At 43.6% G+C, this 121896-nt stretch overlaps 4 protein-coding genes across 5 annotated transcripts; 2 read left to right on the forward strand and 2 right to left on the reverse strand.

Moving 5' to 3' along the window:
- The first annotated feature begins 35107 nt into the window (after positions 1-35107).
- On the forward strand, positions 35108-45410 carry RTCB (RNA 2',3'-cyclic phosphate and 5'-OH ligase). The gene is made up of 12 exons (XM_057420680.1): positions 35108-35283; positions 35381-35459; positions 36162-36229; positions 37246-37345; positions 38587-38743; positions 39355-39511; positions 40625-40784; positions 41104-41279; positions 41880-42068; positions 42554-42664; positions 43358-43477; positions 44339-45410. Exons 1-12 carry the CDS (start codon positions 35191-35193, stop codon positions 44444-44446), a joined length of 1518 nt encoding a protein of 505 aa, XP_057276663.1. The 5' UTR covers positions 35108-35190; the 3' UTR covers positions 44447-45410.
- Positions 45411-62244: 16834 nt separating this feature from the next.
- Positions 62245-64089, reverse strand: ASCL4 (achaete-scute family bHLH transcription factor 4). Its single transcript, XM_057420683.1, has 2 exons — positions 63830-64089; positions 62245-63743 (listed from the first exon to the last, which is right to left on the reverse strand). The coding sequence occupies exon 2, from the start codon at positions 62831-62833 to the stop codon at positions 62267-62269; it is 567 nt and encodes a 188-aa protein (XP_057276666.1). The 5' UTR covers positions 62834-63743; positions 63830-64089; the 3' UTR covers positions 62245-62266.
- Positions 64090-73143: 9054 nt separating this feature from the next.
- PRDM4 (PR/SET domain 4) lies at positions 73144-91365 on the forward strand. Of its 2 annotated transcripts, none has more exons than XM_057420677.1 (11): positions 73144-73392; positions 74930-75063; positions 75710-75895; positions 77943-78737; positions 82100-82249; positions 83453-83592; positions 84333-84418; positions 85574-85701; positions 86254-86568; positions 88588-88756; positions 90155-91365. In XM_057420677.1, the coding sequence occupies exons 1-11, from the start codon at positions 73382-73384 to the stop codon at positions 90462-90464; spliced, it is 2424 nt and encodes an 807-aa protein (XP_057276660.1). In that variant the 5' UTR covers positions 73144-73381; the 3' UTR covers positions 90465-91365. The 2 variants fall into 2 exon arrangements, with proteins under 2 accessions (XP_057276660.1, XP_057276661.1); XM_057420678.1 differs by having other exon boundaries at positions 73146-73392; positions 83474-83592.
- A 342-nt stretch (positions 91366-91707) lies between these two features.
- PWP1 (PWP1 homolog, endonuclein) lies at positions 91708-114722 on the reverse strand. Its single transcript, XM_057420681.1, has 15 exons — positions 114617-114722; positions 114468-114526; positions 112385-112539; positions 111860-111945; positions 109561-109657; positions 108175-108285; positions 107417-107547; positions 106042-106115; positions 103732-103828; positions 102635-102696; positions 100600-100711; positions 96096-96186; positions 95141-95262; positions 94114-94219; positions 91708-93385 (listed from the first exon to the last, which is right to left on the reverse strand). Exons 1-15 carry the CDS (start codon positions 114680-114682, stop codon positions 93282-93284), a joined length of 1473 nt encoding a protein of 490 aa, XP_057276664.1. The 5' UTR covers positions 114683-114722; the 3' UTR covers positions 91708-93281.
- Positions 114723-121896: the final 7174 nt, after the last annotated feature.

Genomic DNA, 121896 nt, shown 5'->3' on the forward strand with positions numbered 1-121896 from the left:
AGTGCTGTGAGGCTGCATATGACTAGCATGCACATTCTAAAAGTAATCAGTAGTAAATTACTTCTGAGACAACACTCCATTGCGTGTAAATTATTACTTTGGGTAGTCATTTGGAATAGATGAGTTTTGCAAAGTAAGTTTAAGCAATCCTAGTGGGGATTCTGCTCTCCTTAGGGGGACAAACTGGGCTGCCAAGCAGTCAGCACAGAGGAGTTGAGGCACACAGGTCTATCTGAACACTGATCCCGCTCTGCTTCTGGCCCATGTGCTTTCTGGAATAAATTGCTTGAAGTTTTTGCCTCACCTTCCCTTCCTGAACCATGCAGATGACATTTTGGAGGGAGTCTGAAGGCTAACTACCATGTTACCAGTTTGGATACCAGCTGAGAATTCCCTTAAGGATAACCTTTGTGCTTGATCTCTGATGCCTCACCTGGATCTTGGCATTACAGGACTTGTAGAGGATAGCGAGGGAGAAGGCTGCTGTCAGATACTGTGTCCCTTGGGGCATACCCTGAGCAGGTCTGAGACCACAGCTAAGACACATTGATTTTTTACCTTTAGAGCTAAGGTTTTATTTTTCTGACAGCATTGGAACATTGCCTTAGAGAGTGGTGACAGCTAGCACCACCTGAAAAATTACTAGAAAACTCCCACAATGCAGTTACATCTGTTTCCCAGACCCTCTCCTAGTCGCAACAATGCTCCCTACATTACTGCATGTATTTCGACAGCAGTTAAATTCCCCCATATGACACCAATCCCCTGGACCACTGTCTCTTCTGCAGAGTAAGAAGCAAGGAAATTAAAGCCTCAAAGTAAAGCACACACCAGGGAAATACATCTTGTTCTGCATCACAGTTAGCAATGAGGGAGTAGGGGTGACAATGGACACCCAAGGAATAATCAAGAACAGAAATGAAGCTCCTGAAGTCTCTATCCAATACCTTACTTGTTAGGTTATTCTTCCTCCTTGAAACATCTTGCTGTGGGAGAAAGCCTCCAGACAGTACAAGACAAAGGTTTACTATTACTCTTTCTTTCAGGGCAGAACAGCTCTGCCTAATACATTTTTAAAGACTATATTCATCTAGGAAGACTATCAATAATTAAGAGAAGAAAACAATATTATAATGGAAATAAAGACACTTCTGGGTCTGTAAAACATGGTATTTCCTGGTGACTCATTGGCATCCCTTCCAGCTCTAGGACAAACAGCATGGAGAGCAAGAGACACTTGTTCCCCAGAAGGAGCACCTTGCTCAGTCCAGGTCAATACATAGGGCTGATGCCCTGTAATTAAAGACTAGCTGTGAAAGGATTTTCACAGTTTTTTAGTTTTACTTTGCTGTTTGAATTAGGGTAGTGAGAAATCCTTCCCCTCACCTTGCCCCTTCATGCCCACATCACTAAAGAGGCACTGGCTGTGATGGACCAGCAGGAATCACTTCTGTTCTCCCTCAATGGAGCAGCAAGACCTGCCAGGGCTCTGCACACCTCGACACACAGGGCTACATTGCCAGAAGCAGTGATAGAAGTGAATATCCTGCTTGACCTCACATTTTCAACACACTCCAGAGGTGTAAAATGGCTTGTGCTGGATCTGAGAAACAGAGGACTTGCCCTTGTCTGTGCATTTTACAAGAACCACTCATACAACTGGGGTCACATACAGTCATGTATGCAGACACTGCGGCATATGTCAGTATTATTCCAATATGAGTTAACCCTGACATAAAATTGCCATGGGCAAGATGGGCCCTATCCTTCTGGAGATGTCTGTGCTCCAGGTACCACTGCTTAGCAGACTTCAGCTATTTTGGACACCAGTAGCTGTGTAGCCTTGGCAACACATTTCCTGGAGCCTGCCTGGAGTGTACTTAGAGCTGACTTCACTTTCATTGAGGGCCAAAGTAGTCCCTGGATATGCTGGAATGTGTTAGTGACAGAAAAATGTCATTGCTGCTTTGATGTCCATAAGTGGAGGTTTAATATAAGGAACCTCCTGCCATAGGAGGAAATGGCTTCTCCAAATTTCTTACAATCAGATACTTTTCTTTGGACTGAGAATCGTCATCTAATTAGAGGTGAAAGATGCTGCTCCCTCTCTCAGTGAAAAACCACCAACGAGCCAGCACCCCACTGCCCACAGGGATTGCAGGCACCAAGAAATGCTTCTTCTTCCCTTCTTTCCTTCACATGTCCTGATTCCCTCTCCTCTAAAGCAGTGCTGGGATGATCACTATACCTGCAGTACCTCTGTGACAGAGTGGCCACCAGAATTGGAATTATCACTCATGGCCCAAGTTGCCATAACTGACTGAGCTCAGATGCTCCTGGCTCAGTCCAGAAAGGAAATAAAATGTCTTGTTTGAGGTGACCTCCATAAATCCAGTGAGCCACATGGACACACTTGTCTGTGCCTCTGGAGTCTGCACAGCTGAAGAACTCCAGACTTTTCATACCAGCTCTGCACCTAGGGGAACTTTTCCTGGAGTCTGCTCTACAGTGAGAGCTACAAATAAGCTCAGCAAGTGTTTGGTTGAATTTTAAATGTGGCTTCTTCCTCTCTAAGCAATGCTGGCAAAGACATGTGTGCTAAGTCTTAGACACTGCTGCCTTCCAGTGTCTCCAGTAAACACCAGCACCCTCAGCTCAAGCTGGGAGTTAAGTTACTAAGTGACTCCAGTTCCAGCTCAAGCTTGTTTTCCTGCAGGCAAGCAAGAGTTAATACTACAATACCACCTTCCCCCAGGGTGCACTGCATAATTATCCCAATGCTCTTGGCTGTATGCTATGGTGGGTGCTTTATGGCTTCAGTGGCTTCAGTGCTACTCTCGGTGCTGCTTCATTTATTTGCTATCAGAAAGAAAGAGAAATAAATTGTGTGTCAGTGCACACCTATTCTTTAGGGTTCACCCCAGAGAAGGAAATCAATGACCCAGCCTCTTCCTGAAGTATCTATGTTACAGTATGGGGAGTGAAGTCTGACGTTTTGTGTGTGTGTGTGGTTCATCATTGCCATTCATCTTCACTCTCCAAATCAACAATTATCTGGATTCCCCCAGGAGGGAAACATGATCCTTTCATAAGGTTGGAGTAATGACTAGGAAGCAGTGGTGTGTAACAGGATCCCCAGTGCTAGGCTTTGCCTGATAACCACATACACTAATAAAATAACCCTGAGTTGGTTCCAGTCCTTAACGTTCCCTTATTACTATTCTATGGGGCTTGTGTTGGGAAGAGAAACATCACTTGCCTGCAAACTAATATCCAAATGGAAGCCGTGCTTAGCATCTTACATGGGTCCTCATAAATTTGAGCGAGCTCTATGTCTCTTCCATCTCATTGACTTGACAGGATGATCATTCCCTGCTACTGCACTGGCTGTGTCCCTTGCCAATAGCCCATGAGGAAAAATTCTGCATTGATATATATCTTTCCTAATTTCTTCATCTACAACTTTCTTTTTTTTTTTAACCCTTTCTCCCAGCCTAGCTCAGAGCACTTTTGGAAGCAAAGAGATTTTTAATTCAAGCACAATACCTTTTTTTTCTCAGAAGGCTAGAGAAAAAGTTGAATGAGGTCAGCATAAGGGGTCCATCGAGCTCCTTTCAACAAAAATTTCTTGGTTTTGGGATGAGATGGTGCAGCCCACCCAAAGGCATAGATCAGAAGAAGATGCTGAGATACATACCTAGAAAAGAATCAGCTAAACTGACAAACAGTACTAAACTATGGGTTACATCTAAAGTGGCTTGACACTCCTTTTCAGTACCTTTATGCTCTGTGTGTATGTGCTGACCTTGTTTGTGGTTATATGAATGGGGACAGTGGGAGCTTGTGTATTTGCTCTAGATATTATTGATTAGGAATTCTTTCCTGCACATAAGTCTGCTTGCCTCTTTACATAAGTCACAACTAGTCATGCCGATTTTCAGTTACGTATTAAAAGATGTCTGTCTCTTACCCAGGGGACCTTGACATCAGTTAAAAGTGCAGCCCACACATACAAGCACAACTCCAGAGCATGAAAGCCACAGCGCTCCTCTTGTGGTACAACACACTGTGGATTCTTGTGCCTACATGCCCAGGCATTTGTTTTAGTCAGACCCTGCCTGAGTCTGATAAGAGCAGCAGAAGCCCAGACAAAGACAAGGATTAAGAAGCAGGCAGAAGCAGAGAAAAGATTGTGGAGAAGAGAAGCAGGGGGAGGGGAGAAGGAATAACAAAAAGAAAAAAAGAAGAAAACATTAACATTTACCTCCTCTATGCACAGACCACAGAGCTCCCTGCCAAGAAACAGTCACCCCAATTTTACCTGCCAGGAGACTCAGCATCACAAGGGGAAACACTTGTTCAGGGCTGTTCCTCAGGCAAGAGGCAGAGCTGCCAGGCATCCCACCACCTCCTGGGTCCCAGCAGCTCAGTGCTCCAGCAACCCAGCCTCCACTATTGGTAAGTCCTTAGCTTCTTCCATCCACAGCTGGGATGCTCTGCCCAGGGGGTATGGCCCCAAAAACCCACACTGTGGAAGTCAAGACCATGGTATGGAGCATAAGAAAGTCATTGTGTAGTGGTGCTGGGAGGAAAGGGTGACCTAGGCTAGTTGAAGGGCAAGTAGCCAAAGTCCAACTTTCATGAGTATGTGTAATGATACCAGGGAGGCTGGGGACAACTTCTGAGTATGACAGGTGAGAGCAAGTGAGAGAAGAAAGCCTTGTCCTGCCCTATGCTGCTTTGTCTACAGGTCTCTGTACCATGAAGTTTAATTTTCCACAACGCATGGAGCAGCAGGGAATTTCCACAGGACTGACAGAAAGCTTGTGTTGAGCTAATATTTTAAAAGGGTAAAGGAGACAGCCCAGGTAATTATAGGCCTGTCAGGCTGACATCGATCCCAGGTAAAATAATGGAGCAACTAATAGGGGGAATATAATTCATGCCCATCAGGAGGGGTTTATGGAAAACAGACCCTGTCAAATGAACTTAATATCTTTCTTCGCCTTGATCGCAAGTTTAGCTGATGAAGTCAATGGTGTTGATGAAAAAAAACACTTAAGATTTTCCAAAGCATTCAGCTTGGCACCACACATCAGCTGGATTTAAATCCTAGAACAATACAAAGCCAACAGAGTATGTACTAAATGGATTAAAGTGGCTGATGACTGAAAATACAATTGAACACAGAAAGCTGTCATCCTGCCGTTGTGGGCTTGGATCCCACAAGGTGAGGTGGGTGGCATAATGATATTTTACATTCATACCTGTGATCTACTAAAATCTTTTACTAAAATCTGTCATGCTAACACTGGAAGGGTAGAAAATTGTAAGGAGAGGTCACTGATGCAATAACTTTGCAATTTCTTGGTGAACTTGGCAGAAACAAGCATGTCAGAATTATATGCATTTCAGTTCAGTCCTATGTGAAGTAAACATCTAGGAACGAAACACATAGGTGGCATCTACAGGACAGGGAACAGCGGAGCACAAATATTCAGTGTGATACTGCCACCAAAACATCTGATAAAACACCCGACTGGGTCCACCCCTCAGGGCAACAAGGAGATAATTTCAGCAGTTCTTTGAAATTGGTGCAACCACAGCAGGAACCTAGACTGCTCAGCTCAAGATGATGAGCTGGAGATGCTTCAGAGAAGATTCAAGGACAACGGTCCTGGGATTTGTAAACCTGCCTTCTAAGGCAAGACTTCAACAGCAAAACCACTTGGTTTACCGAAGTGCTGGCTGCAGAGGTGACCTGACCACCATCCTTTGGCATCCAACAGAGAGGAAGACATCAGTACCGTTTATTTCAGTGAAGTAGCTATTTGCTGAGTGATAGTTGCCTCTAAATCTGGTCCTTGATGCACAACTGTACTGCCAGCATTTATCGCCTGCATCTATTGGAAAGCAGCATTACTTGTCCACTGTGTCCAGACATGGGAACAACTAAGACAACAGCTGAAAAGTGCTGCCTCATGTGTACTCACTATATAGTTGCATACCTAATTCTTGCTTCCTCTCAGCAAAGAGCAGACTGCAAAATTTCCCTTTTGCTCCAAATGGCTTCTTTTGCCTCAGAGGCTCTTACAAAACCTTTCTGCTTGAACATGCAACATGCGCTGCTTAAGTGCATACCCTTTACAGCGTTTTAAATCACAATACTAAGCTGAACTAGCACAGATGGCTGTATATTATTAATTGTTTGCAAATAGTAATAAATGGCTCCATAGAGTAGACTTGTAATCTTGTAAATAAAGTCCCTGCATCTGCATTGATGGTAGGCAGCATGTGGAAACGTTCTGGAGAGAGGTGAGCTCCCAGCCCCTGAGGAATGCAAGCTTAGCATCTTAGCAGATCAACTATTTTGTATTTCAATTAGCAAAGAATTCATCAGATCCTTGGGGGGGGGGGAGGGGAATAAAAGAAGACTGACCTCTCAGCCCACTTGGGGGCTGGATTTTCTCATTTGCTTAACATATCCCATGTCCTGAAATAGGTAGGATGGGTGACTAATAGACTTAAGATCTCTGAGGTGAGGTGATGCTAGTGACTGAAGAATATGCATTAGCTGGCATCAGCACAGCCATAAAAAGGAGAAATCCACTTAGAGCTGCTTCTCCTGTAAGATAAGCCCCAGGTTTGCAGAGTGAGATGCCTCCTCCCTGCTGCAGCAATGAATTAGGTTTGTCATTTGTTATTGTCTTCCCAGCGCACAAAATAGCAGCCCTGGGCTGTAATCTCCACTCATCTGAGTCTGCACAGTAATTGCTGGCAGCCATGGAAACCAACCTTCCCACAGTCATTTATAAACTTGACCCTCCTTGCTTCCTTATTGCTGTATTCAGCCGAGCCCTTGATGGGGGCAAGTAAAGAGAGAGGAAATTGTAAACTTCACTTGCAAACTAACGTTTGGCGGCAGAGCACAGAGAACTGGCCAGAAGCCCATCGCGTGCGTAGCAGCCTTTCCAACGGCACCACGAGGCTTTGCAAGCTCCTGGTGAAGAAGGTGCAGCAGTGCCATCAGCTGCAGTAAGCTCCAGTTAATGACTAATGGGCCTTTATCTGCATTGCATGGGACCTGAGTATGGCCTCTCACTTCTACATCCCATCACTGCCTTCCTGGGGACCCTTAGATGTCGCACCTGACTTGCCTTCTCCCTGAGATCTCCCAGTTATAAACTGGGGATAGCCTATTCTGCAGCACCATGATGAAGGTGAAACTATGAAGGCCTGCAAGTAGAGCTAAGATTTGGGCCGTAGAAGCCCAAAGAACCCATGTTGTTATTTTCCTCCAGGGTACAATAAAAATTCTAAACATATTTCTAGCCCAAGTGAGGGTAGAGGTAAGAATGGATCTTTTCATCCCCATCTGGTTGCAGTCCACTAGGACTGCACAGGACTGATGCACAACTTCACAGGCAGTGGAGGCAGCACAGGTAACTTCCAAGCTTGCTCGCTGCCATTTTAGGAGGATCTGCAACCCACCTTGACACAGGACACCCCAAATTCATTTCTCCTCCAAGCCTTCATTGCTCCACTGTGGACACCTGGCCACCATTGTGGTTTGGACTGAGACTGCCAATCTGTTCTATGTCAACCACCAAATACCACATGCACAACCTTTAGATGGCTAAAGCTAGGTAAGACCTCTGGCATGACTCTTAATTCCACAACTTTGTGGCCATCCAAAACCCTGATCATTTTATAATCACTATGAAATCCCTATTGCACCAACAAACAGCAAAGAATCGCTTGTGTGGAGTTTTGAAAGTTAGACTTTGTCCAATTTAATTATTCAAGTGTCCTAACCTCTCACACTTCAGGATCAGCAATGACTGAAGACTGACAGGAGTTTCACCAATACTGGAAAACACAACATCATTGACCACTGGCACCATCAGATTATACCACCTGAGAAATATCTGATGTAATACATCTCATTCCTAGAATCCACTTGTAAGGGTTTCTTCCCTCGCCCCCCTCCCTCCCCCTTGCCCTTATTTTTTCTATATCGGTATTATTGGTTCTAAAGCCCAGTCCAAAAAGGATGACTATTTCTTCTTAACATGCCACACCAGGTTATTATATCCTGTCAGGATGCGTTAAGCCAGGCTGAGTTAGGGTAAAAGTTAGCAAGTGTAAGGTCAGGCATTCAAAGATGGTCCTTTCTGGCAAGGTGAATTAAGCAGTACACCATCTCGTTCAGTTTTTTCCTTTGGGATGGAAGCTAATTAAGATATGCTAAGGTTGGGCAATTTTTCTCAAAAGCAGACCTCCATAATTATCTGGACCTTATTTAAAAGGAAAAGAATATGCTTTGGTATCATTATTTACTCAAGAGCTGTGTGCTAGCCGCGGATTTTGACTCCAGTGACTAAACCTCCTTGTGTTCAGATTTGTTTTGAGCCAAGGCTTTCAGCTTGAGCCTAATGCAAAGTGCTATACCTCTGGAAACGATTTAGTCTCTTTCTTCGCTTTCAGTACTGCCTGATGCAACAGGCTACTCCTGGTCAAAGGAAAGAAGACCAGCTGTATGACACTCCCTTTTCTTTCTCCATATTCATGTAGCCATTTCATCTACATCTCCCCACAACACCCTTATTGAAATTTCCCATCTCTCTCCATTGTTAAAAAGCCACAGACTGGAAATGTTGCAGGAGGGGAGTTCAAGCAGCAGCATCTGCTGCATCCAGCTGAATATGCTCAGATTTGGCCTCTTAAAGCCAGTTTAATATCAACCTTTCCCATCTGTGTTTTCCTCTGCAGAACTCGCTAGCAGCTGGTTACTAAATTTAGTAATGAGAAGTGATGCATGGGGGCATCTGAAAAAAATAGCATGTGATCATGTAATCAGTGAGTGCACCATAATGAACTGGAATGAAGGGTCAGGATTAAGCTTGGAGACAGATCCTTAATTCTTATATTTTCAACATTTTGGGTGTTTGGCTTAACATGCTGAGTATATACTTGGTGTGCTGTTTTTCATAGAGGGGAAAAGATCTTATTAGGCCAGTCCACTATCCCTGAAGCTCTTGGTAGTCTAAAGTCTGCGCATGAGCTAATTTGCTTTAAAGCTGCACACACGCAAATGAAACATGTGCACCAGAAGTACTTGGATATCTAGTAGTCTTAGGGGAGGCTAAAGGGACAGCATATGAGCAAGGAGATGAAACATACAAATAGCACCTTTCTCACACCCCCCCAAATCCACCTGCAAGCTAAAGGATGTAACAGGTCAGCAGTGAGGTCCTGTCTATCCCTGGTCAGCTCCACTTCAGGTGATCACCAGCTCCTTATCTGCAGCACTGCTCATTGCCTGGATAGGCACCAACACCTGAGATTTGCCCTAACAAATTTACCTGGTCTTCAAGTGCAACACTGAATGTAACAGAGTAAACCTGCAGCTTTCTCAGCACTGACTTAATTCAGTTGCTGTAATTTCTGTGTATTGATTTGACCTAAATTATTTAACAGGGTAAGTTTATTAGAAGAAGCAGCACATATGCTTGCTCTGTTCTTATTCTTCCCCAGGTACCTGTTTATAACCAAGGTTTGTTGGGGGGGGGGGGGGGGGGAAAAGCTGCTGCCTTTTGTTTGGGGCTTTTTTTCCAGGCAAACTCATTTGCTGATGAGTACAAAAGATACTTTATGGGTGAGGCAGAAAAAGACACGCTGAAATGGGTCATTGGCTGCAGGGCCAGCCAGCAAGATGTGGGACCTAGGCAGGCAGGATTGACTCCACTCTTCACCCTTTCCCAGCTAGGATCATGAAGGTACTGTCTTGCTGCTGGCCATGCCAGGAGCACAGGATGAGTGGTACCACGGCGTGGGGAACAATGGCTACACTTGTGCTCTGTGGCATAGTGGGAGGGGGCTTCTAGGATGGAAGAGCATCAACATCTCTAGACAGAATGAGTGAAGGTGGCAGTCAGCACCAATGTCATAGGGTCCCAGCCCCACAGCATTAGGCATAGACCCTCACAATCATAGGAAGCAAGTACGAGATATGGAATCTTGAATTTTTCTCTCCAAACCTCTTTTAGTGGTCCTTCCACCCACCCCAATCCACCACTCCCTTCCCACAGACTGCTAGCCCTGGCAGAATCCTTGCCCACTGTGCTTAGCATAGCCTTTGATAGCTTTACTGCAACTCTCTTTGGAGGATGTTTTGCAGCCAGTTGTTAGGTTGTCAGCTGCTCTGTCTAAAAGCACTTGGGATTTGACATTTAAAAGCTTCTTTCTGGGGATGCATAGTGCTCTGGTGGTAATGCCTCCATCAGGATTTGCACATGTGCTGCTTTTGAAGTCTGTTCCCCTCAGCATAGCAGGGTTGGGCTGAGCTCTACTGCTGTTCACCCAAAAGGATCAAATGAAAGAAGGGGTGATGACTTGTCTGGACCTGTTCTTTAGCAGGAGGTAGGAAAAATCCAAGTGGAAAACTGCTTCCTCCAAAATCTAACTGCACATGGGAAAATGGGCAGGCAGAGCATGGATTGTTATGTCCTGTAGGACTAACAGGGCTAATATCCCTGATGCTAATCAAACACACTACAGATTATAGAAAATAGAGCTGCAAGGGCACAAGCAACATCTTATTCATCCCACTTCCACAGGGTGCCATTTACTGCTTGCCTAGTCAGATCTTGAAAGCCTTCTGCAATGGAGATATCACTGCCTTCCCAGGCAACCTCCTCCAACCGCTTTATCTGCTGTTCCTATCAGGAAGTTTTGTCCTAATGCCAAACCTAAATCTCTCTTTCTACAACTCAAGGACAGTATTTCTTTCCCTTGTCACTGCAGGCAGAAAGTATTCCTGTACTTACTGTGTCTTTTTGTGTGTTTAGAGATCGCTGCCATGTCTGCCTTCAGTCACTTCTTCTCTTGGTCAAGCCCACTTCTTTTGCTCTTGCCTCACCTGGCATGTTTTCCATTCTCTCTACTCTCAGTCTGACTGTCACTAGTTGGCTCAGACCTCTCTTGAAGTGTCACGATACCATGTTCAAAAGAACACCTAGCAGTCTTCCAACTGGTGGTTGTCCTTCTTGAACCACATACTATTTTCCAGGGTCACCTTTCCCATCAACCATTTCAAATCCTACTTTCTAGATGTGTGTAGAGCTCCTTATCTGCAGATTTAATAATTCCCTAGCCCATCCACATTGCTGGTAATGAAAACAAAGTATTACAGGAGATCCAGATTACCCACTCAATAAATTTTCACAGTCTGACAGCAAATCACTGCAACCTTATCTTTGTATCTGTTTATAGATAGTTTCTGCTAGACTATTTTCTAGTTTGTGTAGCCTGATGGCCATAGTAGACAGACATCCTACTGTTACCACAGTTTGTACAGTCAAAGCACTAGCAGTGGAGGAGCATGGGAGTAACCTTTGCAAGGGGTTTACTCTAGGAGCAGCCTCCAAAGAGGTGGATTTTTCCCTTCCCGGAGCTCTCAGCACAGGAACATGGCTATAGATAGCTGAGTTCCCACACTGGTAACCGCAGCTAATGAGAGATCAGACTCACAGTGTATTTAAGAAGGTGAAGCTTTCTGAAGCCATTAAGTTACTAATGTCCATGTACGCAGACCTGAAAGAAAGGTGCTGAATTGATGGATGTACTTGTCATATTTATGGTTTGTAGCAGAGTGATGAATGTGCTTTGTGGTTTATAATGTGATGCTCATTTAACTCTCCTTTTTAAGATCAGGGTGATTTATAGAAGCCAGCATCACTTTTGTATTTCACTGGGGTAACAGGGAAAATATTATAGCACAGAGGTTTGTCAATTAGTCATGTATGACAAAGCCAGGCTCCAAATGGAGGCCTTTGATTGGGAAGATTCAACCCTGGCAAAAATTATTCCTTTTAAAAACATCTCTAGTGCTGGACTGACACACTGGTTTACATCCTTACCCATCCTTTTGTGGAAGCCCTAATTTATGGGGCTAGAACTTCTGGACTGTCTCTTTGAGTCAATTCACAAAGGTCTGCTTCAGCATACAGCACATCTTTGGCTGTTGCTGACTGGTGTAACAGATGTCAGGTATCACGACCCAGCTGTAAACAACACATCCCTCACCTATTTTTCCAATGATGGGGAATGGTTTGGAGTATATTTGGTTTTATTACCCACGGAGAAGTACTTGATTTGCTGAAGTCAGGGAATCAGCATGCACCAGAAAGGCAGGGATGCAAAATCTGTGATCACATAAGTCAGGGCAGGCATACAGTACTAATGAGAGCTTTAATTTACCAGACCTAGCACCCATCAGCATCTGTGGTTTCAACCTCTGCTTAGCCATGAACTCTTTTCTGACTCTTTTTGCAAGTCTCTTTCTCCATCAGCTTCATCTTTCCCCTCTTATTTAAGCTAACAGAAGTCAGTAATTACCTCACACAAGCAATTAGCATTTGGACAGCACTCTAAAACCACCAGGCACATATATGTCTTAAGCATTTTTACCCCAGCAGGGAAAATGGCAGAAAAATAAGCTTACATGTAACACAAACTAACCTGATACTATCACTGGTAGGATATTCCATGCTCATTTAGCTGAAAATGCTTTTCAAGGTTACTGGAAATGCAGTTAAATATAGTAAAACATCAGAGGTGGAGGCAAGAATGTTAGAAAAGTGAAAATGTGTGTAGACAGAGAAGTCAAGATGGCCCATTTAAATCAGCCAGCCTACCTAGTTATTCTTCGTTTTGCTTTCTCGGACTCTGGACTATGTTCACTGCTGCAGCTTTTACGGTAGCTTCCCCTTGGAAGCCCATTACACACTCAATATAGTCCCTGGGACATAGACATTTTAAGTGGCTGGATGGTGTGAGAAACAAAAAGCTGGGTGCACAGTGCCCGGTGCTGGACAGACACCTGGGGGTCAGGCTGCAGGAGCAAAAAGTGAGGGCAGCTTCATTTCAGGAGGGGAGTAAAAAGACCGGACAAAGATGTTGTCAGGAATGGAGGCAGAGAGGTGCCAGCTGGTGGAGGGGTCCTAGGGGCAGAGCTGGTATGGAGTTGGTGTTATAAAGAACTTGTTGGGTTTGTGGAGGAAGCTCACCTGTTGGCTCAAGGAAAACCAAACCCTCGTAGTTTGGGATGGTTTTGAAGGCTGATGAGAGCACCTCAGCTCCAGCACCTCCTGAGATAGCCCTGGTAAAGTGCCTCCCTACCAGTGGAAAATGCTCACGATAACCATCTGTTATCAGTGATGTGGCAGTCAGGCTCTGTGACAAGAAAAGCCACAGACAGCCTATATATTGCTCTGATGTGGGTCTCCTGCTGGTTAGTTCTCACTGCTGTTTTTAGGCTGAGGCACTTTATGCCTTCAACTCTCTCTCCCCCCCCCCCTTTTACTTTTCCACCATCAAATGTCCATGAACTCTCTCACAGTCAGAAGAAATTTGTATCCTTCAGCAGTAATAGATCCATCAAGAACAGGCAAGAGGTAACTGCATACAGAAATGCATATTTTAGATGCTGTTCATTATAATAACTTACACTGCATGAATGGAATAGATATTGAACACATACTGGCATGAAATAATTCTTACTAAGTGGTGTCTGGAGTCAGTTTTCAATCTAATTTCACCTTTGTAGATTTTATTATGAATAGATTTTATAAAGCTCAGCAAATTCTATTCTTTTTTTAGCATGTAGCAGGTTTTCCCTGCAACGAAGAGGATGGTCCAGTTAAGTATCCACTTGTACACTTAAGGGACTGAGATTGTTGGCTCCAGTAAGCTGAAACTCATCTGAATGCACCTCATCTGAGAAAAAAAAGAAAAAATTTTTCAAAATCCAGTAGGCTTTTGGAAATCTAAGGCTTGTATGAAGGTCTATTAGAAAATAACTTTGGAACAGCTCCAAGGTAGCTAGCCTGACAAGGAAGAAAGAGCCATCATGCTGCCAAGGCTCTGTGGGATGATGCTGCCCTGAAGTGGGGAAAGCTCCTTCACATGCTCTGGGGAGAAATGGTGGGAGGGATGGCTCTGCTAAGGTGAAAGGCAGCTCTCCACAGCAACCCTTCTCAACACTTCTGCCCTTTCTCCCCACTGCACCCTTCAAAATGGGGCTCCAGCAGGAGGATAAGAGCTCCATACAAACATAACCAACATAGTTTCTTTCTTCAGATATTATTATTATTGCTATCATTATAACATTGTTATTTTTATTGTTGTTGTTATTATTAATATTATTCAAGCCATGAAGTGCACAGTTACAAAGCCAAAAGGAACATCATGATTATTCAGTATGTCTGCAACAGGCAGCTGCAACATAGGTGGTGGTCTTCCTCACCACCAGACTTCAAGGAGGACAGCCTGTGTGCAGGTGAACATGTTTGGTGGATATTTCCTCTTAAAACAAGCCATGGAAGGACAATGTAATGTGTCACAGTCATTAAAAAGAGAAAAATGTTGATTTCCCCAAAGTTTTTACTACAATACTTAAACCCAAACTAGATCACGCCATACGCCACATGGCCATCAGCTGTCATTTCACCCACCACCTCCTGCTCCTCTCCCTGCTTCGTGTAGAGGTCATGGGACTTTGAGCACACTTAACCTTTCAGTCAAGGCATAGCCTTGAGAGGGCTGAGCAGACCTGAGTGGAAAAAGGACTCTCCACTGCTCCAAATTCCTGCAGCTCCAAACCAGCCACATAGCCGTGGTGAGTAGCAGAGGCCAAGCTGCAGGCATGTCATCAAATAACTGCTGCACAGACTGTTTATTGTCCACTTGATGCCAGCCCTTGTCAGCATCTATATCCCAATTCCTCTTGCTAGAAACAAAGGTTAAGTGAGTCCAATTACTCTAGTAAGGTAATATCAATAATGCTACTAATTACAGCAATTGCATTATGGATCATTAGCTAGTGATTATGGCTTTGTCAAGTACTTGGCAATTTTGTGCAAGAATCACTCACAATGTGTCATGGAAAACAAATATCTTCTCGGCATTGCTAGTTTCCGGTCCATATAAATGAGCTTAAAAGTTCAGGTGAAGGCTGACAAAAGTTTCTTGGGAGGAGAGATATCAATCTAGTATTTGCAGATCCACAACACAAAACAGCAAGAGGGAGATGGTAAGAGAGGGGTGGAGGGCTTCTACCACATGCAAATAGAAATTCATTACATCCTGAAGAGTTTAAGGAAACAGGATCCCACAACAATAAAATGGCCCCAGCTTGTGTGAGCTATTGACACGTTTTTCTACTAAGAGGCATTATTACCCTTACAGCCTCCCTGGAGAGTCTTGGCAAGTCTTATTTTATTTGAATAAATAATTAATTTAGTTTAATTAAGATCATCCAACAGCCTAGAGACAGGTTTTGCTAATTCAAGATTCATGGGGGGGATATGTAGATGGTAAACACAGAGACTGACTTTTTCTGTAAATTAAATTGGAGGTGGCTGAAAGCTCTCTGTCTTGTAGACTTTCCTCTGCCCATAGCTTTGCTGTCAGAGCAGTGATAACCAAAGACACCACATTCCAGAGCACAAGCACTGAGAAATCTCTCTGTGGCCTTTTCTTTGGTCACAAACAAGTGAGGTCCAAGTGTCTAGATCATGTTGAGGAAATTTTTGCTGATTTAACAGCTTTTCCAAAGACCCTCTCCACCTGATCATAAGCCACATTTTCAATCCCTTTCTTAGGTGAGTACTAAAATCATTGCGATCCAATTTTCAAGAAAAATAAAAGGAAAATTGAATTTAAAGCCAGAAAAGAGACCATTAAGCTTCACTAATCTCACTCACGCACATGAGAGACCATAAATTTCACCCTCCACTTCTTGCACCAGTATGCAATAGGATTAAAATGCCTCTTCTAGAAAAGGTCCTTGCCTGGAAGACGATGAGCTTCCTCATCTCATCATCCTGCTAACAACTTCAAGGACACTTTAGCAATTTGAAGAACCTTATGAAATGCCTGGAAACCTTATGAAGCCAGAGAAAACAGCTGGAAGCTAGATTTATGCACAGGCAACCTCTGGGTGCTGGAATATCCCTAGAACATATTTTCAGAAAAGAGGAAAAATCCTTGCATGTTCCAGCCTTAACAGTTAAATCTGTGTGTAAATATTTGCTAAGCTTCATGGCAGATAAGTGGTTCAAAAAGTAAGTAAAATCCAGGGACCTAAAAGAGCATGAGATGGCTAATCTCAGATGAATATAACTGTAGAAAAGTGGTACTCAGAAAATTCAACATCCCAGACTAATTTCTGCCACTTTCTGTCGAAATGAATCTGAATAGACACCAGCACTCTGTTGGCCATGAAGCTGTAATACAAGTAATGCTATATTTGCACTGCTTCTGTCAGGGTTAGAGCAAGCCAAAGGAGTAGGTGGAAAATTCAGCTCCTCACATGTGATGAAAACTGAGAAGACAAGGGCTTAACCTCATTTACCACCCTATAACCCCTCAGACTTAAGAAGATGGCTCGGGCAAAGCTGAAAGCAATACTCAGTCCATAATCACATGAGATATTTAACAGACAAAGCAGATGCTTAGTAAGATTTTAAATGACTCATTGGAGGAAACCTTAAGCAAGAGCCAATTTACAAAGTGCATTAAACAGGGCAACATCATGGCTTTTCATACTCCCTTTTTAATGTACAGGCAAGCAACCAAAGGCGAGGGGGGGAAATCCCTAAGCTATTCTAATAATGCAGCTTCTGTCCACATCATAGGAATACCAGCTGGAAAAAGACAGATAATTCACCTTCATTTCCATTTGACAAGATCAGATGAATTGTGATGGTGCGCAGCTTTGGGTCACAAGAGTAAAATCTGCACTGTTTGTTCTCCGCAGTCAGCATTGATTTACCCTCACTTGAGCTGAGAGGTTATTTAAGCAGTAATTTCAGCTTCCTGCAACTGAGAAGCAATAAATGGATTCTCTTGTGCATTTGAGACATTTTTACTAAGCACATTCATGGGGAGACAACTGTTGATTATACTCCAAAGGCATCTGAAATAATAATTATGATTAAAAAATGTCACAATAAAAGCATGCCTTCTAATGACTTTCTAGCATACTTGTTTCTCTTTTATCTCCTTGAGATACTCATAAATATCCACCTTCCTCCTGTTCCTTCTTAGGACTTCAGGAAAAGAGGTGGCTGGGTGGGGAGGAGGGATTGAGTCGCGGACATCAAGGTTGACTGACATCCCTGTTGACTGGGTAACTGGCCCTTGTCATTGATTAGGACGTGTTAAGCAGCTTCATGGCAATAGGAAGTGCTGTGGTACACAAGCATTGTGAGTTCATTCCCCATGGGACCATTTGGCCTGTCCTGAAGACCCTGCATCTAGTACATTGCTTGGCTGTGTTATAAGTAGGACAAGAAGCCCAGCTCAGACTTGAAGTTGCTGTTTTCCCCTGCCTTTAAGGGTACAGCGGGGGCGACAGCCTAGTCCTGTGTGTCAATGTACCCATGTCCATGACAGATGGCTCAAGACGATTGTTACCTTGCCAGTTGCTTTGTGGTTTGTGCAACCTGATTTCTGCAAGTCCCATTGTCTGGAGACATGGAAGGGCTCATCTACATGGTCCATGACATTGTACCAAGGAGACATCAGCCCCAGAAAATTCCCATCCAAGCAATAGGAACATGGTTTAGTGGTGGACTTGGTAGTGTTAGGTTAAGATCGAGTTGGACTCGATGATCTTAGGGTGTTTCCCAACCTAAATCAATCTATGATTCTATAATGCAGCCTGAGGCACAAAGGAGCAGCCCTTATGCAGGCAGGCATAGACCCTTGCTAGCTGGGCTACACTGCTTCCATGACCTAAAACCCTGGAGACACTTTGTGCTACATGGATGTAGGGAGCTCAAATAAATGCTGGCTCTGAGAGAAGAAAAGAGGCTCCCTTGACTCCACTGCACGCTGTATGCACACTGCATTACCAGCTTTAGGCACAAGACAACGGTGTCTGAGCACTGCACAAGTGTAGGAACCCCTTCCACCTACTCCCTCTAGTCCATAAATCATGCATTTTACCAGGAAAGTAAAATGTGCCTCATGTAGCTGAGAGTTTCTTCAGTGCGTCCATCCCTAAGCAAAGCTTCCCTTCTCATACTGTGCTAGAACTAGTTCCCTGGCTGAATATAACACCGCGGGCTGCAGAGCTGTCATTTTGGCACTGCTCATCAGCACTAAATTCAATTCTGAAAAGGAGCAAACAAAAGGGAAGAACATATCTGTTGGTTCCTGGCATTAATCAGTGAAAATTACTTCACTTCAGTGGTGCCAAATGAATATAAAGGTAATTGAAATGCAATGGCCAGCAGGCTGACCACCTCAAAATCAGCAGCAGTATAGTCTTTGTGCCAATTTAAGAATTATTTGGATTTTTCTCAGGGTTTTTTTATATGTATAATTACATTTGCATATAGGACCCTCATAATATGCCAAGTCAATAGCTCTAAAGACTGCAGTCCTGTTTTTAAACAGAACAAATTCAATCCAGGGAACAGAAGCTGCCCTCTCAGGGAGTTTCATCCTGTCCATCATAGATGCAGCCACTTTAGATTGTTGCATAGTTACTGAACAGCACTGGTATAGGTGCTAGAGTAGTTCAAGCAAAGACATTTATCCCCGTGCCTGTATTTTACCACAAGGACCAAAGGGCTGACCAGCTTGACAATCAACACAACAGTCTCATTTCATAAAAACTTAACTAATGAGAGCAACTGGTACTGAGTCGCCTCCAGTCTCCTCTGAGTGTGAGCCATGAGAGTATTTTCAGTTTCATTCTCAATTCCCCAAACCCAACCTACCTTGCAGTGAGTCTGCTTTTGAGATTTCTTGTTTGGCAGAATAAGAAAACTGGCTTGTTAAAGTGTCCAGATAGGGAGAGCTAACTGCACGGAGCATCTCCTGTACCTGTGATGCAGGCAGAGGACACAGGGTGCAACCACAGTGCACGGCACAGCATGCTGATTATTCTGTCAGGAACAACTTAAGCTGGCAAATTTTAAGCTCTTACTTCTGATCATAAAATGCCTGCAAGCATATCAGGATTTTAGCACCTGCACTCATTATTCAGAATTACTTGATGAGCCTTTTGTGCAAACATGTTTAACTGCACATGGATCATCCAGAAATCATTTGGTGTGACCTTCATTCAAGAGTTCAGAATTCACAGACTGCCAAGTGACCTGTGAACCACACTGCCCTTTTCAGCCTTCATTTCTTCAGGCTGAAAAAGGGGAACAGTTCCCAGGAAGAAGGATCAGAGGAGAAGACAAGCATGAAAGATCATGGGACATTTTGCTTTTCCATGAGACTAAGTATGGCCTCAGACTGTGAAGGCAAGGTTCAAATTCAGAAATATTTTCACCCCTTCCTGACAAAAGGATTGGGAAAGGTGTACATCTGATTGATGGGCTGATTGGAAAACTTTGCCTTTCATATTCTCCTTATGGTCTCAAAAAGTAATCGCACTTGCATACATGAGGGTGATCCTCTTTGCAGTTGAATCTCTCTCTTCCTGCCTTTCACATCTAATTGCTTTCAGATTGAGGGTCTGGCTACAGCTATTAAACAGCTTGCAGTGGCCTGCAGTCCGCTTTGTAACACAGCTCCCACACATTCACCCTCTCTCCTCCTCTCCATTTGCCTGTTTTAATTTTGCTCTCTTTCTCCTGGAGCCAGAAAAGGAAGAAAGAGACAACTGTGACAGACATCAGTGATACCGCCTGATAAAAGGTGCTCCTACACCATAGTGATGGGTGAGAGGAACCTAGAGAAAATCAAATGTGACTGACAGCATCAGTGCTGGATCTCTTGCATGGGGTACTGGCGTTACAGTGCTAAAGGTCCCATCTCTAACACAGTAATATTTCATATACCTGCCAAGCACGCTGATTTGAATGTATTCATCTCCCACTTTCTGTCACCACCTATCATGGTTCATCACAGTCACTGCTGCATTATTAATAATCTTTCCTCTGTGTGTATGTGTATGTTTGTAGCCCAGATGAAAAAGAGCTCCACCTGATCATCAGCAATCTCAGTGGAGGGCATTGTCTGGAGAGTTGGGGAAAATTCACAAGAAGTCTGCCCTGCTATGTCAGTTTGAGGAACAGTCCACAGCTACTTAAAGTATCCTTTCCAGCTGGCCATGCACAATACACCTGAAGGATGGGATGACAGGGAGGAGAATGGCTTACACATTTAAATGGCACTTATCAGGACGTTATCCTGTTAAGATCAGTATGTGAAGAGTGTGCAGTCAAATGGGGATTTTACCCCAAAATTGTGCAGGAAACCAGACAGGTAAGAGCTTTGCCCAGCCAAAGTGGTCACTGGGAGAACATCACGTAACATTTTGGTGAGCTGACAGCTTTGCCAAGAGGATGGCATTATCCCATGATTCCTGACTGGTGAGGTGGGAAAACCGATGTCTGATGGCAGAACACAGCAACAAAGAACCTCAGCTATTAGTCATGGCTGCTGTTGGAAAAAAAAAAAGACTAGTCAGATGATCACTGGTATGAAATGAAGTGTTAGCGGCAGTGACATGTAATCCCTACTTCAGAAAATACTGGGAAAGAGCACCAAGAACCCTGTGTTTCCCTTAACACTGGAAAACGCTGATGGCTCTCCAGATACAGGGATGTGACTACTGATGTTTCCAGTGAGAACTCCAGTGCTAATAAACTTCTCTAACCTGTGTTTTGCCAGAGAACAAGTTCTCTTTCAAACAACCACACGTTCCACGACCATTTTCATTTGAAGACAAAATTGCAAGCAAAACTGAATCCCAGCCCCAAAAGTGAAAGCCCAGCTCACATTTTACTCTGCGTGAGGTATCTACAACACATTATAAGGCTGTAATTTTATCTTTAGGGTACAGCTGTTGAAATGGTGATTTCTTCATTCTTGGCAGAATCGCCCTGGGACTCATGTCACAGCTGATTTGCAGCTTTACCTGTCCTTTGTGCACTGTTTTCTCAAGCAGATGAGTGTCATGGGCAATGAATAATGAAACCATCTCTTTCCAAAGAACAAAATATGATGCACCCACCCTTCCACCCTGACTCCCTGGCTGCACAAATCGCACTCCACTGCCTCTCCAGCCATCTTCTGCTCTGGCAGCATGAGGCTGGCAGTGGTGGAACTGAGCACTGGTGCTCCTAATGTTGTTGCAACACCCTGCCCTTGCTGCATGAGAGGACAGGCAAGGGAAGAGTCACTGGATAAATAATAGTGCTCAAGATAACTCTTAACAAATAAGCTCTGCCTGATGGAGTTGTATCAGGTTAAAGAAGGTCTTTCCTTTGCCACCCTCTGCTGGAACTTACACAGGGTGCACCAGTTCATGGCTTAGGGCAGCTGTGAAGGTGAGGTTTTGTTAAGATCCCATCCCAGGCATGAGAGGAGCTGAGTTGAAGCTCATGATCCCTTCAAATGCTCCACAGACAAGGCAGAAACCCCTCACAAAGAGTGGTGCACATGAGTGCAAATGTTTAAACTCACTCCAGATGCCTAGAGGATGGACATCATGCCATGCTCTTGACAAGTTGTCTATCCTGCCTTAGGAGCAGGGTTTTGCCCCAAAGCATGTGACTCAATACCTGCCCTTTTGCCTTGCCTCGAGTAGCCACAAATGTTGCAAATGGTTGTGAAATCAGCTCACCTCTTTAAAATCCAGCCACAGCCTTTGCCTCCACGACCTCAGGGGGAGTGACAAATTCCATGGGTAAACTGCATGCAGCATTTTTAAAAGAAAAGAGATTTCTTTTTATCAGTTCTAAAGCTGCTGCCCTTTAATTTTAGAGAGTGACCCCTTGTTCCCATGTTGCAGGACAGAGTCTAAAAAAATAAAAAAGGAAAGACAGGAAGGAACAATCAATTTCACTTTCCATCTTTAATCATAGTGAATGTCTCAGACAAGTCATCCTCTAACTAGTCATCATTTCTGCCTAAAGAGTCCCTGTGATCTCTCATCTATAAATTCAATGACACTTCTATCTTCACTGACCTTCTCTGGACCTTTCCATATCACCTACATTTTTCTTCACCTGACAAACAATGATTTCTGACCCACCATCAGATCCATCCTTCCTATCCTACTCTGGAAGGGAGCCTGCTGCATAATTCAGCCAGTGCCTGACTATTGCTTCCTTGCTGCTTATTTAAAAGTAGATACTCAAGTCCCTGTTTTTCAAAGCAAAGTCCTTTAGGCAGATCGTCAGTGTGAGAACAAGTTGATAAAATCTCAACATAAACCCCAGAAGGAAGCTTTCAAAGTGAGTTATCCCCTCATTCCTGGTACTAACATACATGCAGAGCTGGAACCTGAAACTGTGGTTGACAAGCCTGGAGAGAATAACAGGAGCAGTTTTCATTGCTATGGCATCAACTTGCTTTGGAAGCTGCTTCTGGTGTAGCTCTTTTGAGCTTATTTGCTCTTAAAGGAAGCTATGGGGTTTGGGTCAGGCACAATATGGGTCATAGAAAACACAGTATCTGCTGCTAGCAGAAATTGTGAGCACATTGCTCTGTGTATTCTCATGCCTCATTGTCCCTTTCTATAACAGTCAATGATGCTGTTGCCCTGCTTCGAAAAGAAACACTGGTGACTGGTAATGAAGACCTCTAGGGAAGAGCTGGCTGTTATCTCACCAGCTTTCCCTTAGCTTTGGACTAAGGGGCACATAGAGGAGCCACATCTCTCCATCCTCATGTGACACACAAGCAAGGACATGTTTTTCCCCAAGCCCACCCTCCACAGCCTTATATCATATAGCACGAAGCATGGCCCAGGCCACTGGTCTGTCTGAGAAGAACAGACAAACCTTTGTAAACTCTGCCTTCTCCTACTTCTTCACAGGCTTTGTTCAGCAACAAAACATTTCATGTTGAAGACACTGAAAGTGTCATCGCTGTCTGTGGAGACGGCACCTACTGAAACAAATCCACATCATTTGTATACCACAGCTGCTTTTGCAGGCTGTCTGCAAATTTGTTCAGTGCTGCAACACCAGACTTGCTCTTTCTATTGAAATTTGCTGCATAGCCCTGGCAGCAAGGCACTTACTTTTTCCCATAAACCCCAAGATGCTGAAAAGCAGCTAGAGGCTTCTGCTAATCCTTTCATCTCCTGCTAAAGCTTCCTACTTCCCACAATACTACTGCATTAATGCTCAGACTACCCCAGTTTAACTAGCTTCTGCTGCCAGCCCTCCACAGGACAGGTCCCTGCTAGTGCAAGGACGGGATAAGGAGAAAGTCTCTTTGCTATGCCTGACACTTGGAAAAGTAGCTGAAAGCAATGATTATCAGATCTTGTGCTAGCAAAAGCCAGGAAGAGTGACCTCCTGGAAATCCAGTGCCATATCCTTTTCATTCTATGAACCACTGATCTTGAGTAGAAAACAATCTGCTATTGAGCAACATTACGATGGAGTATATGCAATGTGGGCACCTCTGCTGATACTTGCCTGTCTTTGTTTTACTATTTATATCTGTAATCGTCCTGGAGAGAGAAATTAATTACAGCCTGTATCCCTATCCAGAGATTCTGTTCATATTACAAACCCCTGAAAGCGCAACTCAAGCAGTTTCTGATTATCAGAGAAAGCCTTAAACTGAAATACAAGCTTCTTAATTAATCTCTCCCTCTCTGCCTCTTTTCAAGTGATGATTTCATGTTGTTTATGAAAAAAAAGAAAAGACAAGAAGAAAGCAGCAGTGAGAGATGGAGAGCAGAAAACAATTTCCTTCCATTTAAAAGGTAATTGCAGGGGAGAAGCTGGAAGTAGATGCTGGGTGAAGATTTCAAGACATGTGTGGCATTTCTCCTTCTCTAGAACAATGACGGAAGTTGGACAATAAAAACTGAGCATCCCATTTGCAAGGCCCTTCACTTCCCCAAGGCTCTCAGGGTGTTTTAATCCACTTTCCACTTGCTGAAAAATCAGACATTTGATCCAGATTTTCTAAGGAAATGGGATTCACACAACTATGCTGTTTGTGCAGAGGTGTTAATGCATGTGTGTCTGTCCATTCAGTTGTCTGCCTTTCTTTCCTTCAGTCTTTCGAGCCCATTGTGCAATTTTAGCTGAAATTCACTGGCCTAACAGGCATAAACAAAAGGTTTTCATAAAAAAAAAAGGAGGATGTCTGGGTAGAAGACAGAGTCCCTGTGTCCCAAATGATGGAAATTCTGCAGCTGAACTCACAGCTTATTAGGCTCAAGACAGCCCACACAGACAAGAAGTCTTACAAATGCCCCAACTAAAGGAAAAGATTCAGTTGTACTGACAATCAACCGTGAGACAAAAAAAATTACTGAAACCAGGCCTCATTAGCTCCACTCATCATTGACTATTCACATCTTTCCTCCTGTGTCTCTTACAGACTTTCAACAGGTTTTCACCACCCATTGTCCTCTCTGGGCTCTGACTCTCCTCCCTCTTTTCTGTCCTTAACAGGGAATGGGGATGGGGAAGAAGAGAATTGCGCCCCCCTCCATCCACTTGTCCCTCTGGCTGCTTAGGCAGCTCTGTTTTCTCTGCTTTTCTTGTAATGAGATAAAAGGAGAAAACTATTCTTTGCTCCCACCTTCCTCTAAACTGCCCATAAGAGAGAATTTTCTTTGTGACTATTACCTCACAGGTTACTTCTCTTTTACTAGTTTACTACAAATCTGCTAATCCACTGCCATTCACAAGGATGAGACCTTGTCAAGGCCCAAGTACAGCAATGGAGATCATCAAGGGCCATTAATGGACTGAACAGCCAGCACAGAGGTAGGGGAGCATCACCACCAAAACTCGAGCACACGCAGCTGGGCAAAGGCAGCAGTCCTTGAACACCACCTGACCATCAAGGTTGTGGGTGTGAGGCAACACAGCAAAGGCAGGGGAACCTGCTTAAGGCTGCTGGGGTGGCTAAGCAGGTTAGTTTAAGCTGTATCACTGCCTCTTGCTGGAGGGTCCACCACTTGCCTACAAGCTTTAGAGGGGAAGCACATGATGGAGTATTTCCTAAGGAGTTCCTGTACAAAGCCCCTGCTCAGCACTCAGATAAGCAGCTTGTATCTGAAGGCAGTGTTTATTTCTGAGTTAAATTCTTCCCTTAGAGGTTATGGAGGAATTTGAGCAGTTCATTCTCAGCAAAAAGCAAGGAAGACTCTCCCCATGGTGATACATGTGGGAACCCTGAAGGAGGCTGGTTGCTTCCTATCATGCACCTCTCTGATCTTTAAGTCAGCATGAGCTATGCAGCTACAGCTAAGGGAAATTCAGCCTTCAGTTTTGAAATGGAGGGCCAAGCTCACTGTTAAATAAAGCAGGAAGTGTAGTTGTTTCTGTTAAGATAAGACCCCACATGAGATCATGCAAGGTGAATTAGGAAGAAAACAAACAAGCATACTGGGCAGAAACCTGGGAAAAGCAAAGATTGCTCACCAGCATTTCCTAGCAGACTGTCTACAGAGTAGACCAAAAGACCCACAGGCAGGCCAAAAGAAACCAGATGCGTCAGTATTATAAGCCTTATCCTTATAAATCCTTATATAAGCCTTACCCTTATATATCCTTAGTGGGTGGAAAACTCATTGGCTCTGCACTTGTTACCTTGCTTTCCCATGGAAACAAGGCTAATATAAAAGGCTAATAAAACCATCAAGTCCCAGTCCCCCTGTCTTCACACAAGTGACTTCTGAAAAGGCTGACTGTGATACCAGCCAGGTTAGATAAAGAGGGTCAGAGACTGCTCTGTCCTGACAAGTCAGTGAACAAAAGCTGTCTGAGTAGTGGAGAGGGACTCTTGAATAGCACAGCTGAAAAACAGCTTTCAAGAGTGAGCACAGAGGTGAGAGGATCCATAAGGAAGAGACACCTGAGGACACTACATTCATAAGACATTGAAGTAGAACTTACTACCCCACAAAGCATAAACCCCAAGGATGCTGTGCTGTGTTGGTGGTCACACCTCCTGGTGCTTTTCCTCCTGCCCAGTCCCTTCTATCCCCTTCCTCCTGGAAACCCCTCTTTTGAGACCAGAGCCAAAGTCTCAGCATATGTCCATCCATGCCCCACTGCTGCCAAGAGGAAAAACTGCATAAAAGAAGGAGAAAGAAAGCAGAAGAGGAAGGGTAGGAGGCAGGTACTTCGGAAAACTAGATGAGACCCAGAAGGCCCAGTTGGCAGCTACTGAAAAGGAACGAGCATTGCCTCGCACTGCAGTGAAACAGTATTCAGCTTTTCTCACCAGATGTTACTGACAGATGTGTTCAATACCCCATGTCTCACTTCATTTGGCTCCCCTCTCATCTGTTAGCAAGGGGTTTTGATTCATGGAACCATGAGCAGGTGTGCACCCTTTGGTGTCTGACGGTGCTTTTCACCCAGCCCCAGGAGTCTGAGGCTGGACAGATGTTTGAGAACAGACATCAAAAGAAGGAGGCCATACCACAGCTTCTTAGCCGACCAACTGATCTGCAAGCTGCCTTACCTTGAAACACAGCTTACAGCTCTGCAGCCACTCCAGGACTAATTGTCTTAACCTAAATGACACTGGGCAGGGAAGGCAAAGCTGGCTTCTGTAAAAAGCAAATATTGAGGTGGATGTTCCAGCAGCAGTGTTACTAGGTGAGACAATGAGGGCTGCCCAAACACAGTGGAAAACATAATGAGATGAAATCATTCATATATCACTTATCCTCTAAACTGACATGGAAGAACAATTCATCTTTTTTCTCTGATCGCACGCTGAGCTGGCAAATAGAAGGAAGAAAGCATCTTGTTTTAAGCAGTGTGATCTGATAAGGGCTAGAGCAATGCAATAAACATGGAGCCACGCAGTGAGCTTTTCAGAGCCTGCTTTTCAGAGCAGAACGGTACTTGAAGGCAAACCTCATGGAGCTCCGTGGACCTGACAATGCAGCTATTCATGCAATGTGTGATGTTGTTTATAACCTGCATAGTGGCTGCCTGTGTGTTGTGTCTGAATGCATTATATTGCACTGATAATTGACTCTTAATTTCTCCTTGATGGTAAAATCCAGCTTTATATGTGATTACTATGAAAAATGCTGTCATGAGCTATTCTTTACATTAAGTGTGGTTGAAGTGGACATATATCAGCCCTATGATCAAAGCTTTTACAGTTCAAAACTTTATTAACCGTGCTTCCTAGCAAGCCCTTACTTTCACATCAATAATAAACTGTTATACTGAGGCCCTCAAGGAGCAGCAATTAGGCTTGAGATCATAGACAAGGATTTTTTTTCTTTTTGGTACGTATTGTACACTGAGAAGTCTTTAACTTGCCATGCATGTTGCTCCTTCACATCTCAACACTCACTACTCCAGCATCACTCCTCACCCCCTGTCTAGTTCTCTGTTCCCACAGCCAACCTGGCGTCCTGCTTCATAAGGCACTGTGGCTGAGACCTGTCATCTCTTACCACGCACATTGAGATTTCCCTTCCTTCCCCTAACACTGTTGCATATGCCAGTGTTGTCTGCTTGACTGTATGAATTTGGAAAGATAATTCATTTGTGCTCTCTTACCCTATTAGGAGATTTTAAATGATATGCAAGATGGCAGATCCTCAAAGTCATTAATCATCTGACACCCACCAAAATGGGTGGTATTTAAGCAGCTAAAACCTAATGAGGAGAAGAAACACTACCCTTTTACACTCCTATAAAGCCTTTTGTATACTTACTCATGATGTGGGCTACCAGACTCTCACATATTATAAATCAATGCCCTGCCTGTTTGCACAACTGAAGACCTGAGTCAATGAATCCATAACTTACTTTTCTTAATCTAAACTCTCACTTAGAATGACCTCAGCAATTTTCACACCCACAGGTGGTGAGGATGTGGTGCCAACATGCAGCTAGCTGCTCAGGGGAAAGCACAGTAGAGGCCTCCAAGAGGTGGAAGGCATAGGCAAAGCTGAGCTAAGAAACATGGTAGTCCTCAGTTCTGAAACAACAGTCAGCAGGAGGGCAATCTCACCTGTTAACCCTGGAAACACTGGGGATGCCACTGAATCAGTGGGACAAGTGTGGTACAAAATGCGATAGAGACTTTTTTTTTGCTCATGGCATTGTCATGAGATGTGAGATTCTTCTGGACCAGCACTCTCTGGATCCAGAAAGCTGGCAGACAGGTATCAAGCAATAGTCTTGTGCCTCTCTCCATCCAGAGTCATTATCAGGCATGCCAGACTTTGCTGTTTCTGTGTTACACTTCTCCTGTTGTGGCTTGGTGGATGCAATTCAGTTCTCAGCTACCTCATCCCCTGTTTTATTCAAACCTGGTGGTATCTGCATAGCAGTGACAGTACTCCTAATTTTGAGCAAATCCTGAGCAAAGATTGCCACAACCTGTTGCCAGTCCTCTCCTCCCTTTTCTTCTCCCTGCAAAAACAGGTTATGTTGCAACAGGAAAATGCTTCACCTCAATTTGAAGATCAGCTTCTTGTCATAAAAGGAATAACTGTGATCATAAAGCAGCTTCCAACATCCAGGTCCAGCAGACTGTCTCTGATCAGCAAAGCATTTAAGCACATGTTTACCTGGAGGCTGATGATTATAATCCTTAGACTTTCCAGAGCAGTGCTTTTCTGCCTCTGGTTTATGGATCCCTAGAGGCTCATGAACTACTTCTAAGGGGGGCTGAAAGGTACTTAAGAAGAGCAAGTTTCTCACCAAGAGGCTTGTTTTGCTATGGAGAAGGTCCAGACTCCTTCTCAGGAAATAAAGAGACCGAGGACCAATGCCTGAAAGCAGAACAGGTATGACTGAGACAGGCCATGAGCTTTAACAAGCTGGGATGCAACTTCACTCAAAGGACTGAGATCCCAACATCCCTAGGTATGTCTTTGTGATATCTTGCAAACTGATGAGAACTGGTTCTGGAGCCAATCTGATAGGATGCAATCAGCTCCAGAACCAACGTGGAGCAGTGGTGGTGAGCACAGGGCTGAGTTCAAGCTAAGACACCATGCTGAGGGATGGGCATGAGCACAAGCCTCCAGTCTGTGGCTTGTGTCAGCTGGTTTGGAGCAAAAGCAGAACATACTGATGTATGCCTGCAAAATATCTTACAGACTCCTCCTTTGACTGAAAGCTGTGGAAAGCTTGGTGTTTCTTATCTTCTTGGCCATCTGGACAGAACTGACATGAGCTGCTCATTTTTGGCAGGACAAACCTGTATCAGATCCCTTTCTCACAATACTGATTATGAAAAGGCACCTGATTACAGCCCCGAGGACACTGTGCCCACTTCTGCTCCAACCTCCTCCTCCCACGCAATCCCAGCAAAATAAAGAAGCCTGCGAGTGGTAAGCTAACCTGGTCCCATCCAATCTTACTAAGCAAATGTCCCACGTCTGCCCTTCGTCGCTCCATCTACAAATGTGCTGAGATTTACTAAAAATATGTCTAATTCACCTTACATTTTAACTGGCCATTCAAATCACTTCCAGAAATCTATTATGTGCATTATCATTTTTATTTTCAGCTCAAAGGGATTTTTCTTTCTCATGCAGTCAAGTTCCTGTCTACTTTTATAGAAGAAATTGCTATAAATTAAGTTAGCAGCAGTATAAACAGAAGTAATAGATCCCTGTCTCTGTAGTGGCAGCTGACAGCATTATGGAAATGTAAAATGTCTATTTCTGAGTTTATTCTAATGCTGATGAGTTTGCACTGATGTTCGTCTCTCTCATTTCTCATTTTATCACCTCTAATGCTGTGATTTCTGCCTCTCCCCCCTGCCAAGCTTCTCCTTCCTGAGGTTTCATTTAGTCAAGTAAATCCTAAAGGCTATTTTAAAAATGAGCTACAGGAAAATGCTTAGAGTTGTCATAGTGGGTAACACCCTTTTGTTTGAATAACAGAACTTTGTTTTGAAATAATGGAAGTTTCTGCAATTGAATGCATTCAGTCCAATAAAACTATAATCCATTTTACCCTTGAAATATGCTCATAATAGAGTATGCATTTTTGCTTTAAGTCCATTTCAAACTTCCAACCCCTGCTGGTGGACAGCACAAAGAATGTTAAGTAGGAGGGAGAAAGAAGAAATGAAAGTTTGCAGCCCTAAATGCATGAGTGTCTGGATGTGCAAATACATAAAATAGTCTCTTTTTCTTTCATTCTAACTTTCCAGAACCCCAGCTATGTAAAAAAGGCTTTAAAAATGGGTGGAACAGCACCACTTTGAGGAATCTCTTCCACCATAGGGACACTTGTGGGAATAAGAATCAAGTCCTAAATCTTGTGAAAATTTCCAGATACACCAAGCCCCAGGTACCAATTAAAAAAAAAAAAATAAATAAAATTCAGTAATTTTACAGGCTGTGTAAGAGGTAACCTTGGAAGAATGTCTATCCAAGACCATGTTTGATGACCCTGAGTTCAGAAGCCTCCACCTCTTTTTGCTGAGCACATCAGCATCTTTTGATTTTGCAAGAGCTTGGTAAAGGTGGTTTTGAAATCAAATGACAAAAGCATGTCTTTTGCAGCAGGTTTGAATACAGGTGCCCCTTGATCCATTTCCAGACCTAACACTCCACTGAAAGGAGCTCTTTTTGGAAGAATAAAAATGTGTGTTGATTTCGGATTTTCATTTTTTCTGTTAGAAGAAGCAATCCATAAGAATCATAATAACCTTTCCCTCCTTTCCCTGTTCCAGAGCTCAGCTTGTCATTGAAGCAGGCAGGGAAGGAACTATTGGACCCACAGAGACCAGATCCTGACTACCTGACTACTTAGTGCTATGGAGCCTCAGTGTCTAAGACTCCTTTTTATGTGAAATTCCATAACAGGGAAACTTAAGGATTGTTCCAGGACAAAATTAGTCTGAACTTTGTAATCCTTTGGGGTATTTGTCTCCTCTCAGCATTTTGCTTTTAGCATGCTATTGAGCAAAACTGACCACAACAGTGGAACAACAGCAGAGCCATTAACAAGATTCCTATTAGCCAGTTTCACCCCTGAGCCAAGGAGTCAACCACTGCTAGTTTCAGAGACAGTCTCTCCTCTTGGCCAAAGTTAAGTTAGTTACCTTGCATTACCTTTGCAGCATATACCATAAGAACGCAGCCACTATTGTGTGTGTATATACCAGGATCTGTAAGCTACAAACTGGGACAATTCTGGACAAAACCAAGGAATCTGGAGAAAAATCTAAAGAAATCATCCCTTAAAACCCAGCCTTCGTGAAGGCACAAAATGGAGAACATAAAACCTTTGCTAATGAAGAGGCAAGTACTTTCTCACTAGGTATACCTGCCTTTTCATGTCCTGCAAAACTGGGAACTGTGGTTACAAGGAGCACGCCAGAGCAAGCAGTTGTGACCAGTTCAGGGTAAGAGGAGACCAGATATGGCTCTGCTGCCACCTGGTGATTTTTGTAGTCATTTGAGCTTAAGGAGAGATGCTGCAAATCTTGGCAGGGAGCATGAGTTTAGCAGCGCAGGATAATACTTACCTAAAGTGCAAACTTAGCCGTGGTAAAGACAGGAATATGGTGAAAAAAATTCAGTGCTGCATGTCTTCAGAAAATAATGAACATAATGTTGTGTAGGTCCACGTTCAGCCCAAAAGATACTGCTGAAGCATTACTCCTGGCAATTACTGGAGCAAAAACATTTAAGAAATGCTGCAGTTGACATTTATGTGATCATTTGTCTCCCAGGAGCATTTCTTGACAAATTCTCGGAATCCAAATTTGACTTCTGTTTAGGAATATGGCAGGTCTCTGCTTTCCATAATGGCACTGTTGAAATAAAAATGCATTTGCAACTACAGTAATTACACTGGAGTTAACACAGAAATTTCCACCCTTGTTTAGAGCTGGACTAAACTCCTGGACTCCAAGAAACACAAAAGCAGCCATATGGAAGAAAGGTTCCTTCTTTCCTCATCACCAAACTCTCCTTTCTTCTTGTTTCATAAAACAAAAAATAAAAAACCCAGAGATTAATGGTCGCATCTGTTCCAGCACTGCACCTTATATGCCATGTATGTTTCCCACCCCTTCCTTTCCTCATCTCTTCACTTATGTTACAACCTTTCTTTATATGGGAGTTTTCCCATGCATAGAGACATGCTGGTGGTCTGACTTAGCTGCCGTCTCCTCCTCCTTGGAGGTGATTAAACTGAACTGAAAACTCTTGCTGGAGGCATAACATCGATTTGTATAATAGCACTGCAATATCCCACATCCCCACTCAGTGCATTCTGCTTCTCTTTAACCACTAATTTTGTCCATCCAGAGAAACTATTCATTTGCTGAATGTGCTGAAAATATGCAAACACACTTAATAGAAAAGGAAGAATGTCTATTGCTTTTCTCCTTGTTTGAACTTCGATGCTATCCTCCTCCTCCCACCTATCAGAGCTTATAATTTACCACTGCTATTTCCAGGACAAATGCACCTAAAGAGTCCTAAATTTCAGCTCAGTAATAGGATTGCTAAATCCAAATATAGAATGATCCAAATAAATATATAGAGGTTTTAGCCCAGCCTCACTCATTTTACTAGAACACTGCTGGGGGGGGGGTTGAGCTGTGCTAATTTGCAAATTTCTTGGTAATAATCATCTTTTCTTCAGGTTCCTTCAACTGGAAACTAATGCATTTCAGGGAGGAAAATGTGAAGAAAACAGCAACAACTGAAAGTCTCAGTAGGGGAGGTTTTCAGATTTGCTTTTCATTTGGCCATTTATTTCTTCAGAAAGAAGCAAGCAGCTCAACTAAATAAAAAATAAACCTTCTTGCTTATGAAATCTAGCAGACAATACAATTGTCTCTCAAGTGGTGTGGTAAAAGCTTCCATTACTTGAGACATTCAACCATGAATCGAATTTAGGACCATAAACCATCCCATTCTTTCTGTGCTCCAAGTGCAGCACCAACACTCAATAGCCTTACCAAGCTGGTACTGTTAAAAAGAGAAATGAGTCATGACTGTGATGTATGCTGACACAATCTCTTTGCTTCTCTCTAGGTAAGTATGACTAAGGGTTGTATCCTTCATAGAAATTAACAGCTTTTTTCCTTCTTTGGGACTCCTCCAGTCTGAAACCTTAAATACAAAACATCAAATTATTCCCTATGTTTCTCACTCAAATAAATGTGTGGCACACAAACCTTTGTGCCTTATTTGGGACCAGAATATCTTGGGAGAACAATTTATTCTCCCTTGTATAGTGTACAAGTGATGAGTACACAGCCCATCCACATGCAAGGATTTGAGGTTCACTGGGAGGCTGGTCAGACTGTAACAGCTTCAGCACCCCCAGACAATGCTGAAAACTCCCAATTTCCATCTAGATAGCCATCAGAGGAAGAAAAGAAAAAAAATCAAAATATGGTTGCACAGTTGCAGTGACCTATGAGCTGAAGGAGCTTCCACTCTGATTCATCTCGGAGCACCTCAGCTTCTTCTGTAGCTTTGTGATGCAGGTAGCACAGAAAATGTCCTCATTGCAAGTGGAGCCCATGTTTTTACTTATACTTCAGACCCACACTGTCTCCACATAAAAAAAAAGCCCAGAAAGCTCAGCTTTATGACTCCTTTGTCTTTTTGGTGTAAAATATAGTTAAAATTCATTTTATAGAGGCCTTCCCTCCTATGTCTTTCCCAGCATTAGCTCACTTATGGCCCAGACTGCAGACTTCTCAGTTACATAGCTCTCTTGTACCATGTCACAATGCCACAGGCCCTTATTTTTAGGTTCTCCTGTAACCCAAAAGAGTGACCTTGAGTTAATATTTATTTCAGCTTGTGGCACAGTGAGAGGTGAGGCTTTTTTTAAGCAAGTTTGCTAACAAACACTATTACAACCACACAAAAATAGTCACTGTATCCCTGACCAGCTATATCTACCCCAAGGCCAAGGACTAGTTGCTTTTAGATAGCTGGGGAAAGGTTAGTTTACGGCTCCATGTGGTACAGTTTCTCTTTCCCTTGTGTAATGATTCCCAAAATACCTCAGCACTCCAAGGTCTTTTCACCATGATGTGTGTCCCTGTACACATAAGCCAAATGACCAGGATAAACATTCTCTCTCTAATAAATGTTAGAAGAAAGATGGTACAGCCCTGCAGTAGCTAGGGCATGTTGGAGAACCAAAGCGAGATTGAAGTCAGCTCCAGACCTCACGTGATCAGCACCCCAAAGCTGGGTGGTACCCCATCCTGCAAGCCAGTATCACAGAGCGCTACCCACCTAAAACAGTCCCTCCTCCACATCACACGTGCTGCAGTCACAGAGGAAACCTAGAGCTGAGCAGGCTCTGTCCTCATCCCCATCAAAGTCATAACTCCCCAAAGGGCATCACCTACACATGGCAACCTCCGGACATGCCACCAACACAGCAATCCAACTTTCCTTCACCACCTAAAACTCCATCTGCACACTGTGCTTAGGGCAGTGCTCTCAGGCAGACTACAAACCACCACACAGAGTGCAAACGTCCAGCCCCTGCTCCTAAACCTAAGCGCTCAGGACAGAAACCTGGTGATGGGCGTCACCTTCACATGGTGACCTCCAGAACAGTGCCACCAGCATGGCAATCCACCTTTTCATAGCCACCTAAAACTCCATCTGTGCACTAGCACAAGCCACTCGCTCCTTAATCGGAGTCCTTTTCAAGCCAGGACTGAGCAGCAAAAAGCTGAGTCCCTCATGGGGAGAAACGCAATTGCTGATGGGGTGCAAGCAGGCTTTGCTTGAATGCAGCTGCGCAAACCCCACGCACCCACCTGCAGCAGAGCAGGAGCTAAACGTCTGCAGGCTGACACTGCCCTACCCCAGGGCGCCGGTCTCTTCTCACAGGTAATAAGTGACAGTCAAGCCCTGAGGGAGAGACAGTGCCTGAGTAAGCCGGACGGCCTCGGGCCGGCCGCAGACTTGAATGCTACAAGCTGGCGGCCTCCCCCAGTGCATCCCAGCCCTGACGCGGCCAGCCCGCTGTCGCACCTCAGTTTTTACCGCGCCTCTCCCGAGGAAAGGCGGCTCCCACCGGGGGGCGCCGGCGGCCAACAGCTCAGCAGGAAGTTTGACCCTCGGAGGCTCCCGTCTGTTGCGCGTCTCGGCGTGGCCCTCGGCGGCCGCCGTCCGTTCGTGCTTCGCTGCGGTGGTGGCGGCAGTGCTGACGGGGAGCAGGAGGCAAGAGCGGCGCCGCCATGAGCCGCAGCTACAATGATGAGCTGCAGTACCTGGACAAGATCGACAAGAACTGCTGGCGGATCAAGAAGGGCTTCGTGCCCAACATGCATGTGCGTGGGGGTGGGGGAACCCAAACGGGGGGACTGGGACGCGATTGGGGTGTCCCGGCCTGGTGCCGGTCGCCATCCCTGACAGCTCTCCCTGCAGGTGGAGGGTGTTTTCTACGTGAACGACCCGCTGGAGAAGCTGATGTTCGAGGAGCTGCGCAATGCCTGCCGCGGAGGAGGTGAGTGTGGTAGGAGGAGAGAGCGCGGGGCCTCTGCCCCGGGACTACACTCACACGCTCCTTGCTGTGGCCTCTCTGAGGGCCTGGATCACATCGAGCTGCCCGTGGGTCCTGAGGGGGCCAGAGTGTAGCAGGGACAATGGGGCGGGCCCGGTGTATGCCCCGGGTGGCACGTGTGGAGGGACAGCAAACAGGGATGAGTTCTCTCACTTTGCCAGCCACTGCGTGCCAGGCATGTCACCTACAGCTGTGGCGTGTCGTGTGCCCAGATCAGATGTGTAGGCACAGACTTGGTGGTTGCTCTCTGTGCTCCAGAGCATTCCTGAATGCCTGCTGTCAGAATTTGCTTTAGTGGGGCTGTAACTTAGGCTTGTCTGCTCTGTGTGGGGCTGAAGTGCAGGGCTGGATCCAGATGTGACAGCTGGCATGTTACTAACAGTGTGGTGGTTAGCACGCTTCTGTTGTGAGCATGGATCGGTCTGCAGTGGTACTAACACAGCAAGAGAACATTAGCATAATACCTCATGTAATTAAGCTGCAGATCGTGCATAATGGTAGGTGCTTTATGCCAGATTGCAATACTTGCTGGTAACTGACTTCTGACTTGCCACTGTTTTGAGCAACTTGATTATGAAGTGCTCCATTGTGATTATTGTGGTAAATCATCAGATTACTTACCTTTTAGTTTTGATTCTTCTTCAGGTGCAGGTGGCTTTTTGCCTGCTATGAAACAGATTGGGAATGTGGCGGCGTTACCCGGCATTGTTCATGTGAGTAACTGCTCTTAAAATTTGTGCTTTCTTTGGTTTCTGTTTGCCAGGGATTTATTTCCAACCCAAGAGATTTCTTGGTGGTGGCAAGAATAGGCAAAAGAAGCACATATCCCACTGAAAAACTATTGTACAGTGACCATTTAATGCACATTGAGAAGTTCCGGTTTCTGACAGGCTTCTGTGTATTTGGGGCTTTATGTTTGTTTGCTCAAATAGGTTGTGGAATGCGGTTTGTGGCATCCTAATCTAGCTTGGCATGTTTAGATATCCTTTGGACTTGTGTAGAAGCATATTCTTACTTTCTCTAATAAGTAATAATATGAAAAGGTTCCTTGAAAAAGATTGTTTTCTTGTTCTGTCCTCTCAGGATATCATCCTAAAAAGGATGACTTGTTCCTGCCTATAGGGTGCAGTCTTTGGTCATTGTTCAGTGACAGATAGGAAGAGAAAATGCTGACTGTTTTAAGATTCTGTTCCATAGCATTGAACTCTTCCCTTGTTACATTTGCAGTATTTAAATATTGCGGATGCCTCCAGATGGAACTTGGTAAAGATGAACTCTTCCTCACTTTCATGTCTCTGCTTTATGCTGCCAGTAAGCTATTGCCTGCATAAGTTTTGAATGAAAGAACTCTTTAGTCCAAGCAAAAGCTAGGTTAGAATTCATCTTGAGATTACAATTCCTACATTTAAGTGCTTAAGTTCCCCTTAGGTTTTCTTGAGATCTGGTCAGCAGAGCCAATAGGGCTTCTCACATGACTGGCCACTGGGTGTTTGCTTCAGAGTGAGATCTGTACTCTGCTTTATTTGATGGTCCTGTAACTGCAGAAGTTTAGATACTTACTTGACCTGAACCAATGTGTTTATTTCATCCACATCTGAAAATCCATTGTCTTTTTGGTATATTTGTTTACTAATGTGACAACCAGTGCCACAAAGCAAAACGTAACCAAGATGACACTGTGCAGCGTAGAGTTTCATACAACTTTACAGTCCCCTTCCTTCTCTTTCAGAGATCTATAGGTCTTCCAGATGTCCACTCTGGCTATGGGTTTGCCATTGGCAACATGGCTGCCTTCGATATGAATGATCCTGAAGCAGTGGTTTCACCAGGTAAGGATGACTGACTTCATCTGCACTGAGAAATACCTGGGATGGCACAAAACCACTTTATGAAATGACAGGTCTTTACTTCATATACAGAACCAAAGCAAAAAAAAAAATAAAAATAGGGAGTTAAAAGATGCCTAATTCTTGCATTCAGAATCTGTATTCTTTATGGAGCAGGTGATTACACTGAAAACATCTAAACAGTGAAGAGAGAATAGCCCTTTTGTTTATGGCTTGGGCTCATGATATCCCTCAATTTTGAAGGAAGAAGACGAGGCTTTCAACTTGGGCTTCACCAGGTTGATAAAAACCTGATTATTTTCCTTGAGCAATGTTTGAAAACTTCTATTGAGAATATTTCTACTCTTGATTAAAAATGTGACTTTAAAATATGTCCATCTTTTTAATCAACACCTGGGTCTTTAATTACTGGTGGTCTGGAGATGCTTTTGTGGTTGTCATGAAATGTGATAGTCATGTTTCAGGTTTGCTTCAGTCAGTTCCAGTGTTTCTGATTGGCTCAAACCCAAGATCTCTTAGTCTGGTATCCCCACCTCTGACACTAGTTAATACCAGCACCTTCATACTAAAGGTGGCATGAGTGATCTTTCACATTAGGCCTCCCCTGCAGTATTTATTTTTATTAAATAGTAAGAGTTAAGCAAAACACTAAGCACTGAAGTTTAATATTCCTTGTAAGTATTTATCACTTGTTATAACTAGTTATTATTATTCCAGCGAAGATGCAAAAAGGACTTGCTTTTGAGAACATCTTACAGCAGGGAGCCATGCTAAGATCTGTCACTTCTGACCTTAGGCAGAAGAACAGGAACATCCTCTCTACTTTCTGTGGGCAGCATATTTTATAATTGTGTCTACTTTGTCAACTTGCTGGAGCAACTTGGTAGATGCAGAGCTCTATAGGTAAATGTACAACTATGTCTGCAGAGCATATGCTCAAGACTGAAAAACCAAGGTTTTTTTAAGAGTTTTCCGGTTTTTTTCAAAACTACATTTTTGGCTGTCTTGAAATCTGAGGCTCCATATAATTCTATAAAGATGATGCTTACTGCAGTTCTGCTTTTTTTTTTTCCCCCCAGTATTGTGTCAGAAAGAAGGTGTAAGATCACAATGTTCAGTGCTGCTCCCTGTCAGAGGGACACTGATTTAAGATGAATATTCAGCAAGTGCTCACCATCAGCACGCTTTCTTTATTAACTTCATGGCTTTTTCCACACTTCTAGGTGGTGTCGGATTTGACATCAACTGTGGTGTCCGCTTACTGCGTACAAATTTGGATGAAAGTGATGTGCAGCCTGTGAAAGAGCAGCTTGCCCAGGCTATGTTTGACCATATTCCTGTTGGTGTTGGCTCAAAAGGTGTCATCCCCATGAATGCCAAGTAAGAGACTGATGTTGTGCACCCATTACTGGAGGGTACATCTCTGGTGTTTATTTTGATGACACATTCATCAGTGAGAGACTTTAAGAAAGAAAAAGTAGTTCTCTTTCCAGAAAACTCTTTCCAGTCTTTCTGCATATGTGCTTCACCAGGAGGACTGTTATAATCATCAGTGCACAAAGTCAGGTGTTTATTCCCCCATTTAAAACCCGATAATAACTTAAAGTTCTTGAAAGGTTCTTATTTCTTCTGACAGAAAACCTCCATGAACCTTAAGGTATCCTTTTTAAAAGGATGAGAGAGAAAATAGGCTATTCCCCACACAACAAAGAGGAGAAATTAATGACCCATCTGAAGTTACTATATTTGTAGAACATTTTCATGAAGTATTAAGATGTTGAACCCCTTACTAGAAGTTAGGGGCTCATCATAAAATCATAGAATTATTTAGTTTGGATGGGATCTCTTGAGATCATCTCTTACAACTCCTTGCATGAAGGAAAGCTAACTGAAGGTAGGTCTAACAAGTTACATCAGATTGATCAGGGCCATATCCAGTGGCGTTTTGAGTATATCCAAGGATAACCTATGTGGGTGTTTGATAATTGCAGGGATTTGGAAGAGGCACTAGAGATGGGTGTGGACTGGTCTCTCAGGGAGGGCTATGCGTGGGCAGAGGACAAGGAGCACTGTGAGGAATATGGAAGGATGCTGCAGGCCGATCCCAACAAGGTCTCCTCAAGAGCAAAGAAAAGGGGCCTGCCTCAGGTAATACTGTGTTTCTGGAGGGCTGTAAGGACTCCCAGGGTTCAATTATAAAGGTTAGCAAGTAGTTCTCTAATTTTGTGTCTTTTCTTGAAATTCTGCTTAGCATTTCTGGGTAGGGAGAAAGGTGAGATGGTGCAGCCGTTTCTGAATAACTCTTGACAGAGCTTAAACATAGGGAAGTGATACTGGACATACCCAAGGTCCCTGAGGCCATCTTTCATCAGTTAACACCTGGGACTGGAATTCATGTTCAGTGGCATTTCCCTATCCAGATGGAGTTTTGTTTTTAAGAAGTGGGCAAGTTACTCTGCAACTTTTCTTCTTGCTTGCTCAGCAAGTTAATAGCATGCTGAAGAAGGATGTAATAATAAATAGAACTAGCGCATAACTTTCAATTGCAGTTCAAGGGCAGGATTTCATTTCTATAGATAGTGTCTCTTTGCTCTGTGTGGAACACTTTTGAGATGGCTATACTAATGCTACATTTATAAAGCTTTCTTTTATATGATGAGTTTTATGAACTGTGGTACTCCAAGATAATAGCATTCTAACCTGACAGTAATCTTCCATCCTCAGTTTTCACATTTGCCTTGCAAGTAAATGATCATCTATTACGGAGTTTGAAAAATTTGGTCTTGGAAATTGAATATCTTGCTTTAACCTACTGAAAGGTTCAAAGTACGTAATTAACAGGATGTTGTAACTTACTTGGTTACAGCTCCACAAGGATAAGACTATATGTCTGTCTTGTGTATACAAATTGAAGGTAAATTCCCAATACTCTGTACTCTTCCCATCTTTCAACTAAGCCTGAGTAAGTTGGCAAAAAGTGGTGGCAGAGGCTGTAGATCCTGGTCCTTCTGTTTAATCGCAGTCTTGTTCCCAATGGTAAAAATCGTTATAAATCTGAACAAAGAGGACAGTCATGATGCTGCTGTGTTCTACTTCCTTTCAGTTGATATGGGGATTTGTGTTTTTTTTTTCCTAGGAAAACTTCTAAAATCAAAACCTTGGTGTAGAAATTTGCCCTACTGCCCATATTCCCATAGCTCACGCCTCTGCTCCCAGAGGCTGCTTTACTAGCACTTCTAATCAATGTGTTGTGGTTTGTAGCTGGGGACCCTGGGAGCTGGAAATCATTACGCCGAGATCCAGGTTGTGGATGACATTTACAATGAATATGCTGCCAGGAAGATGGGCATTGACCACAAAGGGCAGGTGTGTGTGATGATCCACAGTGGCAGCAGAGGTCTGGGCCACCAAGTTGCTACAGGTATGATCTGACTGGCATAGGTAACTGGAGTGAAGCAAACTCTTCAGCTGATCTTGTCCTTGACAGTAAACTCCAGCACCAAAAAGCATTTCTTAGAGTGCAATTGCAGAGTCTACTCTGAATTGCCTTGACAGGGGTTGTATATTTGCAAACAATTGATAAGGTTCTGCCACAGATTAGCTTTTGCATTTGAGAAGACACCATAGGTTTGACCCTCAGACAGATGAGCTCAATTTTAAAATGTAAATTATAGTCATCCATCTCAACAGATTGAAACAAAATTAGGAAGTCACTTAGTCTTACTGTGTTTATTCCCCAGATGCATTGGTGGCTATGGAAAAAGCTATGAAACGGGACAAAATCATAGTGAATGATCGCCAGCTGGCATGTGCCAGGATTTCTTCCGCAGAGGGGCAGGATTACTTGAAGGGAATGGCAGCTGCTGGAAACTATGCCTGGGTCAACCGCTCTTCTATGACTTTTCTAACAAGACAGGTAGGACCAGAGTTGTCTCTGATGCAGAGATTTTGGTTTGCATCTCCTGCTTTATCCCAGGCATACGGAACACAGAGCAGCTGCTGTGTTTAATGCGATTTTCATTTTTGTGCTTCTTAAACTGTGTTTTCTGGAGAGACTTACACAAAGCTGCAGTCATTACAGTCTGTATAAATCCTTTCAACATCACTGTATTGTACTTGCAGAAGCCCCTTAAGCAATATTTTTGAAAATGCCTTCAACTGGAAGAAGAGGATACAAGAAAATTGTTTTTACACTGCTAAAGCCATCTTTTCAGAGTTGCAAGAATTTATCTTGTCAGTATCTGGCTGAATTCCAGCATTAAAGCTGCCAATGGGCAGATAAACAATCTAGATAGTCCAGTTCTGTCACACACACATTTGTTGTATGGAATGCCATTCTGACTGAATTCAACTGATGTTTCTTATGTGCCATGCCAAGTGTTTAGGTCACTGACTTACCATATGAAACACTTTCAAGCAAATTTCTTCCTTTTAATTCTAAACAGATTGTAACTCTTCTACATATATATAGCGGTTATCTTTTTGTAGTTCACATCCTGTTTTGCTCTCTTTTTAGGCCTTTGCCAAAGTCTTCAATACAACCCCAGATGACCTTGATATGCATGTTATCTATGATGTGTCTCACAACATTGCCAAAGTAGAGCAACATGTAGTGGATGGAAAGGAGCGGACTCTGCTGGTGCACAGAAAGGGATCAACCAGGGCCTTCCCTCCTCACCATCCTCTTATTGCTGTTGATTATCAAGTAAGTTTAACTTTGGGAGAAGTAAATTGGAAGACAGTTCTGGATGGCTCAGGCAATTCATCTCTGTCCCCGACGGAGATCTAATGCTGTGAGTTCCCTTTATGAGCTAACAGCACTGGAACCCTAGTGGGATGGCAATATTCTGCTTGTCTGAGTGTTAGATCTTTGGGGCACTGAGCTCTCTCTTCTGCTTCACACCCACAAAGGCTGGAATATCATGAAGGGAAAGAAGTGTTTCATACCTAGGGCAGGCTTCAGTGATTTGCCTTGTCTTTCTGTTGGACACAAGTCTTTTGATCTGCTTGTCTGCATCTTTCAATACAGTTAGTTCTCTAGCATCCTTGATACCAACCACCCAAGGCAAGCAGGAATGCTCTGGGGGAATGTGAATCTGACTTCATTTTCTGGAGATATGGTTCCTTTCAGACTTTTATTAGGAATGAGTTTAAGGCTTTTTCTTGTGACTTAAAACTTTGCATCCACAGCTGACTGGACAGCCTGTTTTGATCGGCGGGACGATGGGCACCTGTAGCTATGTTCTTACTGGCACAGAACAAGGCATGACTGAGACCTTCGGAACTACTTGCCATGGAGCTGTAAGTCAAAAAGTGATAGGAAGGGAATGGAATGCGACTATCTTTCAGAGAACAGGGTTGTTCAAGTGTCATACAATGTGTGATTCATCATTTCGTCATATCGCTAGAGAGTAGTCTTGCCACAGTAATCCCAGCCCAGGAGGACTGCAGTCTATAAGTCCTTTATGTTACCGAGTAGTTTTGACTACTTCTGCAGAAAATTTAGGGGGCAAGGTAAATGAATGATGTGGATGAAGATGTGGAGAATGAGCTCCTTTTACCAAATTCTGGCATCTGTGAGCTAACAAGGATTAACTGTGCTGAGGCTGTCCATATAAAACTCCTCAGTAGTTAGAATAAGGTATTTCCTTTCCTACAATTTACAGTGTGAGAGGATGACTGAGGAAGAGAAATAGCTTCGAGTAAGATTTTGACTTCTGCACACTGTCTGACAAGTAGTGTAGGTAGAAAGACACTTGCAGACTAGTATGTTAGACACATGGAGCTTTCCTCGCCATCATACCAGATGTGTGATTCTGCAGGAGCCCATCACCTAAAGTCTAAATTAATTTCTTGTTTTGTGGCTTACTGTGGTCTATGCTCTCAGCCATTCTGTGTTTACTTATAATGTAATCATGTTTTTCTTTAATAAGAAAGAGTTCTGGTTTTGCAAACCACTAAAAACAATTGTAACTAACAAAATTGCTGTCTTAGGGTCGCGCGCTGTCCCGAGCCAAATCTCGACGTAACTTGGACTTCCAGGATGTATTGGACAAGCTGGCTGACATGGGCATTGCCATCCGTGTGGCTTCTCCCAAACTGGTCATGGAGGAAGTAAGTTTAATACTTCATTATCTGAGAGTAAAAAGGGGGTCTTGCTCTTTAGCTTAATGCCCATTCCCTTACTCATTTTTTAGCAGGGCTATGTGATTGCTAGTACCCTAAATATAGAGCTTCAGCTGTTTAACTTTTTGAAAATAAGATGAAATGTATTCCCTGTCCTTAAAATCCTGCTGAAAGGGGAGATGCCTGTTTGACAGGTTTTGGGGGTATATCTTTTTCATCTTCTGCCTGGCAGTAGGGTAATTACTAATTGACCCTGAGAAGTCTTTGTGTGAGCATCATGAAAATAGTTGTAAGAGATCTGCCTCTTTTAAGATGAATTTCTATAGTTGGTCAAGAAGAAGAGAACTCTAAATGCTAGATACTTTGAATATTATGACTTCCAGTTCCTCTACAGAATGTCTTTTCTGTTCACAACCTCATTCATAGAATCGTGTTAATCATTTGGAAGTATGCTGTTAGCACTGTTGGTGTTACAGTCTCTATAAGAGCAGCTTCCATGTCAAAATGCTGGAGGGGGAACCCTGATTCCTGTCACTAAGGGACAGTGAAGATAAATCTTAAAGGCTATCTGTAAGGAGGAAGCTGGAGTCAGTTCCTGCCAGATAATGAGGCCTGACATTCTCACATGCTAGTGGACTGGATTATCTGAGAATATAGGGAAAGCTGAACCAGCATAGCTAGTATTTTATTTGAAATATGGTGAAAGCTTATTTGGAAACCTAAGTGTCTCACAGATTTCTCATATGTAAGGCAGCCAGACAGAGGGGCTGTCAAAAGCCTACATCTAGCTTCCTGTGACTTCGGGTTGTTTTGTCTTTTGTTTTACTCCCTTCTCTCTTCCTCCTCCAGGCACCAGAATCTTATAAGAATGTGACAGATGTGGTTAATACCTGCCATGCAGCTGGCATCAGCAAAAAAGCCATTAAACTGAGACCTATTGCTGTTATAAAAGGTTAGGAACTGTCAAGGCATCAGAAACTCGCCGACATCTCCAGGCCTTACAAAACTGACTAGAACCATCGTCTTCCCACACCTCTTGGACTCTGTAGGACACTCAGATATCACAGCCCTGTTCTGGACACACAACAGTTGAGAATACCCCTATTTTTAACCACTCCTAGGAATAATTAATGGCCCCCTCCTTGTACGGTGCTCTTTTCTTGTGAGGAAAGGGCAAAGAAATAAGTAAGTCTTGGTTTTTATATGCAGTTCCTCCTCCATTTGCCTGATGATTCCACAGGCAGAACTTCAGGCTTGCCTGAGTTGTCACTAATTGCTGTGCTGCAAGACCACCTCTCACAGTGAAGATAGCATACGAACCAGACCTGCTGTCTCCACACATGAGTGCCTGATGCTCTTTCAGCATATGGAAGTACTCTGTTAGGCAGGGTATAGCCCTCCTGGGGAGGGAGAGGTTGCTCTGTTTGCAGATACCTTTATGCATTGTCTCTATTGTTCCATGTTTTGTGGCAAATGGGTAAGAAATCTGGAGTTGGGAGTGGTCTTCTGCTTGGGTTGAGAGGGACTAGCTAGGCTCCAGGCACACTCCTTCCCTCTGCCTGCACCCTCTCCCGTTTAACACAGCACCTGGTGTACTTGGCTCAGTACAAGAAGGTGTTCCATGGTCTTTCTGGAAATGACAGTAGGACTGAGTATGTTGCTTTGAGAAGTTTTGTTTGCCCAGTAAAAGTTGTGACTTCACAACTGTAGATGTGCTAATCCAACATTTTGCAAATTTGTATGTAAAAATTGGGTTGGATAATATTGCTCACTGTGTCCTAAAGTCCAGTTGCAGGTTCAGGCGCAGTATGATGTAACTTCTGATGTTTCTTTTGCTTTCATTAACCAAGACTCGAGGGGAAGCTGACCATTACCACTGGATCATTTTGGAGTTTACAAATAAAATGGGAAGATGGACACAGCAGTGTTTGTTTGTCGTGTTTGTTCTGTGGCTAAAATGTCTGTTTTCCACTTTTAAGTACGTACGTGAGCTTGAAACCCATCATTTTGTGACTTCAGCTGATGGATCTTGCAAAGAAATGTGCAGATGGCATAACTGCTTGCAGGCTATAGTAAGAGAAGGGCCACACAGTGCTGTTTTCTCAGCTTGGTTATGATAAGCTTATGATGGCTATGATTTGTCTTCCTTGGGGCCTCCTGGGTCCACCTCACTGGAGAGGGGATGGGGCTTGCCTGTAACTCTATATGCAGACACAAGAGGGCGGCTGGAGGAAAATCTGAAAGCAGGAGTGGAGCCTTGCCAGGGACTCTTGTAAAAGGAACAGATAGTGATTGATGGGACTCGAATACCTTTTGATAAAACATCCCTTTAAGTTTAGGATCTTAGCTGAAAACTGTTGATCTCAGGAGGCATAATGGCATTTTATTGCTTAACTGCTTTGTGCTTACTGGTTTCTTAAGTTCAAATACTGTATTTGCTGCAGGTTCAGAAACAGCATGTGCAGTTGGCAGTCACTACTGTGAGTCCATGGGGGTCTCAAACATAGTTCTCCTTTCTGCCTTTACTTACCATTGCCATCAAGAGAAAAATTTCAGTTTCTTACAGGCAGAAATCACAGGTACCATGGAGCTGGTCTCATATGTATGCCTTAAGTCTGGTCATCAGTATTTATGCATTAGCATTCAAGAACACAAGAAGAATTGCCAATTTTGGTTTCCTGTTGCAAAGCTAGTACTTGTTTTGCTTATATGTTGTGCAGTATGGAGAAGAGTGCTGGTTTCCTAACCACCTAAAAAAGAAGGAAAATGTTGTCTTCCAGTTCTTTGTTTAAACCTGGATGTTTTTCTCATTCAAGTCTGGCTTTTTTTCTCCAAAGAGAGAGTCCACTAGTTTGGGGTTTTTTTAATCTGCATTTTAAAAGTGAATTTTAAAAACTGGAAGGTAGGGAAGGCACATGGTATTAAAATTCATGTGCTGCAATACAGGTGGATCTTCAGAAGCATTTTGGCAACACCAAAGAGAACTTAGTTACTGAACCATCTCTGCTTCCATGGAAGGTTACTGAGAACTTGGAAATACCTGTTAACATATGATGTGCTTCCCTCCCTCCCTCCCTCAACAGACCAAAAAAGCTTTGGTGTATGATCATTTAGGGTCTTTTTTCTTCTGGTTTTTTTTTTTTTTTTTTGAGGGAAACTGCAGGTAGATCTGTGGCTACACCACACCCCCAGAGCTGTTGCACACCTCTGTTGGCCACAGGCACTTACCTGTTCCCCACCTAAGTGTGGTTAATTCACTCATGACCTGCAGCAGAGGTTTTCTGGCCCTGGGGCTTGCACAGGGTATCTGCATTAAGTCTGCCTTCAGCCAGTGCAATAAAACCAGTCCTTGAATGCAGGCTTCTTTTTGGTAAGAACAAATAGCTCACTGCATTTATCTTGCTCTCTGCTTGACAACAGGATCGTTTAACTTATAGATTGGACCTGTCAAAACAGAGCTAATGCCTCTGGGAAGTAGAAGGTATCAGCTTGAGTGGCACAGAGCTTGCTGCAGGGACTGGTGCTGTACAATGGAAGTGAGCATGGGCAAGCGCTTCCTCTTGCTGGGAACTGACTGTTAGCAGTGCACTCAGGGGCTTGTGCAGGTAATGTTCCCATCACAGCATTAAACAGCAAATAGAGAAGTACATGGTTTTTTTTGCTGCTGGTGGGTGGCTCTTCCATAAATTCCTCTAACTGCATCCCCTGTGCTGGGGGGGTGTTGTTTGCTGGGGTGCAGTGTGAGGCTGACAGGGCAGTGCTTGGAACCCCCTGGGAAAGGAGTGTTTGCAATACTCCCAGCATTGTTGCAAACAGGGAGACCCGCATTTCATTTGCTGTAAAGGATGGCAGAGCTGGGGTGGAGTGATGGACTCCTTCTCTTTGACTTGGTTAAACTTCATGTACTCAGCCTTCCGCAAGGGACACCAAGACTCAGCAAGGTACAGTGCTATCTGCTGTGGTATATTTGTGCTGTATCACACACCCCACTGATAGGTAACCCAGCGTCTAACCTGTGTCTTGATTATCACCATCCTAAGTCTATTAGGAGTTTCCTTTCTCCTCTGCTTTAACTTTCCTCTCCCTGCTTTAAACAGGGCTCTGCACACACGGCTTCCTTGCTCCTCCGCTGGTGGTCCCACGCTGCTGTTCTGGCCCAGGAGGAGTAAGTGATCTCTGACACATCTTTGGCTGCAGGCACCCCCTACTGTCTCCTCCGCTCTCCTTTGTTCCTCTCAAACATAAACACACTTAACTGGCCTCTTCTCCCTCCACCCCCCCAGTCTTCAAAGCGATCAGACACAGCAATATTCCTCCTGCAGCATGTGCCAGCATGCTCCCTTGCTTGCAGAGGAAGGCTTCAATTAAACAGCAGGCCCTACCTGTACCTCGCATTCACTTTGCTCTCTTTAGCCCTATCCTAGTGAGGGGTTTTGATCACCAGCACCTCTGGTTCTGCCTGGAGAGGTGGCAGCAGGAGGTGTATGGCAGAGAAGCAGGAGCTCCACAGCCAGGTCCCTGCACTGTGGGAGGGAGAGGAAGATGGCACCCACAGAACACCAGTAATGATGTGGTTTCTGCTGGGGGCTTTGGTTTTTAATTCCAGTATGTAACAGGAGGATGGGGGTCATTCCCTGCAGTGCAGAGCAGTGCGTGAGTGAGATGGGAGGGCAGAGAGCACAGAAAAGCCTCTGATCTTCTTTAGACACATGGGCGACTCAGCTTCCTCAGGCACGGACCAAGCAATCCCCAGCCTGAGCTTCTGTTTCTGTCTTTCCTGGTGCTGAGCACAGCCCCGCTGTGCTGCACTCTCGTTCCCCAAACCCAGGAGACTGCTTTCAGGTCATGTTGTATATAAAGTTCAGAAACCAAAATAATCACTAGTCTTAATTGCAGAGATTAGGACCAGGAAAGGGGAGTCATCTGACAGCACTTAATCTAACATTTACTAGCTTAGCAAAAGACATGAAGGGGCTGGACTGCCCTCACATACTGAGGGGTTTGAGTCAGCCTTGTGATGGAGCCTGATCCTAAACAGAGGTGCCAGGGAGAGCCTGGGTTGTTTCCCCCCATTCTCCCACCCCATCTGAGTTACAGCCAGCACCCGGCTCTCTCCTTAGGCTCAGCTTTGCCCCACAGGTTATTGCAAGGGAGAGAAAATGCTTTCCTCCCTTCTCCCCACCCTCAGTGCCTGAGGAAACTGAGGCACCAACCCCTTTTTCCCCTCTGCGCAAGTTGTGCCTCACATCAGGAAGGTGAAGTGGGAGCCCAGGCTCTTCCCCTCTCTGTTCTCAGCCCCATGGGGTATGAAGTCGGGTAGGTCAGGCTTTCTGCTGTTCCCTGTGAATCGGAAACCTGGCAAACCTGTTCCCCTGCCATGTGTCAGGAGAGGAGGAAGAAATAGATGGGGAGCGAGGCCCTGCAGGCACCCAAGGGGAGGGAAGGGTGCATCTCCCTCAGGGGAAGATGTGGCAGTGGTGAGTGTGTGTGCGATAAGGTCTAAGCCCTGAATGCATTAGAGCAGCAGGCTATTACCTGAGTCAATTAAGTGGTAGGAGATTATCACACCTGGGCACCCTCATAGGGAAGAGCCGCCCAGGGAGAATAGCAACCTGCCGGTGGTTGTGAATATACTCACCTGAGAGCAAGGCATGAGGGGTTTAAGACTAAATTGAAAGGACGGAGAGGAAAAGAAGGCAAACATAGTAGTTGAAATGAAATTCCATACCTTTGTTACCCTTTATGCAGTTCCAGGCAGAAGGAAGCAGGGAAGATTTCCCTGCTGGAGGAATGCCTTGCTGATAAATCATCTTGGCTTTTAAGAATTGTACCCTGTTTGTGCTTTTAATCTTATAACAAGGCAAGCTGGTTGTTTTATTTTTAAATAAAGCTTAATATTGTTGGGCTATAAATTGGAGGCATTCACAGACAAGTTATCACATTTTAATATCACAGGTAGGCTGATCAGTTCCTCCACTGTTTCCTTGCCAAATCCTTAACCACCTCTTGGATGAGGAAGAAAAAGGTATCACTGTAAATTATTATTCTTTTCCCCCTGGAGGGTATTTGTACCATAGCTGCTGCCAAAGGGATTTTCTCCATTCACTCCCATAGGAGTGGTTTTTGTCAGGCAGATACAGAAAGGTCCATGACAAGCACTTTCTTCTCCATTTTGTGTATTCTTGGAATCTGTATTTTGAGTCCAGCCCCCCAAAGGACTTTGTCTCATTCTCGACAAAAGCTTATGTGTGTCTGTAGAGCTGGAGCCTGAGCCTGGCAGTGGAGCAGGAACCCCTCCACCCATGGAAAGCTCTTTGCCCAGCCCAAGACATTGTGCCGTGCTGGCAAGAGGGTGCCTTCGAGTGCAGGCAGTGTTGTGCTGGGTGCTGTCAAGCCCCAGTGGGCACCTCCATAGCACAGAATCTTCCCCAGGGAAGGGGTCTCAGGAGATGGCAGTGCTTGTAAGGCACTTGGAGCAGCGAGAAGGGAGGGAGACCCTTGCCCACAGGCACCTGGCATGCCAGGAGCTGTGCACTACTCTGGAGAGGTTCTGTCTCTCCTGTTTCCCCCAACCCTCCCTGCCTCAGGCCCAGGTGACCTGAGCAAAGCCTCCACAAATCCCGTTAGTTCAGGAGACACACAGGCTTCTGGCTGCTCTTCCTGCCAGACCCCACAAGCTCTTCCATTAATGGTCAGTGGATGAGGCAGAAGTTTTATCTGGATTGAGAAACACGAAGCCTTCTTTATGAGACAAGTATTCGTTTCCTTGTCTCTCAGGCAGGAGCTTGATGATTATCAATAGCAGCCAACAGCACCATTGCTGTCTCCTTTCCTCCCTGCTCCTCTGGCAGAATGTGAATCTTCCTTCACAGACTGGTTCCTGGAGTGAAAATTTTGGCATACGGCATTTGGGTACATCTCTAGAGAACAGCTTTCTGTGCTCTTATCCACCACAGACTTGTCCAGCCTCTACCAAGTCACTTCATCTTCCTATGTCTTGGTGCCCTATCTGCAAATGGGGATTAAAATCACTTCCTTTACTTTCACTTTTTATCTGTTTGGGTTTTTTTTTTTTACTATATATATAATTATCCTATTGAAATACGAAGCTCTGATTCAGGGACTGTCTCCTTCTGCACCTATGAGTGCTGGTGAACAATGCGGTACCTTTTTGCGGAGTGCAGCCCCGGCTGTTGCCTGTGGCTTCCAGCAGATTTATCTTTACTGGTAAAGCCTGTGTGACTCATCTAGACTTCACATCAAATTCATCAGTGGGTTTACTTGGAATGGAGGGAAAGGAAGGTGGACCAGGGAAAGGGACAGCATTTGGCTGACACTTTCAGCAGGAAACATCTCAGCAATGCATGTCAGCATGTGGGTTCTCTTTCACTTTACTTTCTGAAGGACTTCAGAAATCAAGAGATCAAACCAAAACGCTGCACTTCAGGGAAGAAAACACTTAAGGGAGGCCTTCGGTTCCAGTGGGAAAACAAAACCAAACCAAAACCCTTGTGGATCAACCAGAAATTATTTTCTTCTTCAGCTACTCATGCTTGCCAAGGAAACAAGCAATTACCATTGTGCCATAAGGACTGAATAGCCCAGAGGCCTCCCCAGCCCTCAGTCAGCCTGAGGACAAGAAGCCACCTCCACAGCACACAGGGATGACACCCTTGTGGTGGTGTCCCCTTAGCTCTGCCCTTGTCACTCACTCCCTGCATTTGCCCTCTCCCTGGTGCAGCAGAGGATGAAAGGCTGTATTCAGTGTGTTTTGGGTTCAACTCGCCTTTCACAGTGCCTGGCAGACCCGCCTCCCTCCTCCCCATCTTTGGTGACTCGGCCAAAGAATTTTAATCTCCATGGTCTGTCTGTAGTTGTAAAATATAATACCGATGGAGCTGGGCTGGTTTATCCTGGAGCCATGAAGCTGTTGTCAGAAGAAATTGATACACACACTACTGAGGGGGAAAGAAGTGCTGCTGCTGGAGAGGATTTGACTCGCGACGGTACTTCAAATGGAAATACCCCTGTTTGAAGTGGGTATGTTTTTTATCTCTACACCTTTCATTTCTTCTGCACTGTGCAAGTGAGAACTCAGAGGGTCTGTGTGCAGCAGAAGGATTAGCTTCTGCCGTGGCCCTTGTCTGCAGAACATTTCCACCACCAGGATACAGATGCACTCATTGTCCATGAAAGCCCTGGAGAAATGGTGGCTTGGGATGAAGGGATGCTGAGCACCTCAGCCCCTGTCCTCCCCCACCACGTCTACAAGCCAGGAGTGCTCCACATCCAACCTGCACTGGGCACGGGATATCTGTCCACGTAAACACTGAGTGTATCCTACACATTGCAGATCAAATCACAGGGTCTTCCCCTTCCTTCAAAGACATCTGAAGACTAACAGAATCAGATCAAACATGTAAATTTGAACTGAGATTAATTACACATTTACAACTGGAGGGAAAAGAAGGAGGGGGGAAAAAAAGCCATTAAAGTTTGTCTGCATTAACTATGCCTGTGGGGGTGTTTCTTTGTCTTTGCATGTGATGATACTTCATGAGATACCAGGTCTGGTTCCACCAGATCTCTGCAAAAGCCTTAGAGGCTTCAGGAAACTCTGCAAATGTGTTTCAGCAGGAGAAGGGAAGTGTCGGCACCACTTCCTCGGAGCACTGGAGGAGCCTCTGTTGAGTGGCTGGAGGCTACACCTCAGCTCCTAGATTTCAAACAGGTGTAATTATCACTTGGATAGCATTCAGGACTTCGAGAGAGCTGCCAGATCTTTTATGAGGGGATGAGTTTGTCCCACTGAAACTAGGGTTAAAAAAAAAGAGAAGGGATATGATTTAACCGTATAGGTGTTGTCGCACCTATATGTCTCACATCCATAACATGCCAGGTAGACTATAATCCAGTACTGTTTGATAACCTGGTTTATACACGCTTAACCTTTGGAGCATCTGTGTTGTAATACCTTTATCTGTCTAACCTGGTTGAAACAAAGAGGTACTGGAAATTTCTCTACAAAACCTGTTCTCCAAAGAGTCCATCCCAAGATGTCCCATAAAAATATAGCATCTGATCTTCCAGGCATCACAATGACTCACCAAAGCTTTAGAGCTTTTTTACTGTACCCTACAAACTGCCTTTCCTTACACCTCTCCAAGTAAATTCTAAGTCCCTTGGATTTCCATTCACACCTTTCATGGTGTGAATGCCTAAAACCTTCACATCTCTCAAGTTACTTCCCTAATCGTGATCAAGTCATCGTCAATATTTAAGCATAAGCTTGTGGGCTTTGTTCTCAGTATTAAAAGTTGGAGCTACCTGAAAAGAGAGAAGTGCTTTCATAAAAAAGTAAAACCAACACTACCTCTGTTTTGCAGGCGGCACGGTTCAATACAAATAGATTTTTACAGTATTTTCAACTGTATCTTGCAAACTGAAAACACCCTTCAGAATATATATTCTCTTATCTGCAAAACTTAGGTATAAAATAAAACACATCACCCTGATGATTCCTGGACACAGGTTGCTGCTGCTGTAGTCACACCTGAGCAACTTGCTCATTTGGCTGCTGGACTTAATTACCAAACTCTTTCTCTCTTGCAATTAAGAACTGTGAAGAAAACTCAGCAGTGACTTTCCTAGAGGTACTTTTCCTACCCCGTCCTTCAGCCATGGGAAGTCTGCCCTGAGATCCCACTTCAGACTTCCTCCTTGGAAGCAAATAAAACAACCCTGAGACTGTGAATGTGCTTAATGTCACCTTCTCAGCAGGCCCCTGTGGATGAAGCCTTGGGATCCTATCCAAACATGTCAAGAGGCATCTCCTTTAACTCTTTTTTTCCAGCCCTTCCTGTCCAGCCTCTCTTTGCAAATGCCTACTCCATACAATGCCACATTGGCCGTGTTGCTGTCACCTAATCCTCACTCTGCATGACCATCTCCTGCCCAGCCACAGCTTCTGATACCCTGTTTTGTGGTGATTACTAGATGATGAAATGACCTAAACTGTGACTTCAGTAAAATTTCAGTGTTTATAGGTTTAAAAATGTTTAAACACAATATTTTTTCTTCAGTCACAAATCCAGTATATTCATCTCTGAAAACACTGACCATTCCTACTACAGAGGAATTCAGCCATTGCATGGTGATGGCATTGCCATTGTTTTTCTTGTCCTTTCAGCACAAACTCCCCCAACAAAGCTACAACTTGGCACTCTCATGGAACTCACTTTTAGTAAAAATTGAGCCAGCTGGTAACTAAATGAGCTTCATAGACAGCATACTATAAACACCATTTAATAACGCCATCCTTTATGGGCTTGTTAACATAAATGGAACTTTTGAAGCTTTCATAGCACTGCAAAATGCAAAGCTACAGAGCACTCTGCACATAAACAGAGGTAAATGCCTTGCATTTGTCAGCATGACATGCTGCAGGTGCTCAGCTTTGATCTAACAGGCCTCTCCAGATGTGCCACCACTGCTTGCACGGGGCATCGCCCCTGCGAACCAGAAGTGCAGCATTATCCTGCTGTGTTGGGAGCGTATTGCTGGGGCCAGGGTGCTGAGGGATGTGATAGTAGAACTGGGCAGGGCTTTTTACGTTTTTTTGCCTGGGTTTGGCAATTTTTTGCATTAGTCAGCAATGAGAGTGCTCATAGCAAGGAGGATGCTGGTGGCATCACTCGCGTGACAGACTGGCAGAAAGACTTCTTCGTCCCTGCCACCCTCACTATAACTGTAATGTACAGGAACAGAATAGATCATAATGGAATGGAATGGAACAGAATAGAGAGTAAAGTAGAGTACAGTTGATTAGAGTAGAGTAGAACAGATGCAGATGCAGATGCCAGCTCTGTGATACCAGATGTGGGTAATGTGCAAGGGCAGATTTATTTATGAGATTCCACTCACACAGGGAACAAACAGCCCAATTAGCTCCTGGCAGAGCCATGGCTTCAACCAGCTCCTGGTAAAGTGTGACAGGGACAGCCTGGTGATATTTTGCAGTGAGATGGAGCAGGATCTACTGGCACTCCCAGCACAAAGGCAAGTGGCAAGAGGGCCACACTGTTACTGAAACAGAAGGAAAATCCAGGGCTGAAGTAACCTGGGTTTATCACTCAGCTCCTGATGGCAGGTGGGCTGAGCTCCCCACCTAGAGCACAGCCTGCTCACAACTGCTCAGCACTTTGATAAGAAATACGCTTGGAGGTATTTTGCAATGATGAACAAGAAAAGATGAATGAGAAGCGATGGTAGGCAGATAAATGTGGTGTGTCTGAGGCGCAGGCAGACAGACTCATCCTCATGCAAATAGTGTGGTTTCAGCCATTTTTGCACAATGGCTGGTGGTAAAATCATATTGCTGCTGCTTTTCTGATAGGTGGTTGGACATTTTATTTCAATTTAAATTTTGCTTATTAAGAAGCTCCCTGCCCAGCTGCTGCAAGACTTGTCCATCTTCATCAAGGGCTGCACATAGTGTGATCAGCAGAGAGGTGTTAGCAAGAAGACATGCTATCAGGCTGCTGTATGAGAAGAACACAAAATACACAGCCAGGGCATGCTTCTATACCCTTGCCTCTATAGCAGGAGCCACAGCTACCGGGGCTGGGAGAGTAGGAAAACAATAGGGATTGATGTTGAATAGCAAAATGTAAAGAAAGTGGGGGCCTTATCACCATGATGTAAACATATATCCACCCTCTAAAATAAAACAGTAACAGCAGTAAACAGCCCTTGCTACAGTCCTCAGCTTTGTGAGGCTTTTAATCATGACCAGCAGAGCACGCCTAGCCTACAGCTATGTCATTCCTCTTCCTAAAAGATGTGTTACTGCACTAGGTTGGACATTCACAGTACAGATTTTTCCCCTGTCCCCTCACCGCCATTCACAGAACCAGTGCTCCCCTTTTGCCCTGAAATGCCCACCACAATGTCCCCATGCTTTCCAGCAGCACTCCTGACTCGCAGCCTTGGGGACAGAGGAGTGAGACAGAGCAGTGCCAGTGATGCAACTCCTCCTTTAGGAGAGACACCTTCTGTGCTTGGCTTTTGTTCATGCTCCAGACTCCTCATCATGGTGCTTGGCTTCTCTTACTCTCCCCACTATTCTGTTTTGCTCTTTCAGGATTAGGGCCCACCCTGTAGTTCAGCCCCATCCTGCTCCACCTCTCATTTTCAGCCTCATAACAGAGACAGCAGATGCAGCTGATCTAGCCAACCCTGTGAGGGATGCCTCGAGTGAGCAAAGCCTGAAGAGGCAAAGCTGAGACCTCCCTAAACTCATGGCTCCCCAGGGCTAAAAATGCCCAGAGGGCAGGAGCACTCCTCCCTTCCAGTGGAGGAGAGTAAGTATGCCACGGGAAGGAGGAAAGCACTTTAAATGGTGGAGAACATCCACTCTGGCTGATGGTCGTGGCAGGGAGGGAGTTGTATCTCTCTCCAGTCCTATGGCTCCCTCTAAATCCTGGTCTCATGAGAGCTGCTGCTTTGCTTGCTGTCATTAGCATTTCCGCTATTCAAAACTCACAGCCTTTTTATACCTTCACAGGGTTTGCCTGCAAATAAGTATTTTTATTTTTTGTAAGGATTTAATCCTCCCCAAAAAGTATCTTATCTACCTGGTTGCTATTTCCCTTGTCTCAGCCACACAGCTGGTTTGTTATCAAGCAGCGTGCCACACTTCAATACCACTCTCTTTTCTCCCTCCCCTCTGCCACCCTTCCTCTTTTTCCCATGCGCAGACACCACAACACACACTCCTGTGTTTATACGTCTGGCTTTTTTCATTTATACATTACCCTGTTTATTATCAGTTCAATTCATTAAGCACCACTGAGCTTTAACACCTCTGGGATGCACATATCACCTCCTCATGAGTGTCCCTGGGATAAACCTCTGCAGCTGAGCCTGAGACTTCTTCGATGTTTCTTAATTTCAAAAAGCTACATCTAGAGAGCAGCCTAATATAGCATAATTCTGGCAGTAAAACAAATGCATTAAAAGATGTGCAAATTCCATTTATTTGTAACTACTTGTTCTCTTTGTAATCTCAGTGCAGCTGGAAGAGATTGGTTTGGGTTCAGTACTGACGGCTGACAGCCCTGGAACACAAAAATCTGCTGTATATGCCCAGAACCACTACACATCCAAATAAAATCATGGGGACAAGTAAGGTGCTTTGTGAGTAGCACAGCAAATGTAGCTTGGCTTGGATTGGTACTGTATGCTCCCAGGACTCTAATTTGGTGCATTTTTCTACTCTGATGCCACCATTGTTCATGGACTGTGTAGCAATTTCATGTCTTTGAAACCCTTATACCAGTCATATCTGAAGTGAGCTGAGTGGTATCCAAAATTTGCACGGGGTAGACTAGCAGAGAGATGTACGGACTTCTATTAACTTGGTTAAAAACCATGATCCATACTAATATATCTTTTAATTCCCTGCAGCTGCAAAAACGTAACTGATAAACTGAGGACTAGGTTAACAAACTTCCATCGTGGTGCTTCAGCAACTGCAAAACCATTCCCCAGTGACAGTGAATCCCATAAGCCTGGCTTCAAAGCTTTTGAAAAAGACTGAGGGAACTCATAGTGATATAGAGGCTTCCTGGCTGCTCCCTATCCCTGTAACCCACAGTTTTGGGGGTATTTGCCCGTTCAGGCATAGCTAAAGACAGTGATGTAATGAATCAGAGTCTTCAGCTTCTCAGCTTCACAGATGGGTGTTTTAACCTTGGCAAATCCCCTCAGTTTACATGAATATACCTAGTTATGACTGGAGGCGGCTGAAGAGCAAATGAACTGCTTGTTTTCTGTGTCTGGCCCAGGGGTTGCGGCCTTCAGCAGTTGAGCATCACAGGATGACCCAGCATGAAGCACCACAGCTCATCACCATAAGCACTAAGCTGAGCTCCCCATCTCTGCCCAACCCCTCTTTTGGGGGTGAGGGGGAAGAAATTCGATTTGCATTTTGAGATGTTCTCCCCATTGGGGTTGGCTGAAAATCAGTCAGAGATTCAGAAGTTTTTGGAGACGGGATGTCTCACATGAGCTTTGTTTTCATTGGAAAGCAGACAAAAACCTGCTAATGGGCTTTGCCTTGGGTTTGTAAGGTGTGAGACTGCATGAAGTTCCTGTTCTCCCCAGGAAAAGCAAAACGCGTAGTGGCAGAACGCTGCTTCAGAGCTGGGTCATAGGTACCCCAGCCTTTCCAGCTCGTACACATGTAGCTATTGTGTTGCTTAGGGAAGAACGGTTCTTGTGTAAGCCATGACAAATAAAGGGAAACCAATCAAACCAACCTTTTCTTGTGCTTTTCCTCTGAAGTATATCCCAGAGACCCAGCCTCTGCACATACTCATGCTATCCATTCCTAAGTTGGACTTCAGTTGTTGTTCACTTCATTTTTCAACTTGATTTGCAACCAAGCAAAGGTTTTGTCTTCTAAGGCTGTACCTCACTGCCAGGCTAGAGCTTACCTTCAGCCTGGTAGAAGCAGATATCCACACCCTTCATATGCTCAAGTACCCGCCATGGTTCTGGTTGTACCTTGCCTGTGTTCATGCTGCATGCTCAGGCCATGGAGAACAAGTTCTAACAAGGGTGACAACCCAGCTCAGGTGCGACACCAGGTGACTTTCACATAGGGCTTTATCCAGTGAGAAAAGCTCATTTGACTTCAGTGACAGACTTACTCCTTTGAAGCTCCCCTGTCTTTTTCCAGGCCTGCTTTTTGATTTGGCTTTTTAAATAAGAACCTTTTGAGTGGTACAATAGGTAAAGGCTACTGAAGTGTAGTACTGCTACTAGAGGGCCTGTTGACTCCTGCTCTTAGGGAGCAGTAGCTCCCACCTCACTCCCCATCTCCTTCTAAGAGTAGCAACAGCCCTTCTCACACCCACCCTGCCGTCATCTGCCTCTCAGAACCCCAGTGCCACCCAGTGCACCACTGTGTACAGCCATTTATCTATACCCTGAGGGTCACTGGTGAGGAGCACCTGCTGAAGTTATATTTGCTTAGACTCTGCTCTCGAGAGACTTACTAAGACCTTGCTCAGCTATAGTGATTGACCTCAGCTAACTTCAGCAGGGCTCTCCTGTTGGTACAACTTGCAAGCCTCTCCTCAAGATGTTTTGGATCTTCTTTTGTCTCCTTTGCAAGTATGCTGGTGTCAAATGTTTTCAGTCTTTATTTTCTTTGTGGATGTTCCCTTTTCATTTACTCCAGTGAGATAAACTGGCCCTGATTGCTTTACTGTCTGAACATGACTTTTCTATAGTGCCTCTGGTTTTCTTTGGCCATGTTATTGACACTGGGTAATATAACATGAAAGGAGTGTGGACAGGCTTTTACAAAGAAATCAGCTAAATAGCTATTAGGGGATTAAAAGCAATTCCATGGCCAGGATTACACATCTTTAAAATGCTGATAATATCAAGGAGCAAATGGATTTGTAATTTAATGGCAGAAGAGGGAAGACTTCAGATGTGTGGGGTTTCTTTCACATTTGATACAAAGATTAAAGTGTCTGCATTTGGTGTGCAGGAGTTCAATAGAGCTGTAGCATGGTTGCCTACAGATAGAAGTGTTCACCTTTCTTGTAAACAGTAATTCTGCCACATGGAGAGAATTCCCTGGTCAACATTTTTATTGAAACTTTAATTCTCATGATGACAAGTTGGATCAATGTCTGCTTTCAAAGTCTGATAATGATACACTTTAGAAGCTTTGAAGAAAACCTTTGTCTAGACAGATACAGCTTAAGAAAGCTTTTGAAACTTAGCATTCACTTTAAACTTTTGTTGATGCCTGTAGGAAGCATTGATTCATCTTTGGGAAATCTTGAGCTGTTTTCTACTTCCTTGTGCTAAAAATGTGCAAGAGATTTGCATGACAACAGGAACTGTGAGAAATAGAAAGGTAAAACTTTCCTAAGGAGAGTAGTTCAACCTGTGACAGTCTTTCCCACACAGAATTTTCTCTTCATCCAGAAATCAGTTTTCCTTTAAAATTAAATTAAGCTACACGTGACATTCTAGCTTTTACACCTTCAGTATTAACATTGGATTGGGGGTATTTTAGGGACATCTCCAGAGATGTACAATACATACATAAAAGTAGCCACAGTTTTATTAAATGTAGATTTTCAAGTCTCCTTGACTTGAAGTCCAGAGGCATTTTCCAGAATATTATTTCGCAAAGTCCAGGTTTGGTTCTGACTGCAGAATATTTAGGATCTGCAACAAAAACCAGTCCTATCTAAATGTGCAGCTGATCAGCCTGCATCTCACAGGGGAAGAGACATCCTACAGCAGTGACAGCCAAGCAGAGGCACAGGTTGTGATGCTTGTCACTCAATTAGACTCCCTTTGAGGAAGATCCCGTTTGAGATGAAGCTGAAAAGGGGCAGAGCCGCAGCCTAGTTCATTCCTCTGGATGGCCTAACTAGCTCTAGCGTTTGAAATCAGAGGATTTTGGCTCCTACATATATCTCTGTAGGGACCAAGCCTCCATGACAACCATCTGACCTAAAAAACTATTTGGAGCGTTATCTGATGTGCCCTGCCCAGGAAGTAACGGTCATTCTGGTAATTTTTATGTTGATTCAGTTTGATTTGGCTATGAATTGTCACTATGTGCACATTAACCACTTTTCATCTTCAGAGTGCTTTACAAACAACTATGTTTCATGGAACTTGTCTCAGGTACTCTGAGGAAGTGTATGGTTTTCACAGATAACAAAGATTTAACTTCTGCTCTGACCGAGGAATGCAATTCAGGCTTACTGACAGCGTTACCAGCAGCACCACCGTATTTCTAGAAATCAAAAAACTGACGCAGAGAGAGGTTGAATCTCTGTCAGTGAACACAAAGGAAAGAAAAAAAGACATGAGATAATGGATCCCAACCTTGCTCCCCTCCCCTTTCTTGGATAACAAATACAACATGCACCCAGAAACGAGTGCTTTGGCTCTGGATCTGAATTGTCCAGGTAACTAGACCTCTACTCTTTCAGTCTGGGAAACAGACCCTGCAAAAGTAGCAAGAAAAACAAAATAGACATTAGAAAAGGAAGCTGTTTACCATATAAAGAATAAAGAATGAAGCCTGTGGATGCGATGGACACAATAACTAAAAGAACAAATGTTCAGAATGATCTGCTAAAAATCAGCAGGTTTTATACCCAATAATTTTCATTAGATGCCCACTGCACAAACCTGCTCCATATCTAGATTTAAAAATCTAGATTAAAATGTTGTTTAATAGGTAGCAGTTCCTATTTACTTCTTATCTAGTTTCTTTCTTCTTTCCTGAAAATTCATTACTCCAGCAAACAGTGCTGTCCCATTTGTTAGCAATTGAAAGTGAAAAAGAACATAGCCAGGAATAATTCAATTTTTTATTTAAATGAAATTTATAGACACATTTTGAGGTATTTCATCAGTATTTGTTCTTATTTATACACGAGTATTTTTTCAGGTGTCGAGTCAGCATGACATGAAGGAAAGACAAAAAGATACAAATCCATTTCACCAACATAGGGCAAAAAAAGCAGAATTTTGAAAAGTCTGTTTGAAAGTGTATGGGTAAGAAGGTGTTTACCCCATATTCAGCATGGGATTTAAGACAGCTAAATGTTATTTAAATCTGGCCTTGGAGAAAGGAACATTTTCAAGCAATTTGGAGACAAATTCTCATTTTAAGTAGACATAGTCCAAATTAAAGGTAGTCCATAGAATTTGAGATACTAATTTTAAAAGGTGTATTCCTTGAAAAAGTATTACAATATTCTAAACAAAAGGAGAAATACCTAGGTTTTCATGCAGAGATGTAAACTGATATATTCAATGTTACCCTTTTTGTACACACTGGTATCTAACCACTACGGGAACATACTTTTAAGCATATTTCTATCAGACCTGCCGAAAAGACACAGTCAAGATTATTTTGTCCACAAACTCAATTTTCAGAAAAGGAGGAAAAAGACTGGCAACATTTTTTCAGTATAATGAGCGGAGCTTTGCTTTTGAAAATGCAGCTTTACACAACTTTGTTTCCTCTTTTTCGTATTGATTAAAATGAAAGTGTCAGATTTTCTTTTCCTGAAAATTGTCCTTCAAATAATCACCAGATAGCCAGTGTCCAATGAACGAGTTGCTTCTTTCACTTTCAAAGATGCCATGCGATAAATTATTTCCCAAATATAGCCTTATTTATATTTTTTAATTGTCTTTTCAGAAACATAAGTATTTCTGTGAGTTTCCTAAAAATTTTAGGGAAAGACATTTTATCTAAATCTTACCTTTCCCAGTCCATGTTTTTGCAAGCCAGTGCATCTCAGGTTAGCAGTCAGGAAAACCAGCCAATAAAACTTACAGGAGGAAGCAGGAGAAAGGGAAGGGGAATTTCCTTAAATGCATTCATCTTGTTTTGCTGTCTCATCAAGTGAAAGGCAAAAGAAAATAGATGAATAGAATAAAAGCTGAATGAAAAATAGAATACAAACATCACTTCAGTTTTAACAGTCCAAAGGAAGTTTAGTAACACAGCTGAAGCAACCTGAGATATATCTGTTTGCTCACAAATCATCTTTAGGTTTTGTACAGACAACAGTTAAATCCTTTGACAGATCGAAAATACCTTTTCTGGTTTTCTCTAGCTGCTTTTCCTTTTCCTGGTATTCATTTTCATCTGTGGAAAAATCCCCAGGGTTTTAGATTTGGTTTTCAGCTTTCTGTCTCCAGAGAGGCTGTTACTTAGCTGCCCATCTCCTCAAATTCACTGTAGGGGGATGAAGCTGATGAGGTTTTGGACTCTCCATCACTGTTGCACTCCCGCGGGCGACCAGGACTGGGAGCTTCTGGGAGCTCCTTGTCAGAGAGCATTTCTTTGCTGTTCGACCCTAAGGGATGACAGTCCAGCAAGCTCTGTAGGTGTTTGATGTAGCTTATTGCAGCTCTCAGTGTCTCCACTTTGCTGAGGCGCTTGTCAGCAAATTCCTTGGGCAGGTGCTCTCTCAGGCGTGTGTAGCCCTCGTTCACGCAGCGCACCCGCTGCCTTTCCCTCTCGTTCCTCTTTCGAATGAAGGCAGGCTCAAAGGAATAGTCATAGATGCCCACGTAGCCAGGGAATGGGATGTAGGAGATGCGACCTGTGTGCCCGCCATAGGCTTGCTCCCAGTAAGATGGGTCCAGATGGAAGGGAACCCCAAAGGGCTCTCTTAGGGGCACCCCATGGGGATGCACATGGCTGTTAGCCAGGGACATAGCTCCTGGAAATGCAATCCTGTTCAGTAGTCCATCATCATCTTTACTGCTGTCCATGCTTCTTTTTTTTATTCCCCACTGGTGGAATGTCAGTTCCCGAATTTGGCTTCCAAATCTTGTATCAGTCCAAGCAAGGAGGAAACATTTGTATAGGTACTCTGCCCCACAGGCTGCAATTTCCTCCTGCGGTGTATGAACACTCAGATCTCAAAGCACTGCTAACCATTCATGAGGTCCACTCTGTGCCTGGAAGTCAGCTCTAAGCCTTGTTGTTTTTATAGATGTTGGATACCAGCTAATTTACAGACAGGTTTTGAGGACCATCACTCCACACTTTAAACCCTTCTTTTCCTCTGATCTTCATATTTCAAAAGATAATAAGAGGGTTCCTGTGTATTCCTTTTCTCTCTGCTTGAAATTATGACCATAAGAGCTAATGCCAAACATAAATAATCTTCCAGGCTCTAAACACTTCTCATGTATTGTAATCCACGATATCGTTTGATATAATTGTCTCCAAAAGATGGGTAATTTGCAAAGTTTACAGGGATCTTCAAAGTTTTGGCACAACTCCTCCCTCTCAGGAACCAAATCTTCTGTCATCTGAAAACTACCCAAAGGCTTTTCACAACGAAATCCAAAAGACAACTGCAAGCTTTGTTGTTTCGGCTGCTCTGGTCTAACTGAAACAGCTTACAAGCTGTTTGCAAACTTATATGGCATGTCTCTAGCTTTCTGGGGAAACTGAGAAATCTTCAAAGGAAAGAGTGCTCTCTTGTGGTTGCAAGTAATGTCAGATCAAGAATGCACACGTGCAAGCGTAAGAGAAAAACTGCCTTCTTCACCCAAAGAGGCTTTTTCAAGAAATGTGAGTTTCACAAATTGAACATGAGGATTTTCAAAAAATCTTCACCATTTTGCATGTTTCTTCTTATTGCAGGGAAGTTCTGGTCACCACTATGAGCACCTGTCTCAGATAAACAAAAACAAAGGTGATGCCCTGATTGCCTCCTGTGTAGCTATTACTAGATGTTTACATGGGCATTGGCTTACCTGATGGACCATACACACTGCTTTAATTGGGGAGCTGAAAATCCTTCTTGACTGTGCCAGATCTGTGCTGCGTCCTCCAGTTTGCCAGCAGCTTTGATGAGGAGAAGAGGTGGACAAAAGACAAGGACTTTTGGCAGTTTATAGGGGCATAATGTCCTCATCTGTGTGTTTCCTCTAACTTAACCTGGTTGTGTTGGGATCTCTTTCTGCAGCAACTGAAGGGTCTTTGACACTTCCCCACATTGTGTTTAAGAGCTCCATGGTTATATTTTTCTTTCTGAAAACACATCTTCACAGTTAATTGAATTTCTTTTTTTTGCCACCATCAGTTTGGGGAGTTGAATGTTTGGTCTGGGAGAGCTGTGGGAAAGGACAGACATGAAAAAGTACAAGCACATAGACTCCATTAGAACCGTTCTTTTGCTCAAAGTGAAAGTTTCCACCCTGTTCAGCCTTTCATGCCAAACTACCTCAGAAGCGTAACTGAAACAACATCCTCCACTCCGAGAAACACATCTATGTCTCTGCTGAATCAGAAACCAGAAGCAGTCACATCAGCATTCATTTTCAAGTCAGGCTTTATATCTTTGCTGGCTTATCCTGCAGCTTCAAAAAACAATGATAATCTTCAAAGTATGAAGAACATACAGGCAGACCATTCTAAACAGACATGACTGAGAACAACCCTGGACTATAGTTTATGCCAGGGGCAGGATCAGCATCAAAATGGCTCATAAGACAGGGCAACTGTCCATCTACTTATGCCTCCATTACCAACATAGCCTAGCAAGAGCTGGTGTTTGAAGCTGAAGGTTTTGTAGTATTACCTAAGAGTTAGCTAACGCATTCCATGAGGGGTTGTGATCTTTTCCAGTCACAAATGAATGTATTTCTAAAACATGTGCCGTAGCTCAGACGAAAGGTATGGGTGTGAGGGAAGAATTACTGGGGAACACCCCATGGTATGCACAACTCATTTCAGATCAAATGATCATGAGAGCTTTTCTGCCTTTTAAAAAAACCTTGGAAACAGTTGAACAGTCCAGGCTTTTCACTTGCACTACAAACTCTGTTGTCCAGTACAAATGTTTTCAGAAATGAATGCTTATTCATTAAATGCTTAGAAATGAAAATAACTCATTCACTGTAGCACTAAGGGAGACAAGGACTTAGAGGTTTCTTAAAACAAAGAGGATGTCAGCCTCTAGCCAGATACCCGAAGTAGGAAAATGCCATCTAATTTGTGTCATTATTACACTTAAAATGCTGCTCCCTAGCAGTATTCCTGTGAGGAAATGGAAGCATGCCTCTCAGGGGTCTCAGATGCCAGATCATTTCACAGATCTCTATGACCTTGCCCAAAGACTAGCCATGTTCAAAAGGCAGGGTTACATTTCAGTTCTGTCATGCAAATGCACTATTTTCTGCCACCACACCTCTTTTCTATGTTTACTGTAAATGCAGGTCACTGGCACTTCCCAGAGTGTCAGAATTGCACCTGTACTAAACAGACATCTGTTCTTCCTACAGGAAAATCCGCACTGTTAAACCTCTAGAGAAATACATGAAGAAAAACTACAGGTAAATGTTACTTACAAATCTGAATGATTGAAGCTGATCTCATAACAGGTGAATGTTACTTATGAATCTGAATGATTGAAGCTGATCTCATATCAAATGGACTCTGTAGTCTGGTTTTGTCTGTGTGCAAGAGAAATAAGAATATATGCCACAGGCTTTTGTTGTATCGTTGTTGATGCTCTAATGCCACTTGCTCAGAAAGGGATTTGCCCTTGGGCAGGGAGCCAGCACAAGGCCAATGCACCTTACCATCCCCCCGAAGGTCCTTGTTGAGAGCACAAGCAGATTAAAGCAATGTATCATTTCCATACCGATTTCTGCACAAAGCAGACCCTTCTCAACATGTCTGCACATGCAGGCTCAGTGAAAGTAGCAGGACTGGCCCACCAAAGTGACAGGCTAATACATATTCCTTTTAATTTTAAGAGTAGGTTAAGACTCTTTCCTCTTCTAAGACAAACCTTTGATCTTATTTCTTACACTGTTTCTCCAATGAACTCCTCCTCACACCTCTGCCTTGATGATGCTTTTACTCCAGAATACAATATCCTTCATGCTGATACAAAGCAGATGGCTTGGTTTGCTTTCCAGGTGGTACAAACCAGGTGTCATTCACTGTTCTGCAATGACACAAGTTGCACTGTTTCTATATATATTGTATGTTTTGGTTTTGTTTTTGTTTGGTTTTTGTTGTTTGTTTTTTGTTTTGTTTGCTTTTTTTGAATACAAAGTTTAAATGGTGATGCTGGAAGATTCCTTACATACTCCACTGACATTCAAAGAGGTTCCCTTCCTTCTTTCCTTCCTTTTACTTCACCTAATTACATAGCCAAAATGAATAGAAAGTATTTCTGACATGCCTAAAAACAAAACATTGAAGCATCTTACTTCCAGATCTAACTTAGTTGTGGTTTTAATTGCATATATCCTAACACAGTATCTACAAGAATGTAACATTTGTACAAAAGAACCCTCAACTCATTCACACTCCCACAAGAATCATGAATAACACGACTGACACTACACAGTGATTGCTTTGCATTACTTTGAATTACTCAAAGCAACAGATTCTCCTTGACACTGTGTCCCTCTGTGTCTGAAAAGAAAGTCATCCATGGGAATATTGTAGTAGAAACACAAGAGTCAGCTGAGTCCACCTATTTCCCAATAGATGATGTCTCAACTATATTACCTGTGAACACACTACTGAGAGGGAAAAAGAAATTACATCAGGAGTTTAAAAAGAAACCGTCACAACATTGTTCACCACTGTGACCAGCAGGTTGGGGGAAGTGATTATCCCCCTCTGCTCCACTCTGGTGAGACCCCACCTGCAGTACCGCATTCAGCTCCTGGGCTCCCAACACAAGAGGGATGTGGACCTGCTTGAGTGAGTCCAGAGGAGGCCACAAAGATACTCAGAGGGCTGGAGCACCTCTGCTACGAAAACAGGCTGAGAGTGTTGGGCTTGTTCAGCCTGGAAAAGTCTCCAAGGAGACATTATAGCAGCCTTCCAGTACCTAAAAGGGGGCCTATAAGAAAGATGGAGAGGGACTTTTTTCAAGGGTATGTAGTGATAGGAGAAGGTGGGATGGATTTAAACTGGAAGAGGGTAGATTTAGACTAGATATTAGGAATAAGTTCTTTACTGTGAGGGTTCTGAGTCACTGGAACAAGTTGCCCAGAGAAGCTGTGGGTGCCTCATCCCTGACTTGGTCCTTATGGGGGATTTTAACTACCCCGATATTTGCTGGAAGACTTACACAGCCAGTCATTCACAGTCTAGGAGGTTCCTCCAGTGCACTGATGATAACTTCTTAATGCAAATGGTGGACAAACCAGCTAGGAGAGGAGCGCTGCTGGATCTGGTACTCACCAACAAGGAGGGTCTGGTTGAAGTAGTGACAGTCAATGGCAGCCTGGGCTGCAGTGACCATGAGATGGTGGAGTTTAGGATCTTGTGTGGGAGGAATAGAATACCTAGCAAGGCCACATTTCTGGATTTCCGAAGGGCAAACTTTGGCCTCTTCAATCAATTGCTAAGGGAAGTATCATGGCAAAGGGTACTAGGTGGTAAAGGGGCTCAAGATAGTTGGTCAGCATTCAAGGACCACTTCTTCAGAGCTCAGGATCAGAGTGTCCCAATGAGTAGGACGTCAAGTAGGGGAGCCAGGAGACCAGCATGGTTAAACAAGGAACTGCTGGGCAAACTCGTACAGAAAAAGAGAATCTATGGATTATGGAAGGAGGGGCTGGCCACTTGGGAGGAATATAGGACAGCTGTTAGAGGATGTAGGGAAGCAATTAGGACAGCTAAGGCCTCCTTGGAACTTAATCTGGCAAGTCGGGTCAAGGACAATAGAAAGGGCTTCTTCAAATACATATAGCGAATAAAACTAACACAAGAAGCAGTATAGGCCCACTGCTGAATGAGGTGGGTGCCCTGGAGACAGAGGATGTAAAGAAGGCAGAGGTGTTGAATGCCTTCTTTGCCCCTGTCTTTACTCCTGCAGACTCTCCCCAGGGGACCCAGATTCCTGTAGCCTGAGGAGTCAGGATAAAGGAGGAGTTTGCTTTGGTAGATGAGGATTGGGTTAGGGATCAGTTAAGTAATCTGGACATCTATAAATTGATGGGTCCGGATGGAATACACCCGTGGGTGCTGAGGGAGCTGGCAGAGGTCATTGCTGGGCCACTCTCCATCATCTTTGGTAAGTCGTGGGAAACAGGAGAGGTGCCTGGGGATTGGAGGATGGCAAATGTCACACCGATCTAGAAGAAGGGAAAGAAGGAGGACCCGGGTAATTATAGACCGGTCAGCCTTACCTCCATCCCTGGAAAGGTGATGAAACAACTTATTCTTGATACCATCTCTAGGCATATCAAGGATGAGGGGGGTCATTAAGAGCAGCCAACATGGCTTTACCAAGGGGAAGTCATGTTTGAGCAGCCTTATAGCCTTCTATGAGCAAGTAACTAGGTGGATGGATGATGGTAGAGCGGTAGATGTGGTTTTTCTTGATTTCAGTAAGGCATTTGATACTGTCTCCCACAGCATCCTCATAGATAAGCTAAGGAAGTGTGGGCTTGATGATCAGGTAGAACTGGTTGGAAGGAAGAAGGCAGAGAGTTGTGGTCAATGGGGCAGAATCTAGCTGGAGGTCTGTGACTAGTGGAGTCCCTCAGGGGTCGGTGCTGAGACCAGTGCTGTTTAATATTTTCATCAACGACCTGGATGAGGGAACTGAATGCACCCTCAGCAAGTTTGCTGATGATACTAAACTGGGAGGAGTGGCTGACACACCAGAGGGCTGTGTTGCCATTCAGCGAGACCTGGACAACATGGAGAGTTGGGTGGGGAGAAACTTGATGAAATTCAACAAGGGCAAGTGTAGAGTCTTGCATCTGGGGAAGAACAACCCCATGTACCAGTACAGGCTGGGGGCTGACCTGCTGGACAGTAGTGAAGGGGAAAGGGACCTGGGCGTCCTGGTGGATAGGAGGATGGCCATGAGCCAGCAATGTGCCCTCGTGGCCAAGGCCAATGGCATCCTAGGGTGCATTAGAAAGGGTGTGGTTAGTAGGTCAAGAGAGGTTCTCCTCCCCCTCTACTCTGCCTTGGTGAGGCCGCATCTGGAATATTGTGTCCAGTTCTGGGCCCCACAGTTCAAGAAGGACAGGGAATTGCTTGAAAGAGCCCAGCGCAGAGCCACAAAGATGATTAAGGGAATGGAACATCTCTCTTATGAGGAGAGGCTGAGGGAGCTGGGACTCCTTAGCTTGGAGAAGAAGAGACTGAGGGGTGACCTCATCAATGTTTACAAATATGTAAAGGGTGAGTGCCAGGATGATGGAGCTAGGTTTTTTTCAGTGATGTCCAGTGACAGGACAAGGGGCAATGGGTGTAAACTGGAGCATAGGAGGTTCCATGTGAACATCAGGAAAAATTTCTTTACTGTGAGAGTGACAGAGCACTGGAACAGGTTGCCCAGGGGGGTTGTGGAGTCTCCTACATTGGAGATATTCAAGGCCCGCCTGTACAAGTTCCTGTGTGATGTACTCTAGGTTACCCTGCTCTTGCAGGAGGGTTGGACTAGATGATCTTCTGAGGTCCCTTCCAACCCTTAGGATTCTGTGATTCTGTGATTCTGTGACAGTGTTCAAGGCCAGGTTGGAAGGGGCTTTAAGCAACCTGGTCTAGTGGAAGGTGTCCCTGCCCATGGCAGGGAGTTGGAACTGAATGAGCTTTAAGGTCCCTTCCAACCCAAACCATTCTATGATTTGTTATATTTTACTGTGCTATAATCATACCAAATTCTAGTATTTACAATACATATTATAGTGTCCTGGGTTCAGCAGTAGCAGTCATGTTTTTCCTTTGTGTTAACTGGTGCAGTGCTGTGTTTTGACTTCTAGTTTGAGAACAGTGTTGGTGAAGCCGATGTTTTCGGTTGTTGCTAAGTGATGTTTACCCTGACCAAGGACTCTGTGAGGCTCATGCTCTGCCAGGGAGGAGGGGAAGCTGTGAGGAAGCAGAGACGGGGCGCCTGACCCGGGCTAGCCAGGGAGGTATTCCATACCACAGCACGTCATGCCCGGGGTGGGGGGTAACTGGGAGTTACCCGGAAGGACAGGAGCTTCTGGGTGGAACTCGCTTTCTTGGCCGGTGGTATCGTATTCTCTTCCCTTGTTATTTTCCCTTATCATTGTTTTAGCTGATAGTAGCGGTGGTGATTTGTTGCTGGACTGTTCTTGTCTCAACCCGTAGGAGTTGCACTCTCTCGATCCTCCTCCCCGTTCGTCCAGGAGCGGGGAAGGGGAGAGCCCCGGTGCAGGGGGGGGGGAGATGGACACGGACCTCGATTGTTGTCAGCTCGGCACCACTCACTGGGAGTGAGTGAACAAGTTACCTGACTGGGTTTAAACCACGACATATAGTTAGTCTGGGCTGCTGCAATTCATTAACAGATATGAAACTGTGAAATTAGCAGTTTCTCTTGTTAACGGCATACCACAGAATTAGAGTAATAACTGCAATTTAGACTGAGATCCAGGAATACAGGATCGAGTAGTTCTGTGCCTCTCTAATCCTGTTTTATCCTTAAGCATGAGCCATCCCTTTCCAGCTCTATAGCTAGCAGTGAGAGCTGCACCTAAACTATCCAGCTTTAATGCTGTGACTATCACCAAAATACACACCTATAAAGCACTGAGTAGCCAATAAAGATGGTGAAAAATTTGGATTTTTGATGTTAAAATGGCTGGCTTCCATGTTGGCTTTTTGCATAATCTTTGTTCTGTGTAATTCTGCTCACCCTGAGAAGGAACCCAACAGCAAGTTTGCGACAGCAGAAGAGAACTGATTGTATTGAAATGTGGGCATGGTCCAGCAGGGATTTCAGCTCACACTAAAGAGAAGGACTGAAGCGAGCTTACTGCATCTCTTTTCCCTGTGGTTTTATAAGTCTCCCTTATCTTTCAGTACATCTCCAGGATCTGAAGACTACTTGAAAAATAGCTCTGCAATTTGTTCCTCACACAGCAAGTACTGCTATAAATGTCAATAAACTAAGCTTTCAGGGGACATAGTGCAGTTGTCTTATCAAAACACTTCACATACAATAAAAGTGCTCGGTATATAAAAAAAAATATCTTCCCTTGCAGAAAAAACAGTTCTAAAATGTATTTTATCACAATACCTTGGGCGTGCAACATACATCTCTGTAGACACAGATTAATTTCTCATTCACTGACACTTTATATTATCACTGGCTTCCTTTGATACTTCTGCTTTAGACTGGTAGTTAAGATATCACTCGTTCAAGGGAGTAAAGTGACTACAGAAAAAGCTGGAATCTCAGAGGACTCATGTTTGACAGTAGGAAAACACACTCTTATCTGCGTACGATAATATCCAATCTGTCTCATAGGCTCAAAGTATTGCTTTCAGCTCAGACAGTTGAAATAGCATCAGGATTTCAGCACCAGGGCACTTCTGCACTAGAACTATCATAAATGGCATTAAGGCAAGCTGAGAGCTTGGGATAACCTAGCATTCTGGGACAGAATTGGGATGTACTGAGTATAACTGTGAAGTTGAAAGGATGGCAACTGAAAATGGAAGGTCTCCAGTCATCTCCTACATACTGGGGAATGCAATGTGAAGAGAGAGACTTTTAGGCTTGTAATCATTTGCTGGAGTTTCTAAGATGTGAAATACTAGCACCAACCATGTGAATATGTGGTACTATATACATAAAAATGAAGCACGGATTACCCCCCCCCCCCATCCCTCACAAGTTTAGCAGTCCCTAAAAACCTGATGACTTGATGAGTTCTTTCCTGACTTGATGAAATATGTTTGTGAGTCAAATCAGATACACTCAGTCATGGTTAGAGGAAGGATTACCTGGCTTAGTGGAGGAGATGTTATAGGGTATGAGGTAAACTAAATAAGGTCATTGTTTTGGTCATGAATGGCAGAGACCTGTATTTACTTTGCTTAAATGTAGTTCTCTATAAGTGATAGGCTAAACTAAATACGCAGGTCCCAGTAAGTAGCTCCAAATTCTTCTCACTCACCTCAGACATCCAGCTCAGGGTGAGATGAAGCACTCTAAGCAGCAGCCTATTTCTCTCCTTCACCTACTGAAACAGCCTGAAGACCTAGCCTATACAAGGTGTTTTACTTCCTGATAGCTAAAGCCAAGTGAGGAGAGCATATTTCCACCCTTAGAAGAACCAATGGGTTTGTACTGAACTGGAATGACCCTTCCAGATCCTACATTTAAGTTCTTTAGATCAAAAGGTAGCGGGCAGAAAAATAACTAAAGTTTCCTCCTGTGCTGACATCCTATCAAGAGATGTCTCATTTAGTAAGGCATTGTAAGTGTCAAGCACGATAAAACTACAGAACCACATTACGGTGTTTCAGGAAACAGCTGTCCACCCAGGCACTTGCGGAACTTGCAGATTGATCTGGGCAGTGTATGTGATGAATACCCTTGTTTCACAGGTGAGAAAGCAAGCTACAAAACCACTTGCACGTATCAAGACATCCCTTTGCAATGTAGCCTTAGCAGGAATTGTACCAACCATAAATCTTAGATAACAACAGTTGGCGTGCAGAAGGCAGTTGGGGACGTACAGGCTTACCGTACCAGAGGATATGAACCACAACCCTCTAATGACAGCAGACATGAGGGCGTAATGAGAAAGCAGCGAGAGAGCTGCCGATTATTGTGAAGAAAACCAAGAGTTAGCATCGCACCCTTCTGAAAGAGGTAGTGCATGTAACAAGGGCAGGGGGTTTTGGTCAGCAGAGCAGGCCGGGGATTAACGCTTTATGCCTGGGCAGTGCCAACCGAGCTGCTCCTCCGGAAAGGGAGAACTACCGTGAACCTGCGCGGCTCCCACCCCAGTGCTGGGAGCAATCTGGAGATAAGGCGGTGGAAGGGGCCGAAGCGCTGCTGAGGTACACCGAAGGCAGGCCTGCCCGGCCTCCAGCACTGTGGCTGGTGCCGAGCCCCGCGGCGGCTGCCAGGGAGTCGGCACGGGCAGTGGCGGGCCGGCGGCTGTCAGGGATGACAAGGAGCCGGGCGGGCCCCGCAGGCACCCTTTCTCCACCCATGACCGAGCCCCGCCGGAGGCGCCGGCCCGGGTGAAGCGCCCGAACTCCGGGGCGGTGGCGCCGCTTCCTGGATGTGGCGCTCGGCGGCGGAAGCGGCCACCGTCCCCCTCCCGCCGTCTCCGCCATCACCGCCTCCCTCTCCCGCCTCCTCCGCCCCGCTCCCCCCTCACCGGTGGCCGGGCCCGCGCCACTCGCGGCCCCGCCCATGAGGCGGCGACGGCGGTGGCGGTGGTTGCGGCCGGGCCGGGGGCAGGCGCCTGCCCCAGGGGCGGCGGCGGGCCGGGGCTGAGGGCCCTGATGCGGCTGCGGCTGCTCCGCCGCAGGGAGAGGTGCCGGTCCCCATGCACCCCAGGTGAGCGTCCGCCGGGGAGCCGGGGGAGGTGGGCTGGGCGGATACCGGGCACCTCGGGCCTTGCGACGGCGGCGCGCACGTCGGCCGAGGGGCGAGGAGGGGAGGGGGTCCCTAGAGCGTTCAGCCTGTCCTCAGGCCCTGAGGCTTGGTCCCGGGTCTTTCCTACGGGTATCACCACCCTCAGGAGCCGTTTGGGCCAGGGGTGGGCGTATGTGCCTGCCCCGCCGGATAGCAGGACCCCTCGGCGACGTCCTTGTAAAGCTGTCCTGGATAGAGTGGGGCGGTTGACAAGGGCAGGCTTTGCGATGCAAAAACTGGGCAGAAGCGACGTGAAAGTCGGTGACTCCGTTTGTGCGGCTCAGACCTTTGGGTTAACTTGTGTGAGTTTGGTGTATTTGGCTGTTTCTCCATTGTGAGCGGTACCTTTCCTTGACCGAGTGTCAACCCAAGTTCCAGCTCTCTGTTGGTACTGCAGAGCTTGGGCCTGCTGATTGCAAGGGGCATGTGAGAGGCTCAGTCAGCGTGGGGTTTTGCTGCTGGGGTTGACCGCAGTGAGGGCAGCCGGCGTTTCTGGTACCCAAGGAAATGCTGATGAGAGCTGGTGTGTGGGCAGGAGCACCTGGGTGAGCAGAGCTAAGGCCAGGCAGAGCTTGCAAAGCTTTGACAGGTGAGAGGTGATCGTGTCTCCTCAGTGTCCTCATCCCCATGGATTGGTTCAGGCTGCACGTGCAGCTTGACACCGCAGAGGACAGATGTGCCCCGAGCCCACATGGTTTCTGCCAAGGCTGGGGATTTGGGCTATTGGGCAGCCTGGAATTGTCTGCAGCATTAGAGCCATGCATGTGGTGTATGCCCACTTGAGTAGCTTAAGAGGTTGCAGGCACTCAAGAAAGACTGGTTGGTCGCTCTGAAATACAGTGTCATCCATGGTGCCAATTTTTGATGTGGTAGGAGCATGCGATATATCTGCAGAACCAGACTGAGACAGCCTGTTAAAACTCTGCAGCAGTGACTCTTGTCACTATTGGCCTGGTTTGAACTGGTGGTTCGAATTAGAGGGTTTGTGTCTATTACAAATGTTAAGTGATCTTTCCCACTCCTCTCCCCTAAGGTTTGTTTTTTGAACATGAATGTGGTGTCCAGAAGTCTTGAAATATAAATCAGATGCCATTGCCCAAATAATTGTGATGTTCAGCTTGCAAATAGATCTGTGTTCACAATACTTCAGTCACAGTAGCTTTGACTACTAGGAGTGAGACTTTCTGGATGGCGAGGAAAAAGTTATGGTCTGATCTGATCTGTCTTTTTGAACTGGCTTTTCAATCCTAGTTATTGCTATCTGATATGATCAATATGTATTGATGTGATCACGGTGTGTGTGGCTGATGTACTTTATGCTTAGCATTCTAAGGCAGAGTTTTTAACGTGTCGGTATCTGATTTTTAGTTTGTTTACTCAGCCCAGTACAGTCAGTAATCAGGACTGCTCTTGCTTCTCTTTCTCTTTTTCCCCTCCCGTCTCTGTTCCCTGCCCTCAGAATGAATGAAATGAACTTGAGTACTGTAGGGATGGACCAGCTGACCTCATCCTCTGTGAGCAATGCCCTGCCGGTCTCTGGGAGTCACTTGGGGTTGGCAGCGTCACCCACTCACAACGCCATACCAGCACCAGGTAATGGAGAAAGCTCCCACAGAGGGTATTGCAGCTCATGCTCAGTGTTTGACTGTCACACGAGTGTTCATAATTAGGTAGCAGTGCTTGCTCTGATAGCAAGTCATGTCTTTATGGCAGGAAATGAGGTGATATGGAAAAGGGTAGACCATAAAACATTGGTGGGCAAAGCAAAAGGGATGTGTGCTTACCAGACTTATGCCTTAATGGGAGTCTCATTTTGTTCTAATGTGGTGGTTTGCACTCTGTGTGGGTAGTAGTATAATCCTTTGAAATGTAGACTGCCCCCATCTAGGTCTGACTTCAGTCAAGTGAAAATAATGATTTTTCACCTGTAAAGCAGAACTGCTTTCCTAGCTCTTTTCTTCAGGGGGCTACAGAGACAAAAGTCCATTACAGCTGTGAAGTAGTAGCAGGCCCTACATAATGTACCAAAAAAAGATGTAGCCACATTCAGGCACAACAGCAAGGGATGTCCCTTGGTGTTGTGATGTGATCCTTTCTTCGAAGCTTGCCACCTTACTTTGACAGTACCATACTGTACATCCATAGGAAACTCCTGAGGAATTAGTAACCTCTTTGTTAGCTTGTGTGTTCGTAAATTCAAGTACTTCCACTGGATTTAAATAGGCATTTTCTTTTGCAGGCTTGCCTGTTGCAATTCCAAACTTGGGCCCCTCCTTGAGTTCCTTGCCCTCTGCTCTGTCTCTGATGCTCCCAATGGGTATTGGAGATCGAGGAGTTATGTGTGGTATACCAGAGAGAAACTACACCCTACCTCCACCACCATACCCTCACCTGGAGAGCAGCTATTTCAGACACATTCTACCTGGTAAGTAGTGCGATGCTGATGGGTGGGAAGAGCAATATAAATTTAATTAAGAGCTACTTGTTTCTGTCCTGAAGCAGGTGAGACTGATTATTTTGCAGAGCTGTAAATTCCCTGAGTTTGTCTGGAGTCTGTTGTGTCATTTACACACCTTTATTTTCAGGTCTCTGTTGCTATACATGTGTATGAATTGTAGGTAATTTTCTACTGACACCTGACCTCTTATCACTCCTCCTGCTGCTTTGTTTTAAAGATTAACAAAAAACAAAGCATGCCTGTTTTGTACCTTAGATGGCTTGTAGTTTGAAAGCTGTTTCTTTTTTTTTTCTCCTGTAGTCTGAAGCCATACTTAATATGTGCATAACAAGTAGGTTGCAGTAGTTCAGAGGTGAAAAAGAGCAAGCCATCAGCTGAGGAGTTAGGGCATTTTCCCTCCCGTTTAGCCTATGACATAATTCTCTTTATTTTTGGTCGAGGTTGATTTTCAAAGGCCTAACACACTGATTTCTATCTTGAGTCCTGTCTCACATGTGCTTTAGAGTATAAATGCAGAATTTTATTTCTGTGAAGACAGAAGTCTGAGCTTTAAATGTAGTCCTTATTTTGGTTTGTGGCTAAGATTGACAGGGTGGAAGGGAGTAGATAAATGTCTTCAAGGTCACGCAGTGAGTGTTGTTAGTTTAGCCTAGGTTAGGAAAAGAAATATAGCAGCCCAGATTTCATCCAACTAGTGTTAACTAGTGGCTGAACTGAGCAGCTGTTTAGGAGTAACCTTTCCTACTGCATTACATGCCAGCCCATTTTGTGGGCAAAGCGTAGAAGAGGTGACAGTGCATTTAGGGACCAAAGGTATTTGCTATTCTTCTGAGCTGGAATAATTTATGCAGAAATGTGTTTTGGGCTTTTCTGTCAGTCATCTTGCTGCTGTCAAGGATCCTTCTTTTTCAGGCCTTTTTCAAGGCAGCATTGCATGTAGAAATAGTTCATGTAGCTGGTTAAATTCAACTGTCCACTTCTTGGCTTAGCCACTTTTAATGGGATGATGCTGTAGAAGGAGTATCCATGCATGCATCCTTGTAATAATGGACATGTTTGAATGGAAAATTTTTACATAACAAATGGCTGGTAGGGTTCAAGGCCAGAAAGAAATGTGCTGACTCAGATCTTGCAGAATCTGCAAAATCCATCTCTGCCACTGCTGTTTACTTGAATGTGCTGATGTATTTCTTCCAAAGATTTTTTTTTTTCCAGCTTTATCCAACAAGAGAAGTTGGTAGCATGTAAATATAGCTTAGTATATCTTTGTATCTTCAGTTCTAAGGTTGGTTGATGTTGAGAAGCTTTCCAGAATTCGAGAAAAGATTTGAATCAGGGTTTCTGATTTGAATTTAACTGGTCTGTTGTTTCAGGAGAAATAGCATACTTTACACATAAGGAAAGAGAGCAGATTACTCACAATACCTTTGAGAGACCTTATCTTGGTCCTTCAGAATTGTAGTTGATGATCTCTGAGATGGACAGTTGTGTCACTTTAGTCATAGAGGAAGGAAGTAGTCATTGTTAAATACCTAAGCAAAAAAGGATGTATCATGGAGAACTGTTTCTATTTCTAGCAAAGATAAACCTAAGATTATCAGATAATAGATTCCTATAGCAGTCCTTCATCCTTCGTGAGCTATTTCTTAAGAATGAAAAATTATGCCTAAAATGTGAACAACTTCTTTCTAATTCAGTCATTGTACTGAAGAGCCTGGGTTAAATGCTGCCAGAAGCTTGGCTCTTCAGGGTTTGACAAATAACTAGAGACTTGCCGTGTTGCATGGAAGCTCTGTATTTGTTTCAAATGATACTTTGACAAGAGTGTTGGGTTGGCATATGTTTGTGAGCCATATTTTAGAATTAGTGGTTTTTAATTGGGCGCAATGTAAAGAACATGTCTTAAAGGAGCTAGTTCTTAAAATACTGTGCTGCGATGGTGGGGTATTTTTGTTCAAGATTTGAAAACCAGTGTTATCTCACTCTCTTCTCTTTCCTCCTCTCATTCTGTCAGGTATTTTATCTTACTTGGCTGACAGACCTCCGCCTCAGTACATCCATCCTAACACTATAAATGTGGATAGCAATCCAGCACTGTCAGTCCCCAGCAATCCCTCAGCCCTAGATCCCTACCAGCCCAGTGGAACTGTGGGGCTGGAACCAGGGATTGTCTCCATGGACTCCCGCACAGTGAACACCCATGGTGCTCAAAATCTGCACCCTAGTGACGGCCACGAGGTAGCTCTGGATACTACAATCACTATGGAGAGCGTATCGAGGGTCACCAGCCCCATCTCTACAGATGGGATGGCAGAGGAACTTACCATGGATGACGTAGCTGGGGATCATTCACAGATCCCAAATGGCTCCCGGAGCCATGAATCTTTAACCGTAGACACGGTGGGGAGTAACTTGACATCGGACCCTGTGGGACACGGCGGTGTCATTCCCATTCACGGTAGCACTTTGGAACTGCCTGTCGTCATGGAGCCTGACCACATGGCTGGGCGGGTGGCAGGAATACCGGACAGCACACTAAATGACTCCATTCATACTGTGGCCATGAGCACCAACTCTGTGAGTGTGGCGCTCTCTACCTCACACAATCTAGCTTCTCTGGACTCGGTAGCCTTGCACGAAGTGGGCCTCAGCCTTGAGCCGGTGGCAGTCTCTTCCATGAATCAGGAAGTAGCCATGGGCCCAAGTCATGTGGATGTGTCTGCAGACAATCTTGCCTTCGTACCATCCTCTCTGCAAATGGAAGACTCCAATTCGAACAAGGAGAACATGGCAACCTTGTTTACCATATGTGAGTGGGCATTTCCTGCTTTCTTGGGGTGGGGTTTCTTACGCAGCTGTTGTCTGGTGGGATGGCATGACTCTTGTTGCTAGTATGAAAGATTTCTGGTTGAAGAAATTTAGTTATTTAGCAACTCCACGAAACTTGGAACATCTGCAGTGGCAGATTAACCATGCTGAAACGACAGTATTTGGAAGTGGACTAATAGGGTGTTTTAGTGTCGTTCTTTCTGTATCCATCTCCCATATTGCCTTGAGGTTGGAAGCTGAGTTTTTTATGAACCTTTAGCCTTTTGTGGTATGCTGATATTACCCTTTGCAATAAGTCTTTTTTTTTTTTTTAAAGTCACATCACAAATTACTCTTCTTGCTCCATTGAAAAAATAATAAACGCCACCAAAAGCCACACATTTCATCAAGTTGGTATAATTGTTTGAGTATGATGTTATTATTAAACTATGAACAATCATCATGAAAATGATGTTGTCAACAGGACCTGCTGGGAAAAATTGCAGAGAGGGAGGGAAGTTTAAATATTTCCAGTTATTCTTATCAAAAGACTTCAGTCCAGAGGTTAGTTGATCTCCTAAGAAGAGAGGAATACTGGACATCACACTCATTCAGTCCTGACATCATTCAAAGAGTGGTGCTGGAGAACTGCAAAGTTCTCATTTGGTGGGACAGAGATTTGAACTTCCACCCATGGTGTGTCTGGCTTCCTGCCACTGAATCATAGAATCAGGTTGGAAAAGACCTTTAAGATTAGAGTCCAACCTTTACCCCAGTACTGCCAAGGCCACCACTAAATGATGTCACTGAGGGCCTCACCTACATGGTTTTTAAACACTTTCAGGAACAGTGACTCCACTACTGCCCTGGGCAGCCTGTTCCAATGCTTGATCACTCTCTTGGTGAAGAAGTGTTTCCTAGTGTCCAGTCTGAACATCCCTGGCCCAGCTTGAGGTCATTACCTCTTGTCCTATTGCTTGTTACTTGAGAGAAGAGACTGCATAAGGCCAGCTTTTATATTCAGTTTTGTTAGTTGTGGTGGCATTGCTGAGTGCTGAGCCTTGTGACAAGCTTTGCCTGGAGAACATTTCTTACAGAATGGAAAGAAAGAGTGCCTTGGTTAGCAATGCTTGAGGTGCAGTTTAGTGCAAAGTGAATTTGAATTAAAACTTGTATTCTGTGGGATTCCTAGAGGAAGAGTTTTACAGTTGATGCAGTCCGAAATTCTTACATACATCTGTTGCATGTTGAACAAATAATGGTCAAAATACTGTGATATCTAACATGTTCATGATGAAATCACTTCTTTTTTTTTTACCTAAGTGAGATTCAATGTGCCAGCCTATTGTCACTATGCATAAACAGTCCTGTTTCCCAGATGATGGTCCCCATTGGTAGGATGTTACAGCAGCTGTTGCATGCCTGCTGCTTTCATGGGATTTGCAAAATAGGTCTTTGACTTGGAAAGGTTTAAATTTTAACTTTTTGTTGTTGGTTTTAAACTTCTCCTGAATAAAACATGAACTTGTGTCCAGACAAGTGACAGCAAGGAGGAGGAGGAGTTGTTTTAGAGCCTTTTGGTGTTTTTTCTTTATTAAGAAGGCAGGAGTCATGGCCCTTTTTAGAAAGCATTTTACACTGTTCCTGAGCAGGAAGGAAACAGTGTGCCTTTGCTACAGTCCTAAATGTTTCTGAAACTTCTAAGTAGCTCTTTCTTTGATCTTGGCTTAGAGTTCTGTGCACCCAAATCAGAGAAGTAATCACTGTGATTTTATTTTTTTTTTAATTTATTTTTATTTACTATTTGGCAAGGGCAGAAGTGGAAAGGAAATGGTGTGTTTTGCTTCCTGTAAAATGTTAGGATTTTTTCTTTTTCAACTTATTAAAAATGTATGAATCCTTAAGTCTTTCTATCAGGAGGGGTCAGATGCCTGGAACTTGCTTTACTTCCTTTTTGCCTCTTTCTGGGGCTAGACCTCTCCACAGAGCTGTAGTCGTGTGTGCTAGGCAGTGCTTAAAAACAGCGGGTCCAGGTAGTGTTTCTCATTAGTCAGGTCTGGCTGTTGTTGCTGTACTCCTACATGTCATCTGTGCACATGAAGCAATGCTTTTGTAAGCCCTACCTAATAATTTTCTGAGTACCTTCCTATCTGTAACTGTGTAGCTGCTCAAACTGTGCGTTGTATGGGGACAGTCTATGGTACTCTGATGTATGAAGGGATTGTCCCAAAAAGCTCTTTGAACAAATAATAATGGAGCTGCTGTTTCTGCTCGCTGAAGGCTACTTGTATGGTAGGTCTTTATACTGAAGTTGGAGCATCAAGAGGCTAAAGAAGGTCTTTGTGGAGATCTTGCTTAATTAGCTGAGCGTCTTTCCTCGGAAGAAGAATGATTTATCAGGAGGGTGGTTGCTGAATAGGTGTTGGTTGTTCCATTCATAGAGAATTAAAATGGCATATTTTTTCTAGATGAGAGCATTTTATGCTGTGCTTTTTCCTGAATTTATTAGATCTGTTAGAGGACTTCCGGAGGTTTATTTTTCAGCAGTACTTATTGCTGAGTGATAGATTGGAAAGTGATTTTTCTTGGGCTTTTGTTTTTGTTCTATTCAGTGGCATCCCTCAGAGGTATACTGTATGAGTGTAGTGCAGTGAGTCCTTCAAAAGCAGCACTGAGGTCAGTTTTTTGCTGCCATGAAGATTTGCACTTTGTCTGAATTTAAATGGAGATAAGGGGATTTGTACATTCAAATTAGACAAAGTTTAGCAGGAAGGCTTTACTGTCCCTTTGCAGGAATATTCTTGAGGTTCTACATGCAAGAAAACTCGCGTGTTCCTGGTAAATTCCAAAACCATAACCAGATAGAAAGTGTTTGGCTTGGATTTTTTTGGCAATAAAGGTCATTTCACTTGTGATCAGAAAGTGGCTCTTTCATCATCAGCATTACTTCCAATTCTTGGGAGACTACCATCCACTTTGCCGTAGTTTTTATGAAGTGTGGACTCTGTCCCATTGCTAGATTGCCCCAAGCAGGGATAACTGAGAATAGAGGTGATTAATCTGCCATTGGGAAAGTCAGTGGAGATCCTCACATTTGATCTGAATTGGATATGAACGATGACATGGGTGACATGTCTGTCAGTGCCCATCTGTAATAGTATGCTTTGTATTCTTCTGAGTAAAAGCTAGTCTGTCCTAGTTTACTGGTTTTACACTAGTAGAGCTGACAAGTTAAACCACATGGAAGCAGCCTGTGGCAGGAGCGCGGCTGAAGATTCTGATAAGATGAATGGGAGGAACCTGACTGCACTGTCAGGGTTGTTGCATCTTTTTAATCCCTGTTGTCCCTTCCCCTCCCTGCAGGGTGTACACTGTGTGACAAGGCGTATCCATCAGACTGCCCAGATCATGGGCCCGTCACCTTTGTCCCTGACACCCCAATAGAGAGCCGAGCCAGGCTTTCTCTCCCTAAGCAGCTCGTCCTCCGGCAGTCCATCATGGGAGCTGAAGCGGGTAAGAATCAGATTACTCTGTATTTCTATGCAGCCGTTTAAAATACACTCACTGCCTGAAATCCAAAACCACAGGGATTTTAATGTGGGAAAGAAATAATGCAATAGAGAGGTGGTTCCCTCTTCTCTAATCGCCCTTACATTGTGAAGAGCTTCTTGTCCTCTCATTACTGCTTGGACTTCAGCTAGGCTCTAGGCATGCTACCACAGTGTTACTGAAATACTTCATAAGGTCAAGCACAAGCAAGGTACAGTGTTTATTTTTATCACACTAAGCAGCCTGGGCACAGCTTTAATGAGCAAACATTACAGCAGTTGCAGTTTGGGGGAAGATAAGTTATAAATAATGGAGGAGATTTCTGTCTGCTTGTTCATCAGCCTGGATTGCTACCTGGGGGTCTTCTGGATGCTCTCATTGTAGTATTGATCACAAGTGCCTCTTTTTTGTTTGTTTGTTTTCTTTTTCTCCCCTTATTTACATTTGGCATGTAGACTGTGACCTTGTCATTGGATGTGGACCTTGTTACTCTATTTCACGCCACTGTCACCTGGAAATCGAAGAGTACAGTGCAATACCCTAAGGATCTGAAGCCTAGAGGAGAATGTGATTATTGGCTTGCTTAGTGATGCTGCTTGTTGAGAGTAGATTGCATCTTTTCAAGATGCACTAGTTTCCAGTTTATTCTTAAAAGCTATTCAGTGTATTCATGTAGACCGACATACATATATATATATAAATGTTTAATAATAAATAATATACACGCAGGAATCCCTCTGCCCATGACAGAAATACAGCTGCCTCTGGGGAGAAATGCAGAAGCTGCTTAACAATGCCCAGCAACAATTCTGGAAATTCCTGGGGATTAGGTAGGCGAAATGTAGTTACTGAAACTAGTATTTTCTGCTTCTGCAGAAAGTGCCATGAAAACTTGAGTTGGTACCAGTGGCTAGGATCTTAGTTTTATAGCTTACTGAAAAGTAAATTACTTGCTTTTGACAAACAAACATTTGTAATTAGAACAAAGCGGCTCCCAATAGCGTCATGTGGTGGTGGTGGTTCTTGTCTCTGCCTTAGGTGTGTTTTACATGTGAAGTAGAAGCTTTGATGATCTTCTGCCTAGATATTACCCCTGGAGCATTATCTCATAAACCTCCTACCTCCTTGTAATGCATGATTAGTTGTTTAAGTAATTGATTTCTGCAGATTTTGGTCTTCTACTGATAGGTGTGTGGACACGAGAAACCATTCCTGTAAGAACTTGTTTTGGACCTTTGATCGGGCAGCAGAGCCATTCTCTGGAGGTGGCAGACTGGACAGACAAAGCAGCTAGTCACATCTGGAAGGTCAGCAGATGTTGCACCTCATAGAGCCTGCAGGCATGCCTTTATCTCGTGAAAGTCACCACATGACACATCAGAGTTAACATTATCTTCCTTGTCAAGAATCAAATTTAATGCAGTTTGATTGTTTAATACTTTGCATCAGCATAGCAGAGTTGTATACTGTGTAATACACTGGTAATCAATTCTGAAGAACAACAAACATCTTTTCTTTTAAAAGGCTGTATGTGGTTTCCAGTATTTGTGTGCAGTTGCAATAGAGATTGAATATGAATTACTGGGTAGCACTTGTTTGTTTTGTATCCTTGTTTATTGAAAGTTCCCCCAGGTGATGAATGATTTGTTTTAGGAAGGCTGCTTTAAAGCTTTTCTTTCCCCCATCGTTTCATGTTCAGAAAGTAAAATTGATCTATATAAATAAAACATGTACTGTTTGCTCAGATACTATTATTCACAAGACTTTGCTTGTAAGAAAAGCAACCAAATACATTTCTGCTGGAGCTAAAGGTGGTGTGTAGGAAGGATGCTGATAAACAGTTTTTCTAACCTCCTGGATAGCAGAGAGGTCAAGATTCCTGTGGGAAGGGAAAGTGAGAACAGGGCTGTGGTCTTTGCAATTGCAATGGAGACCTCTTGGCTTGTTCTAGATAAACATATCTTCTCTTAAAGAAAGAAGCTGGCTTTCACTGCATTTCTTGCTGTGTTTTGTCCTAAGAAAGATTGCATTTGTTTTTTCCTGGTAGATCTACCACAATGGTGTCCTGGAGTTCTGCATCATTACAACTGATGAAAATGAATGTAACTGGATGATGTTTGTACACAAAGCCAGGTGAGAACCACCTGTACTGTGCTGAGTACCTTTGAGTCTGAGCTGTGGGCTCATAGGAGGATGTGCTGGAGAATGTACACTGCTGCACTGACTGCCCAGAAGGGTAATGAGCTTGGGACCAGGGGACCTTCCCTTCAGGAGTTATACAGGCATCTTGGACTGGTGGGGAGAATGAAACAGAGCACCCAGTGGAGAATGTTACAGGGGAGCCAGTACACATGCTGTAGTAAAACAGCCCCAAACCTGTCCACGAACTTTTGTTCTCTTGTTCTAAAGCTTTAAACCAGCTTCTTTTTATACTGGCTTACTGTGTATTAGCTTGTTTACTGCCTTCGCTCTGTCCCATTCCTTTTGGATACATCTGTGAAGTTGATATTGATTGTATTTTTTATTTTAATAATTTATCAACAAAGCGTTCCTGGGTTCTTTTGGCCAAGTTCCAGGCTCTTACAACACACAAGAACTGTCCTTTTCAGTCTTTCTGGAGCCTGCAGTGAAACCTATCCAGTATTGCTCCATATATAGTCCACTGGGAGGCTTTCCTCTTGCTCTGTGACACGAGTACGTTTTCCCTGCTATTAATTTCATTGCTCCTATATGTAGGAGTCAAGAACTTAATGCTTGATCTACCATTGCAGTGGGGCAAAGCTTTGCTGGTTTCAGGTACTGGGAACAAATATGTGCAAAAAAGAGCTTCAGAAGATGAGTTACCACATCTTGGAAATGCTTTTCAAGAGTTATTTTTGAAGACAGTTTTGCTTTAAGACTTTACTGATATTTATTTCTCCCTCATGTGTTATCTGTTTCTTAAGGGGGTTAATGTTTTTTATATATATATTTTTGTAGTTCCTTAAGAGATCATAAAGTCTCCTCTCTCAACCCACTTCAGTGTGTATTAATAATTTTCTCAGCAAGATATCACAGTGCTGCAAAAAAGACATCATTTAGTGAAGCAGATTGGCTCTCAAGGTCCAGTTTTCTTTTACTTTCCTTTAATAAGCAAGGACAGAAGTGACAGACATGAAGGGGTTTATGTCCTGACAAGCACTGAGGTTCTCTTATTACCTACTTGTAGGGATTTCCTTCTTTTTTTTTTTTTCTTTGCAAGTCATCATTTCTGGAGGGTTTTTTTCATAACACTCATTATTGCCACAGGAACCGGGAAGAGCAGAATCTCGTAGCTTATCCTCATGACGGAAAGATTTACTTTTGCACCTCTCGGGACATCCCACCTGAACACGAGCTTCTCTTTTATTACAGTCGGGACTACGCACGACAGCTTGGTAAGTAAGCACGCATCTTTGTTGGCTTTGCAGGGAGTACTTGGCTTGAGTTCCCTTTTCGTGCCATCTCTGGGCACTGTGACTTGGGAGTACCTTTTGTTCCTTCTCAGTTCCTAGTGATGCACATCATAGTTTCCTTTTCTATTCCATGACTACAGGAGTACCATCATCTGAAAGAAATATTTCACTATCTAATTCCACTGATAGGAGTAAAAGACTGCCATTTCAAAGAAAAAAGGGTTGTTTTTCTTCTGTTCATCCATCTGGTGCTAAAGGAATTTTGCTAGCTGAAGATTTTCCCATCCTCCCGTATCTGTGCTTATGATAATGTAGGTTTGGTGGAGCTGTGCTCAAAACCATTCCAAAGTTTGGCCCCCCAAAACATTAGAAATGGCCTACCTAAAAGTGCTGAAAAGCAAGCATCAGAGCTGAGAGGAACAGGGCTGAAAATCTCTGCAGCTGGTTTTGTTACCGCAGACTAAGTGTTAACATGGATCACACTCTGTTAGGCCTTGCTGTGCCTCATTAAGAGTGATGCCTTTGTGCCCAAAGGTGTACCTGAACATCCGGACGTGCACATCTGCCACTGTGGAAAGGAATGCGCCTCCTATGCGGACTTCAAGGCCCATTTGAGCAGCCATATTCACAGCCACCTCCCCAGTCAGGGGCACAGCAGCAGCCATGGAGCAGGCCATGGCAAGGAAAGGAAGTGGAAGTGCTCCATGTGTCCCCAGGCTTTCATCTCCCCATCCAAGCTCCATGTCCATTTCATGGGGCACATGGGCATGAAGCCACACAAGTGTGATTTCTGTAGCAAAGCTTTCAGTGATCCTAGCAACTTACGGACACACCTCAAGATACACACAGGTAAGGGCTGGGGACTTTAAATAGAGATGCGTCTGCTAGTAAAACACTGGGGCAGGGCTTTCTCTGTCTGATCCTTTGGCCAGTTGTCGGGGCATATCTTGTGCCTATAAATCTAAGCTCTAAGAAACATAAAATTATAGAATGTTTTGGGTTGGAAGGGACCTTTAAAAATCATTTAGTCCAACTCTCCTGCCTATGCAGAGACACCTTCCACTAGACCAAGTTGCTCCAAGCGCTGTCCAACCTGGCCTTGAACACTGCGAGGGATGGGGCAGCCACAGCTTCTCTGGGCAACCTCTTCCAGTGTCTCATCACCCTCACTAAAAAAATGTCTTCTTTATGTCAAATCTAAATTTCTCTACTTTGTTTAAAGCCATTGCCCCTTGTCCTGTCATTATAGGCGTTGGTATAAAGTCTGAGATCTTTCCCCTCTTTCCTATCTGAACTGTTTTTTATCTTAAGATAATGGCACAAGACTTGAAATTGGTGACTCTGGGGTGAGACTGATGTGTATAAGGGTCAGTCAGTCACTCATCAAAACTGAAGTTGGAACATGCTGTTGACTTCTGTGGGCATTTGGGTATCACTAGAGCCTTTGGGGATAAAGGGAGAGTTGCCAGCAGATCAGTGAATGAGCATTAAAAGAGCTTAAACAGTGAAAGATTTCTCATCTGTGTAAGAAGAGAAGAAATACAAAAAGCATGGATATAGCACAGTGTGAGGCTAGGGAGAAGGTGAAGGTCAAGTACAGGCTAGCAATAGTGTGCATCTTTTTGCCTCCTTTTTTCAGTAAGGTTGAAACAGCTATTGGGAATCACAGATTGCAAATCACAGAGCTGGAAACAAAACTGGGAGTTCAGTGCACTTGAGTCAAGCACAGGAAGCTGTGGGCACAGCAGTGAGGAGTTTTAATAAACTGATCAAGTACAAATGCAGTATACACAACCACAGAATACTCAGTGGGAGAGGGAGTCTAGTGATATTCAAGCTGAGTATGAATGCAGTGGTGTGTAGGGGTTTTCTGGCAAAGAATAATGGAAGAACTACAGGTAAGTGGGAAAATGGGATAAAACACAGAAGTTACCAGAGACCCAGTGAGCTTTGTACCTGTGTTTGTTACGTAAGAGAACTTGTTTTTCTAGACAAAGGCAATGCAGTGCATCAAATGTTGTTGGGCTCCAGTAAGGCATCAGATACTGTTCCAGTGGGAAATCAGTGGAGATAGGGATGTACTACTGTACAGTAACTAGATGGCTACCATGGCTACTGTTAAAAGGGAGGCTACCATTATTTTTCCTCAAGAATTCATCTTGGATAAGCCTGGTCTTTTTAAGTGCTTGCCTCAGTCTCTTTGCGGGAAAAATTACAAGCTTACTGGTGATGTTTTGTTATGCAGAATATGCCTCAGGGAGGCACAGATCGTGTAGGCAAGAATCGGAAAGTCTGTCTTATGGGAAAGGCTGGCTGACCACATGCACTGGAGGAATCGGTGTTTAGAAGGACCAATAAGGGTGCATAACTGCATCTCATGAAGGGCTCGGTGGTTTGAAACAGTAGCATCAAGTGGGGCTTTTGGCTTGGGGGCATGGGCTAGCGGATGAAAAGCTTTGGGAATGATGAAGTCAGATGCACGGGACACTGACAGATAATGGGAACAGATTGCCCAGAGAAACTGTGGCTGCCCCATCCTTGGCAGCTCCACGGCCAGGCTGGCTGGGGCCTGGAGCAGCCTGGTCTAGTGGAAGGTGTCCCTGCCTGTGGCAGGGGCTTGGAACTAAATGAGTTTGAAAGTCCCTTCCAAACTAAACCATTCTGTGATTCCATGCCTGGGTTTTGCATAGCTAAATCTAGACTGTATGGTGAATCTAAAGGAACTGCAGGAGGAAACAGGACCTGTTCACAACAGATCTGCTTTTTTTCAGGGTAAAATGTGTTTCTGGGAAGTGGTCAGGCTTGTTTGCTTACTGTATTTCCTGGGACACTGACTGTCAGTTTGTGGGTGTACATATGCAATCCTAGGGCAGAAGAATTACCGCTGTACCCTCTGTGACAAGTCGTTCACCCAGAAGGCTCACCTGGAATCGCACATGGTCATCCACACAGGGGAGAAGAACCTCAAGTGCGATTACTGTGAAAAGCTGTTCATGCGGAGGCAGGACCTAAAGCAGCATGTACTCACTCACACGCAGTAAGTGATCCCACAGGATGCATTGGACTGGCCAGTGCAATATATAATGAAGCTGGACAGTCTGAGAGAGAATCTCAAGTTTGCAAATAGTTTGGCCTATGGAGTATAGGCTCATTCTCTGAAATGACAGAGAAGTCAAGGTGGACAAATTTCTTGTTACTGGCTGGAGTTGTCCTGTTCTAGTCTTCACAGTGTTTTAATGACAGTAAATTCCAGACATGCACCTTGTCCTGTGAAATGGCATTTTGGAGTGTTCATCATTTTGGAGAGAGAGGGGGTTAGCTGATTTACATTTAGTTCTCTGCTGAGAACGCAACCCCAATCATAGATCATACAAATCAAAATCATAAAACTCCTCAATGTTATCCTGAGTAACTGGTTTGCACCTGGGGTGGGGTGCAGCCATTCCCACCTTTTACCTCCCCCCAGGTCTCATACATGCACCTCGTCTCCTGCTCCTCCTGCAGGGAGATGTCCGTGGTCAGGGCAGATCCCTACCCACAGGTCCTCCTACTCCAGACCTACAGGTCTTCCCCCTGCCCCTCAGCTCTCTGCCAGGCCAGATCTTTCCTTCTGCTGTGAGGTTTTTCCATCCTGCTTTGTTACTCCCAAGACAAGGTCTTCCCTTAAAGGCTGTTCACCCAAAGCCATTCATTTTGCTTACTTTGTTTTCAGCATCTGTTTGTTGTACTCGCTTGGAATTGATTGTTACTTCTTTAATGCTGCCTAGGAGACAGGATAGTACAGCTAGCATGAGTGAGGGGCAGACAGACAGTCTTGCTTGGCTGCTTGTTCTTATGCCCAGAGCACTACTGCTGGGAGGTGTTTTGCAGAGTCATCTTCAGAATTTGACTGCTGCAATCTGGTAAGCCTCTGCTTGGCATTTACAGACCGAGGGTTGTTAACACTCGGCAGCTTTGTTTGCTTCATTGTTCTTTCCCCACCCCTCTGCACCCATTTATGCAGGGTGGGAGGGTAGGAAGGCCGGAGACCAGCCTTTCCACCATGGCAACATTTCTTCCCCTGCCAAAATATGGAGCTCAACCAGAGCTGTGTCTTACTCAACAAACAAACAAACAAAACCCTTGTAGAATTCTTTCTTTTTCAGTTAATCATTGGGAAAGAACAATTGGTCCCAAGCTAGCAGTTAACCTAAAAAGCCAGACTTTTGCCTCAGGGAAGATGGATGTGTGTGTACTGTGTGAGAAAACTGAGCAGTATTTACACTAGTAGCACTGTTATTTTTGGTCTGCTCCTCCTTCAGGTATATTGAAAGTAAGATTTAGGAGTCAGACTGACCCTTTCACCCTTCCTATCACCACCCACCCCGCTATTTAATACAGGAACAGCTGCCTTGTAGCAGGAGCAGACTGTAACTAACTTTATCATGTCTTACAGAGAACGGCAGATCAAGTGCCCCAAGTGTGACAAGCTGTTTCTGAGGACAAATCACCTGAAGAAGCATCTCAATTCACATGAAGGAAAGAGGGACTATGTCTGTGAAAAATGCTCCAAGGCTTATCTAACCAAATATCACCTCACTCGCCACTTAAAAATATGTAAAGGCCCTGCATCCAGCCTGTCAGCCCCAGAGGAGGAAGAGGAAGACGATTCAGAGGAGGAATTAATAGACTCTATAAGGACCGAAGACTGTAGGATTAACAATGGGGTCTATTCAACTGGTGATGCCCTCTCTGGACACAAATGAAGAAAAGCGAGAGGGAAATATCCTTGGATATTGTAACTTGAGAAGGAAAAACACCCTCTTTGTTTTCCCAGTCAACAGCGTATGTCAAATGAGGATTTTTCCTTCTGTTTTTGTCTCCACACTACCACCACTTACTTATTAAACTGTAGCCAGAACACTGAATGAGAATGGATCATGCACATACAAGTCAAGAGTTGCTAAGAAGGAAATGTGAGGCAAGCAGACTTTTTCACACACACTGTGCATACTTCCTCTTCCAAATCACTCAGATTAATCCATCCAGTGCCGGGATACATGACACACCTTGCATAGCCCTTTGAATAAAGAGCCACAAACCAGAAGAGATGTAGTTGAGTGATTGCAGTGACCTGTAAGCCAACTGTCCTTAGCTGCCAAAGCCATGACAATGAGAGAAATGAACAAAAAATGGTGGTGGCATGTGAGGTATTTTGCTTTTTAATACTTTTTAACTGAAAGATGTGGTTTGGTACAAAGCAAAGACTTAGCAATGCTCAGGTCTCCTTCTTAAAGAAAACCTCAAACAAACAGCTTTGGTTAAAGAAAAAAAAATCCCATGAAATCAGCAAAAATCAGCATTTGCAGACAAAGCAAATACCCCAGTACAGAAAATCAGACATTGGCTTTCGGAGAAGAGTTACTGCCTCTTCTTGCTCTGGTTCACGAGAACATGGCAGCAGGTGAAGACGTAAAGACTATACAGTAAGGAGGAGGCTTACAGATGCTCAGATGGTGTTTACAGTATGTATTACTTCTCATGCTGTAAACCTTGTACCACCTGGAATGATGGGAGGGTTTGCTGCTAACATTATTTATGTAATTAAGATGTATTTTTACTTGGTGGTTTTCCTTTGAAAAAAATAAAAATGTGGCTCTTTTCTAATGGTTTTGAGTTTTTTTTAATATTTACACATTCTTAAGAAAAAGGATCCCATTTGTGATAGCAATGCTAAGAGAAATAACACAACTTTTTCATCACCTGTACGCTGTATTTCCTAGGGAGATCCCAAAGAATCCCATGATAAATGCATGTTGCTTGCCCTCTGAGATCAGAATGTGAATAAAAAGCTCCAGAAGGACAGGTTGAGGGATTTTGTCTAGTCAAGGGAAAGATGTGTTGCTTGCAGTAACACAATTTCTTCCCAAAACAAAAAGCAACATCTAGTGCTATGGTGGAAATTAGTACCAGAGGTACAGGTAACAGAAACAACTACCCTCCAAGAGCTTAACACAAAGCATTTATTTCAAGGGAAAGCTTTGAAAAACTTGCAGATTTTCAGTGGAGAGCACTTGAACAGAGGTGGTTTTGATGCCTTCACCTTCTTCAGCTTCACAAAAGTGGTGGTTCATTTACTGTCCACATCACGTCCTTCACTACTGCTTGGACTGCAGCAGGAATCCCAACACAGAGTATTCTTGGTTCCTGCAGAGCCATGCTAGGTACATGCCACCAGACTAGAAGCAACTAAATTGAACTTAGAAGCAGCCATTTAACTTAAAGGGGTGGGAAGCAAACTGCCAGCCCTGCCTTTTCACCATCTGCATTTTGTATTGATACAGTCAATCTGCCTCACCTCACCAGGAGTTACAGTGAGCTGGGATGGGAAGTGGTGGTAAGATCCCATCAACAACAGGCCCCAATACTATGGCTGCTTTGATACCCAGGGACTTCTTGCAGCAGCACCACCTCAACAGACACAGATACCTTCCACTATGAAGACAGGGAAACACATCCCAGGAGGACACAATAATCACTGGCCTGGGGTAAGGCGCTTGGGTGTTTTAGGTCACATTCCCATGGCAGGGGGGTTGGAACTAGATGATCTTAAGGTCCTTTCCACCCCACCCTAACCTATGATTAAAGTCAGCAGTTAGGGTGATTATACTCAAAACGTTCCTTTGTGCCTTCAGGTTTCAGGCAGAAATGCCTGGGAGGAGTTAGGAACATGAGCATGCAACATGGTCAGCTTTCACCAGTGACAGTGACAAGCCGAGATCCCCACCCTTGCTTTGTGTCCTGACAGCCTCTCGCCCTCTTCTGAGTAGTAACCCCTTACTTCAGTTCAAATTGTCTTCATATATATGTAACATCTGGAGCTTGAAGAAAAACCCAGTGCACATGTGACATTAACAAGCTTCAGCTGCTGTGGAACCACAAAAAAGAACCCCTGGATCTTGATGGGATAGATATGGGATATTTCTGGTTTGATACTGGTGATCTAAGGTGTTACAAAGGCATTTCAAGATCCTACTCGGGGACTCCCAACTTACTGCCCAAGAAATACTCAAGACTTAGGGAAGTTACATAGAACTTTTAAAATCTGTATTAGGAATCTGTAAATCTAGCCTCAAATCAAGTATAAATTATCTATTTACACTTGTCATTTCATTTAACTTTTGTTTTTTTATTACACACCTGCTGGCTGAAGTATTTTTCCTTATGCCTTTAGAAGATATTTACCTTCTTTGTAGTATTCAAACTTCTGTTAGTAGCAAAGTACTCTTCTAGTGCCTGTTTCAGTTTATGTATCAACTTTACACATAGTACTTCCTGTTACAGGGATCATAATCTCAGGCAAAAAGCAAGTCATTTAATCTTTCACAGCTAGTAACAGAGGCAGGAACTTAGAACTGCTGACTTAGAGCTTGACCCCATCACCGTATTTCTTCAAGATGAAGAAGCCTGCAGATTGCAGGACACCAGAGTAATTCCTATGAACTCTCACCAAATGGCAGGACTTGCAGAATCCACATTAGTCATAGTGCCGTTAATTACTTTGATTTTTGATGTTTGGTCCATCACGATTCCATTGCTGTCTCTGAATTGTTGCTGCTGCTGCTGCTGGCAACAGAGTTGGCGTTTACCAGAACAAGTCTCTCTCTGTTTCCAAAAACTTCATTCACTGCAAAACAGATGGGAACATGCTATTCTCCCAGAGGCAAGAGAACTACAGCAGGTGGAGCATGGTGAGCATCACGGAATGGAATGGAAAACCTAACTTGGCGCCATTGCAAAGCTTTTCCCCTTCCCCTGTATAGGGAGTTAAAGCTTACACATCAGAACAATCTCCCACGTATGATACTTAAATTACAAGTCCTGTTATTTCTCCTCCAAAGCATCTCTAGAGGTTTCTCTCTGTATAATTCCTGTGCCTAAGTACTGTGAAATGGATGAGTTTTGTAGTGCAAAACATTATGTTTAAATAATTTATTTCTGGTTTTAGTCTCTCTGGTTTCCACCAAGCTCTTAAGAGCCTTCTCCAGAAATTCACACCGTTTAGTTACATGTAGCTACCACCACCAATCAAACCCAGTCCTCACTTTTATGCCTACAAGTACTCAAGAATGTGGTACTCGATTACACCAGGAACATTAAGAACAAAGTAAAACATTGGTATTACAAGAAATCAGGTATTACACTTCAGCTACAAGAAAATCATGTGGCAAACACAGGTCTCCAAGTTAGAAAAACCCACATTTTTTGAAGCTGAAAATGTGAACACACCTGCAGCCTTGGGGCATTTAAAATACTAACCTAGTTACTCTCAGAGCCACAGTACATCACTGAATATACAAATACACCCTGGGGGCAAGGGGAGCATCGTAAGATCCAAAGAAATGAGAATGTTACCTGCAGAAATCTTGCTAATATCCCAAACACGCAGCCCTTCTCGCTCTCCTCCAAAGGCAAAAACAAATGGGAGGTCAGGGCAGCAAGCCGCGCAGAAGAGAACACCCTGGGAAGATGCAAGGGAAAAAAAAGAGGAGACTGTTTAAAACCCACCATCCCAAAATGAATCTGTCATCTGAAAATCCCAAGCAAGTTTTAAGAAATGTAATCTCTCTAAGTTTCTGTCCTGGGTTCAGCAGTCACAGACATTTTTCTCCTTCTTAGTAGCTGGTGCAGTGCTGTGTTTTTGACTTTCAGCCTGGGAACAGCGCTGATAACACCAGTGTTTTTAGTTGTTGCTCAGTAATGTTTACTCTGACCAAGGACTTTCTCAGTCTCATGCTCTGCCTGGGAGGAGGGGAAGCCGGAAGGAAGCAGAGACAGGACACCTGACTCAAACTAACCAAAGAGGTATTTCATACCACAGCACATCATGCCCACTATATAAACTGGGGGCAGTTACCCGGAAGGGCTAGATCACTGCTCGGGTCAGGCTGGGTATCGGTTGGTGGGTGGTGAGCAGTTGTACTCTCTTCCCTTGTTATTTCCCTTATCATTATTATTACTGGTGGTAGCAGCAGTGGTTTGTGTGTAGTGTGGGAGGGGAGGGAGCGAATGGTTGCATGGTTCTGGGTTGCCGGCTGGGCTTAAACCACGACAGTTTCCTGAAACTGATTTTGTGAAGACACAAAATTAAAGTCAAGAGCTGCTAGTTACAAACAGTGAATCACATCTTTGTCTTGAACCTGGAAGTTACACGTTGGAGCACCTACAATTCTACTCAGAATGTTGCATCTGATATTCAGGTCTGCCAATTAGATGTTGAATTGAATACCGCACTATAATGACAGTGATTTACCCAGAACACACAGGTGTGACTTTTTTCCCCTAAAAGATAGTATGTTAGGTAAAACACGATTCAAGATAGACAAAAAATGAATAAGCAGACATAAACCTTCCTGGAATTAAGAAATTAATATTACTCTACCATTTTCATATCCCTGGAATGGACTAAACTTGGTCTGTCTCCCAGGATATCCCAGATTTTCACATGTTTGTCAGCAGATGATGTCACAAGGCATCCTTTGATCTGACTGCTTAGCTGTAGCCCTGGAAGATTAAGAATACAGAAGTGTGATAGCACCAGGTAATCACTATTTCACAGACATGAGGACCCTTTTTGAAGCAAAGTCATGAGAAATCCAATAGTCTCCTCACACTAAATTGTTCCAGCAAAAAGGAGCAAAGTGATAAAGTTTCATGCTGCCACTGCTTCCCGTAGTGACAACAAACTGATGGTATGCCAGCCTATTCCGTTTCCCACTCCAACTGTAGCAGTGCAAGGATGCTATTGTTATGCTTCTTTCTTCACATAATCTGGCTTCTCCAGGTAGTTTTCTTCATTCATTTGCCAAAGACTCTTTTGCTATGCAAGACAATGTGGCATATTCATAGATCTCATTTCAGACACCTAATCGGGTGTTTCAAGTTGCTTCTTAGGGGTTCCTACACTGATCAAGCAATTAAAGTAGCCTGAAGGAGGCAGTGTATAAACCTTCCCAAGTGCTATACCTAAATCATCTCCAGAGTGAACGCCAGTATAAAATAAAGGTAAACATTATAGTTCGTGATCCTGGACCAGGTTCCATAGCTTTTGTTCTTCCTCACCCAAAACACCACAGGGAATGTGTCTCAAGTGAACAGATCTGCTTTGACATGTTTATTCAGGACATTCACTGAGAAAAGTTCACTGTTGTTAAAATATTTTGCTTACAACAGCTTCTCAGCAGATTTGTTTCACTCGCTAGTTACCCATAGTGAGTATGCACAACTTTAACTTGTTAAGCAAGGAATTGCTACTACCTCAGTCATAGCCATTAAAGACATCTTCCAGATGTGCCTCGCCACTGGGGACAAACATAACACACATACAGAGTGTTTACCTGACACCTCTTCATCGTGAGCTTTCAGAGTAAACAGTGGCTTATCAGAACGAGCATCCAGACAGTACACAAAGCCATCCTCTGTGCTCACCTAAGGAAAACACAAGATTGTGAAAACAGCCATAGTCACTCATTTGGAAAAAAGGTCCTACAAAGTAATACCCACCCTCTAGTAAACCCCTGTGATTTGAGACAGACTTACACTTCTTGGTAGCGCTTGTCATAGTACATGGATCTGCATCCACAAAGTCAGACTCCATCCAGCTAGTGCCTGAGCTGTTCTATGTACCTAAATTATGCTGCACTGACTTACATGGAAGCTTTAATCATATACAAATTTCTTAAACTGTTATTTTGAAGATACGCTACCACACTTGGCTGTCACGGTAGGCAATGAAATACAGTCTCCTAATTGGCAGTTCAAAGCTTCTGGAGCTATCCACTGGGTACATAATAGAATCATTGAATAGTAAATCATAGAATGGTTTGAGCTGGAAAGGACCTTAAGATCATCTAGTTCCAACCCCCCTGCCATGGGCAGGGACACCTCACACTAAACCATCTCACCCAAGGCTTTGTCCAACCTGGTCTTGAACATTGCCAGAGATGGAGCATTCACAACCTCCCTGGGCAACCCATTCCAGTGCCTCACCACCCTAACAGAAAAGAATTTTCTCCTAATATCCAATCTAAACTTGCCCTGTTTAAGTTTGAACACGTTATCCCTTGTCCTGTCACTCCAATCCCTAATGAAGAGTTCCTCTCTGCCATCCTTGTAGGCCCCCTTCAGATATTGGAAGGCTGCTATGAGGTCTCCACGCAGCCTTCTCTTCTCCAGGCTGAACAGCCCCAACTTCCTCAACCTGTCTTCATACGGGAGGTGCTCCAGTCCCCTGATCATCCTCGTGGCCCTTCTCTGGACTTGTTCCAACAGTTCCATGTCCTTTTTATGTTGAGGACACCAGAACTGTACACAATACTCCAAGTGAGGTCTCATGAGAGAAGAGTAGAGGGGCAGGATCACCTCCTTCGACCTGCTGGTCACGCTCCTTTTGATGCAGCCCAGGATATGGTTGGCTTTCTGGGCTGCAAGCACACACTGCCTGCTCATGTTCATTTTCTCATGGACCAGCACCCCCAAGTCCTTCTCCGCAGGGCTGCTCTGAATCTCTTCTCTGCCCAACCTGTAGCTGTGCCTGGGATTGCTCCGACACAGGTGTAGGACCTTGCACTTGGCATGGTTAAACTGCATGAGGTTGGCATCAGCGACAAAGATGTTGAACAAGACCGGTCCCAACACCGATCCCTGAGGGACACCACTCGTTACTGGTCTCCAGCTGGACATTGAGCCATTGACCACAACTCTCTGTGTGTGGCCATCCAGCCAGTTCTTTATCCACCGAGTGGTCCATCCATCAAACTGATGTCTCTCCAATTTAGAGACAAGGATGTTGTGTGGGACAGTGTCGAACGCTTTGCACAAGTCCAGGTAGATGACATCAACTGCTCTACTCCTGTCCATCAGTTCTGTAGCCCCATCATTGAAGGCCACCAGGTTGGTCAGGCAGGTTTCCCCTTAGTGAAGCCATGCTGGCTGTCACCAAGCACCTTGTTGTTTTTCATGTGCCTCAGCATGCCTTCCAGGAGAATCTGCTCCAAGATTTTGCCAGGCACAGAGGTGAGACTGACTGGTCTGTAATTCCCCGGGTCATCCATTTTCCCCTTCCTGAAAATGGGGGTTATATTTCCCTTTTTCCAGTCGTTGGGAACTTCACCTGACTGCCATGATTTCTCAAATATGATGGCCAGCGGCTTCGCAACTTCATTCTCCAGCTCCTTCAGGACCCGCGGATGGATCTCATCAGGTCCCATGGACTTGTGCATGTTCAGGTTCTTAAGATGGTCTTGAACCAGATCCTCTCCTACGGTGGGCCCAAGGTCTTCATTCTCACAGTCCCTGCGCCTGCCTTCCAAGACTTGGGTGGTGCAGTCAGAACCTTTGCCAGTGAAGACCGAGGCAAAGAAGTCATTCAGAACCTCAGCCTTCTCCAAATCCTGTGTAGCCAGTTCTCCTGAGAGCTTCATGAGGGGGCCTACGCTCTCCCTTGTCTGTTTTTTATTTGCTATGTACCTGTAGAATCCCTTCCTGTTATCCTTAATATCCCTAGCCAAGTTTAATTCTGACTGGGCCTTGGCTTTCCTAACCTGGTCCCTAGCTTCTCTGACAACATCCCTGTACTCTTCCCAGGCCACCTGTCCTTGCTTCCACTTTTTATAAGCCTCTTTTTTAATTTGAATTTTCCTCAGTAGGAAAAGACCAAGGAGGTCTCCTGGCCCTCCTGCTGCACTTCCTTCTAGTTGGGATGCAACACTCCTGAGCTTGTAGCAGGTGATCCTTGAATATCAACCAAGAGCCTTGGGCCCCTCTGCCCTCTAGGGCTATATCCCATGAAACCTTCCTAAGCAGGTTCCTGAAGAGGTCAAAGTCTGCTCTTTCGAAGTCCAGGGCAGTGAGCTTGCTGCACGCTCTTCTCACTGTCCTGAGGGTCTCGAATTTGACCATCTCGTGGTCGCTGCATCCAAGGCTGCCCTGGAGAGTCACATTTCCAACGAGCCCTTCCCTGTTGGTGAGCACGAGGTCAAGCATGGCACCTCTCCTGTCGGCTCCTCTGTTACTTGCAGAAGGAAGTTGTCTTCTACACAATCGAGGAACCTCCTGGATTGTTTGTGCTGGGCTGTACTGTCCTTCCAACAGATGTCAGGGTGGTTGAAGTCACCCATGAGAGCAAGGGCCTGCGAGTGTGAGGCTTCTCCTATCTGTCTATGGAGTGCTTCATTCTCAGGTTCTCCTTGATCAGGCAGTCTGTAACAGATCCCCACAGTAATGTCTCCCATAGCTATATTCCCTTTAACCCTGACCCACAAACTCTCTGTTAACTGCTCACCTGTCCCCAGACAGAGTTCCATACTCTCCAGCCTATCCCTAACATAAAGGGCAACTCCCCCTCCCCACCTCACAGGCCTGTCTTTCCTAAAGAGCCTGTAACCTTCCATTCCAACACTCCAGTCATAGGAGCCATCCCACCATGTTTCTGTGATGCCTATTATATCATAGACATGCACGCATCTCTAATTCCTCTTGTTTGTTCCCCATGCTGTGGGCATTTGTATAGGGGCAAATGAGCCGAGCTCCAACTGAAGCCAGCTCATTGGCTGGAGCAGCTGGGATATCTCTACAGTGCTCTGAGCATTTGTTATAGGTGCTGGCAACTGACTGGGTGTGTTGGGATGGAATGATGCCCCCCTCCCCCAACACATCCAGTTTAAAGCCTCCTTGACCAGTCTGGCAAGCCTCCTACCAAAACTGCTCTTTCCCTTCTTTATCAGACCAGCTCCACCAGCCCCCACTAGACCTGGCCTACAAACTTGGGTCCCGTGTTCAAGACACCCAAACCCCTGACTATGACACCACCCTTTTAACCCTTTATTAACCTGGCCAATCCTCCTAGCTTTTTTTAGGTCCTCCCCTGTATCCTGGAGAATTGACAAAAAGACAGTCTGAGCTCCAGAGCCCCTAACCATCTCTCCCAGGGCTCTGTAGTCCTTCATTATGTTCCCCAGTCTACTACTATCTATATCACTAGCACCCACATGGATCACTAGAAGTGGGTAATAATCCGTGGGACTTACTAGAGCAGGCAGCCTCTCTGCAACATCCCTGATCCGTGCCCCTGGTAGGCAACACACCTCCCTTGAGACCGAGTCAGGCTGACAGATGAGTGCTTCTGTCCCTTTCAAAGTAGAGTCCCCTACTACTATGACTCGCTGCTTTTTCCTGGCAGCACCAGTAGAGATCTTCTTTACCAGTGCATCAGCCAGCTGTTTCTGGAGCCATACTCAAAGCTGAGAGATCTGTATCACAAACCCATGAGAACTGAGCAACTGCTTTTTTTGGCTGTATATATAAAGCAACAGAGAACCAGACAGCCACTGAGGTAATAAAAATTATTTCTTTTTAAATTCTGTTTAAAACTTGTATTATAAAAATCTTCACAAACCCAAGGTACCCCAGCAGGGTGGACAATGCCCTCTAGTGCTGATTTGAAACAATATTCAGGATCTTCGGTCTAAAGAGCTGCTTCTCAGCTGCAATTGCCTCATTACACGAAACACAAGAGCAACTATGCAAAGGAAAATACATCCCAGCCACTGAACACTATAACAGTATGGCAAAGATGCCACCTCTGGAGTCAAAAAGCAACTGTATCAATTGCTTTTCTACTGCCATAATAAAGGTACTGGGTAAAGATCTGGTCTTCATATACTTGTTGAAAAAAACTACCCAAAACCATCCTCACACGCACTGCATCTTGAAAATAAGGAACAACAACAGTCCAACTCCATCACCTCCATTATATGATTCAGAAACATTATGAACACAAAAATATAGGCTAAATGAAATGGCAACAGTCTACAAACTGAGAATAGAAGAGCATGTACTCACTAAGAAGTTACAAGGTGAAAAATGATTCCAAGTTACTCTTTCAACCTGACCACTAAACCGCCACACGCGATGGTTATCTTGTGGGTTTCTGCAGTCATACAGTGCAGCTGATCTATGCGAAAAAGGGAGAGGAAATAAATGAATAAGAAAAATCAGGGTAGAACACCTTACAAAGTTTGTTTTACCATTGGCATTTATAGAAGGCCCACATAAACTACAATTCAAAAGTTAAAATGGAAACAACTTCACTATTTAGTCTTCCAACTCAACAATAGATGAAAATTTCTCAGATAAGTCACAAGACTTTCCCATATGCCTTCAAGTTTCATCTCGGTTACAAACAGCTGTTCTATTGAAACTAACCAAATAGAGCTTGAATTTACTCAATGCATAAGATACTTATTACACAGGAGACCATAATTATGCAAATATATCACTGAATTATGAACACACTTCAGTAAAGTCAAGCAATGACTTTCAAAAATATTGCACTAATTAGGAAATCCATTTCAGGATTCAATCACAGAACGGTTTGAGTTGGAAGGGACCTTAAAGCTCATCTAGTTCCACCCCCTCTGCCCTGGGCAAGGACACCTTCCACATTTGTGGAATACATATACCTAAAATATGCTTTAAGAAATACAAAATGGATCTTTACAAGGGATTAGGGAAATGCTGCTCCAAAAAGAAGAAACAGTGGATGGGAGTTAATGGGTCCCCTGGTATTCTTTACAGGTACGTGCTTAAACCGGTGGTGGCAGAATGTGTCCCAACCCCAAAATCTCCTGGATATGAATGCAAGAGAGGTGTGATGATGTCACTCTTGCAGCACCTCATCACAACCAGCATCCACAGTGTAACTAGCTCCTACTCTATCATATAATTAAAACCAAAGAGATGTGATCTAGATCTCTATTACCTGGCATTTTACAACAGTTCTAGCATATATGCAATTTTTAATGGTCTGACTTTTAGGTTATGAAGGCATCTGCCAATATTCACTGAATAGCCTGTGTTTCTGCAAGGCTTCATAGGAAAAAATCCACAAAGGCAGTGTACAGACAGTAAACTGGTTTATAGGTGTCCATGGTATCGAAGGGCTAGCTAAAATAGCATTGAGTAGCTGGCCTCAGGGTGTGGACTTTTTTCTTTCTACTGAAGGAAGTCAAGAGCGAGGAAAGCAGGCAGAGCAGCTCCTAACAGCAATAAAAGGATTTCCTCCATTACTTTCACTTAAGCAGATGGAGCAAGAGCACAACAGAAGCCAGAAAATATAAAGGCCTGGCTAAAGATTGACAAGTCTATAAATACCACAAGGACAAAGTCTTAAAAGAATTAAAAAAAAAAAAAAAATCAATATAAGAAAGTCACAGTTACAGAACAAAATTAAACAGTTACCCCTATGGGATGGGAGAACAGAGGGGAAGTTTTTGGGCTGGCAGGGCTTATAAGCTACTGGCAGTTATAGCGCTAGTCAAAGCGTGCAGCCACAAACCATTTCACAGCATCTCCAGCCTGCAGTCACCGGAGGTAGCCCATTAAACTTTGGCTATGGCACGCCTATTAATAGAGGCTGTAGGGAGGAGACTGGGATGTTGAAGTCCCTCATGCACCCATCCTGGTCCTACAGCTTGGCAAGACCTGCACAGGTTTTCAGAGGAATGAGCAGTGTCACGTTCCCAATGCAGAAAATGCCATAAGGCCAAATTAAGAAAGAAATGCAGTTTGGCATAGACACCTGGCACAGAAAATGCTGCTCCAGATGGTTAAAGGATTTAGCTAGTCCTGAGAAAGAGGTAAGGAAAACTACATTTTGGCCACATACAAACCTGGCTACCTTGCTGGAAAAAAATAAACAGCATTATTCAAATTTGGCACAGTTACAAGCAAACGAAAAGGAAAACATGAAGCAACTTAACAGGCTTTATTTAATACTAATACCCTCCCTACATGTAACATTTGAAAATGACATACTGACATACTTATCATTAAGATCCAGAAATGATAATGAAAATGACATTTGACCCTGACATACTTATCATAAGATCCAGAAATAAGGGTCTGAGTTTCAAATGGATGAAACTGCAACGTCTGGACCTAGATAACAGAAAATTTTGTATTTAAAAATAAGCACTGAGGTATAGTACGCATATACACGATCTTTCTTTGAACAAACAAGAGCACAAGCCCTCCTTCCCAAAGCCAGCACATTGCCCAACCCCCCCCCCAAATCGATCCTATTAAGCTTGTTGATACTCAGATTTTTCATAAAACAGTGCAAGAGAGGCACATTATTTTTATTCAAACACCCCACCCAGTGGAAACAAGGTATTTTCCTTGTTTTATATATATTTTTATATATATTTATATATACGTTTATATATATAATATATCTAATATATAATATATATTAGATATATTATATGTATTTTTATATAGAAATGAACTGAACAGAACCACATGGGCCCTTTCTGCTCTAGATATAAAAAAAAAAAACCACAAAAAAACCCAACCAAACAAAACCCTAAAAAACCCCAAAATCAGAGGAGATAAAAAAAGAGCTGCTTCCAGTTATAGAAAAAATGCAGATGTTAGCAAAAAATGAAAATCAGGAGTTTGCCAAGGGCAGCGACTTCGTTAACAGCAGAATAAGGTTACAGCTATTAATAACTAACTTCCACATTTTAATTACTATGAGATTAATTCATTTCTGAAGTACCCACCACTGTGGTATTTTAGTATCATCTATTTTAAACTTTTCTTACCTAGAACTGACACTCACTGTTTCCTCAGAGAAAATTATAGTTTGACCTATTCTCAGAGACCTATTTTTTGGAGCTTATTGCAGCCCTATCGGATTCCCACCATTAGGGCTTTCACAAAAAAGGCATTTTAGAAAACTGCTGTAAATCTTCACAAACTATCTAAAGGACAAGTTAAATAGCACTTTAAAAAGCAAATACAATGTTGTTTGCAAAGGCAACTAATTCAGAACTTTAAAGAATTCTGCACAGTTCTTAGAAAACTACAGAATTGTTGTTGTAAGGGTTCACCACCAAGCAGTTAATGAAAAACTGCATTTATTTTTTCTCTGTATTTTACAGTGGAAGAAACACAGCAATTGTTACTTACCTTGTCTGTGTGTAGCATCAGGCTGGCTGCCGGCTTACCCACAGACATATCCCACAAAATCACAGTACTGTCAGCAGATGCACTTGCTAAAACATTCCTGATAACAGATCAAGAAATAAGTTTTAAATATCTTTATACAGATACAAACAAATGGTCAAAAGTCCAAAATACATTGACTCAATTCTGAGATCAAGTATGCCCTGGACTACAGACTGTATTTCTCAAGCCTGACGGATAATTCCCTGAAGGTAATTCTAAGTTACGAGTGAAGAGTACAAACAGACTATATTACATTATTTAACACAGTAACAACATTTGACAGTTTTGCTTCAGTTCCCCCCCCGACACCACTTAAAATATCATTTATTGGAAAATTTCTTGACCAAAATGAAGAAAGGCTTTAAGCATTTCCTTTCCTTAGCAACTTAGCCCTGCTTACATACACATACAGCCAAGTGCCAGAAAAAAATGGTTTTAAAACACTTTGCTCTCTGACTGTTTATCTAGCTGCTGAAGACTTAACACTGTACACCCTTCTGAGAATCCTAAAAGGAACCACTAACATACTAGCTAGTTTACAGACCCCCTATTTCAACTTAAATTTGGCCAACTGTGTTAAGAGCAATAAACATGCAGTTTAGAATTTTAATCAGAAAAAAAAACTCAAAACATTCCCAAAGGCCTGTCAAATACACAGTACAACTACTATTGCTCTTAAAACCTGATCTGTTACCTCAACATGTTGTTTCTGATCAAAACTGCTCCCCCATCCCTTATTTTTTGTGTATTAACGAAGCGTTATGGACTGAAAGAGCTAACATCCTCCTGGAAACACTGTCCTTCCAAACGTTATAAGGGAAAGTTAAGAAAATGCATAGTGAAGGCTCTGAGAATATTTTACAGTAGCACCATTATGACATACAGGCAGAAAGTTATTTACAGAGAGCTGTCACAGTATATCTTGCTTAAAAAACAAACAAAACATTTAAATACAAGCTGCTCCACGGAGTTTCTTGTTTTCCCCATAAGCTTCCTACTTCAAGGCTGGTTTAATGTCCTGAAAAATCTACCAGTATCAATGAGTCTGTAACTCAGCCCATTGCAGAATTATGCATTCCAAACACTTAATTATTGTGGCTCTAAGTTTTATGACTTGTCTCTATATTATCACCAGAAAATCATTTCTATGTACGTGAAAACTACTCTTCTGTAAGACAGACAGAAAGATCACTGCCACACTGTGCACATGTGTATAATTTAGGAACAGGCAAAGCGCTGTAAATGAAGAGGGCAATCTATGTACATTTATTGCATTTCTATATGGATGTTTCCTCCTTCAGTATCTAGAGAAAAGTCATTACAAATGAAGGCTTACAGCTGCTCATTAGGACTATACAGAGTTAACTACAGCCTGGAGAAGGCTCCCTGGAGACCTCAAAGCAGCCTTCCAGTATCTGAAGGGAGCCTACAAGAATGCCAGAGAGGGACTCTTCATCAGGGATTGTAGCAACAGGACAAGGGGCAATGGGTTCAAACTAAAACAGGGAAGTTCAGGTTAGATACAAGGAAGAAGTTCTTTCAAGTTTCAAGGCCCACGCTGAGGACCCTCTGATAGCTGAACTGTTAACAACTACCTTAATTGATAAAAACAGCAGCATCGATACTTCAGTCATCACATTGCCCCTGACCTCTCACCCAAGATGGGCCAGCTTTGTGTTGCTTCAATAGGAGCACTTAATTGCTAGTTTGTTCAGGCAGCATAATATTGTCTCTGTCTAGGATAACCCAAAGGTCAGAGGCATTTTTGTAACTGTGCTATTAGGACTTTTACACTATCTTTTCTGCTCACAGTTCAGGTGCAAAAGCCAGAGTTAAAAAAAAACAAGAGAATAGCAAGGACTTTTCTTCTACAAATCTGCTACTATCTGCTGAAATGGTGTTTTAGGTCATTGTCAGATCAGCACAGATGACAGCAGCCATCTGGTTCTCTAGTCTGTGCATCTGACCTAAACGGAGCTGATTTAACAAATGGCTTAAACCCACCTTAGCCCTGCACTCATCTGGACAACCTGCAAACACACAGTGATCTGCAGCAATATGTAGGTTAAAAATAATGATAATAAAAAAAATAATCAAGACTTCCAGTTAAAAAAGGGGGGAGGGAGGTGTAGTTTTGAGAAATGATTCATTTCAGCACTGCTTTCAAGTTCAACGATATACTACATTGTATTTTGGATTTCTGTGAAAAATGCATGCCAAATTAAATGCACAAATTTGTAACCATCCATTGTTATTCAAGTATACTTTTACCTGCTTTGTTTATTCCACGAAAGATCAAGCACAGCATCAGTATGTCCTTTCACTGTCTCTTCTGAAGATAAGCTCTGTATGTAGATACAAAATACTTTTGAAAATTACAGCTCCAATGGAAGTCAAGCGTTATAACACATTAGTATAAAATCCTTAATACCTTCACAAACAACTTCGTATTTTATATTACTCTCACTTGCTGCAACAAGGTTTTTGATAGAAGTGTCTATTCAGTACCTGCACCTCACTTCCTATCCCAGATGTCAGATGGCTTCATTTCATTCACAGCTGCTGGGTTTACAGAACTGGGTACTCCCTTCAGGCTAGTAGCAGAATTTCATTGTCTCCAGCTAACGTGCAGCTTCTTCAGCTTCTCTCTAAACACTCCTGGCAGTTCCCTCACTCCTTCAAATTAACTGAGCTTGAAGCCCTTGTAACTGCCAGCTCCTACAACTTCTAACTTAAAATGGTTAAGCTTCAAAGACAGCAACTGGAAACCACCCATAACTCACCCCATTTCTCTCAATTCCAGGTTTTAATTATCCATACAGAGAACGATTAGCATTTCAAACTGAAGTAACATTTATGAATGATATCTTCAACAGCAATCCTGATAACCCAGCGATTTTCAGAAGCAAGTTTCATAGAACAAATTCCCCTTCCAAGGATATTTTCTCTATTATATTTACAACTAATAGGTCTGAGAGCTGCAGTAGTCAACCCCCTACGCAATGACAGTAAGGTTCTTTAATAAAAAGGTTCTTTATCTAACACTGTAGTGCTCCTTTGTTTGGGAAACCAAGATTAGCTATATATTTAGCATCCACATTCCCTATTTACTCTAGGGAGTTTTTAAGCACTTCCTGAAGCATCTATTACACACAAAATCTAGCAAATTTAAGTGACGTCAACTTCCAGACTTGTTTCACATACCAAAGGATTAGGATAAATCATAGCACATTCTGGCATACAATTAGGATGACATTCATCTCGCATAACTTAGCATCCAGTCTCAACCTCACTCTTCCTCTTTGGTGGTTAAGGTTTTCCCTGTAGTCCACTACGAGAAACTGAGCCATTTTCAGGTTATGCCTCTATGCCTTTACCTCAATTTCTATGAGTATCATCTTGAAATATGCTTAAATTTTAGATAAAGCTAACAAGGTGAATCCTCAGTAAATGTATTTTACTAGTGTAAACCTTGTCCTTTATTCCTCAATGCCTTTTCAACTCCAAGACACAGGAAAATACCAATTTTAACCTACTGCAGATGACCATGACATTATCTTCTGTAACCTGTCTAAATACCATCTTTCAACAGACTGAATTAAATCCAATTATCTATAATTTAGATAAACAATTTTGCAATACTTACTTTCTTCCCTTTCTTTTTTTTCTTTTTCTCTTTCTTGTCTCCAAGAGAAAAGACTGGTTCTAGGGATTCTACTACATCAAGGTCCCAAATGTCAATAACTGGGGTCATGTTAGCTACTGCAACATAATTTCCTACAAGCAGAAACCCAAATGTGACCACATTTATTTAGAATTACGAAACAGCATATTTGGCAATCCAGCTGTTGCTTATTTCTTTGATTAAGTAAAACTTATACTTATGTACCAGAATTTCCCATTTGAACATATTTGATGTTTATAACTGACTAGGAGCAATTTTAAAAAATCAACTGACAGCAGATGTTGCCAGAAAAAAAAGATTACTTGCTCTCCTCCTTCAGTAAAAGTAACTGCCCAAAGCAGCTGTATACAGTTCCATGTTTTGGTTTATTTTTTGATGAAAAAACAAACAACAAAATCCCACATTGGCTGCACTATTGGAAAAAAAATCTGTAAAACAGAGGAAAAAAGTTACTGAATACATAAATATATAAAACTTTTGCTGTGTTTTACAGTTTGGATTTGCCATAATGAGTTTGAACAAAAATAACTTTTCATTTGCAAATGGAAAATAAAGCAAATTAGAGAAGAGCTTGCTTTGGTCTAACTGGCAATAACTTAATTATTTGTAATAAAGCTGGTGTTTTAGTAAAATCACTTGTTATGGCAGCATCACTAAGATGACTGTATCACCAAAACAAATAAAAAAAATGGACATTTACAGTATCCTTTGTAATTTACCTACTGATTCATCAGGATTAGGATCAAAATTCAGCCACTCCAGACTTAGAGGGTAAGCAGGCAAGATAATATCATGATGCACATAAAATGAGTTCTCTTCATGATTATAAACTGAAAAAGAATTAAAGACATACAAGACATCAATGAAGAGGAAAAGTAAGCAACTATGAACAGTTCACTTCTGCAAAAGGCAGACGTAGCAAAAGCTAAATTGTCAAGGAGATCTAGAATGTAAATTTACATTCCAGTATGAACTCAGTACATTCAGAGTTTTAGCACAGAGGCCAGTGCCTCCAACTACTACTATTATGCCTACTTAATGTTATGGCCTGTGAATTACACAAAACAAATAAACATTCTCATGTGCACTTTAGACAAAGAAGTGACAAGTTCAGCAAAGCTTAGACACTTGACTCTGAGCATACTACACTACTTTGTTTCTACGACTGCTTCGAAATTGATGCTCCATATCCAACACTCTGTACATCAGGATACAGTCAGAAACAATTTGAGAGGAAATCAAAGGGGAAATGAAGATAAAAGACAAACAGTTTGCAAATTAGAGAAAGCTGAAGAAGTCAGAAGAAATTATCTTTAGCAGGTTTTGACTGAGCTGCAGGAAGACTTGCTAAAGCAACCATATACTAAATACAGCATTCCCTTTAGCCAGCAATTTTTTTCCTTATAATAAAAGAATTTACTAACTGGACAGCAGAGAAACCCATTAATTATTTTAATAACATGGTATCATCACAAACACAAAATCACTGTGCCATTTTTAAGTGCATGTGACAGATGTTCAGATAGTAACTGAAGTCTTCAGTTAACTAAGCAGTCTTAGCAGTTAACTAAGACAGAGCCACCCTACGTTATAAACAGCAGAAGCCTGTGCTATTGTTTTATAAGTGTATATTGGGAAAATTACACAGTTAATAAAATTTGTAAACACCATCCCTAGAACAAGTGGTATTCAGACCTCATTAAGGACCATCTCTTCTAAAACTACGATGATAGAGGTGTTGATTCTTCTACTCCTAGCACGAAGCCAGTAGAAGAAGTTCGCATGATTTAGAAGAAATTTATTCAGAGAATAAATTTATTCAGAGAATAAAAATGCCATAGTATTTTCTAAGTGCCCTTAGAAATGAAATAAGAAAAGCAAATGCTATATAGCTGAAAAAACACACTACCCTCTAAATAGCAATACCACCACATGAAAGACTCAAGTTCTGGAAAGTGGCTAAAGCACCATGACACAGGAAAGATAAGGAGAAAGAGAACCTTCCAAAAACCAACCCTCTCGCCCTTCTACAGAGCCATATGGCATAGGCTAGGTGAGACATACTCCCTAAATTCACTGTAAAGAACAAATCCTATGTTACATACCATGGACCTCCAAACTACAGTAGTCTTTATCAACTCTGCCACAAAGGACAAGATTGTCAGTGGGCTTAATCAAGAAGTCTTCTTCTTCATACTGATCCTGAACAGCAAAAAGGAGATCAGTGGATATTAAACAGAGCACATAAATGCACAAAACTACACATGAATCAGTAATAATTTTTAGCAGAAAACACTCAAAAACCCAACACCCTGCTGCCCACCTGACTAAAGTCATCCTACAGTGGTAAACAAAGAAAGGCAGGAACCAGACTCAATCATGGGGAATTGGATAGTTATTATATAGACTGAAGGAGTGCTTATGTGGACCTAGGTGGATTTAGAGAGATGTTTAATTATCAAATATGAAACCATATTTTGAGGCTACCATGATGCAGCCCATTGCTGAAAAGAAAATCACTGCCAGGAGCCCACACATGCAGCTTATTTCCCTTGTGCTCTCATGCCTTAAGCATCTATATAGTGTAACATCATTTTACACAATAAGCATACTGTAACTGCTCCTCACATCCAGGAAGCAATTCCAAGAGCACTGAAGCATTGTCTACTTTATGGAAAATATTTCAAAAAAAGTGCTGCCTACAGCTATATTGGGCATTCAGCAGTACCAGAACAGATGTAACATCTCATCTAACTTTCATTGCTACTGAGGAATGGAAGGCATTCAGGGAATTTTTGTTAGTGGAAAACTAAGAACTGTACATAAAAGTCAATAGTCTTGCACAGAGTACCATCCTTCAAATATACAACACATACTTTTTGGACTTGTTGCAAGCTTTTTAATTTCTATTTTATTCACTGGAAGCATCTTTTCAATATTTGAATTCTATCAAGTCCTGCACTTTTTTGAATTAATCAACTTAATGTTACACAATACTTGGCCTTCAACAGTACCAGCAGTAAATACCAAAAGACAATATAAAATGCATATTAAAGACTAAAAGTACTCTCTTTCAGAATTTGAGCAATGGTCTTGAGTGCAGCAAGAAAGGCCCAAGAAAAAGATGTTCATTCTTTCTGTCTAGAAGAAAGTTAGCTTTTCTGACATAGAATATATGCAGCTCATATTATCTCTGAAGCCCTGTGCAAATACCTCTTTGACTACAAAAATCACTTTGAAAGCATTTCTCTCCTCTACTGCTACACAGGAACAAGAAAAATCATCAACAGTCAGTGGAACACAGAGAAAACATACAGTGCCTCAAAATGCACACAGAAAGGTAAGATGTATGCCTTCCTCCTTGAGCTTTGTTAAAGTATATGAAGTCACCATAACAACACCTTGTCCAAGACCACACATTGGATAAAGTCCCCCGACACACAAACTAGATGTTGCAGTAGAAACCTATAGCTCCTCTTTTCTTTCGCCCTTACTAGCTTTGTAAAGAAAAAAAAAATAGTATAAAAAGGACAGCACCCAGAAAAGTCTTTATGCTTACAAGAGGTCCCAAAAATTCACCTATACCTTCACCCTGACCCAGATGACCATAGTCTCTCCTGATGCCTCTATGCTACATTGACTCTTCTCTTGCAACCTCATCTTCCAACTAATTTATGCAATTTCTCTGTGTAAATCAATCGCAAGTTGCAGTCTATCCTTCTGAACTAAAATGTGGATAGTCTCTGGAATTGCTCCTTGTCTTTTCTGAGGACCAAATATCCTAGCCATGGCAGTACCAATGTTCACTAGAGAAAGACAAACAGGCTGCATAACAGGACAGCACTGCTGACACAGTTAGCTTGTTAGACTACAGACAGAGACTTCTTCACTCCCTGCAGGAGATCTTACAAAGCCAGCTCCTGCAAAGATGTTCCCCATCTGATACTTGATAGAAACTAACACAGACAGAAGCAGTTAACTACACAGTATGCTGGGCATATATGCTTAACAGGGACATATTCCTTCATGCCATACCTGAGTCTACCTTAGTTTGGTTTCTTCCACAAACTGGTGGAAGGTGTAGAAGTCTTGCAGTCTGGGAAGTTTTAATATTTGGATCATTAGTGGCCTGAGATTTGTTACCTCTTCAAGCATTTTCTGTGTCCTACTGGACAGGTGACAAACCACACCACACATAGAACTGTTACAGCTGCCTCAAACATAAAAGGCACGTGTAGAGGGGCCTGCACAAAGCAACTATAAAAGGAGTTCCATCTGATCAAAAATCTGGCACACCTCTGGAAAAGGACTGCAAGCACTTACAGACCCTGAGGCAGCATGGAAAATTTAACTGATTTTTAAGTTTATGCTGTTTAAGATGTTTAACATTTTTATAATACTTACAGTGGTTTTTAGAGTGATGTAAGGATCATTATCATTACTCCCATATACTGCTAGGGTAGCCAAGGAGTCTCCAAGTTTGAGTTCACCTAGGTGGGAATTTCAGAACATCTTTAACACATGTCAATGACAGGTGAAGTTAGAAACTCCTGTACCAATACCTGGATTACCTATATTGTAAAAAAGGAGTGGGCTAAATTAACTTCAAAGTTACAAACGTAAGAACCTCAGTAAGCTAAATTGCTTGCTGGTTTGGAGGACTTCTGCTGCTCTGCTCCAGCACTACAGCAGGGGGAGCGATAATCTTTCCAACATGCTCTCGGTTAAAGCATCAGGGAGAGGAACACCGAAGGACTTCACTCACTAAACGATTTCCGAAACTAGGACAAACAGATTACTAAAAATGTGGATTTTCAGCATTTGAAACATAGACCTGTGAAGTTTTAGGATACAAATGTCTTAATTACAACGAAAACATGAAAAGGTTCTTCACTTACATTGTGTATCTGACATTAACATTTTTGTTACCTGTGCATTCCTCTTCATCATAATTTTCCAAATCATATTCATCTAGCTCATCATCAGGTGGGTCTTCATTTTCATGAGAAGACTCAGATCTGCCAGGAACATCTACATTCACATCAGATGCCATCTGGCCTTCATCACTACCATCAGCAGCATCCCTGTTTAAAGATACACATCCCTGAGAAACTAAGGCGGACATTTAGAATTCTTCCAGGTAATTGCTTAGGAGACTGCTTACAAGATTTCAGCACCCAATCCTGGCTGCTCCAGCCTTTATGCCAATAATTTGGAAATCCATCCACTCCTTTCCTATCTTTTCCCAAAATAAACGGCACCATTATACACAGGCTTCCAAAGGAAGCCTTTCTTGACAGTTTTCATGACAAACTGCCACACATTTTGGTTTTCAGAGATAATCTGTGTGTCTAAATCCCTTGCTCTTACCTTTTTATTTTTTTATGCATACAATGCTCTCAACCTCACTTGTGTACATTTGCACATGTCCAATTCCTTCCTTCCTTTTTCCTCCCATACTCACAGGCCCTGTCATGGGTGATGACCCTTGCATTTCTTCAAGATTTTCAAGACCTTATTTACTCGTATTTCCCATACTTACCTTAGAGGAAAAAACAACATAAAATTCATTAGGTAGGGATATATTGTGGATTATTTCTTACAAAGTAAACTATGCAACATCTGAATAACTTGGTACTTAGGTGGAACAATTCCATATGCAGGGAATTCAGCAGAAGGAAGTGTGCATTAAAGATTAACTGAGGGCCTAATAGGCATCTGAGATGTCTCAGTGGAATGTGATCCAGAGGAATTCATCCCTGCTGAATACACTGTATTCCTTTCCTTCTGCCCTCAGGATTCCTAAGCAACAATGAGTAAAGACAGTTCCCATTTGCCACACACAAAGAGTTGTGGTCAATGGCTCAATGTCCGGCTGGAGACCAGTAACAAGTGGTGTCCCTCAGGGATCGGTGTTGGGACCGGTCTTGTTTAACATCTTTGTCGCTGACATGGACAGTGGGATTGAGTGCGCCCTCAGCAAGTTTGCCGATGACACCGACCTGTGTGGTTCAGTTGATACGCTGGAGGGAAGGAATGCCATCCAGAGGGACCTTGACACGCTTGTGAGGTGGGCTGATGCCAACCTTATGGAGTTGCTAATGTGCAAGGTGCTACACCTGGGTCGGAGCAATCCCAGGCACAGCTACAGGTTGGGCAGAGAAGAGATTCAGAGCAGCCCTGCAGAGAAGGACTTGGGGGTGCTGGTCAATGAGAAAATGAACATGAGCTGGCAGTGTGCGCTTGCAGCCCAGAAAGCCAACCGTATCCTGGGCTGCATCAAAAGGAGCGTGACCAACAGGTTGAAGGAGGTGATCCTGCCCCTCTACTCTGCTCTTGTGAGACCTCACCTGGAGTATTGTGTGCAGTTCTGGTGTCCTCAACATTAAAAGGACATGGAACTGTTGGAACAAGTCCAGGGGAGGGCCACGAGGATGATCAGGGGACTGGAGCACCTCCCGTATGAAGACAGGCTGAAGAAGTTGGGGCTGTTCAGCCTGGAGAAGAGAAGGCTGCATGGAGACCTCATAGCAGCCTTCCAGTATCTGAAGGGGGCCTACAAGGATGGCAGAGAGGAACTCTTCATTAGGGACTCTAGTGACAGGACAAGGGGTAATGGGTTAAAACTTATACAGGGGAAGTTTAGATTGGATATAAGGAGGAAATTCTTTTCTGTTAGGGTGGTGGTGAGGCACTGGAATGGGTTGCCCAGGGAAGTTGTGAATGCTCTATCCCTGGTGATGTTCAAGGCCAGGCTGGACAGAGCCTTGAGCAACATGGTCTAGTGTGAGTTGTCCCTGCCCATGACAGAGGAATTGGAACTAGATGATCTTAAGGTCCTTTCCAACCCAAACCATTCTATTACGTACAAAAATCTAAGGTGTGACAGGTTTGTGCAATCGCCCCCCCCCCATCCCCCCCCCCTTCCTCTTCCCTGCTCTGTCAGCGGCGACGATACCCGGCGGGCTCCAACCGGTCCCGGTAGACGGCCTCGCCCGCTGCCCCGGCTCACCTCACCCTGTCCTGGGCCTCCTCGATGAGGTCGTTCAGCTCCTCCTGGCTGAGCTGTACCTGCGGGGCAGACACACTGAGGTGTGAGGGCAACGGCGGGAGGCGACAGCGGGCAGGGGGTCCCTCAGCTCAGCCCAGCCCCGGCCTCACCTTTTCCGGCGTCTCCTTGGCCACGCCGCAGCGCACCCAGGCGGCGCAAGTCACCGGGCAGCTCATGGCGGTGCGGGGCTCTGTGGAGTGCGGTGCCGTGCGGTGCCGTGCGGGGCGACACGTGCAAGCGGCTGCGGCGCGCCACGAGTGACGTGTCTGACACGAGACCCCGCCTGCAACGGCCGAGGACAACGGAACGGGCGGAGATAGAGCAGCGTGACGTCATCACCCAGCGCCGAGAGAGCCGGAAGGAGGGGAAGGGCGTGGCCTCAGCGGGAGGGGCAGCGGGTGGTGTTGGCGCGTTGGTATTCGCGTCCCTGAGGCGATCCCGTTTAGAGTGGGTATTAGGGAACGGTTCTGCACCGAGAGGGTGCTCAGGCATTAGAACAGGCAGCCCAGGGCAGTGGTGGAGTCACCATCCCTGGAAGTGTTCACAAGCCATGTAGATGAGGCCCCCAGTGACATGGGTTAGTGGTGGCCTTGGCAGTGCTGGGGGAACAGTTGGGACTTGGTGATCTTAAAGGTCTTTTCCAACCTGCTTGATTCTATAAGTCTATGATTCATGCCCAGGCTGTCACACATGGTACCCCTGCTGTCTTTAGCTGTGGCTGGGCCCTGCTGGAGCTCCAAGAGGCTCTTAGTAACTGAAAATAAGGTTTTTCCATGCAAAGGTCCTTGTGCAGCTGAAAGTGACCAGGTCACGTCAGTGCCGCAACCCCATCTTCAGGCTTTTCAGGTCCTCCATTTTCCCCACTGGCATTCCCCACTTGCAGGGAGAAACCTGCCCTGCTGACACTTTCACTTTGGCTCTGAAGTACCCCAGCAGTGATCCACCAAAAGTAAAGGTTTAGAAACTTTTTACTGATCCCTAAAATTGATCCATGAAACCAGTGCACAGTCAACAGTGAAAGGGAGGTACAGAAGTTGGAGGGACCAGTGTCTTCATGGGAGGTGCTGCTTTTTGCCCTCTCAAGTGTCAGATTCCTATACTAGCTAACTTATCAAATCAGAAAATAGAAAGCCAGCTGGAATACACAGGAAGGTAGTCTCTTACTAACATGCAGAAATCACTGTTGTTTCCATCACCAAGATCTTAATTCAGGGGATAACTGCAAATTACATGGATGGGCCACTGAGGTTAGGGAAAGGAGCATTTCTCATGGTAAAACTCCAGGACTTGGCAACTGAACTTCAGCTTGGCAGACAGGATGGCTGCGTTATTTCATCCACATGTCACTAGGCAGCACAACTGTATTCAATTTAATTATTTTTATCCTGATTTTTCTGTGGTTCTGGCATGAGAGATAAATACATTTCTGTCAAAATACCCTGTGCATTTCACCCATTTGCTACATTTTGTCTTAGTGTAGACACAAGCATACTAAGGCAAAAGCTGCTTATTTCTAGCTATTCCTTGTATTACCCTGTAGCACAGGCATCTTAGTCCTACCTGGGGACTATAATGACGAGTCTTGCATTTTGGTATGCTTGCCTTTTTGCTGGGCTGTTGTTATTTGCTTTACTGGTCACCTTCTCTTACAGCAGTCAAGAAATCCTGTTTGTCCTTCCACACATGAGCTGGCTATGGTTTGCCTGTCAGTTTTGTGTAAGCAGATGCTATTCCTAAAGGACAAGCAGAGGGGAGTGTTATGCAGCCAAGACAAGGAAAGCAAGGTTACTTTCCAGTGGCTGTGCTTCCTAGATATGTGTTTTTGCAGATATATACATTTACAGTGTGAAGGTTTGCTCAGCAAACACTTGAGCCAGACTTGCTTTTACTGAAGCAATGCCCAGAGGGGGCACACAAGCTCTACTTTCCCTCCTGTTGTGTACATAATCACAAAATAGCAGCCTACCGCAGTGAGGCTTAACAACAGAGGTACCAGAAAATGAGACTTAGAGAAGGAGAAAGGAAGGAAAATAGGTATCAACTGTGCACATGGATACTACAGCTTAGAGAACTGCAGCTAGTAGTAATAAACCTTTTTCAAGACCCAGTCCAAAATGCTGTGTGATTTTAGTACTTCTCAGTCACACACTTGCTGGGGATGTGGAGCTGGGTCTTAAAGTCTGAAGGAAAGAAACACCAATCTGTTAAAGATATTATTGTTCCAGGGTGCCTTGGCAATCACAGAGAGCTGGTTGAAAAGGTGGTGCCCCTTTAGCTCCCTGGAGGCACTTGGTATAGTAACTGGGAGCTAGTGCAGTACAGCCCACTCACCCCAAGGAACCAGCCAGGACAATTCATACATGATAACACACCAGTAAAAAGTGGTCTTCTTGGTATTTAGTGTCCAAAGATGACTCAGCCACAGAGGTGTGAAGATTCAGGAAGAAACCAGATGTTCATTTCTTAATTTGGACGGAATTCTGACACAACCGTTGGAGGAAATTTGGGATGAACTCAGAGAGCTGTCCTAATTGGAAATGAGTCTGTATAGCTGACAGAAGTCTCTCTGCATCTCTGTGAGGTGGAAGAAATGGCCATGAAGGTACATACAACAGGAGACGAGGACTTGAATGGCTGTCCCAGGAAGAGACCAGTGGAAATAAAGGGTCTCTGGCCAGAAGCATTGTCATCAAACATTCTCATCACAGCCCATTCTGGGCTGGCCTTGGGCCTTTACTAAAAACTAGCTTCTAAAACTGAAGGCTTCATTCCCCCCCCACTCCCCTCCATCATCGGAGATCAATCAGACACAGCAGTATTTCTCCTCCAGCACTAGTTTGTGCCTGGAATCTCTCTTAGACCCATTTCTTATCTTCCAGTGAGCAGAGCTAAGTTTCTTTTGATCCCAGTGGACCTCTGCAAAGTTAAGATAAAACCTGACAGCACTGATTTTCATTGTTTCAGCGTAGTAATCAGTTCTGGTGTCAGAAACTTCTGCCTGTCTGAAGTGAAATGCATTAAAACATTGCTCCTGTTTCTAGCTCTGCATTTGATCCATCTCGACCTACTGATTTTCACCTGAGGATGCAAGTGCTGGAGAGTGCTCATCCACAGGAAGTGTTTGCTTGTGCCTTGTTCAAGGCATTGTCATAAACATTCACAAAAGTTCAGCTGGATTAAGTTAGAGAGGAAACCTCTGTTGAGGATTTACCAGTCAAGAAAAGCAGGTTCAGTGGGAAAAATCAATGGCTCCTCCAAAGGGAAGGTCCAGCTTCTTTTTCAGGGCATGTCGAAGTTCCCAGAAAGCTACATTATTCCTCTTCACACTGAGTAAGGGTGGAAGAGAGGAGAGAGCAGGTTGATGAAAGAGTGATGCTGAAGCAGCTGGTACCAGCAGGCTCTGGTATTTGAAATCTTGAAGAGCTCCAGTGTCCAAGGCTCTGCAAGGGCTTTGACATACCCTGAATCATGAAACTGTCAGAGGCATTGTAAACATGGCTAGTATAACAGCTGGAAGGTACTACAAGGTCATGAAAAGGTTCTTACTGCAAATCATACAGGGTGTACGCAAGAAAACAAAGGGAATTTTATGTGTTTTAAGAGAAGTTGTGCTATAGGTTTATGGCTGTGGTTCAGCTGACTCTTCAGATGAGAAGAGGGGAAAGGGATTGATACATTAGAATAGAATCTTACTAAAGAAAACATTTTCTGTTTTCTCAAATGAGCCGTGAAATATTAGTGTTGCAGTTCCAGAGATGCTGAACAGCTAAAACCAAAGTCACAACATCAAGAAATTCTCTAACTCAGGAAAGAAAGAAAAGTACTTATCAGTGGCTTGAAACACTAAGGGCAGCCATAAAAGTCCTCAAGGTTACCTTTTGATTCTCTATTTGCATTCCCTTTGTGTTTCTGCAAAGCACATAGCATGAATAGTGGGAGGAAACCAAAGGAAGATCAGACCTCAGGAGGGCAGCATCTTGTCAAGGAGACTACACACCCTTTCTGCACACAGCAGCATAGCCTGGAGGGAAGAGCTCTTGAACTGATAGCTAGGCATAAATTTAAGTTTTCAGGTAGTTGAAACAAGGCTGGTTTGGTTTTCTTTCATCCATGATCTCCTTAAGGAGTTCTCTGGGAGAGCACCAATCTCCTCACTTTAAAAGATAAAACTTCTTTGAGCTAGGGCTTATTCTCCCAGATTTTACGTGTTGCTTTTGATGCTCTTTGCTTAACTTTATGAAATAAACTAGGTCTGTCACTTCGCTTTTAACTGTATGTAGTAATAAGTGTGATCTCAATGTGAACTAGATACATGTTAAAGATATTAAATCCTTCTTGGGATACAGTAAGTGTATTATCAAGGCAGAGAGGCATGCTTACAGAGCATCTGCTTCCCCAGAATGTGTGCAGAGAGCTTGGGAGTGAGAATCCCATCGTCCCTGCGATGACTGCTGTCAGATAGAGCTGGAACTAACATGAAGGGAAAGAAATATCATCAGTGCTCTCTCAGGAAGCTGGAGAAAGGATGGCTGGGTATGGAGAAGAGTCATGTTTGCCACATACAGCCAATACAGAAAAGTAATTTTAAATACATTGGCCTACCAGGATCCAGGATTAGAGAGCTGAGAGGAAAAGAAGTGTTCTGGAGAAGAAGAACCAAGATGCACATGAAAGTAGGACAAAATGAAAGATCTAGCATAATTCCTGGCCAACTTACACAGAGAAGATTAAATTGAAAAGAAGCATAAAATGGTGCAACATACTAAAGATTTAATAGTAAAGTCAGTAAACATATGGGTATGGGAAAAAAACACAACTGGCAGCGCTCCACGTGCTGGGACTCAGCCAAGTTATGTGAGTTGCGCCCCATAACGCTTGTTCTCACAGCAGGCGGGAAGCAGGGTCTGTGTGCATTCCCCTGACTTTGCTACAGCCTCTACCTCCAGGCTTTGGTAACCAGAGGTTCAGTGTCAGCATACACTTGGGTGAGTGCTGGGAGAAGTGGCACGTGCAGCAGGGCTACATCACGCCTCTGAAGACGGGGGCACGTGTCAAAACAGCTGAGGACTCTTACCCCTCCAGCACCATGGGTCTGGTGGCAGACGTTAGGGCCAGTGTTTGTCTCACATAGACGTATAGGACCATAGAATGGTTAGTGTTGGAAAGGAACTTAAGATCATATAATTCCAAGCCCTCTGCCAATGGCAATGACACCTCCCACTAGACTAGGTTGCTCAAGGCCCTGTTCAACCTGGCCTTATATTGCTCTGTACTGGTTTCTCCAAAGATTTGCCTATTTCAGGAGGAGACTCCAACTCCTTACACAAGCCACTGGGCTTGCAGAGCAGAGGAGCTGATAAGCTCTAGGAAGGTAGCCAGGCAGTAGGGTTGTGCTGGGTATGGGGGCCTCCCAGCTTGCAAGGATATGTGCACAGGTTGTCAGCCGTCATTTACCTCATAGTCTTACATCTTTGTTGCAAAGCTTAAGAGATAACCAGCCCACACGCCTTCTCCGAAACAACATTTTCCTTGAAACATTCATTAGATAAAATGAAAGCCACTGAGGAAATGTTCATTAAAATATAAGGCTTTGTTGACATGGAGAAATTTAGCTGAAAGTGCTACACAGCAAGAAATATGTCTGTATTATGCAGATTTTTAAAAAAATATTTCTGTCTGGTTTAAATGTTACTGTTGCTTTCAAAGTAGTCAAACTGAGATATATAATGATCTTTTTTATGTTACACAGATGTCGTTGCTACTGATTCCAACAGCAGATCTACATCAAGCACTTCTGACAGTGCTTTTGCTTCAGGACTAAACCTTAGGCTCCACTAATGTGAGCCCTACAGTGTAGCAGTGGTGGCTTAGACACTGCTGCCCATTTCTGCCCCACTGAGAAGAGAAGACAGTAGTGGGCAAGTCCGTCCCAAACCTTAATTAGCCCAGTGAACATGTGCCACAGCCCTCAGTCTCTACATGTTAAGACAGTGCAAGGAAACTCAGACAAGGAAAGTGAAATGAATGTAGCAAGAGCACAGATGAGTTTATAGTGAACCCAGAAGAATGGTGTTAACAATTATAGCTGAACTTCCCTATTTTTCTCAGTGAAGAGTTAACTCCAATGCCCAGAAATGATGGTTTTTAAATTGTTCTGCCTTTCAAACTCTGCTCCTGGACAGCAGAGTTTGCAGAGCCCAAAGGCACCCGACAAAGACACGGTCCTGGTCTGCACATCTAGTGTGGTGTGAGCAGTGTCTCACTCCCACAGCTCACATACAGTGAAAGGATGTTACCACCTCCTGCCTCCTGGACCAACTTGTTTCTTAATAATCTGGTACATTATGAAGAAAGGACTCGACTCCAAATCCACTGAAACATACGGAACACTGTAAATTAACTTAAAAATTAAAAAAGTAAAAATATGCCAAAATACAAAGATTTTTCAAAACCTGATTTTTACACTCATGCCAAAGTTAATCCTTTCCCTCTACTTCTGACTTCTCTTTGAGATACCCACTTGCAACTTACTTGTATGCACTTGCAGTGATGTTGTGCAATGAAGCAAGCTTCCAGCCTTTCAGGTCTTCCTGCATCCAAACTGTCTGGCTACAATGCATTTGCAGATGCTAAATTTCGAGCACCACAGAGCTCCATTCCCTAGTCTTATGTGCCCATTTTTTGCCAGGTCAAGGCCCAGAGTAAAGTTTTGGGGAACAGGCTCCATGTCACTTCTTCACATTCACAGCGACCATTACTGACAGCAGTGTATGTGTGCAAACATCACCACAACTTCCAGACTGTAAAATCCCAAACGTGTGGTTTCTGGGAGATGGTTCTTTGAAGCAGCTGAGTCCTGTTGCTGTCTGAAGTACATTGAGAAATGCCTGAAGAGGAGAAGAAACAACAAAAACACTCGCAGCAGCCATTTCCTAGGCTAGAAAACAATGGAATTTTTATTGAACAGAGATGGCTCATAAACACGCTCAAAGGAGTTCCACCTGCTGTTCAGCAATAGTCATTGCCATCTGATAATAACCTATGGGGGCAGCTGTATAAAATAGGAATAAAATACCAAATTGCTATATTCATTAATAATTTTCTCTTCCAAATACAGAACCATATGTTATTTAAAGTCTGAAAATAGACCACAGTTGTTAGCATTTAAACCAAATCGTTATGATAACAAATATACAAAAAAGGCAGTCAATATATTAAACATTTAAATCAACAGCATACATTTCTCAGAGGTAAACATTGAGCAAACAAAGCCACCAATGATGTTCAGAAATCAGGGAAGTTTCAGGGTCAAGCTCCAAACACTGCAGCTTTCCTAAAGCCATACTGGTATTACTTTTACTCTTTTATCTAGCCCCTAAATTGAAAACTA

The sequence above is a fragment of the Pezoporus wallicus genome, unplaced genomic scaffold, assembly GCF_028554395.1.
Source record: "Pezoporus wallicus isolate ANWC-B61680 ecotype Strahan unplaced genomic scaffold, APGP_CSIRO_Pwel_v1 contig_2871, whole genome shotgun sequence".
Classification (NCBI taxonomy): Eukaryota; Metazoa; Chordata; class Aves; order Psittaciformes; family Psittacidae; genus Pezoporus; species Pezoporus wallicus.

Coding starts and splice junctions, on each gene's coding strand:
- ASCL4 (XM_057420683.1), bottom strand. CDS start 62,833: ATGGACAGCAGTAAAGATGATGATGGACTACTGAACAGGATTGCATTT.
- PWP1 (XM_057420681.1), bottom strand. CDS start 114,682: ATGAGCTGCCCGGTGACTTGCGCCGCCTGGGTGCGCTGCGGCGTGGCC. Junction 102,697..103,731: donor TGATGCTACACACAGACAAG/GTAAGTAACAAT, acceptor TCTGTTATCTAG/GTCCAGACGTTGCAGTTTCA. Junction 96,187..100,599: donor TTTCACCTTGTAACTTCTTA/GTGAGTACATGC, acceptor TGTTTTCCTTAG/GTGAGCACAGAGGATGGCTT.
- PRDM4 (XM_057420677.1), top strand. Junction 75,064..75,709: donor CAACGCCATACCAGCACCAG/GTAATGGAGAAA, acceptor TTTCTTTTGCAG/GCTTGCCTGTTGCAATTCCA. Junction 75,896..77,942: donor TTTCAGACACATTCTACCTG/GTAAGTAGTGCG, acceptor TCATTCTGTCAG/GTATTTTATCTTACTTGGCT.
- RTCB (XM_057420680.1), top strand. CDS start 35,191: ATGAGCCGCAGCTACAATGATGAGCTGCAGTACCTGGACAAGATCGAC. Junction 35,284..35,380: donor GCTTCGTGCCCAACATGCAT/GTGCGTGGGGGT, acceptor CTCTCCCTGCAG/GTGGAGGGTGTTTTCTACGT. Junction 40,785..41,103: donor GGGCCACCAAGTTGCTACAG/GTATGATCTGAC, acceptor TTTATTCCCCAG/ATGCATTGGTGGCTATGGAA.